General features: G+C 39.3%; 1 protein-coding gene across 1 annotated transcript; it reads left to right on the top strand.

Annotated features, from left to right (window-relative positions):
- The first annotated feature begins 43,154 nt into the window (after positions 1-43,154).
- LRIG3 (leucine rich repeats and immunoglobulin like domains 3) lies at positions 43,155-111,601 on the top strand. Its single transcript, XM_060777550.2, has 19 exons — positions 43,155-43,501; positions 59,149-59,220; positions 60,373-60,447; positions 91,961-92,095; positions 92,713-92,856; positions 93,805-93,948; positions 94,158-94,301; positions 94,764-94,907; positions 96,119-96,199; positions 97,757-97,828; positions 98,056-98,127; positions 99,744-99,907; positions 104,297-104,617; positions 105,823-106,104; positions 106,244-106,696; positions 106,904-107,071; positions 108,349-108,492; positions 108,606-108,881; positions 111,038-111,601. The coding sequence occupies exons 1-19, from the start codon at positions 43,332-43,334 to the stop codon at positions 111,283-111,285; spliced, it is 3,309 nt and encodes a 1,102-aa protein (XP_060633533.2). The 5' UTR covers positions 43,155-43,331; the 3' UTR covers positions 111,286-111,601.
- Positions 111,602-144,179: the final 32,578 nt, after the last annotated feature.

Genomic DNA, 144,179 nt, shown 5'->3' with positions numbered 1-144,179 from the left:
ATGTGAGGTGCAGTGAGAACAGTTTTGTAGCTCCCTTCTGCTTGTCTGCTTAAGTCTTGCATGGCTTCTACTGAAGCAAATATCATGGTTATCAATACATGTCACATGACACAGTGGGTTAAACCGATGAGCTGCTGAGCTTGTTGACCAAAAGGACGCAGGTTTGAATCCAGGGAGCGGTGTGAGCTTCCGCTGTCAGCCCCAGCTTCTGTCAACCTAGCAGTTCGAAAACATGCAAACGTGAGTAGATCAATAGGTACCACTTCGGTGGGAAGGTAACAGTGCTCCATGCAGTCATGCCAGCCACATGACCTTGGAGGTGTCTACGGACAATGCCGGCTCTTTGGCTAAGATATGGAGATGAGCACCAACCCCCAGAGTTGGACACAACTGGACTTAATGTCAGGGGACAAACTTTACCTTTACTATGCATAGATTATGCAAGAGTGTCATCAATAAGTTTTTATCCATGAATTGATGGCAGGGATAACAAAGATCCTGGAACCTTTGTACCCGACAGTTGCAGCATTACGAATTCTTTTCAACTGCCATGGCTGAATCCTAAGGGTTTGTAGTTTGGTCATGCATTGAAGTTCTCTGGAAGAGAAAACTATATACCACTCCCTAAACTGCTAATCCCAGGACTATGTAAAATGGAACCATGGCAGTTAAGGTAGAATCATAATGCTTTAACAGTGTAGCACAAAAGTATCTTTTGATATTACTATGTTGTTGCTTTTTGTTTCTCTGGTTATTGAAATTGTGCTTTCTTAGAAATACCCAAAAGAGCTGTTCGCATGTCATCACATTTGATGCAGAAGCTACTGACAGCGTAAGTCATATGGGGCCATAAGATTGCCCTGTAAATCACTTGTTCCAGGTGGGTGGTTAAAAGGAAATTAAATCAGTGACTTTGTATTGTGAAATGAATATTCATACAGTCTGTGAAGAAGATTCTCATAGGCATTCACTAGCATTGTTCTCATTTACACCTGCATAAGGCCTCATTGCTTCATCATCCTGGAAGAAGTATTCCGAAACGGCTTAGTCCCACAAGTCATTCTTTTGTACTGCCGGTTTGATTTTGTTAATCATAATTAAATGTAAATGTCATCATTACTCAGAAATGGAATTCAAAGCTGCCAAGTCTTTATTTTGTATGTTTTGTGATCTGCTAATATGGTATTTTTTATGAATTGTCTGCTCACTATACAGTTTTGAGCAAATGTTCCCTTCCTCTTTGGAAGGATAGTTCCTATCATTAGCCACCAATTAGAGATTCATGGGAGGGTGCTAACATACTCAGTATTCAGACCTTCTGTTGCTTGCAGCATGTAAAGTTTATGTTTAAAACCCGAACAATTCAATGTCAGATTGAATTTTGTGCTCTAATGCAGAGCCACGTTATGGCACTGGTACATTTTATTCACAGATAATATTTTGTTCAGATCCATTTTATGCTTTTCTTGTTACTAATGCATTCACCTTGAAACACTAATTAAGGACACTGTCTCCTCTCCTATGGTAACTTGCAAAAGAAGCAATGTACAGAAAATGACATGCTTATTCTTCCAACCACACTTCTTATAAGAATGCCTGTACCTTCAGGATTTAAAATGGGGTGTACACCACACACTTTCTGCATTAGCTAATGGGAGAGCATGGGAAGGTTGTTGTTTTGTTGTTTCCATATGGGCTTAGACAATAAATCCACAAAGAAGATGAAATATATTTGCATTATTTAAACTGATTCCTTTTGTGTTGGTTATACTTGCAAATATGTAACAGAGTCTAAACACCATTTAAAAGAAAAGAAAGCAAGAGAAGCACACACACATATAATATTGACATTTAGCAGTCTTATAGCAATGGTGAATGTCTGAAGGCAAATGAACCCCCACTTTTAATGTCTACACTAAAATATAAAAAATGGAGAATTACAAACCTCCTTCCCCCTGCTGCCAAAACACATACACTTTCCTTCCCATTGGTTCCAATGGGATGGGGATTATTTATATCTCTAGGACTAGTGATCCCTTAGGAGCCCCCGGTTGTGCATCAGATTAAACTGCTGAGCTGCTAAAACTTGCTGACCAAAGGGTTGAACAAAGTGAGCTCCCACTGTTAGCCTCAGCTACTGCTAACCTAGCAGTTCGAAAAAATGCAAATGTGAGCAGATCAATAAGTACCGCTTCGGTGGGAAGCAGGCCTGGGTAACAACGGAAAAATTTGTTTCTAAAATCGATTCGTTTTTTGGGGTTTTTTGCGTTTCGATATTTAAAAGAATTCCGAATTTTTTTTAAAAAAAAGTTCAATATTTACGAAATTTTGTAAATGGTAAAAAAATTACAAAACAATAATGAAACAATAACGAATCGATTCGTTAATGGCGGACGTGACCACGCAATACGCTAAAAAACCTCCAAATGGGACAGGGGGAACTTCTGAAGCTTCCCTCTCCCTCTGTTGTTGACTGTTGGTGTGATATTATATTTTTTTTTCACTAATTAAACAAAAAACAACTATAAAACTTGCCCCAGACATGCGGAAATAATAACGAAACGACCTCAAACCAATAACGAAACGAATACATAACGAAATACGAAGCATTTACTAAACGAATTGAAAAATTCGTTTCGTTTTTAAGCTGCTGCAGAATGGTTCGTTATCGCTTCGTTAACAAAAAAAATAACGAATTTTTAACGAATTACGAATTAATGAAACGAAACCGCCCAGCTCTAGTGGGAAGGTAACGATGCTCCATGCCAACCACATGACCTTGGAGGTGTCTATGAGCAATGCTGGCTCTTCAGTTTAGAAATAGAGAGGAGTACCATCCCCCAGAGTCAGACATGACTAAATTTAATGTTAGGGGAAAACCTTTACCTTTAAGCTTAGTGAACCCTTTTCCACATTCTGGGAACATTCAAGGAATTGGCATGCCATAGAAAGCTATAAGTTCTTTTCAGGAATTGTAAAAACTAGAAGAAATGGCCTCCTGCATAAGGATGCAGCTGTGTCAAGTTGCTTCATGCCACTGCATATCCTCTTAACTGTTCCCAGTTTGGCAGGAATAGTCTTGTTGCCTCCACTTCTTCAGGAGCTTTTAAAATACAGTATTCTCAATTTCAGTTCCCTATATTTTTTCTGATTACTACCAATTGCTGCAAACCTACTGAAATTGTTCAAACTTCAATTGCAAACTCAGCTACCAACTAGTGGAATCTTATTCTTCCCAGTAAGCTTAGGCAAAAGCAAATTGTTTCAGCCTTGTGTGTTGTTTCTCCTTAATAGCATTTGCCATTTCAACCACAGTCTGATGTATCTTGACCATATCTGCTCTTGTTTTTGTCTATGAAATATTGGAGGTAGGTATGCTAAAGTTGAATTACACATTGTCCAATCCCCAAGGGCATCTACATTCACAGAGTGAATGTCTATAGCAAGGAAGTTTTTTCCCCTGTACTGTTGTATTTCAAAAGATTTTCACCAAAGTATTCAGAACCATGCATGTTCAAGGTTCTGAATAACAAGGTGGTTTTACTGAATATAGAAGTACATTTAGAAGGCCTTCAACTGCAAGCTTAGTCTGATTATTTGCAAAGGCGGAGCTATTGACTAAAAAAGAATGGAGCTACCTGATGTGGTCTGATCCTGTTTTATATTAAGGGTTCATCAAGTTTTTTTTATAATATCTAAATATGGTCTATAGCAGCCTCTCCCTCCTCCCCTTCCTCCCCAGGCTCCTTGCCTGGCCCACCCGGCCCTGCACGGCCTGCACTGCAGCACCTATGTTAAAAACTTTGTCCATGCCTGGTCTTGCTCTGATCTGCCCTTGACATGGCCACAGATTTTCACCTCTTGCTTCTGACAATGTAAGAGTTCCAGCATATATACCTTTATTGTGTCAGGAAATCCATCATAGGATAGAAAAGTTGATAGCCAAAACAACCTGGTTAGAAGAGCCCCTAATAGTTGGCTCTCATGAGTTGGTGACATTTAGGATCAGAATTCTCTCCAAATAAGGCTAGTTGTGGGGCATGGAAACTAGGAATATGAAATGGTTAGGGAGAGGTGGTTGGACAGTCCCTCCTCTCCCTCCAGCCTTTAGAAAGACAGACAAAATCATCCTATGGCCCCAGGATGCCACATTTCTATCTTTAATTTTGTATTTATTTTCAACTTGTGTTAAAATAAAGTTCGTTTAAAAAAAATAATTTTCCTCTTTCTATAAAGGCAAGAGTTTGAAGGTCAAAACTTCAGGTGAATTACAGAAGTTGGGAACGTTATTCCTGGAAAGAAGAGGCTGAAACATTCAGCAAAAATGGAAAAGTCAAGGGCAGGGATACAGTCATAAATACGGAAAAGGTGTTCAAATGGCCTTTAATTCTGGAAGCTGAAAGGTTGACAAAGAGTTACTAGGAACTACCCCTCTGATCTGTTGCTGGGAAAATGTGGGGAAGGGGTCCAAAAATGAGAGATGGAAAGGTAATGCTCCTGGAGATCAGAAATTATCGATGCTGCTGGAATTGAAGAATTGATTGGAAAGACTGAATGAAGGACAGTATGTTATTACTCAGTTAAAAGACTGATATAAAGCAAGAACACAGTCAAGTACAAGATATAAACAGGATAATATAAAATAGTATTATTCAATTGGGCAGGATGTAATGCTCAGGATTCCATCTCCTTCCAGATTCCACCCGTATTTCAAATGAGCTAAATTTTGTGTACCCCATTTATTGAGAATTTAATTAATGGCTGGATAATGATGAATGGGCATATTTCACTGAAGAGGAAGAATTGATTTGGATGAGGAAATTACTTGGAGGCAAATTAACTACAGAATAACATTTTGTGTGATGTGTGCTGGGGTGCTAATTAATTGAAGAAGTTATTTGGGGTGATTTAGATAGGAAATAAATTGGTTTGGCTTCTGTGAAATATAAACTATAATAATTATTATACCTACATTTGTATCCATGCATATAAACTACCATTTAAAAATTGACATCCTCTTTTTTACTAATTCATGGTGCCTTATTTTTAGGTATAACCTTTAGCTTCAGGATTCAGGACTTCAGTCCCACCAGGATCAAAGGCAATATATATTGTATCTTGCTTTAAAAAAAAATTGGAACAGAGATAATGCACACTGTGCAATTGACACAAAAAATAACAGTTTACTACCATATCTATATTTAAAAGGTGTTGTGCTTAGGATAGAATCCTAAATGCAAGGCTGATAAACTGTTCTTCAATGGTATTGCTTTTGAAAAGGATAAGATTTGACTAAGTTATTTTCACATTATTAATTCTTACAGTTGTGTTGCATGTAATTGCATAGAGTAAACAAAACATTAAATGTGAGGCTTGCTGAACTTCAGGTACATGCTGTAATGACATAATTAAGCTGTGCAATTATGAAATTAGAATGTGCCATTACTTTCTGAAAGCTTTCTACAACTTAATTCTCCTCATTAAAATACTTAAAGAGGGAAATTTGCAAAGCAGATATTCTATGTTACAGAAACCTTGAGGTTTCTATTGTGGTTTTTTTGATAATAGTTATAAGATGGAAGAAGACTTTTCAGTGTAGGCAAAATACAGTGCCTCGGTAGTCTCAAAAGCAAAACAGAACAGCAGAATTATATTATATTATATTATATTATATTATATTATTATTTATTTATTGCATTTATATACCGCTGTTCTCACCCCTAGGGTGACTCAATTAAACTTGCAGATAAAGATTCAATATGAGGAGGTAAGACTGGATGGTCCACAAGATCTCTTACAACTCTATGATTCTATGACTCTATGAAAACAACTAAGCCACAATTGAAGCAATGTACACTATAAGAAAGGAGCAACTCAGGCTAAAATGGGACAGGAATCTAAGAATCACCAGTCTGGATATTGGAATGGGATGTACCTTAGCCTTCCTAGCAAACCAGAAATTTGGCTTTTAGCTAATAATATCTTCTAATGAAAGGTTGCTGCAATGACACATTGGAAGACACAGTGGAAGTCCAACAGTGGACAAATTCTCCTTAGTGAGAGCTTGAGAGTCTGCATATTTGTATGTCAGACTGACCCATATCTGAAGAAACAAACAACTTCCTTGCCCAGCAGATCCACAACTCCATTGCTGGTGCCCTGAATGCCAACAGGCAAGATATTGCTGCCTATATTCCTCTCTATACATATAAACTACCTTTTTAAAATTAAGATCCCTTTTTTCAATAATTCATGCAACTGACATCAACAACAACAACTCAACAAAGTTTATCAAATATCTATCTGTTCTCTCTTAGGACCTGCCCAGGAGGACTTGCTGCTTGAGATGAATGATAAGATGACACACCCATTAGCACACCAAAGTTAACTGGAGGGAAAAGCAAATGAGGGAAAATGGAGGTGTAAAATAAAGCACTTGAGAATTATATTTGGTAGAAAAGGGGAAATGGACTACAACTAGAGCGAAGCGATAGAATAGGGGTGCAGAGTAAAAGACAGGGTAACAATCTTAGGAGTGTCAAGAGGAAATAAAGAGATGGAAATGCAGAAGGTTTCCTCAAGCAACTAGCAAAATTGCTCCCAAATTCAGGATTCTAGATGCTATTAGAACTCAATCCCCAGAAGTCCCAGCCAACATGGCTAGTGATCAAAGTTTCTGGGAGCTGAAGTCTTATGGCCTCTGTGGACAGCTTTGGACACTTCTGCTGTAGAAGAAAGAATCCCAGAAACCCATACCCCCAATTCCTAGTTGGGAGTGTACCAGATAAACATGATAAATATAGTTCCTTGTGGTGCTGAGGGTGGGCTTGTTTTTGGGAGATTGTTATTGTTGTTGTTGTTGACCTGCCTCTCTTTAAGGCTTGGGCAAATTATCCCTTGGGATAGCCCTGGAGATTCAAAGCTGCAGCTGCTAGCATAACCTTTGACTATAAATAATTCTCAACCCACCCACTCTCACTAGAGCTTGGAAAAGTAAGAGCAACCCTTTAGGAACCACTGCGGAAACTAAGATCTTCTAGGCAGACCCTGCTCTTGGCCCCGCTACCATCACAGGCACATTTGGCGTTTGATCCCCCCCCCCCCCCAATTAATGGAACTCCCTTTTAGGCAATGTTAGATCAGCTCCCTCCCATCTTTCAGAAGGATGGTGAAAACCTGGCTGTGGGACCAAGCCTTTGGGGCAGTGCAATGAGGCAAGATGGTGTTCTGAGATGGTTTTTAAGCAACTTTTAATGTGGAGATAAGTGATTTTCATGTGTGTGTGTATATGTGTGTGTGTGTGTGTGTGTGTGTGTGTGTTTGTGTGTGTATATGGTTTTATGTCTCGGCATTGAATGTTTACCATATATATGTTGTGCTCCACGCTGAGTTCCCTGAGGGCTGAGATGTTTTAAATAAATAAATAAATAAATAAATAGATTTGGGAATTCTAGGAGCTGTAGAATAAAAACCTTCTGCTCCACGCTCTGTCCCAGGTTCTACATAGAGAGGTTTTACTCCCCTTTCCTTTACTCCTTCTCTCTGTACACACATGGAATATATATACACATGAAGCCAGTTTTCAGAACATAAGGTAAACATTCATTCTTTACTCCCAGTTTCAAAACATTCCAATATATGACTGGGGAATTTGTCCTTATGCTCTTCCTTTGTGATGTGATATTAGTTATCATATAAAATTTTAACAAGTTCTGGACATAATGGCTCATCCTTCCCCATATCCAATGAAAAGAGAATGTTCTTTTATTAGGAATTGAAATGTTTAGACAATAGTGCCAAGAATTGTCAATAGGACATGCCCTAAACTGCTCCACACTTTCTTAGAAACATTACACCTGATGTTTCCCTTTGCCACACATGTATTTTCCTTATAGCCAAACATGAACAGATGAGAATGGTGGCAGATATGCAGGCCATGCTCTCCTGGGAGTTCAGGCAAAAAAGTCTTCAACAGCAGCTGGTAGTTGTAATTCAAACACTTCTACAAATCTCTGCAGGACTGTCAAGAGTCTTCCTTACTTCTTCCAGTAATAAAGGAGAAACTATTTTTATGCAAATACAGACTTCTGCGGGGAGGGAAAAATGCTATCAATCTTTTTGGCTAGCAATAGGTGATTTCTTCTTTCATGTTCAAACAAGCTACAGCTTGCTTCACCCATTTTCAGTTTCTTGGCTAAATTGCGTAATAAAAGCCTGAGTTCCCATAAATGAAAGACATGATTCTAGGGATGAGTCTAGCTCAGAGGAACAGTTGCAGGATCTGCTGTTAAATGAGCAGAACTTTGTTCCATTGAACAGGGGCTATACTGCTATTGTGAGGGTGTGCTTCCTGCAGTGACAAATGTTGATCGCCTCCCAGGTTACATTTCATTTTATTTGAAATGCTTTTTTCCATCTTGTCCCCTTTGGAATGAATTGAACTACTGCTTCAATATGGGTTACTCTTGAGGTCTGTTTTCTGGAACTCAGTAGTGGCTGTGACACAGAAACAGTGGGAGTTAATACAGTTGGTCATATTTCCATATAGAAATTTGGTAAGACAGCGTGAAATGCTAGCATGATTTCTTCCTCATTCATTTATCCAGTCTGAAAACAAAATGAAACAGAAGGCAGAGCAAGAAGTAACTGTACAGAATACAGGTAGTAGTTATTAGTGGTTTTTTACATGCAGAATCTAGTACAAGAGATTGAAAGGGAGTTCAACAGAGCAAAAGAGAGCTGAGACTCCAAGTTTGTGCAAACTCCCTTTATCATCCCCAGAGAGCAGGGACATTGGCTGTGTTGGCTGAGAAACTCTGGGATTATGGTAAACAAGTAACATTTCCAAATTCTAATTAGGTCTTATTTTCTCATTCACACAAAAGCCAACAAAACTATAGCTGTGTGAAGCAACCAGTCTGTGAGACTTCCACACACCATATTATTCTACTATGCAACATCCAAAGCTGGGTGAGAACTGGGCACATTTTGCAATCTGAAATTCACACATTCCAAAATATCAAAAATATGTCCAACAAAAAGTAAATAAATCATAGATTTGACCAAGGACCATCCAGCACACATGTCATGCACACATTCACAGCTACAGCACTGTTATGAGATGTCCATCCAACCTCTGCTACTACCATCCCTCCAGGCTATCTGATCCATTCTTGGACTACTATTACAGTCTGGGAATTGTAGTAAAAAAAAAAACCCTTTCTGATATCTGCCAGTATATATTGAAATGCATTGAGTCTTCAATGTTGAAAGTGCCTCAAGGCCATCTGGTTGGGTTTCAAAGGAGAGGTTGCAAGCAATCCTGAATATATATAGGACAATCCTTTTATTCCAACATTACTTGAGGTATATTTCTCATGAGATGTTTTGTTGGGGAACAGTTTTTCTTTTCTCAGATGTCGTGCCAATTTTTTTGCTTGTTTATTTACAAAGCATTGCGGCTCCCTATGATGCCCAACAGGATAAAATAAGGATGCCATAAACCAGGGAGAGGTATGATTTTCTTTTTAAAAAAAACAAGATTGGTACGCTGTTTTCAAAATACATGCAAGAGTTTATATGCTATCATAGCATCTTTTGTTAATAATAGTTATTAATTTTGTCTGATAGATCCTATTTTTTTTGGAACATAGGATTGGTTGTTGTTCAGCTTCTGCTTTGCAAATTCAATTACTTTATCTCTGAAATCCAATGTTATCTCTTATTACCTTGGGAGTAGAGACTAGCTGTTGAGATTTGAATGATCAAAGCAATATTTTTGGTTAGAATTTCTGTTAAAATAAAAAGGTAAAGAATTCAGCTAATATTAAATCTAGCCATGTCTGACTCTGGGGTGTTGTATTCATCTCAATTTTTAAGCCAAAGAGCGGACATTATCCATAGACACTTCCAAGGTCATGTGGCTGGCATGAGTGCTATTATCTTCCCGCTGGGGCGGTACCTATTGATCTACTCCCATTTTCATGTTTTTGAACTGCTAGGTTGGCAGAAGCTGGGACTAACAGTGGGAGCCCATTCTGCTCCCCAGATTCAAACCACCAACCTTGGTCAGCAAGTTTAACCTGCTGCGCCACCAGGGGGGCCAACACAATATCTGTAGATGAGCAGTAACTGAGAACCTCCATCATGCCTGGAAATAAATATATATTTTTTAATTTTTTAAAAAAATCCATATTGAGAAACCCTGACAAGAAGAATCCTGGAACAATGAGAATCTTCACATTTTGGCACTTTTTCTGCACACAATGGCTTTGCAATTAATGATTGCTAGCTCAGGAAACCGCATTTTATGTAGGAAATAGGATCTTAAAGCAGATTTGTTTGTTTTTTTAATGTAACATAAAATTCACACACGGTTAATGTAATTTTTCATGTAGAAAATCTATTTCTTGTGCAGAAAATGTTGCTTTCTATACAAAACAAACATATGCAAATTTTGCACACAACACATTGCAAATTACAAATCATGCTTGACACTGTAATTTTGAACATTTTCTTGCAGCTGAAAGCAAAATGCTGAAATTAGTTGTTGCTACCTTTGAGAAGAAACTTGGTGAAGCATTACATCCCTAAGTCATGATTCACAGACACTTCTTTTAAAGGTACCAGCTAGCTAAATGGTAATCATTTGCTTTCTCTCAGTAAGTTATATCCATGTGATTAAATGTCTTTAATCTGTTAAGACAAGTATGAAGCTCTGCTATAATTTCCAGATATTCAGTAGATATCCTTCTGATATTTCCTGTTTATATATCTTTCATGCACATTAAAATGTAATACAGCTGGGATTGTTTATTATCAAAGTATTTCATAAAATAAATTTCTAAAGTTCAGTGGCATCAATCTTTTAAACTACTAAATGTAATGATTGCCTTGACTGGACACACAGCAATTTTGTTCCCTGTGGGTGACCATTCATGAAATCATTTTTTTTAAATGCAATCGTACATAGTCAAATAAATTATCCAAAATACTTTCACGTGGAAGCAAAGAAACCTCACAATGTCCACCTGTGTATAAAAAGAAACACAAGTCCTAGGGTGAAACTGGATGTGATGACAGATGTGTTCATTTCCCAAAAACTAACCCAAAATTGTGTGCAAGGTTTGGGAGGCATAACTCAGTGGTATAATATATGCTTTGAATCAAACAGGTCCTCAGTTCAGTCCCTGGAATAGGTCTGGGAAAGATTCTTATTGAATCCCTGAGTGGATGTTGCCAGTCAATGAAGGAGAAGGCCTCCTCCAGAATACATGGGTATAGTGTTATGATTCCATATTAATTGCCATGATTGTACTCTGTTGATTTGTATCATCTGCAGTTAAAGGGGAGGGACATATAGAGTTCTCTGTCTTACAATTCCACTTAAGTGCATAGAATAAAACAATGAGAAATCATAGAATCATAGAATCAAAGAGTTGGAAGAGACCTCATGGGCCATCCAGTCCAACCCCCTGCCAAGAAGCAGGAATATTGCATTCAAATCACCCCTGACAGATGGCCATTCAGCCTCTGTTTAAAAGCTTCCAAAGAAGGAGGCTCCACCACACAGAGAGTTCCACTGCTGAACGGCTCTAACAGTCAGGAAGTTCTTCCTCATGTTCAGATGGAATCTCCTCTCTTGTAGTTTGAAGCCATTGTTCCGCGTCCTAGTCTCCAAGGAAGCAGAAAACAAGCTTGCTCCCTCCTCCCTGTGGCTTCCTCTCACATATTTATACATGGCTATCATATCTCCTCTCAGCCTTCTCTTCTTCAGGCTAAACATGCCCAGAAATAATGGTTTAGACATTTCTTTAAGCTCAGGAAAAACTCTAAAACTTTTGGTTGTTAAAAATAAATATAAAGGCAAATTGAAAGCATATTGAAAGCTTTTTTTTTTAAAAAAAAAAAAAAAACTCCAGTCAGAAACTTGCTTTTCCAAATCAGAAGTTTCTCTTCCAAAAACCTCAAATTCAATTCTGAAGTATTAAAAAAAATGGGCATACAAGATATAATGAAGAGCCCTAATGCCGCAATTGGAGACCTTGGGTTATTCTAATGTTTCTGGGCCCCCAAATTGGCTAGCATAGCCAATAGCAATAGACAATGAAGTTAGAATCATTAGTGTCATGATAATTCCACTTTCTGTGTATGGTTGTGGAAAAATGAGACAGTGGACAAAGATGACAGAAATATCAATTCATTTGAAATGTACTGCTGGAGAAGAAATATGTGATTATTACCACAGATTGCTGAAAAAATATCAAGTAAATGGATCTTAGACAGACAACTTAAAGGCACATAGAGATGTCAAATCAGTCATTTTTCTAGCAGTCAAGATAACTAAACTGAGGTTGTCAGACTTTGGGCATATAATCTCTTTAAACATATCAGGAATGCAGAAGAGAAACACTTGATGTATGAGATCTGAGGAGATATAAGAAGGTGAGCTGTGTTTCAGGGGTCATCATTGACTCCTTGACTATTTTTAAGACATGTGCTGGAGGCAGGGGTGTCTGTTTGTTTCTGATTATGTACTCTTCCTGAGTACCTGGTCCAAGGGGGTGGCCACTAGCTTTATACCATTGGTGTCTCCATCTTTTTAATTCAGTGACTGATGGCCAACAATGCAATCATATAAAGTAATGATATTCAGAGACAAAAGACAGAAGAGAAGGGATCTGTCATTTCCTCATATAATGTGTGTAGTTTCTTCCTGCCCGAAAAACTCACTGGCTTGCAGAGGACCACACAAGGCCAGGAAGTTGCTACAAATAAATGACTGGTTATGCAGATGGTGTCGATGAGAGATTTGACATCTGGGATCCTTGTTACTTCTACAGTGAATTACTACTAAGTACAGAGGAGCAACAAATCATGAAAACAGGGAAGACTGTACTTGACAAAATAATGGAGAATCTGATCAAGGTGTTTGGAGGATTTGAGATGATACCTTAAACATCTCTCTGAAACATCTCTCTCAATGAAAAGAAGTGAATGCTAGAAAATAAGATAATAGAAGCTATAGTAAAACTTGCAATAGAATAAAAAGTGCACAGGATTTTGGCCACAAATACGATGAGCTTGAAGTCCTAGTGCAAGAAGGGAAATAACTTATCATAGATTTGGGTGGATGAATCCCACAATTAGAATACAATAATTGATGGATATATTTAGTTTAAAAAATGAAGAAGAAATGGGAGGCAGCATTCTATGTCAAAAACAAATTTACTTGAGTAGAAAGCAGTGCAAGAGATTTAACTGGACTAGTGGAGAACATTTGTGTAAAAATAAATAGAGAAAGTAGTAAAAAATAATACCATGGTAGGAATTTATTACAGTCCACCCAACCAAAATGGTGATTCATTATTGAAACAAATCTCAGAAATCTCCAAGAAGGAAGAATTGGTTTATAGGAGACTTAAATTCTACTGATATCTATTGAGTGATTAGTTATGTTAACCATAGTTTCTACAACAAAATTCTAGTGAGCCTTGAAGATAATACTCTTTCATAAGCTGAAGGAAGAAACAAAGTGACTAGCAATATTATATCCCAAATTTTTAGGAATTTTTTTAGGGTAAAGGTTTTCTCCTGACATTAAGTCCAGCCGTGTCCAACTCTGGGGGATGGTGCTCATCTCAATTTCTAAGCCAAAGAGCCAGTGTTGTCTGTAGATACCTCCAAGGTTATGTGGCCGGCATGATTGCATAGAGTGCTGTTAGCTCCCAGCTGGAGCAGTACCCATTGATCTACTCACATTTGCATGTTTTCAAAGTGCTAGGTTGGCAGAAGCTGGGTCTAACAGCAGGAGTTCACCTTTCTTCCCAGATTCGAACCTGTGACCTTTCGGTTAGCAAGTTCAGCAGCTCAGCGGTTTAACCCACTGTGCTACCGGGGGCTCCCAGGAATAGTGTAAGGAAAGATAAAGCTCAAAATGGCTAAGGAAGCTAGAAAGAGAGTTTTCAGATTTGTTCAAAACAAAATAATGATGAAGGAAATGGTAGGATTCCTGCTCAGCAAGGATGGTAAAATGCTAACAGATGGCAATAAAAAGGATGATCTGATCAATATCTAATTTGCTTTATTTTCCCTCCAAAAGATGACTGTTTACTTTCATGCATCAGAAGAGACCATGGCAAGGAATACATGTTGTGAATCCAGATTGATAAGAATTTGGAATCATCTAGTTAACCTAGATAATTTCAAGTTTGCAAGGCCAGACAAACTGAATCCCAAGGTATTAGAGGAACCTGCTGACATATTCACATAGCTCCTTGCCATGGTGTTTGATAAAGCCTGGAAATAGGTGAGATGCCAGAGGACTGGAGATTATATCCAAACATTGCTCCTGTCTTTAAAAAAGGGGGGGAGGGGTTCAGAATTATACAGGAGTCTGTCTACAAGTACCTTGATGACAATGTAGTGATTAGTAGGAGCCAGCAAGAGGTTGTCAAGAACAAATCCTATCAAACTAATCTTATATCTTTTTCTCATTTAGTCACTAGTTTAGTAGATGATGGGAATGCAGGGAAGATTATTTGTCTGAGTTTCAGAAAAGCATTTCATTTTGATTAGACAACAGGAAAAGATGAAAACACCATCAGATGATCCAGAACTAAATGAAAAACAGTGACAAAGAGTTGTTATCAATGGTTGTGTTTCAAACTGAAAAGTGGTCCAAGTAGAAGTCCACAGCACTCTGTTTGGGGACTCTCAATAATGTAGATAATGGGGTGGAGGGAATCCTTATCAAATAAACTTGAAAACCGGGCTGAAATTAACATCATGAAATTGAACAGAGGCAAATGCAAAGTTTTAAATGCACAGGAATATGATTGACTCAGCAGTACTATATGTGAAAAGAATCTAGAGATTTTTGTTGATCATATGTTGAACATGAATCAGTAGAGTGCTGTTACAGCAAAGAAAATAAATGCTTTCTTAGCGTGCATCAATACAACCATAGTATCCAAGTCAAGGAAAATAGAGAACATAGACCTGCTATCTTCTATGCTGGTCATGCCTCATCTGCAGTACTGTGTTTTATTCTGGGTGCTTTGTTTTTAAAGGATATAGACCAATTGGAGCAATTTCAGAAACTGGATATGAGAACAAAACAGGCAATGAAGATCAAATGAAAAACAAAGCATCTAGGTAAAGGAGCTGGACATGTTCTGCTCACTTGAAGAGAAAACTGAAGGGTGACATGATTGTACTCTTTAAATACCTCAAGGACCGACACATGCAGGAGGGTGCTGACTTATTTTTTGCTCCCTCAGGGAGTAGAACTAGGGGCATTTCCAGACATAACTTAAATCTGCTTCAGTGCGAGTTTAAGTCCCCACAAGGCCACCCCAAATCTGGGCTTTCTCGGGCAGGGTGTCTAGATGCCATCCAGGTAATTATCAGGATGGCATCCAGTCACCATGGAGTCTCCCAAAACAAGCCTAAAAACTTCCAAAGCTTACAGGCTGCCATAATGGTGGTCCTTCCATCCTCCTGCCATGTAGAAATGATATGCCAGGAGAACGGGGGGGGGGGGGGGGAGCAATTTTTTCCTCCCCCCCCCCCCCCCCATTTCTTGGCATATCATTTCTATGCTCCAGGAGGACGGAGGAACCATTGTAATTGTGGCTTGGTAAGTTTTTGTAAGTTTCCAGGCTTGTTTTGGGGGAGGGCTGGGTGCCCTCTTGGTTTTCCGGGCTCATGGAAAAACAGAGAAGGTTGTGTGGGTTGAGCCTGGGGATTGCGTGATGTGGTTCCTGGGTCCAATCCACACAGGGCCGACTTCTAGTAAGGCCTAGATCCTACCTAAGAGCTGGGTCTTAGCAGATATCTAATTAAATAATTATCTTTTAATTAATTTGCAATTTTATTTAATTAATTCACAATTAATCCTGAATTTTAATTAATTCTGAATTAATCTGCATTTACTTAGGTCCTATATTTTAGGCCTGCCTGGAAGAGCCCTAGGTATAATGGTTTTCAGTTACAGGAGGGCAAATTTTAACTGAACATTAGAAGGAACTTCTTGACAGTGAGAACAGTTTGGCAGTAGAACCAATTGCTTGGAGAAGTGGTGTGGTCTTCTTCTCTGGATGTCTTCAAAAAGAGGCTGGACTGCTAATTGGTGGTGATACTTTAGCTAGAGATCCTGCAGTGAGCAGGGGTTTGGATCTGATGGCCCATTAGGCCCCTTATAACTCTGTGATTCTATATATGCCTCACATCTGAAGTAACACATATAGCTTTCTAAGGGTGTGTGAAAGAGACCATTAAATACCTGATAAATATAACAATGACTTAAACTAAACTTGTGTTGAATGATTTCTCATCCCTAATGAATATTAAATAGCTCATATGATTCTGTAACCATGTTTTGGCATGCCTACTACAATAAAGTCTTGGGTCACCAGTAGGAATTCCCATTTACTTTGCCAAAAGAAAATGACTGCATAACAGAAGTCTAATCATCACTTTTCAAGCCGTTGCATATATTTTTAATAGAACTGAACACTCAAGATTTAATTTGCATCTTTAAAGAATAGTTAATGCATTTCTATAGAATAGTAATTTTGGTTTATTAGTTGTCCTTCCCAGGGTCATAAAATGTTTCCATAGCATGTCTGGAAAATACACGCATACACACACTCAGTTAAAGCAATGCCACTTCTCTTTGAAACAGAGCTTATACACTGGGAAAATTACCAAAATATCTATTCCACATGATTCCTTAGCATTGCACCATGGCAGTAAAAGTCATATCAGTCTGCATTAATTATAAAACACAGCTGCACTCGGAGACTGAAAGAGTTACAATTTTGCAGAAGCGTGGTAATCAAATGGTGGTGCTTACTCTATAGTTTTGATTTTCAGACAATCAGAGGGAACATCTTTCACCTCCAGATGTCTTGGATTGCATAAAACTAATACATCATATTTACCTGCAGCAGGTCAGCCATTATCTCTTCAGTAATGATCAATACCAGTTAACATATTTTTCCATTGAAGGAATTGCAGTTCAGGATGCAAAAATCAAATCTACATCTTATCATTTAAATGTTTACTTACATTCCATGCCGTCATAAGTTTATCTGATCCAGTTTCTACATCATTCTGCATTTTTAGAAAAAGCCCTTGAAATTCAAGGTTTTGAAGAGGTTATTTTAAACCACAACTTTTGTCAATGGTCAAACTGGCTAAAGCGTATAAGTTATGAAATTCTAGTTTCTGGGAAAATGCACATTCTACTAGTTATTTTCTTCTAATTAAATGCTTCTATACAACTTTCCTTACTATAATACATTCTTTTAAACAGATTTTCCAATGATATACATATTGTACCTTCCATAACAGCACCACAAAATTTAGGAAAATACAAAACCCAAACTATTTTCTGGAGGTGTATCTTAGTCTCAGAATAGCAAATTGAATTGGTTAGTTTGACATTGTAAAACAAACAATATTTTCATACATTGCTATTTGAAATTATTCTGGACTGGACAATAAGGATGAAGATGAAATGTAATATATTTGGCAAGACATTTACATTCTCTGCCTATATAGCTTTTGCTATGTAAATACTGCTACACAACCTCCAAAGCGATATGATTTTCAGAAGCATATGTATGTGAGATCATTTGTTCAGTACTTTTTAGGTACTTACAGTCAGTCAAGAAAAATGAGCTTGAGAAGACAACATTGTCGAATACAATTTCTACAAAGTAGAAAGAGGAAATCTCTAAAGAATATCCAAATATCCTTTCTGTCTGCTTGGCCATGAAATAAAGTGTGCCTATGGGAGAAAAGAAACATTCCATTGTTTGTCATAAGAAGAGAATAGAAATCTTATTGAATCAGAGATAGAAAACTATGGCATTCCAGATGTTTCTGGCTTTCAGATCCCATCAGCCCTCACCATCAGAGCCAATGGATAAGCATTATGGGAGTTGTAGTTGGAAACCTCGGGCCTGCCATGGCCATACTAGCTGGAGGTTTCTTGGCTTAGCTTTTCCACATTCTCACTAAAACTGAAGGGACACAGACCTAAATCCCCACTCAACAAAAAACCTGGGCAATTTTGACCCATTGTCTTTCTCTCTGCTTAAGCTACCCCACAAGGTCATTAAAAGGGTAAACCTGAAGTAGGAAAATTAGTGACAACGGGTTAATACGGTATATTAAATTAAATCATTAATGTAATATATATTGAACTGAATTATCCTCATGTTGATAGAGAGACATTTCAAAGAAGTTAATTTTAAATATATGTATATTTTTGTGTTATACTGCAACACCAAAATCCTTAGCAGAATGAAAATGAAAAAGCTAGTTCATTATTTTACTCATTCCAAGCCTGGTCTTATTCTGAGTATTGGCGATAATAAAAGGACTGAATTGCTTTTTTTTGCTCCCCCACCAAAAGCCCTTCTATTGATTTCTCCTTCTCCCCCCTTTATAATTACTAGGGTGGCCAATTTGGATCTGTGACAGGACTCCTACAACACTAATCTTCAAGAGATCATAGAATCAAATCTTGGAACGAGAATATATACTATAAAGCTTCACCAAGTGGAATGAAAGTGTTCGTCTTGTCTCATCTTACCATCTATAGGTTTGACTTGCAGCTAGCCTTCCCAATCTCTGTGCCTCATCTCATCTTTACCATGAGGCAATAACTGGGAGGAGATGGATGTAGGTAAAATCTAAGATTTGGAAGGTGGGAGGGAACAGGTAGCTTCATTCCACTTGACAAAAGTTTATGTTACCTTGTCCTGTTCCAAAATCTGTTAAGGATAACAGATGAGTATTTTTGTCTCAAATCCAATCTGACAACCTCTTGACAATCTCACCTCTTACTCTTCTCTATTCTTCCCTTACTGATTCCTCTGTAGATCCCCCTAAAATTCTCTGGGTTAAGAGTTTCACATTTCTGGGACAGATAAGGGTAATCTATGCCAAGAGTGGAGAATGTGTAGCCACATCTAGCTCTAAAAGCCAACATTATTGTCTCAGGCCTCTGAACAATATAACCCGTTAATTCTAGACAGCTGCTCTCTGTATTCAGTATAGAACAGGGGAGCACCACCTAGATGCAAAGAAAATGACACAGTCTTTCCAATCTGTCCTTGCTATTTGTTGGTTCAAAATCTTGAAACCTTGGGATTAACTAAATTGCCACACAATAATCATTGATTGAAATAAATTCTTATTTAATAACCAATTGCAGTTATTAAAACACTCAATTTCTTTAAGAGGTTGGTTGAAACTGTAATGACACTCCTTCACTCTTATGAGTATATATGGTTTTTCTTGTATAACTAGTTATGAGAACTGTCTCTTGAAGACACACCTGAACTATTGTATTCCTATTGTGTACGCACTGTTATGTATTAAAAATATTTTGGAAGCATCCTGTATAGTCATTCCCTAGCCATGGGGCAGAGCATTTGCAACCCACATCACACAATAAATATCCTCCTCCAACTCTAAGAAGATGGGAAGCAATTAATCTATGCAGGATATTAATGGAATCAACAATAACAAGAACAATAACTATCTTCATATGTTAACATTTCTGTATAATAAATGTCACATCAGGTCTACTTTTCCTACCCCAAGAAAATTTGTTGTCTGAGATGAAGGAGAAAAAGGTGTTCCCCTCCATTCCAAGTTATACTTGAATCCAACCTTAAAGCTAATTATGTGCATCTCTACTACCCAAGGATAGGATAGCTGTCTTAAAATCAACATTGCTGCCTCTCAACATTGTCCCACATGACTTCAATTTGCCTTAAAGTAGAAAGCCAGTGGTTTGAGCATTAAGCGATGGCTCTGGAGATCTGGGTTCAAATTCCAACTCAGTCATGCAAACCAATTGGATGACCTTGGGCAAGTAATGCTTTCTTAGGCTCAGAGGGAGGCAATGGCAAACCTTTGAATAAATTTATATAGAAAACTTCGCAGATCCCCATAAGTTAGCAATAGCCTGAAGGCACACCCTGCTGCTCAGGAAATTTAGATGGCTTCATGAAGCAGCTATTCAACCATGTAGACCCAGAACTTATAACATTTGCCTTTCCAGATGACAGACCCTTGATTCCCCCATATCAATGTTGCTGAAGGATAGCGGGCTAACCTTTCCAAGCTTTACAAAGATCACCGGCCTTTTATCACAGTCCCAGAGATTGTTACTCGCCTGTAGTTCTAGCAGAAGTATTTTCATTGCTCTCTTCACAATGGATTATAGTTGCAAATACCTAGGCCCCAGCTGGGATCACTTCTTCAGCAAGTTTCTGCCTGAGGGGAGTTGGCAGATTGGTGCAAAGAAGGTTTTACCGTATATCCCCCTTTGTTGGCAAACATCTTGAATCAAGCCCTGTAGTATCTTGCAACATGTTTATTGAATATACAATATAGAAAGTTATTTTTCAAGTAGCGGCATGCTTCACTGATTCATGGGTCAGGTTGGTCCTGTGAAAATTTTGAACACTCCAGAAAGCTGTGAAAAGGAATGTTGAAAGTGTGGGTCATTCTGACATTAATTTTTATTCCATACAGAGGGAGAACAAAATGAAATGAAAAGAGTCTATCAGAAGAAAAAGAACTACGAAAAAGAACTTTTGTGAAAGAAGGTGACAGAAGAAATATGAAAAGCAAACCTATTAGCAGACATTTAGAAATACCAGACATTTTGGACAGCTTTAATACTTAAAAGTATTTTCACAGCTTCAGTCTCTGCTATAGAAATTGCTGCTTTGTTATAAGACAAGTTCAAATTATCCCACAGTGAGTCTGAATTTAACCAAATGTTTTGCTGTGGCATTTTTCCAGATGGGAGAAAGAAAATCTGCATTTTTTAATGTGGAGTAATGTATTGCACTTCAACTCAAAGAATAGAGTGTATACAACAGTAACAATAACATCTACCTCAGTAGTCTTAGACGAGCATCTCCAGAATACAAAGGGAACAAATAAATAGCACCTTTGTACACCAAAGAATAAAGAGATGAAGGGAGTGCTAATCCCCATCTCTTCAGTTTTGGCGCAACATGCTGTCTGGGAGATACTAGAAGGTGGAGTACAAAAAGTAATATTTCCAAACCGCAGCTGTGGTGCCCACATAGAAATTGCATCCTCTGCACTAGGTGGTGCCAATGAAACTTTTAAAAGCAAAATTGCCACTCCACTTCTGTAGTCCTGCTGAACATTTCTATCAACTGCCATGCATAATCTTGGGATCAATAGTTTGAATGAGATTTTTTATAATACCCTATTAGAGAATGCTTTTAGTGTTTGAGTTCAGGAAACGTAGGCTAGATGGCTAAAGCAAAGAATTCCAAGTGTAATAATAATAATAATAATAATAATAATAATAATAATAATAGCTTTATTTTTATATCCTGCCTCATCTCTCCGAAGGGACTTGGAGCGGCTTACATGGGGTCCAAGCTCAAAATTTACCAGCTAAAACACAGTTAAAACATGTAATTTAACATAAACAATCTAATTAATACAATTGAAACAACAAAATATAAAAATATAGTAAAAGTGTATCAAACCAATCTCAACAACTAGTAACCAGCAATATGGTGGCATCATCAGATTAAAGAGGGCAGGGCATAGTCTTGTGCAAAAAGCAAACTATAGGGCCGGGCTGGAGGTAAAGTGCTGAATATAACCTTATCAGTAAATTAGGCCTGGGTATTCATGGAAAGGGACTAATCATCATTCAAATGCAAACTGGAACATATAGGTTTTCAAATACCTGCAGAAGGCAGACAGAGTGGGGGCTAGTCTAATTTCCCCGGAGAAAGAGTTCCAGAGCTGGAGACCACCATCGAGAAGGCCCTCTCTCTCGTCCCCACCAACCATGCTTGTGACCATGGCGGGACTGAGAAGAAGGCCTCTCTGGCAGATCTAAGGTCCTACGCTGGTTCATAGAGGAAGATGCAGTTGCATCTGAATGGTTCAGGGTTTTATAGGTGATAACTTGCACTTCAAAATGGGACCAGAAACTTATTGGCAGCCAGTGGAGCTGCTTTTGTAGGGGTGTAGTCCACTCCCTATAATTATCTCCAGTTAGCAACCTGGCTGCTGAACTTTGGACCAACTGCAGTTTTTAACCATGCAAAGGCCCTCCTGGCCACCAGTCAATACCTGAGAATCAGCGCTGAGTCCAGGAGGACCTCCAGACTGCAGACGTGTGACCTCAGGTGGAGTGTAACCCCATCAAGCACAGGTTGCCACCCTATATCCCAATTGACCTCACAACTGACCTGGAAGACCTCTGTTTTGTCTGGATTAAGCTGCATTTTGTTAGCCCTCATCCAATCCAACACAGCAGCCAGGCACTGGTCAAGGATGCAGGATGCTTCCTTGGAATTCAGTGAAAAAGAGTAATAGAGTTGAGTGTCATCTGCATAGAGATGGCACCAAACTCCAAAACTCCCAGCAGGGTAATCATGTAGATGTTAAAAAGCATGTGAGATAGAATGGAACCTTGTGGGACCCCAAGGTTCCAAGCAGGTGTCCCCCAGCTTCACCAACTGGGTGTGATCCTCCAAGAAGGAGCAGAGACACTGCAGAGCAATATCCCTTATACGCATTTCAGAGAGCAGCCCCAGGAGGATACCATGGGGGGAAGCCAGCACAGTGTAGGGCATGGAACAACAGTTTCCCACACCCCCTGGGCAGGCGCCGGAGCAATAACAGCAATTCTTGCTGTGTGTGTGACAAGGTCCGTAATCTAACTCCCTGCAATGTAGGAATATACAATCAAAGAACTCCTGACAGATGGCCATTCAGCCACAGTTTTAAATCTTCCAGATAAGAAGACTTCACCACATTTCAAGACAGCATATCCCAGAAAGTTATTCCTAATATTTAGATATAATCACTTTCCTGTAATTTGAATCCATTGCTCTGTGTCCTAGTCTCTGGGGCAGCAGAAAACAAGCTCACTCCCTCCTCAGTATGACATTCTTTTCAGATGTTTAAACATGACAATCATGCCACCCGTTAACTTTCTGCTCTTCATGGTAAACATGCCCAACTCCCTAAATTGTTTCTCACAGGGCCTCATGGTTTCAAGGCCTTTTACTATTTGGCTGCCTTCCTCTTGATGTGTTACAACTTGTCAATATCCTCCAGGTAAAGTTTGAACAAAGCAGAACAGAGTGTCACTATATTCTTATTGATGCAACCTAGGGTTGCAATCTTTTTTTTTTTTTTAGCTGTGGCATCACACTGTTGACATGTGTTCAGCTTGTGATCTATTAAAACTTCTCAATCCCATTCACATGTACTGTCATCAAACTAGGTGTCACCCATCCAGTATCTTTGCATTTTATTTTTTTTCTACCTAAGTGCATGATCTTATATTTATTCTTGTTTAAATTCATTTTGTTAATTTTGGTCCAGCTCTCTAATCTGTTAAAGTCATTTTGAAGTCTGATCCTGCCCTCTCAGATATTAGCTATCCCTCCCAATTCAGTGTCATCTGCAAATCTGCACAACATGCTCTCTATTTTGTCATCCAAGTTACGGATAATACGTTGAATTGTACTGGGCTCAGGGCAGTACACCGTGACACGACATTAGTCACTTCTCTCCAGGATGAGAAGGAGCCATTGGAGAGCATTCTTTGGGTTTGATCAGTCAACCAATTACAAATCTACGTAACAGTAGCACTGGGTAACTCACGTATTAGCTTATTTGCAAGTATATCATGGGGGACTTTTTAAAAAAACTTATTTAAATCAAGGCATGCTATATCCATGGCATTCTTTTCATCTATTGAGCTTGTAACTTAATCAAAAAAGGCATAAGATTAGTCTGGCATGACTTGTTTTGAAAAACCCATGTTGATTCTTAGTGATCATAGCATTCTTTTCTAAGTGTTTACAGATTGTGTTTAATGATCTTCTCTAGAATTATTCCTGGTATTGATATCAGGCTAATTGGGTAGTAATTATTTGGGTGCTCTTCCCCCCACCCCCCTATCCCCAGGTTGTGTGTATGTGTGTGTGTGTTTTAAAGAAAGGAACATTTGCTCTCCTCTAGTCTGTAGAACTATCTCCTGTTCTCTCAGAATCCTCAAAGTTGATTGTCTGTTGTTTTGAGATAACATCTGCCAAATCTTTTTATATCCATAGATGTTATTTATCTGGCCCTAAAAGACTTGAATTAATTTGGAATAGTCAGATATTCCTGCACTACCTCTTTTCTTATTCTGTGCTACATTTTTTTCTGACTGCACCATCTGCTTTGTTTCCCCTGGGTTGAACACTGCTTTCCTTTTGGGAGAAGATCAAAGCAAAATCAGTATTGAGTAGTTGTGCCTTTGTTCCTCCTTTTGCTACAGACATAACAAAAAAAAGTCATTTTTATTGTTTCTCAAGCAATCATTAGCTAATTCTGTGTTTTAGCTTTTCTGACTTTCTCCTTACATATGCTGGTTATGTTTCAATTCCTCTTTGGTGATTCCTCCCTTTTTCCATTTTCTGCATGATCTTAGCAGATCGTGCACAAATCATCCTGGTTTAGTCATCATCCTGGTTTCTTTAGGCACCTTCCATTTTTCCTCATCATTGGAACTTTTTATTTATTTGTTTGTTTTCTTCATTTACATACCACTTTTCTCACCTCTGGGGGGACTCAAATCAGTTTCCAACATATTCATGGCAAAATTCAGTGCCTTACAAAACATGAAAACCTAACATAAAACAACAGTAACATAAAACTATCAATGTTTTAACATAATTACATGTATGTTGTGTGTCTACGGCATTGACTGTCTGCCATGTATATGCGCACTGTAGTCTGCCCTGAGTCCCCTACAGGGTGAGAAGGGCAGAATATAAATACTGTAAATAAATAAATAAATAAATAAATAAATAAAATATTAAAACATGGGATTAAAAACATATTAATATAAACATTAAAATCACATGATCCAGAAACATGGTCCAGGCCATTCCAGTAACAAATAACAATTACACATAATCCATGTTAGTTTCTTGACCTGTGTACTGCCCAAATGCTTGGTTCCATGGCCATGTTTTTGCTTTTTTTCCCTGAAGACCAAGAGGGAGGGCGCTAATCTAATTTCATTGGGGAGGATGTTCCATAGATGTGCAGCCACAATTGAGAAGGCCCTTCTCTCGCCCCCACCAGTTTATGCTACAAAGGAGGCAGGACCAAGAGCAGGGTCTGCCCGGATGATCCTAGGCTCTGAAATGGTTCATAGAGGGAGATGCGTTCGGACATATAAGCTGGACTGGAACCATTTAGGGCTTTATAGGCTAAAGCCAGTACTTTGAATAGTACTCAGTAGTGACTGGCAGCCAGTGAAGCTGGCGTAACAGGGGGCTGTGTGCTTTCAACTTTTTGAAATTGTGCCTTTAATATCTCACTATCCATCATGTTTTATTATTCTTTTATTATTCCTGACAATGGGATCATACCCAGTATTTCTCTAAGTCAGCTTTCTTAAAGCTTTTTTAAAGCCTACTATGCTTTGTCTTTATAACAAACTCCAGTAAAACATGGTCACCCCTCCCCACATTAACCAGGCCATCACTTTTGGTTAAGATTAGTTGTAAAATAGCTGGCCCTCATATTGTCTCTTCCATCTTTTTGGACAATGACATTTTTTGCAAGGCATGTGAGGAATTTGATGGACTTGATATTCTTGGCAGTGTTTGACTTCCAACAAATATTTGCATAATTGAAATTTCCCATTGCTACTACATCTCTCCTTTCTGAATGTTTGATAAGCAGTTCCAGGAGGCATAATTCAAGTCCTTAGTCTATCTTAGGGATTTGTAGTTGACCCTCCCACTTGACACAGTGCCACAATGCTGATTTTCTATTTGCGGTTTGTCAAAGTCATAGGGAGAAAAACAATAATTAGTCTGACTATGTTTCAAATTCAGAAGTTTCATAAGAATTGCTTTCCATCATGGCCTATTTAATTCTGGAATTGGCTACTAGCCCTTTGGGAAATTGGTAATCATGGTCCCAAAGCAAATTGTATTAAGTGCCTGCTTAACTATAGATAATATAAGGTCTTAAGAACACATTATTTCAATGAGTATGACACAATTGCAAAAGGCAGCAATTGACAGACTGCTTAAAGATATTATTGAGGTCACAATCCTGTGCACACTTACTTGAGTATTAATATAAAAGTTACTTCTGAGCAAAATTGTACAGGATTGCATTGCAATTGGAAGAAAATGTATTTGATCAGAGAACAGAAAAGAGGCAAATTGCCAATAAAAGGCTTTAAAATTTAGCTATTTAGCCCTGTTCTTATTTTACAGGATTGTTTGCTGCACGTTAAAAGTGAAAGAATGTGCAAATCAAAGAAAAATATTTGTCTTAATATGTGCTTTCATATGTTCTTTAAGCTTCAAAGGAAATATTTTTAGGCTGCGCTTTCTTTGCTCCGTTCCAGTGTTTGCATGAAACTTGATTTTGGAGTCCTAAAAAATGAAGTAACATCTAAGGAAGGTTTATTTAAAGCTTTCCTGAGGCAATAAGCAATTTGAAACTCGTTAACCAATTTCTCGTTTATCTAGTCATAACACATCCTTTATTGCTTCTTTCATGAAAATATGCTGAGGCCAAAAGACTGCAGATGCCCCAGCAAAGCTGTTTCCAATGTGTCAAATGGCAGAAATAAACAGACTCCTTGTACTTTGCCAGAAGAAAGACTGAGAAAGTAATTATGGAGGGGTGTTTTAACAGTATCAGCACCCTATAATATGTGGATTATTCAGCTTTTAACTGGAATCTACACTTGTGCGAGCCTCTCCATGTTACTTCTCCGGTGAAGAAGTATGATTAATAACTACATGCTGAAAGATGAAAGTTTTGAAAGTATAGTAATGGCAGGTGAGGTAATGTGATGCTGAAGGGATGTGAGCCCTCACACTCTTACAGGCTGGAAACACAAGGTGTTGATGGAAGTAGGGCATAGGTGGGCTCAATACCACTCAGAGCTTGGGGAGATTATTCATTACTTCCCAAATTCCCACAATCAGCATGACCACTGAATTCTGGGCATAGTCGTAAAAAAAAAGTTAAACAGGCTCTAGAATTTAACATTGGTATGCTACCTCCATCTATTTGTCTCCCATCTCGACAATCATAGGGCTTTATTGCACAAAGTTGTGATTCCACGGCTGCCGTGTTAACATTGATAGTGAACGACTACATACTGGCATGAGTATCACTATCACACATCTCTCCATAGTAACACAATCATACATAAGCATATCCTCCTGATCCTACATTTCTGCTGCTTGGTAATCTTCAAAAATGGCTTCACAATTCCAGATGTTTTTATTTCTTAAGTCAAATAAAACTGGGGGAGAAAACAGCTTGGAAGCAGTGAGAGGAAATTGTGGAGAGAAGGAAAGGAGGGTGATCCCATTCTCTGAAGTAACTTGAGTGTTGGCATGCTAGCTCAGAGATGCAGCCATCTCATTGTATCAGTTAGGTGATGAGAATGTAGTGGGATTGGCAGCTATTGATTGGTTTTGTTTATTAATAATGAGGTACAAGATAATCACTGGAAGGAGACAGGCCGGCAGAAGGATGTATACGGCACTGTATGATCTTGGTTCATTGCTGGTTTGTCTTCCTTGTGCAACAAAGTCCTTAAGGCTCATTTCCCAACTCTGCACATGTGAATGAGAGGAATATATGTGAATGCCCACGATTATTGGGGGAGTCTGGGAGCTACAATCCAAAAAGTTGCATTTCCAAGTTCTGGAACCATTTGAGTGTTTTCATCCTTTCAGTCATTTCTCCACAGTAGCACTCTCCTCTTTCCTATCTGTAAAACCTAGGGAATGGCAAGGATTTTATTTCAGGCTATCTTTCCTAAGACTTGTCCAAGATCACATTTCTTCAGACAGAAAAAACTTGAGGCTTTAAACATTCAAATGTAGGAAAAACTGAACCTGACAAGGTTTCCACCCTGTGTGCTTAGATCTTGACTTAATAGTCTGGGTTTGACTTATTATGTATTTAACCAGCAAATGATCCTGTAAAATAAGAACAGGGTTAAATAGCTAAATTGTAAAGCCTCTATTGGCAATCTGCCTCTCTTTTCCATTCTCTAATCAAATACATTTTTTCCTAATTGCAATGCAATCCTAGGGAGGTTTGGACGGCTGCACTAAAGGATGGGGTGGGGGGTTGCGTGTACCCTATAGGCCAGGCTTTCCTTACTCTTGCTGTACAGTTTTGCTCAAAAGTATGTCTTATTGTATTCAATGGGGCTTACTTCCAGAAAAATGTGTATATGATTGTGACTTCAATGATATCTTCAAGCAGTCTTCCACACTCGCTGGACACCTGCAAAAGCAAAAAAAATAAAAATAAAATACAATCCACACTTCTTCCTTTTTTTTAACCTGAAAGAACATCTCTCTAGGAATCTCTAGGTCCTCCTGCTGGAGGTTAACCACAGAATCACACTGGAAGACCTAGGGCTCTTCCAGACATGGGTAAATCCTGGGAGGAACTGGGGTATTTTATCCCAGGTCCTCCTGGGATTTAGTCTCCACCCCAATCTCAAACCCTGGACTTTCCCTGTTGGGGGGGCATATAACCTCTTTGGTCAACCTCTGATTGACCTTGGAGGACATGGATCCAGCCCCAGCACCCTATTTTCCCAAATAAATATCCAAATTACCAAGAGGCCTGGCTGCATGCTCAGGCCCCTTCGTGGAAAGCTCATGGTGCATCAGATAGGAGGAAGGTAGGAGGGACTCCCCTCCCCCAACCTCCCAAAGCATCATTTTGATCCACCAGAAGCTTTCCACAGATGGGCCTAAGCATGCAGCCAGGCCCTTCAGGTAGGTTTTGGGGGAAAATAGGGGGCTGGGAGGGTAGGGAACCCATCATGCCCCTTTGGGATCCAGTAGCCCGAAAAACCGGAATTGCTGTGGGGGTTGACCTCAGGATCACAGAACATAGTCCTGGGAGTCAATTCCCATAGGCTCAGCACCTCAACAGATCTAGATCTTTCAGTAAGGACCAGATCTGTTGAGGTGTCAAATTCCGAGTAAACTAGGAAATCCCAGTTTATGGAAAATCCCAGTTTTCTCTGAAGTTATCCGGGTTTACCTGAAGTGTCGATTGGATACCTCAGGTAAACACAAGAGCCATCATAGGTTTTAGAGAGAAGGACCCCTAGAGATTTCTAGAGAAGTGCTCTTTCTAAGAAGTGGAGAAGGACCCCTAGAGATTTCTAGAGAAGTGCTCTTTCTAAGAAGTTCTAGATCGTCCAGAGCAACTCCACAGTCCACTGTTGCTGGAGGACCTAGAAATTCTTACAGAACATTTTAATCAAATCCACAAACAATCAAATCTGCAAAGATCAAATCTGCTACTGTGGAAGACAATTGCTGTATGCCTGTATGCCAATTGCTGTCTTTTGGAATTGTATTAGATTTACTCAAACAATGTGTTCTTTAACCAATTCTATTTTCAGCATTCATCACTCTTAACAGTTAACATGCCTTTGCATGTTTTAAATCATTCTGAGGTAGTTTAACTGGTTTTTATTGGTGATTTTTAACTTGCTAAATTAATATGTTTTCTCATTTAAAATCAATTTATTGTGACACTACTTAAATTAATCAGAAGAGTTTTATTATATGTCACTGAATGATTGTCAGGTGGAGAGGACGTATAATTTTTAATACACACATTATTAATAGTAAATGTTTAAGACTTAGGCCTGAAGCCTTTGGTTAACAAGGAAGTAAACCAGAAGTTGAGTTCCAATTTTACTCTTGGGTAAACAGATTTTTCTCCTATATAGCTCAGTTAGGGGGCAGACAAATACAATGAGAAATTGGCCCTTTAAATGTATAATTTTCCTACAATGTGGTAGCTTTTTCTATAGTATATGTCTTGAATATATTTGGTGAAAACACTGGAAGAGTCATGCTATTTTAGATCTGAAACCTATTTAGACTGGCATTCTTTTAGACAGCAGCCAATTAATTGCCTGTGGGAAGCCTTAAAAAGTAGGATATGGCTACAACTGTACTCTCTTGCTCATGCTTCACAGTAAATGATATACAGAGATATACTTCCTCAGAGTTGATATAATTCCATTATGGCTGGGATTTTCAGGAGCAACTTGAGAAACTGCAAGTTGCTTCTGGTATGAGAGAATTGGCCATCTGCAAGAACATTGCCCAGGGAAGCCCAGATGTTTTTTGATGTTTTACCATCCTTGTGGGAGGCTTCTCTCATGTCCATGCATGGGAAGCTGGAGCTGACAGAGGGAGCTCAACCCTCCCTCTCTGGATTCGAACCGCTGACCTGTCGGTCAGCAGTCCTGCCAGTACAAGGGTTTAACCTATTGTGCCACTGGGGGCTCATTATGGCTGATAGCTATTGGTAGCTTTATTGTCCATGAATTAATCCAACCCAATTAAAACTGACCAAATTGGCAACCATCACAAAATTTTGTGATTGCAAATTCTACGAGTTGCCCAAGAAGTATCTGAAGACACAGTTCTTGGCATGTATTGTTACATTTTATTTCTTTACATATAGTGTTAAGAATGTTCATCTTGGAAATCAGACTCACTTAAAAATAGTCAGTATTAATTCTGTTTAGTTTATACACTCTCTGGATGCAAAGGGGGCTGCTTCACTCTTAATTGCTCTCTCCAAATTCTTGAAAAATCAGAACACTTTTGCCCCCACAAGGCCGAAAAAACTCAATTGATACTTTTAATTTCACAATGACACTAAAAACCTGATGACCGTTTACCATAGTTCCTGTGATTACTCACTGCAATTTCACATGCCTGTGAGGAAAAACAATAAAACGTATTTAAATAATTTCCTCGTAATTACAGATCCTTTTTCTAGTGTGTCATAAGTCCATGGTGAATGCACCAAAATGTATGTAGAATTTTCCTTTGTGGCAGTAATTATATTTGACTTTATGTGATCCTAGACCCAACCGTGAAAACCAAATTATGCATAATTTGAGTTGGGATGATTACGACTAGCAAAACCATATGAACTCTCTCTGAAAGCTTTGCCTAGGGCACCAAATGTTCATCCATTTGGAGCATTCGCCCAAATGTGAAGTGTTTGTCTCCATTACAAATAAACTTGAGTATCCTTCTGGCAATTCACATTGAGGAATGATTCCTAATGTCTTCAAGATCTGTCCTGCATATGGTAAATGGGATGGCTAATGAATGCTTGTAAAGGGGGTTAAGGAATGGGGTTAGCTTAAACATTAATCATTTTCAATTATATAACGTCAGTCTTGTTATTGCTGGTTTAAATGTAGGTTGCATTTTCAAAACAAAACTCTTTCAGTTTTATACACCATGAGGATCTTTTCACACTGTGCAACTATAGCACTATGCTTCCAATTTAAACACCACAATTACATCCTATGGAATACTAGAGTTTGCAATAGAGCTCTGTGGGTGAGAATTCTAAATTCTTGTAAGCAAATCCCAGGTGTTGCCATGGCCCTTAACGTGGAATCATACTGATATAATAATGTAGTGTGAAGAGGGTATTGGGGGAAAATTACCTGTGAAAACCTGTGGGTTAAACCCCTGTGCCGGCAGGACTGAAGACCGACAGGTCGCAGGTTCGAATCCGGGGAGAGGCGGATGAGCTCCCTCTATCAGCTCCAGCTCCTCATGTGGGGACACAAGAGAAGCCTCCCACAAGGATGATAAAAACATTAATTCATCCGGGCATCCCCTGGGCAACGTCCTTGCAGACGGCCAATTCTCTCACACCAGAAGCAACTTGCAGTTTCTCAAGTCGCTCCTGACACGACCAAAAAAAAAAAAAAAACCCTGTGAAAACACTTTTCTAGGAATTTCTAAGTCTTCCAGCATGGCTCTGTGGTTGACTTCCAGTGGAATCTGACCATAGAACCACCTTAGAAAACCTAGAGATTTCTAAGGAGGTGTTCTCTCTAGGTTCTTCATAGTGAATTGAGGAAATTGATCACAGAGCCACATTGGGGTACCTGGAGATTTCTAGAGAGAACATTTTTATCAAAACCATGAATTAAATCTGCAAATGACAAAACCATAACTATGGAAGGATAACTGTACTTCATACTTAGATGATTTGGTAAAGGAGTAGATCTTGCCCTTCTCAATTGGCAAGACTTTGCAGTCTCTCCTAGCTGTATATTCTTCCTCATTAATGATCTCATAGTAATATTATTTGACCACAAGTCTCTTAGTTTGGATCTGTGAAGTTTTGGAGAATATGGAAATGACCTCAGCTTGTATCAGCCAAGGCAGACATGGGGACAGGGTGGTGAGGTAGGCAGATTGCTTCAACCTCTCATCTTTAGTAGTTTCCTCCTTCTGCTTTTTTTTAGGTGGACATAGGAACTGTGTCCAGACCTTAGGACTAATAGTCAACATGGATTTATCAAAAACAAGTCATGCCAGACTAATCTGATCTCTTTTTTCGATAGAGTTACAAGCTGGGTAGATGCAGGGAATGCCGTGGATGTAGCGTACCTGGATTTCAGTAAGGCCTTCGACAAGGTCCCCCATGACCTTTTGGCAAGGAAACTAGTCCAATGTGGGCTAGGCAAAACTACGGTAAGGTGGATCTGTAATTGGTTAAATGGACGAACCCAGAGGGTGCTCACCAATGCTTCCTCTTCATCCTGGAAAGAAGTGACGAGCGGAGTGCCGCAGGGTTCCGTCCTGGGCCCGGTCCTGTTCAACATCTTTATTAATGACTTAGATGAAGGGTTAGAAGGCAGGATTGATGCGGAGCATCTCCCCCCCCCCTCCCAAGTATTTGTAGTTCGCCAAGGGCCGGACAATGGATTCTGCTGCTTCCTGACCCAGCGCACATAACTGGGTTCCTGTCTCCTCTTTGTGAACTCTCTGACTTATGCACTGGACTATGGACTCTGCTACTACCCAACCCAGCGCCCATCACTGGGCTCCTGCCTTTTTCTTATTTCATGAACTGAACTGTTTTGCCACATCCCTGGCTTAGGAAATTCCTTCTGGTGCTTGCCTTGAAATGCAAGCAGCCTCAGTTTCCACGCACCTTTGCCAAAGGACTATGAGATCTCCAGTTTGCGTTATAATAAAGATCCAATATTGTAATAAACTTTCGCTGGGGATGGGGATGGGATTGCCTCATGAAATATGAAATCTATGTAATGGAATATTGTATGAAATGTACTCTGGTCCCCCTCCCTGCTTCTCCTCTTTGACCCATGCCCCAAAAGGAATGTGACCTGAGGATTACTGTGACAGGGAGGAAACCCTTTGTCCTCCCGAAATGGTTCATATTTACATTTGCATGGGCCTATAGTTGGCCCCCTCTTCAAACTTACTTTCAGAGCAGACAGTAAGATGAGAGGAGGGTCAACAGAAACTCAGGGAAAAAAGGCTGATTATATCATTTTCTAGGTATTTGTTGATCCCCCTTGTTTACAAGGCCCCCTTGTTTACAAGGCCCCGAGGTCCAAATACCATCAATAGCTCCCTTTTCACCTTTTTCATACTTCCTCCCAAATCCAAACATAAACCAGGAAACTCATTGTTCCCCCTATCTGTCACCCCGCCAGTGAGGACAAAGGCTCGCATTTCAGCTGGCGGATGCCCCCTGGGCTCATCATTTCCTCTGAACTGTCAGGCTTCGTCCTGCTTCCTGGCTGCCGATTGGTCCATCTTCCAAGGCACTAGGAAGGCACTGATTGGCCTCCCAGAGGCAGCGGAGCCCGCTGGTTGGTCCAGAGGCGAGGCATGCTGCCAAGCCTCCTCCCAGCGGTTCCGTGGCCAGCCAATTAGAGCAAAGCCGGCCAGCAGAGGGCGGGCGGGATTTTTGAAAATGTTTCCTTTGTCTGTACACTATAAAAATGCCTGTAAAACTCAGTAAAACCATGCTTGCAGTGGAATGATTCCTGCAATGCATCTGATTACAGCTGAATCACAATAAACCTCGATTGCTGAAAACCTTCTTCCACTTGGATGAGGCATTATTATTTGTAATATTTTACTCTTTGGATTGGCTCTCGCTGGCCTCACCAAGGGACCCAGAGCCCTTTGGGCGCGGTCCTCGGGCTTCTCCCTGAGAGGAGACCCCACTAAAAAGCAGCTCGATATCAGGATCATCAAGTTTGCAGACGACACCAAATTGGGAGGGATAGCCAATACTCCAGAGGACAGGAGCAGGATTCAAAACGATCTTGACAGATTAGAGAGATGGGCCAAAACTAACAAAATGAAGTTCAACAGTGACAAATGCAAGATACTCCACTTTGGCAGGAAAAATGAAATGCAAAGATACAGAATGGGGGATGCCTGGCTCGAGAGCAGTACGTGTGAAAAAGATCTTGGAGTCCTCGTGGACAACAAGTTAAACATGAGCCAACCATGTGATGTGGCGGCAAAAAAAGCAAATGGGATTTTGGCCTGCATCAATAGGAGCATAGTGTCTAGATCTAGGGAAGTAATGCTACCCCTCTATTCTGTTTTGGTTAGACCACATCTGGAATATTGTGTCCAGTTCTGGGCACCACAATTCAAGAGAGATATTGACAAGCTGGAATGTGTCCAGAGGAGAGCGAGTAAAATGATAAAAGGTCTGGAGAACAAGCCCTATGAGGAGCGGCTTAAGGAGCTGGGCATGTTTAGCCTGAAGAAGAGAAGGCTGAGAGGGGATATGATAGCCATGTATAAATATGTGAGAGGAAGCCACAGGGAGGAGGGAGCAAGCTTGTTTTCTGCTTCCCTGGAGACTAGGACGCGGAACAATGGCTTCAAACTACAAGAGAGGAGATTCCATCTGAACATGAGGAAGAACTTCCTGACTGTGAGAGCCGTTCAGCAGTGGAACTCTCTGCCCCGGAGTGTGGTGGAGGCTCCTTCTTTGGAAGCTTTTAAACAGAGGCTGGATGGCCATCTGTCAGGGGTGATTTGAATACAATATTCCTGCTTCTTGGCAGGACTGGATGGCCCATGAGGTCTCTTCCAACTCTTTGATTCTATGATTCTATGATTCTATGACTCAAGTGGTCAGTAGCTTTAGGGAGCCTGGCTTGGAGATCTGCTGCTGGCAAGTACATAGTGGCAGTGGGTTCTCCATTGGCATAACTAAGGCCACTGGTAAAACTCATTGTCTCCCAAAAAAGGGGGGATCCTTTTTTATCATGTCCCATCCAGTCCTATCCCATCCATAGCCTCCCCAGTAGCAGATCTGAGGGCTGCAATTTTATGGTTTATGTGTGGTTCTATATAAATACTTCCTGGGAACAAGCTTCACCAAAACTGATTGGCTTACTTCCAAGATAGGTAAGCATTTTATGGAGGCACTCAGTTTAAAAGGCAATAAAACTCCTAATGCCCCAGTTCAGAAAGGTGTTGCCACAAAATCAGGGATAAAAAAGGTTCAATTAGCAATCAAGGTTTTTGTGATAATTATATTGCATGCCTTGGCTTCGTTTTCAGAGATGGAGCCTGAGTTCAGGCACCTTAATCTCTAACCACAATGGTTCCTCTTCCAATTGCAAATGATTATTGTCACAGAGCAACTCCTCAAGAGGAGACCTTATACAGAAAAAGGATGAAGGGTAGGTATGATTAAGAAAATCTAAGGAAATGTTGTGTTTCTCCTGAGGTGCAAGGCATTAGAGGAGATTTAAGAAAACCCTGAGAATTTCACAAATTGGTGTGTGACAGGCACCACTACAACCATTTGTTACGATGCTGAGAATCTACACCCCTCACAACCCTATACAGTAATTGTTTGTGGAAGTGAGCAATGATGATTAAGTGTGGATAGGGAGAAAAAAATAAACTTCATCTCTTTGTGGGGAATATCACCCATGAAAACGAGGCAATCTGCAAACCCAGAGGACTTTGGACAATTTCTTTTGGACCAGTTAGTACCTTCTAGTTCTATTTTTTTCTAGCAAGCAAAAGAAATCTGGAGGAGACTTGTCATACTTTATCATCTCACAATTCTTTGAAGAGCACCAGTATGATGGATGCTGTTCTTTTATTCACAAAGAAATCCTGCAAGAGAAAGTAATATGACAGAGAGTGATGTGTCCAGGATTATCAAGAAATAAGAACACATCCCTCAACACCCCCCCCCCCCATATTTGTTCTCCTGTGTCACACTGGATAAACTAATTAAGCTAAATAGATCCAGTTTCTTACAAAAGGGAAATAAAGAAATGGACTCCACTTAGTGTGTATAATCGTTTCCTGGAACACAGACAATTCCAAAAAACTATGAACACAGTTAATATTGCTAGAACACTTTGTGCGACACTACAACACTATATCTTGGAGTAGTAAATGCTCTTAATTAGTGAATGAGAGCCATATCTTGGCTCATTTCTTGGGCTGTGGCAGCTTAGGTAGGTGGGTGGTCTGATTGTATTTATTACTTAATTGCAGTTATTTTATCCTATCTTTCTCCCAATATAGTATGTACTGCATTCTCATTGAGTTACTTATTTGCTGGTTTGTTTGTTTGTTTACAGCATTTGTATTCTGCCCCTCTCACCCCAAAGGGGACTCACGGCAGATCACAGAACACATACACAGCAAACATTCAATGCTGTTAAACAGACAGGACAGACAGAGGTATATGTCAGCATTTCTAGCAACTTTGACATCTGGAAACTTTAATAAGTTATGTAAAAGTGCTCCACAGCTTCTTAACAGCATATTTCTACTTCACACATTGCTTTGCTAAAATCTTTGTTGATATGAAAGGTTATATAAAACTGGAAGAAAAAACCCGACTTTATTGTCCCCCTTTTTATAGTTTACCGTTGTGCAAAATATTTCAATTTGTCCTGATAGATTGAGACAGATTTGCTTCTGCTCTTTTTCTTAAAAGTTAAATGTGAAAGCTTAATCATGCTTCCATTAACACTGTGCCTGTGAGTCACTGCCCTTGCCAATGCTAAAGATAAGGAAAACTCATTTAAAGAAATTCCTATGAACTCTGGGAATTGTAGCATTATGCCTTAGAAGCCCTGCAGTTTTTCAGTGATGGATGCTAGTTCATTGAATTAAGGTAGAAACAGGAGAATGTGTGTTTCATACTTTTCCATTATTTAAAAAGAGGAACAAACATTACAATTTGATCATCCAATGTGTCTTGGAGTTTAACTTGGCAGTGAAAGCAATTAAGTTATTTTGGAGAAAATTCATTATGTATATCCCCTTTAGGCACATACGGTAAACAAACATATGTTCTTTTCATTTTAGTGAAGGATCACGTTCAATGACATCATGGAAGACTAGTCCAGAGTCTCCTTTTATTTTCTGTAATGAACAAAGCAGGACCAGTAAAAGATAACAATGGCATAAATCCAGCTGCTAGTCTCAACTAGGAGCACTGACTTAATCATTTAACAGTAAAATGACACTTATGTAATTCTCATTGTTTTAATTGGTCTACTCTGGGAATAACAATTGGATTTAGATATATGCATGTCAATCCTATTATTTCCATATTAATCATACACATTACAAAAAAATTACCTTACCAGCTGCCATAAGCAGCAGAAGAAGTTTGGCAGGCAGGCCAGATGTGTATGCAGGTATGTGTGTTATTTGCACCTCTCTCTGTGTTTGTACATAATGTGCTTTAATATATGCATTTTATTGTATATATTTTATGGTAATGTATTTTAACTGTGTTGTGCTCCACTTTGAGCCATGAGGAGAGGCAGGTAACAATGATGACAATAACAATAATTATATCAACATGCCTGGTCTGGTAGGTTGTAAAAAGCTGGATTATAGGGTCCTGGAACAGTTCCAGACATTAAAACCCCTGTTCTAGGAAAAGTGGTTCAAATATAATTAATAAAATTCAATAATAAATAATAAATTGCAATGGACAATAGAGAAAAATAGTTCCATCTACAATGACCATTTAATGTAATTTCTAACCAGTATTGAAAAAAGTGGTTTGCTGTGCAGATCCTGGAACCAGCTTGAGGCCTGGATGCACATTAAGGGTTTTCTTTCCCATACTTTTGTGGGAGTTTGTTGCCTGACTACCGCAGTTTAAAACTAGCTTTGAATTACATTAAATGGCCAGTGTAGATGGGGCCAGAGTTATCCATATGGCTGAGGGCATTTTCAGTCCCACAATGTCAACAAGATGAATAGCTCAGTATTTGTACTCAGTTGATAATATGAGAAACACTGAACAGGAACTGCAGACCCTCCAGTTGTCCTGGTTTGGCACTATTGGAGGGACATTTAGAAGGTATATAAAAACAACTCTCAAATACAGGGGAATTCCAGACAAGAAACAATCAGGGCCAGCTAATCGCTTCCCAACAAAGGATTATCCCAAGCAAGCAGCCAAACCTTGAAGCTGCAAGGCTATTCAATGCTAATCAAGTTGACCAAATGCAACATTCACACTTGCTTCAAATAAACAAGAGTTCTTTCTCCCCATCCTGGTCATTCTACAGGTATATAAACCCCCATTTTCCTTGTTTTCAACAAACCTCACAACCTCTGAAGATGCCTGCCATAGACGTGGGTGAAACGTCAGGAGACAATGCTTCTGGAACATGGCTATACAGTGCAGAAAACTCACAGCAACCCATTTAGAAGGCACTTTGCTTGGTGCAAACTGAATTCAAAATGGAAAGGTAGTTTGCACTCAATTAACTGAAACATTTGCAACAAATGAGCTCCGTGTGTATGTGTGTGTGTTTATGAGATAGAAATTTACACACACATCCTGCCCCAGCCCCAGGTAAGAATTCTGCCTTCCCCAAACAAAATGCCCATTAGCCACTACATTTCTAGCATTACAGAAACTTAAAATTTCATATGAGCATTTTAATGCTCCCTTCACTGCAGTCCTAGAAAATTGGGAACTGAGGCACAATTTAAGAAATCTGAGGGCCCTTCCAAACAGGCCATTATCCCAGAGCATCTGCGTTTAAAATATGTGGATGTTCCTGGAGACCTGAAGACTCTACCCCCTCCCCCAAAGGCCTAAAAAAAAACCCTTTAAAAATGAAAGTACTTACTGGCCTCCATAGGAGAGCTGTGGTAGCTCTCCTGGCACATAGAAATGATGTGCCAGGAGAAAGGGGGGGGGAGTGATTTTCCTCCTCCTCCCTTTTTCCTGACACGTCATTTTTCGCACCAGGAGAGCTGCCGCAGCTCTCCTATGGAGACCAGTAAGTACTTTTATTTTTAAAAGTTTTTTTAGGACTTTGGGGAAAAAGGGGGTATTCCCACAGTTTTCTGGGCTAATTTAGCCTAGAAAACTGTGGGAATAGTGTCTGGACTACAATCCAGACACCAGAAGTTTATCCTGCACCTTCCAACAAGGCATGGAAGCAAGCCACTATCTAATTAATTTGCCACAAATTTGGCCTGGAAAACTATGGGAGTGGTTTTCCTGATTTGTGGTGAATTAGTTCGGGATTGTCCAGAATGTTGTCTGGACAGCCTGCTTTCTATTGCAGAAGTTCCCACAATAAAGAGGCTGTCTAGATCTGCCCTTACTTAGAGGCAATCTCTCTCTCACACACACACACACACTCACACACACACACACACACAGAGAGAGAGAGAGCGCGCGCTATATCCCTGGGTCTCACCTACAAACATCATGAACCATGGCAATTTTGCCTCTGAATAAAGCCTTACACTGAAAAAATATACCCTACTCCTTAAAGCCCTAAGAGATTGGATATGCAACAGCCAGATACACATGTAGCAGGTTTTATGAAACTTCGTTTACCTACAATGCATACAGTTGCAGTCCTAATGATTTTTTTCCCAGCACTTCAGGGCAGATTTTCTCACTTTATTTCTTTTGGCAGCTCTCATATTCTCTGCTGGCTTAACAAGTGACCAGTGTTTTCTACCATATTACACAAGGCACTGAGGTCTTACTCTTGTGATATAATTGCAGCAAGTGAATGTATATTAGACTAGGGATTGTTTGGCCCTCCAGGTATTACTGAACTATAGTTTCAGGTTTATATTGACTATACTGGCTAGTACTACTGGAAGTTGCAATCCAAGAACACCTGAAGGACTGCAAGGTTTCACCTCTGATGAGCAAATGCAAAGGAGGAGGAGAACTTTATTTGAATGTCTTTATAGAGTCGTGATAGAGAATCGTCAGATTTGGAAGAGACCACAAGGGACATCCAGTCCAACCCTAGAATGTACAACTCAGGAACCTTAGAAAGTACAACTCTGAGTAGTTCTAACAAGCATGGCCAGTGGTGAGGGAGGATGGGAGTTGAAGTCCAACTCCTGGAGGTCACATGTTTCCTTATTCCTGTAAAATGTTTTTATATTGATATTCTGCCCTCTATTCAATGAGTTCCGTGTTTTCCTTTTCCCTCTTTATCCTCACAATCCTTGGGAGGTAAATCAAACTCAGTTTGATAAGGCAGTTTGATCTGGCAGAGAAGGCTGAATGTGTATAATTCTGCAGTGTGGGTGGTCTCTTGGGCTGCATCTACCCTGTAGAATAATACACACATACATACATAATACATATATAAAATATATACACCTTTAAAGACACACCCTATTTTTGAGATGTTTATATGGGAACAAAGGTGTGCCTTAGAATTGATTAAATATTTTATCCGCCATATGAACCTCTAGGAGTTGTAGGACCCATCTACGCTGCCATATAATACAGTTCAATTTCATTCTGAAACTGTATTATATAGCAGTGTAGATAGGGCCGTAGTTGTTGAGACACCAGAGCTCTCTGAAAGAGGACAAATACTTTACAAACAATAAACCTCATAATTCCATAGCACCGACGCATGGCAGTTAATGCAGTATCAAATTGCATTTTTATTTACATGTACATAACAACACAGCATCTATGGCAATCATCCTCATAATCTCTGAGGATGCTTGCCAGAGATGCAGGTGAAACGTCAGGAGAGAATGCTTCTAGGACATGGCTATATAGCCTGAAAAACCTACAACAACCCAGTGATTCCAGCCATGAAAGCCTTTGACAAAACACAGCACACATGCATATTAGGTCCAAGTGTTTGGGATTTGTCTCCAAATTTCAGACTCTTCTCAAGGGCTTAGGATAGCATTTTTCAACCTGAGGGCCAGGACCCCTGGGGGAGTCGCAAGGCGGTTTCAGAGAGGTCGCCAAAGACAATCAGAAAACACATATTTCTGATGGTCTTATGAACCCCTTTGGCAGAGAAGGCTGAAGATCTCTCCACCTCTACTTCTCTTCCTTTTTGGAAACAGATTGCAAATCCTTCCACCAAAACCCCTTCTCCACTGTGACTGGCCGGCCTCTTAGCTGGCCTCTCTGTCAAGGGGAAGGCTGTTTCTGAGACTCCAAGCAGAGAGCGGAAGAGCAGGCGTGCTCAGTGCATGGAAGTGTGGTGACATTAGCGGGGCCAGGGAGAGCATATGAGACTGGAGGGAGGCTCGCGCCAGCAAGTCCCTTCAAGGCATGGGGTTGTGTGTGGGAAGTTTGGCCCAATTCTATCATTGGTGAGGTTCAGGATGCTCTTTGTTTGTAGGCGAACTATAAATCACAGCAACTACAACTTCCAAATGTCAAGATCTATTTTCCCCAAACACCACCAGTGTTCACATTTGGGCATATTGAGTATTCGTGCCAAGTTTGGTCCAGATTTATAATTTTTTGAGTCCACAGTGCTCTCTGGATGTAGGTGAACTACAACTCCAAAACTCAAGGTCAGTGCCCACCAAACCCTTCAAGTATTTTGTGACATGGGAGTTCTGTGTGCCAAGTTTGGTTCAGTTCCATTGCTGGCGGAGTTCAGAATGCTCTTTGATTGACGGTGAACTATAAATCCTAGCAACAACTCCCAAAGGAAAAAATTAACCCCCCTCCAACCCCATTAGTATTCAAATTTGGGCGTATTATTTGTGTCATATTTGGTCCAGTGAATGAAAACACAGCCTGCATATCAGATATTTACATTATGATTCATAACAGTAACAAAATCCAGTTATTTATTTATTTATGAAGTAGTAACAAAAATAATGTTATGGTTTGGGGTCAACACAACATGAGGAACTGTATTAACGGGTCAACACTGCTCTAGTGTTTCTTGCAGGGAGCGGTCAACCCTCCTGTTTAAGGAGCTCCACTGGCCGCCATTCATTTTCCAGTCCCAATTCAAGATGCAGGTTCTTACCTACAAAGCCCTAAACGGTTTGGGACCCGCCTACCTGCGTGACCGCATTTCTGTATACGAACCCACATGATCACTTCGATCATCTGGAGAGGCCCTACTCACGCTCCCACCTGCATCGCAAGCACGATTGGTGGGGACGAGAGAGAGGGCCTTCTCGGTGGTGGCCCCTCGACTTTGGAACCAAGCTGGAGTATTGTCGAAGGCTTTCGTGGCTAGAATCACTAGGTTCTTGTGGGTTTTTTCGGGCTATATGGCCATGTTCTAGAGGCATTTTCTCCTGATGTTCCACCTGCATCTATGGCAAGCATCCTTAGCTACCTCTGAGGATGCTTGCCATAGATGCAGGTGAAACGTCAGGAGAAAATGCCTCCAGAACATGGCCATATAGCCCGAAAAAACCCACAAGAACCTAGTGATTCTAGCCACGAAAGCCTTCGACAATACATTGTTTTGTATTGATTTATTGTTATTGCTTCTGTTTATTGATGTGTTGTAGGCTTGGCCTCATGTAAGCTGCACAGAGTCCCTTGGGGAGATGGTAGCGGGGTTTGTATATTATTATTATTATTATTATTATTATTAAGTTTGTATTATTATTATTATTATTATTATTATTATTATTATTAGTGTGATGAAATGGATGCCACACTAGAGAAAAAAGTTTAAGTTTGTTGAATGCTTGGGCTTGAAGCTTTCTCTGCCAGAGTGTGCTGATGTCTCACCAAAACCACGCAGCAATGAGCCACCGCAGTTAAAACGGTGTCAAACTGCATGGTTTCGACAGTGCAGACCCCTGCTCTATCCAAGGTGCCAAGGCTTAGCCCCTTTCCCTTCCTTCCCAGCTTGCAGGGACCCTTTCTGCCCGCCAACCCCTCCGTGTTGTTGTTATCACATGGTCCAGGGGCGGGCGGAGCTGAGGAGGAGGGAGAGGAGGAGGGAAGAGGAGTAGCGGCGTCGGAAAGTTTGGCGGAGCGTCTGGAGTCGGTCGGAGGAAGGAGGGAGGGCATGGCGGGCAGCTTCCAGGCGCCTTGAAGACCAACCAAGCGGGAGAAGAAGAAGAACAAGAACAAGAAGGAACTCCGCTCCCAAAGCAGCCATGGGCTCCTTGCTGCTCCTCTTTGGCTTACTTTCCCGCAGCCTCTTGTCTTCGGGGCTGGCCAAGCGCGAATGCCCGGCGCCCTGCCGCTGCTCGGGGGAACTGGTGGACTGCAGCCGCCTCCAGCTGAGCCGAGCGCCCCAGCCCATCCCGGAGTGGGCCGTGGAGCTGTGAGTAGACCGGAGGGAAGGAAAGAAAGAAAGAAAGAAAGCGAGAGCCTTGGTTGGAGTCCCGCTTGAGTTTTGGAATGTTGAGGGTTGCTCCTTTTTCACCGGCGCTAGGGGGCGCTGTTGGCAACTCACGCCATGCGCACCTAGGAAAGGGCAACACAGCAGTGATTTTTTTGTGTCTGTGCTGATGGAGTAAAGCAGGCATAGTCAAACTTGGGCCCTCCCTCCAGGTGTTTTGGACTTCAACTCCCACCATTCCTAACAGCTCAGCCCCCTTCCTTTTGCCCCTCAGCCGCTTAAGCGGCTGAGGGGCAAAAGGAAGGGGGCTGAGCTGTTAGGAATGGTGGGAGTTGAAGTCCAAAACACCTGGAGGGAGGGCCCAAATTTGCCCATACCTGGACTAATGGAACATGGGGAATAGTAGGTAGTAAAGGTAAAGTATTTCCCCTGACATTAAGTCCAGTCCTGTCTGACTCTGGGGGTTGGTGCTCCTCTCCATATCTAAGCCAAAGAGCCAGCGTTGTCTGTAGACACCTCCAGCATGTGGCCAGCATGATTGCATGGATCACCAGAGAATAGTACACAGATTCAATCTTTTTGAATGGAGGCCTCAGCCAGAGGGTAAGGAAAAGAGTTCCCAGGCTTTGAGGACACTTTTCCTAATCTCTGATTCTAGGCATCCTCAAACTGAAGCCCTCCAGCTGTTTGGGCCTTCAACTCCCAGAAGTCCTGACAATTGGAACAAGTAGGTTCTTGTGGGTTTTTTCAGGCTATAGGGCCATGTTCTAGAGGCATTTCTCCTGATGTTTCGCCTGCATCTATGGCAAGCATCCTCAGAGGTAGTGAGGTCTGTTGGAATTAGAACAATGGGTTTATATATCTGTGGAATGGCTGGGGTGGGGCAAAGAGCTCTTCTCTGCTGGAGCTAGGTGTGAATGTTTCAACTGACCACCTTCATTAGCATTTGAAGGCCTGGCTGAGCCTGGGAAAATCTTTTGTTGAGAGGTGTTAAGATGTGCCTGGTTGTTTCCTCTCTGCTGTTTTGCTGTTGTGATTTTAGAATTGGAACAAGCTCGTTATGGCCTCTGGGAGTTGGAGGCCCAAACAGCTGGAGGATGCCTGCAGCCTGAGCACATGTGCCTGCCTGGACGTGTCACCTTCACAGGAGAGAATGGATAGGCAACAATTGTTGTGTTTATTTGATGTTTTTAATCGGTTAAATGTTTTTTGTGTGTCGTCGAAGGCTTTCATGGCCAGAGTCACTGGGTTGTTGTACGTTTTTTTCGGGCTATATGGCCATGTTCTAAAGGCATTTTCTCCTGACGTTTCGGCTGCATCTATGGCAAGCATCCTCAGAGGTAGTGAGGTCTGTTGGAACTAGGAAAAAGGGTTTATATATCTGTGGAATGACCAGAGTGGGACAAAGGACACTTGTCCTTTGTTTTTTGTGTGCGTTCTACTTGTAATTTTGGGCTTGTCCCTTGTAAGCCGCCCTGAGTCCCCTAGAGGAGATGGTTGGGGGGTATAAAATTAAAGTTATTATTATTATTATTATATGGGCACCCTCTGTAGAATCAATGCATTTTGACACAAATTTAATGTGCTAAGGAACCTTGGGAGTTGCAGTTTAGTAAGGCCCCTGCCTTCTTTGAGTAGAGAAGGTGAAAGATCTTGCCAAAACATTGTATTGTCGAAGGCTTTCAGGGCCTCAGTCACTGAGTTTCTGTAAACTTTTTAGGCTGTATGGCCATGTTTCAGAAAGTGTTCTCTCTTGACATTTTGCCTGCATCTATGGCAGGCATCCTCAGATGTTGTGACCTCACAACATGAATACACACAGTTAGTTCTCATTTAAAGCAAGATATTTTACATTCTGTATTGTTGAAGGCTTTCATGGCTAGAATCACTGGGTTGTTGTAGGTTTTTTGGGCTATATGGCCATGTTCTAGAAGCATTCTCTCCTGATGTTTTGCCTGCATCTATGGCAGGCATCCTCAGAGGTTGTGGCCTCACAACCTCTGAGGATGCCTGCCATAGATGCAGGTGAAACATCAGGAGAGAATGCTTTTGGAAGATGGCCGTACAGCCCAAAAAAACTTACAACAGCTTTGTTAGAATAACTCCAATCTTCCCATGGCATTGAGCCATAGTAGCGAAAGTGGTGTCAAACTGTATTCATTCTCCAGTGTAAGTGCACCCACAGTTTGGCAGCTGGAAGGGACGATCAAAGCCACCTTTGCCATTCAGAGTGGTAGGGATGCAGCAAAACTGGCCTACTTGATTTCTTGGGGCCTCATCACAGAAGGGTAGCTGGCCATCTGTTGGGAGTTCTTTGATGGTGTTTTATTAACATGGCAAGGGGTTGATGTAGTCTCTTCCAATGACTCTACAACAGTGGTTCTCAACCTGTGGGTCCCAGAAATCCCAGCCAGTCTACCAGCTGTTAGGATTTCTGGGAGCTGAAGGCCAAAACATCTGGGGACCCACAGGTTGAAAACCACTGCTCTGACATGAGTTCTGGAGTACAACAGGCATATAGTAATTTGTTGTTGTGTGTCTTCATATGGTTTCCATTTTCTGTCATCTTGGCCCTTTGTGTTACTCTGAGGTTGAGAGAGTGTGACTTGCGCAAGGTTACCATTGGGTTTCCATGGCTGGGATCCTTGGGATGACAGGGATTAAAAGTTATAGTGGTATCGTACCACCTGAACTGCCATGATTCCATTCTGCAACTGGCAGTTTAGGAAGGGTTGTTGAGGTCCAGCGTCTCACTGAACTATAGACCCTGGGATGGCACTTAAAGCGGCATCATTATGGTATAATTCTGTAGTTTGAATGGGTCCCAGCTAAGATTTGTGTCAATTTCTACACCTCTTAGGGCCTGGGGACATGTCGCTGTCAGCCTTCCATCAGGATGGGATGGAAAGGCAAGAAACCTTTGGAGAAAGAGTGGAAATGAGCCAGCGGGGTTGGCATTTGGAAGCAATGATAAATGTGGGGGGACATGGACATTGAAGTTGGGGCTAGGGCAGTGGCTGCTTCTATGTCATTGGAACAATGGATCTTGTTAATTTGAAATTATTGTGATCTTGAGGAAGTCATGCTCTCTCATCCTCAGAGGGAGACAATGGCAAATGGTCCTCTGAACAAATCCCATTAAGAAAAATCCATGATCGTTTTGCCATACGTTGGAAATGACTTGAACGCTCACAGTGACAATAATCAACAATCCAGGGTGCTAAACCTATCTCGGGGAGATACTGCCTTTAAAAGTGAGATTAAAACCCTGTGTGGATTCACATCCCCACTGACATTAGTTGATTGATTTCAGTTGTTCTATATCTGTAGTTCTTGTTGCATTTTACTGATCTTAGCAAGGGGGAGGGGGTTATGATGTTTATGTTGGTTGTTACTGCTTTTGTGTTACTGTCATTGAACTTTTGTATTTTGTGTGTTTGCACCTTTGAGTGCTTTGGGAGCCTCCCGAGTCCTTCCGGGAGATGGTGGCAGGGTATAAAAAAAGATTATTATTATTATTATTATTATTATTATTATTATTATTAGTCCTGGTGCACAACAGACACATAATAGTTTGCTGTTCTTCAAATGGTTTCCATTTTATAGCAACACTAAGGTGGATCAATCACAATGTTTTCTTGGTGATAATTGTTCAGCAGTGGCTAGCCTTTGTATTACTTTGAGGTTGAGAGAGTGTGACTTGCCCAAGGTTACTAATTGGGTTTCCATTCCTGAGAGGGATTCAGAGTGTGTTCTTTTGAATCATAGTCCAATGTTCAAACCACTATACTATAGTGCTGTGCTTCCATTTGAACAGCCATGGCTACATCCTACAGAACCATGGGTGTTGTAATTTGGAGGACATTATAGAGTTCTCTGGCTGAAAATTCTAAACATCCCTTCCTAAACTGCAAATCCCAAGACACTGACATAGCAGTTGTAGCCCTATAATGGATCATGGAAACCACTATCCAACTCTAGGCCAAGGGGGAGTTCCTCACAATTGATCCAACTATATAGGCTGTGAGTTCCTGGAAAACAAAGATGGCAAGTAGCCAAGGAGAGGCAGCAGTGGGCCAACCTCTACTTGATTAGTTTACGTAGCCTTGTTCTTGAAGTGACGTCTTCCAGATATTGTCCCTAGATTTCCTCACTATTGGCAATACTTCCTTAGACTCATAGTAGTTGTCAACAGGCAACATCCAGTGGGCCAAAACATGGTTACTTTGCCATCCAGAACAAGAAAAGACAAGTGAATGGCATGAGTACCACTTCAAAAATTTCTGCTTTTTGAGCCACTACTTTTCTATAAACAGTGGTCATGCTGGCAGGGGGAACGAAGGAGTTGGACTGCTTGTGGGCATTGCAGTCCAAAGTAGTAAACTTGTTTAGACTCCGGAGAGCTGGCTAGACTGCTGCTTCTCTACCTGCAGCTTCTTTATCCGAGCAAGAGGAAAAAATTGAGATACTACTGTCACATGTGGCAAAATCACATGTGGTGATATCCGTATGTTATGTGTGCTTGCCATGCAGGAAGAGGCCCATATTTTCCAAATCTTTATCATCTGGCATAAATGCTGTACGGTGTCTAAAATGAAGAACAACTGTTGGACAGGATTTGCCTGACATTTGAAAAATCAGCCAGAAACATTGTTTAGAAATAGTACACATTTCCAAATTAAACAGTGATAACGGGATAATTCCAGATTAACTGCCATGGTTCCATGCTGTGGAATAATAGAAATTGTAGTTTAGGGACAAATACAGTATTTAACATTCTTAACCAAGTGCCAAAATGCCAACCCTACGTTTCCTTAAGAAGCTGCCTTGGCACATGAAGTGGAGTCATAGTGCTGTCATCATGTTGTGTGAAAAACTTTGAGGACTAGCTTCACATTACATAATTATGGCACTTTCGATACCACTAATTATTATGGTTGCATCCTCCAGAAATTTGGATTTGGTAGTTTTTTTGAGGCTCTAGGGCTCTCTGGTAGAGAAACGGAAATACATCATGAAATTAAGAATCTCTGTCCCTTACAATGGAGTCATAACAATTGAAGTCATTTAACTGCGTAGAGATTGAGGAACAGTAGTAAAATCTTTTGAAATTCTATTGTGGTGATTAGGCAACAAAAATAATAATAAATGTGGCTCTTGGCTTTGTGCCAATGTGATGGATGTTGCCAATCTAATGGATGTTGACTATGTGATTTGCAGCAGAGATGAACATTGTATCCCGTACCAGATGTTCTTTGACTACAGTTCTCATAAGCTCTGACCATTGGCAATGCTGTTTGGGGATAGTAGGAGCTGAAGCCTAGCAATGATTGCATGAGAGATGGGACAAGTTCTTAAGCAGGAGTTGCTGGACATTTCCAAATTCCTTGAAAACTGGTTTTTCCTTGAAAACTGGAATTTTAAGATTTGAACTTTTTCACTAATGATTACTTAAAGTTGGCCTTTTATGGTTCTGGTTCCTGCATGCTAAGAACACCTTTTCAAAAGTTAAGGTTTCTTGTTTTTGTGCCTGTGATTATTTATTAACATAGTGTGATATAATGGACATCTGTTCTTTGAGACTGGGATTTCAGTCTCTTACTAAAATGCCCTGGAGAGGGAAAAGAGTGTATCTGCAGTTTTACTATCTACTATCTTTTAATGACACCTTTGGGCAAAGATATAAGAAGATTGGTTTTGCAAAAGTCAAGAAGTAGTTGAAACACTTTAGAAAAGTGTGAGTGCTATTAATCTTGTGCTTATTTGAATCACTTCTGGGTTAGTTGATTAGTGTTCTATTGCCTTTCAAAACCCACAGCCGAGATAAGGACTTTAAAGTAAACAGGAAGTCTTTCAATTAGTTGGAGCTAATTCCGTTCAATTGCCTCCCCTGGAGGTCATGCTTCCTTGCCGAGGAAAAGTGGGCTCTTGTATTCACAACATATGGGTGTCAGCCTGCGGATGATTTACAGCACAGTTTGGTCTATGTCCACTCAGAGGTACATACATCCCACAGAGATCAGGGGTATTGACTCCCAGGTAAATGTAAATTGCAACCATAAAGAACCGCATAGCTTCATAAATGCTTTATTTATTTACTTAATCTTGCATTTCCGCTAAATAGTGCTCTCCAGGCAACCCACAATAAAATCAAAATAAAACACCAAATCTGAAACCGCACCAATTAAACCATGACAGTTAAAAACATGTTACAGGTACTTGAGGAATGTAGAAAGCTTTGGGGAAAACTGGCAGATTTCAAAATGATACCCTAGCTTTGCTTGATTTTTTTTTTCCAAATAGGAAAAGTTTTCCGTAAATATAGGTTTTTTTTTTTTTTTTTTAAAAAGATGATTATAATCAACATCTAAACAAATATTTATTAAAAGGGGTTGAATCCCATTGCATGGCTAGGCATGTGTGGGATTCCACTTATCTGAAAGTAAGCTACATTGAACTCAAGTGAAACTTATTGAGAAATGAATAGGATTATGATAAAAATATTTGAGGCAGTTTTAACAAATATCCAGTTACTGGTATAAAACAGCTTTCCAAATTTTGTGTCATGAGACATTAGTGTGTCGGCTATAGTGTGTAGAGGTTTTGTGTGTGTGTGTCAGGAGCACCTTGAGAAACTGCAAGTTGCTTCTGGTGTTAGAGAATTGGCCGTCTGCAAGGACGTTGCCCAGGACACGCCTGGATGTTTTGATCTTTTACCATCCTTGTGGGAGGCTTCTCTCATGTCCCCGCATGAGAAGCTGGAGTTCACAGAGGGAGCTTGTCCATGCTCCGTGTGTAGGTGTGTCACAAAAACGTCTGAGTCTATGTGAAATAAACAATCATATCTTAAATATATATAAATGAAAGGTTTCCACGAGATATATTGTGTTCCCATTTTCATTATTACAATTTATATGTGTTAAACTCTTGAGCCGGCAGGACAGAAGACCGACAGGTCAAAGGTTCGAATCTGGGGAGAGCGGGGACAAGCTCCCTCTGTCAGCTCCAGCTTCCCATGCGGGGACATGAGAGAAGCCTCCCACAAGGATGGTAAAAGATCAAAACATCCGGGTGTCCCCTGGGCAATGTCTTTGCAGACGGCCAATTTTCTCACACCAGTAGCAACTTGCAGTTTCTCAAGTTGCTCCTGACATGAAAAAAAGAAAGTAAAACTGAATTATTATCTCACAAAATCTAAAAAGTGTGTCACCAACATTAAATGTTTGGAAAGCTCTGGTATAAAAGTACACATTGAACCATATAGAATACCTTTAGAAACACAACTGATTATTTTTACAGTTGTCCTTTCAAGACGAATTGCTGGGTCAACAGCAATCACAACAAGATGCCTCCGTGACACTTAATGTAGTGCCTCCTAAAACAAACAGACCTTTTGTTGTTGTTGTTCTCTTCCCTAGCCCAGTGGACGCTTTCTAATTGGATTTCCCCCAGAGACTTAAATTGTCCTTATGTACGTTCCCGTTTCTCCAAGAGAAGTGTGAAAAATGGGCTCCACTTGTATAAATAAGCACTTGGCCTTTTGTAAGGAGCCCTGCTGGGATCGCTCATTGCTCTGCTATGTCACTCGCTCTTAAACTCACAGCCTTGCATGGGGAGTAGGTGTCACCAGACCATGTGGTCCGGTCGATTCGGTGACATGTTTCTTTTGTTTGAGTCAAATGCCTTTAGAAGTGCCTGCTCATTACTCGCTTTTCATTCCCTTTTGAAAAAAAAGTAGGCAGGCAGACATGTGGCATTTTTCTATTGCCTCCTGTTGTTCTTAGACAAGGCACCCACCGTGGCTACAAGAGAATAGCTAAACAAGGCATGTTGTTATTCTCAGCCTAGATTGCTATTTCCCAGATTTGAATACTGTCAGGCTGTTAAAATATTTGCTGAAGGATGTACTGGAAGGCCCACATGTTATACAACAAAAAAAAACTTTTACTATGTTTGGAACAGCTCAAGCCTCTTGCCTTTCAGCCTTCGAAAATATTTTGTCAGGGAAGATGTTCAGTGAAAATACTTTCTTTAACCCTAATCCATTTATTGTGATTTCTGAGTGGACATCTTTTAGGACTGGGCTTAATAATAGTAGAATAATGTATTAAATCTAAAGGGATTTTTTAAAAATCAGGGGTTACGTAACATGACTTCAAATAACTGAGTTCAGAATTGAAAGTATTTCTGCAGAGCTGCTAAATAATCCTTATATGATCATAGGCTTGCTTGCTTTTTGTGGTTCTTCTACAGCAGTGTTTCTCAAATTGTGCTCCTCCAGATGTTTTGGATTTTAGCTCCCACAATTCCTAATAGCTGGCAAGTTGGCTAGGATTTCTGTGAATTGAAGTTCAAAATACCTGGAAGAACACAGTTTGAGAAACACTGCTCTAGAATGCATCTACACTGTAGAATTAAAGCAGTTTGAAATCACTTTGGTATCATGGAAGTTGCAGTTTGATGTGGCCTTTAGCCTTTTCTGTCCAAGATTATTAGTTCCTCACCAAAGTACAGATTTCAGGATGCCATAGCATTGAGATATGGCAGTGTTTTGTGTTTTGTGTGTGTGTGTGTGTCAGGAGAGACTTGAGAACCTGCAAGTCACTTCTGGTGTGAGAGAATTAGCCGTCTGCAAGGAAATTGCAAAATGGATGCCCAGATCTTTTGCCATCCTGTGGGAGGCCTCTCTCATGTCCCCCCATGAGAAGCTGGAGTTGACAGACAGGAGCTTACCCCACTCCCTAGATTAGAATGACTGACCTTTCAGTCAGCAGTCCTGCCGGCACAAGGTTGCTGTTGTGGTTTATGTAATTGTAATGTTTTTAAATTGTATTGTGATACTGTGTATATTGTTTTGTTGGAAACCGCCTTGAGTCACCGATAGGCTGAGAAAGGCGGTATACAAATACAGAAAATAAATAAATAAATAAATAAATAAATAAGGGTTTAACCCTTTGCGCTACCCGGGTCTCCTCAGTTAAAAGTGGTGTTAAACTGCATTAATTCTACTCATAGTCAGAAACAAAAGAAAACTTTTCGTTGATAAACATCTGGATGGAATACCTTGACTGCGGAGTTCCCACCCCACACCCAAATTTGACGTTCTTGATTGAAATAACTGGGATTTTGGTTACACGGTTGGAGCAACAACTGTAACTCAAAATGCTGAATTGCTATTTTTGATTTGGCTTTTGGAAGATTGTACATGTGTTAACTTTATAGGTTGTGTTGACCCTTGTAATTGTGATTGACACAGCAAATGTCTCCAGGTGGTGGAAAATGGTTAATTTTAACACTGCTTCTTTATAGGCACGGAGTAAAGAGGTATTCACATACTTAAATAAAACCAAAACTCTTCAGAACTAGTGGACATTAGTAATACTTTATCAACAAATACCTTGACAGTCCCAGCTTCATTTATAGGATAGGAGGCTAAGAACTCTCATAAACACTCTACATTTTAAGAACTTAGCCTTGTTTGGTTAAAGTTTAGCAGCCAGGATGGGAGAGGAAGAGAAAATCTGAATTGTTGCCAGACATCTTGGCTGTTTTTCTCCCCCCTTTTTTCAATTCTCTTTGGAATTCTAGATTATTTTACCGGGGTTTGTCTAGGAATGTTCAAGCTGTCACTGAGACAGAGGGGGAAATCTAAAGGATGGTTTCTGCTAATGTTTGTATTACATCTCATTATTTACATTTTCTAAACCCTCTAGTTCTTACCAGAATTGCCAGAGGGAAAAAAAAGTTGGGATAGTTTTCACAGCTGTTCTTCAGTATTTTCCAGACTAAAATTTGAACATAGCATGCTGATTTATGAGTCACTTTGGATCTATGTCTTAAAACAGCCATAGCCTACCTCTTTGTTTTTTAGCTTTCCTCTTTTCTGCTGAATTAGCAGCTCTAAAGGCCCAATGGGGATTGATTAAGAAGCTGTTGCTAGATTTGCATTTTAAAATTGGCCTTATGTTAGGCATTTCCAAGAAAGATAGTATTGATTGGACTTAAATGGCCTGCATTGAGTTAAGCTGAGCCCTATATTTACTTAGCTAAGGATAAGGCCCATTGCATTCAAGAGAATTTTATTTCTCAATAGACTTGTATAGGATTAGGTTGTTAATCCCTCTCTATATATATCCAATGTGCATAGAGTTGTTTCTTCAGCTGCTGAGCTGGGGTTCATTAAGATGTTTCCTAATGAAATGAATCAGTGTGGTAGATTGGTTTGAGCACTGGAATACAACTCCGAAGACCAGGGTTCAAATACTCACTCAGCCATTGAAACCCAGTGGGTGAATTTGAGCAAGTCACACTCTCTCAGGCTCAAAGAAAGGCAAAGGCAACCCCCTCTGGACGAATCTTGGCAAGAACAACCCCTGTGATATGTTTGCCTTAGGGCCACCAAGCCATCATAAGATGGAAACAACTTAAAGGCACACAGTGATAACAACAAAAATGTTCCACCTGACCTCCAAAAGTTTGAATTGTGATGAAGGTTTCTGGAAGCACAATACAAATGATTCAGTGATTTATACATATAAATTATTCATATTGTCACTCTCAATACTTTCCGCATTTAATTTCCCTCTGACCTACCTCTGGCCATATGTTCTGTTTATATCCATGCAACTGATGAAGCACATTGTACAATAATTTGTTAGGCTTTAAGTCTCATATAATTTTTTTTTCGTTCTGTGATTATCTATACTCATGTTTAAGTTAGTCATGTTCCTTGTAAACACCAGTCTTGAATATACTGGTAACACTGGCTACTTTGGGATGTCCACACCATCACAATTCAAGGATTTCGAAGGCAAAAGTAATTACATTTCTGCTACATATATTTCTCCGATCATAGTTTGTTAAGAAAAATAGTTTTATGTGTGGAGCCCTCGGTGATGCAATGAGTCAAACTTTTGTGCCAGCAGGACTTGCTGACCTATAGGTCAGCGGTTCAGATCCAGGGAGAGCTGGATGAGCTCCCTCTGCCAGCTCCAGCTCCCCCGTGCGTGGACATGAGTGAAGCCTCCCACAAGGATGGTAAAACAACAAACTAAAATTTGTAGACTTATACATGAGTATACAGGGTAGTTCCTCCGGGTCGAAACTGATGCCCTATGATGTAAATCAGTGATTCCCAACCTCTGGTCCATGGACCACCAGTGGCCCAAAAGAATTAAATCATGATCTGTGGCTTCACTGCTACTACACAGTTGCAACAAGATCTACTGATCTTGTGAAACCCTATTATAGTGCAGAGGCCATGGGGATGTTGGGAGGGAAGAGGCTGACTATCTACAAAAGACACAACAAGCCTGACTGCTTCTTCTCCTCTTCCTCATCCTTTCCCCTGAGCAGAGCTATTCTGTGTGGCGCCTGGAAGTGGGGATGCCTTGGTGTCTTTGTTTTTAGGCCTATCCCTGGGGTTATTTGGGGTGCTGATTCAGAAAATTGCATTGGATAGACCACATCAGCTCTAGATCATTGAATACAGTTTTCTGTGGGTGAGCATATGGTGACTACTGGATGGCCTGTGTTCTGTATCAGAAACTAGAGCTGATGAGGTCTGTCCAATGCAATTTTCTGAATCAGCACCCCAAATAACCAAACTGAATCTAAAGTTGATCAAAAACTGATTCGTAACCCTTTTGGTACAAATGTTGGAGAGTGGTCCCTGGTCAAAGTGGTCCTGGTCAGGTGGTCCCTGGTAAAAAAAACAAAACTGATGTAAATGAAGAGAGCTTATGGAAAAGTGAGGGGAAATAACTTTCAAAAATAGCAAGATAATATTCTTGTGAAATTGTAGTAGTGAACCATGCATATGGCTCCCAATGGGTGGGGTACCTTATGCCCATCGTAACCCCTCTTATACATGTACTGTGCTTCAGTTTTAAAGGTGAAATTTGTATTCGGAGTCCCCAAGTCCAACCAGCCAGTCAGCCATAGCAGTTTTATATTTCATAATGTAAAAAATGCTACCAGTGAGCTTAAACCACTGTAGAGATTTTTCTTTCCATGTACTGCGGTTTAAAAAGGAAAGGAGGAGGGAATTGGGAGTGGAAAATGTGTTTCCACCACTTCAGCGATGCCAACTTCTATTTCTAAATTATAAGGAGAGATTTGTTCATAGTATTTTCTAGTTGTATGAGAAATTCAGTCAGTCCTTTTTTTTTTTTAGAAAAAAAGACAAATGTGTGCATTTAAATGTAGATTATGTCACAACAAACAATTTCAAAACTGATTTTAGAACATATCCCATGTATTTTAGTTTCCAACCCATTCCTTGTAATTTTATGTCGTTGCAGGAATGTCTATACAAGTGACTAATCCTTCCCTCCTGTAGGTTTCTAGAAGTCGTAAAAATTAGATATAAAAGGCGGATCTATTAAAGGACTGGTAATAATTGTCTGATTTGCGCTTCAGAGCAATAAAAGCATGTTATAAACATTGGGAATCATCAACCTCTGAATGTGAGTTAAGAAAACCAGGCTATTTACATGCTTGCTTTTTTTTTCTTCTTAAGGCAGTGTAGTGCATGGAAAAATCTATGGAAAGCAGCAGTGTCAAAAAAACACACATTTAGTCTGAAACATAATGCAAGTTGTGCTTACGATCGCCTTGATAGACTCCAGATGGATGGTGAGTTTTGAGCTCAGAGTGAAAGTGTCTGGCTCCAGTTTAGTGATCATGCACAGCAGTGGTTGTAATTGCAGGATTTTTTATATAGTTTAAAGGCTCTGCCAGATTCCCCCCTCCCCCTGTTATAATTCCAGCAGAACAAATCTACTCACGTCTGTTACTGTCTGGTAGGTCCCAAGGCAAATATGTTTTAAATAAATCTTTCAAGGGTGTTCCCTCCTTTGCCACCTCCTTTTTCAATTTTTTAAAATAGATTTTAGTACTTTTAGGTGACACGAAGAAAGGCCAAAGTTTTTTTTTCTTTAAATAGAATGTTGAAAGCTCTTTGTTGAAATAATTCCTGATACTTGTCTGATGCTAGATGAAGGGTAATGTGTTAGACTTTAACAACCATGACTTAATCATATTTTGGAGATGTGTTTATGTAGTTCTTCTAATCCAGTGGTTCTCAACCTTTCTAATGCCATGACCCCTTATACAGTTCTTCATGTTGAGGTGACCCCCAACCATAACATTATTTTCGTTGTTGCTTCATAACTGCAATTTTGCTACTTAATGGATATATCCAATATACAGAATATATTTTCATTCACTGAACTAAATTTGGCACAAATACTCGATACGCCCAAATCTGAATACTGGTGGGGTTGGAGGGGATTGATTTTGTAATTTGGGAGTTGTAGTTGCAGGGATTTATAGTTCACCTGAAATCAAAGAACATTCAGTACTCCACCAACTATGGAATTGAACCAGACTTGGCACACAGAACTCCCATGACCAACAGAAAATACTGGAAGGGTTTGGTGGGCATTGACCTTGAGTTTGGGAGTTGTAGTTGCCCTACATCCAGAGAGCACTGTGGACTCAAACAATAATGGATCTGGACCAAACTTGGCACAAATACTTGATATATCCAAATGTGAACACTGGTGGAATTTGGGGAAAATAGACTTGACATTTGGGAGTTGTAGTTGCTGGGATTTATAGTTCACCTATAATCAAAGAGCATTGTGAATCCCACCAACAATAGAATTGGGCCAAACTTCCCACACAGAACCCCCATTACCAACACAAAATACTGTGTTTTCTGATGATCTTTCACGATTCCTCTGATGCCCCCTTTTGACCCTCCCCCAGGGGTCCCAACCTTGTTGAGAAACACAGTTCTAGTCTCATTGATCTACAGCCAAATACTGACTTGACTTTGAGACAAGATAAAGGTCTTTCTCTATTTTACAATTCAGAACGCCTTATGAATCTTGTTAAATTATTTGGTTTAGAATTATTTAGCAATATTACACTGGGATCCAGTGTATAAACCTACGACTGGATTGGGTAATAGTCATACTTGGAGTGATGCATATGGACTTTTGTTTAATTAGGACCAGCTTCCCTTCATATGAATGAATATATTTTTTGAGTCTGGATTTAACCTTTGTCTGTTTAGTGGAGATATGCATGCAGAAGCAGGTTTATTCTCTTACACATCTGTGGCAGATCAGGTTGTTCCATTTAAATGTGATATGTTGGTGCCTTGAGGGTGAAGTATTTATTCAAACTTTGTTTTTAGTGGGGCTTTTTTTGTACTCGCATATGGTTCACATTAAACATTTTATGTGTGAGAATTAATGGTGCAGAGACACGTGAATGCAAGAAAGCCACCCAGCCATCAGTATAGCTAGACTTTGTGAATTCAGCCTTACCAGATGAAAATCATAAATTGAGCAACAGCTTTATGGCGGATTTGCCAGATGCCATTAGACTGTAACAACAAGTTTGGCCCCCTAGACTTTCAAGGTGTGACTCACATTCTGTATAGGACTTGCATAGTTATTTCCGTGTCAGTCTTAAGAAATGTTTTATTAAACCAGTTTAAGCAAATATAGAAGTAGTTCATATCCAGTTTTCATACAACAGATATTTGATCATGAATGGCAAATTTCATACAACAAAGTAAACCAAGAATGAAAAACGTGTGGCTATCCAAATTTTGTTGGGCTTCCTCTGCTATCATCACTTACCATTGACTGATTTGACTAGGACTGATGGGAGTTACACTCCAGTCATATGTTTAGGGCCTTGTGTTGCTTACCTCTGACTAAGATGGAAGGTTGTCATGTGTCCTATTGGGAAAATAGAAGTGTTGTTTCAGGGGGAGGATGACAAAATCAAAATGCATGTGATTCATTTAATTGTTTAGTCAAGTTTATTGCTTCAACTGACTTGTTTGTTTATTAATACAAGTCAAATATCCCTTATCTGAAATGCTTGGTACCAGAAGTGCTTTGAGTTTTGTTTTCCAGCTTTGACATATCTGCATATACTGCATATCAGCCATTGGCAAACATTGCCCCTCCAGATGTTTTGGACTTCAACTCCCACAATTCCTAACAGCCGGTTGATGTCCAAAACACCTAGAGGGCCAAAGTTTGCCCACATCTTAGATAGATAGATAGATAGATAGATAGATAGATAGATATAATGAGAAATTTTGGAGATGGGGCCCAAGTCTGGAGAGGCTAGAGAGATTCATGAAGATCTACGAAGTAGCAGAAGGCGTGGATTTGTGCTGAGTATTAAATTTGGATTCTCATCATTTCATAGATCCTGTATCTCTCCCTCTTTTAACATCTAGCTTCACATCTCTTTCCAGCCTCACTTCTCATTTGATTGCTACTGGTATTGCTTATGAGATGTGAGGCTGAAGGGGGACTGGGGATCTGAGAGAATGTGGATATAAGGAACCTGATACCAGTATTAAGGAGAGAAAAAATGGTACATACTGTACAGGAGATGTCTGGGGAGCTCATCAGCTACCCACTTCCATCTTGAAAATGAACAAACAGGAGTGCAGCCTTAAAGGTAGAAGCAAGTGATTAGCAGATGTTGTTGTTGGGTTTTAGAGGATTTCAGAATTCCAGATTCGAGATGCTCATCCTGTGTACAGATATTGAAAGAAAATGACATTTCTTTATTTATTTTTAATCCATTAGAGATCTAAGCCACAACAAATTGTCTTCAATCAAGCCAAGTTCTTTGAGTCACCTTCATGGTTTGAAAGAAATGTAAGTGAATGCCTTTATTACTTTCCCTTCCTGCATTATATCATGCCTTCTTTAAATGTGTTTATTTTAAAAAATAGTGTTTATAATTCTGTATGACCATAAAATTTCTCACTGCCTATAATGAAGGATACTCTGGAATGCAGGAGAATCCTAGTGTATAGTAAATGAACTATATTGTAATGAAATAATAATAATAATAATAATAATAATAATAATAAATCTTTATACCCCGCCACCATCTCCCCAAGGGACTTGGAGCGGCTTACATGAGGCCAAACCCAAAAACACATCAATAAAACAAGAAAGCAATAAACGAAAACAATACAATTAATATAAATCACATATAAACATTAACACACAATGCATTATGTCAATGTGATGTAATGGTTAAATATTGGACTAGGACCCTGGGAGAGCAGGGTTCAAATCTCTAAAGATAAAGATAAAGCTCCCCTTGACATAAGTCTGGTTATGTCCGAATCTTGGGTGTGTGTGGTACTCCTCTCCATTTCTAAGCTGAAGAGCCGGCTTTGTCCGTAGACACCGCCAAGGTCATGTGGCTAGTATGATTGCATGGAGCACTGTTACCTTCCCACAGAAGCGGAACCTATTGATCTACTCACATTTGCATGTTTGCAAACTGGCAGAAGCTGGGCTTAACAGCGGGATCTCATCCTGATCCACTCTCCAAATTTGAACCGCCAACCTTTCGGTGAGCAAGTTCAGCAGCTCAGTGGTTTAACCCGCTATACCACTAGGGAGCCTACAAATCTCTACTAGGTCACATATATCAATTTGGTGTCCTTAGGCAAATCACACTCTCAGCCTTAAGAGTAAGGCAATGAAAAAAACTCTCTGAATTATTTAGGCTGGATGTCCCAGATTATCTGCTTTGAACTGGATTATACGAGTCTCAACTGTCATATAATCTGGGATCAGATCCTGGGATATAGAGATGTGTAGATCCACCCAAAATCTCCCCCCCCCCCCAAAAAAAAAACCCTTTATAAATTCGTTGGAGGTTCACCATAAGTAAAACAAAACAAATTTTGAAGGCACACAATAACATTATTATTATGATATAGGAAAATTGAAAAGCACAAAACCACTGTTTGTTTCCAAGTCAGCTGACTTTCTTTATGTTCTTGACAGAAAACTGAACAACAATGAATTAGAAATCATACCAGATCTGGGCACTGTTTCAGCAAACATTACCCTCCTGTCTCTGTAAGTTGAATTTTATTTTATTTTTAATGTTGTTTATATGTTTAATATGTGAATAATATGTGACCGTGCAAATAGTGTGGAAAGTATCCTTATACGTGAAGCAGAACTGATGTTTAAAATAAGACCAGTATGGTACCAGTAGGGAAATACTTGGTTTTTGTGAGGAACTTGCATCATGCACAATATATTACAGATTGGGATCTTTACCCTCCATGCACACTTTTCTCAGGTTTTTTTTTTTCCATCGTGTGTTTCTGGAAGTGTGTTTTGAGAAGGTGTGGAAGCATGACAGTACTCCCAACACTGAATTCTAAAAGTACTCCCAACACTGAATTTCAGCTGCAGAGTGTATGTGTTATCCATAAAAGGTATCAAAATGCCCCTGTCATGATGGTGCAATTTGGAGAAAGCCCCTTCCTTGATGATTTTAAATCTCATGTAAATTGATATAGGGAGGTATTGTTTTTCTGATAGTCTGGAGCCAAGCTGTATAGTGCTTTAAAGGTCACGAGCAAGCACTTTGAATTCTACCTGGAAATGGATAGGTAGTCAGTGGAACTATTTGAACAAAGGGAATTATATTATCCCTGTAACCAGCTCCAGTCAGCAGCCTGACTGCAACATTTTGGACCTGCTATAATTTCTGAACAGTTTTTAAACTAGGGCTCATACTGTGAAGCTATATATTATGTAATTGTCATACAGCTATTCTTCCTTGTTAACATATTTGTTATGATTAGGTTTTTATAATAAATAATGCTGATCCCCCAAGAGTGCTATGGAGGCTGTGGTTTTGTGTATGCTTATTTAGGAGTAGGTCCTGCTGAACACAGATTTACTTCTTTGTATGCATGCAAAAGATTGAGCAGTAAGTGTGTATATAATTCATTCAAAATAAAAGCTACTGTAATGCACTATAGTAGATCTCACTTGCAACCTGATTCTCTGTGTGTTTATGTAGACTGACTAACTGAATTGATATAATTTACTCCCATGTGATGATGTATATGGTTTGATTCTTGGCTTTTCACCCATGACACTAACAGCTCTGGCCTTGGTTCTGTAGTTGCTTTTCAGAGATAAACTGCTTCTGTACATTTTTCAACATGTTTATGAGTGTCAATATAAACACTTAAGAGAAGGCAGGAGATATTGAAAAAAGAAACTGGAGCTAAATAAGTAGGAAATAAAGCAGATCTCTATCATTTAACAGTGCACCATTTTTGTGTCTAATACCATATTCATACTTGTTTGTCATTTATTTTGTGTGGGTGTATTTGCCCATTTTATATAGTTGCTTAGTATACATGAAGAATTGTCAGCACAGTATGGCCTGCATATGTACAGGGGATATGTTCCTGAACCTACTGTGGAAACAGAAAATAATGGATAGTAGTAAACCCAATTGCTAATAATAATAATAATAATAATAATAATAATAATAGATAGGGAGCTCTGGTGTAGGTTCATCCATGAGGTCACAAAGAGGTGGAAGTGACTGAACGAATAAACAACAAAGTAAACCCTATTGAAATGCCAGATGTTGTCATAGAACTATCATCTCCAGGGTAATTCTGTAGTAACTTGTGGCTGAAATTTATCATATAATCGCCTCAAGGACATACTTTGGTTATTGTGTAGTCAGATAATAATTCTGACCTCTGTAATGACCAATTACCCTATATATTTATGTCTAGGTAGGTATAGAAATTTAGTTTAAAAAATCAGCCCAAAAACTGTGTCAACTTATGCATGTTTTATTTCTCAGTTCTTGTGGGTTTTTTCGGGCTATGTGGCCATGTTCTAGAGGCATTTCTCCTGACGTTTCGCCTGCATCTATGGCAAGCATCCTCAGAGGGTGAGGTCTGCTGGAGCTGGGAAAAGGGGTTAATATATCTGTGGACTGACCAGGGTGAGACAAAAGGCTTTTGTAAGTTGGGCTAGGTGTGAATCTTTTCAACTGACCACCTTGATTAGCATACAATGGGCTGACTGTGCCTGGAGCAAACTCTTAATGAAAGGTGCTTAGATGTCCCTGCCTGTTTTTCTCTCTGCTGTTTTAATTTTAGAATTTTTTAATACTGGTAGCCAGATTTTGTTCATTTTCATGGTTTCTTCCTTTCTGTTGAAATTGTCCACATGTTTGTGGATTTCAATGGCTTCTCTGTGTAGTCTGACATGGTGGTTGTGAGAGTGGTCCAGCATTTTTGTGTTCTCAAATAAAATGCTGTGTCCAGGTTGGTTCATCAGGTGCTCTGCTATGGCTGATTTCTCTGGTTGGAGTAGTCTGCAGTGCCTTTCATGTTCCTGGATTCTTGTTTGGGCGCTGCGTTTGGTGGTCCCTATGTAGACTTGTCCTAGTCATCCGCAAACCAGATCAACAATTGGGTCACACCGTTTACAGAAAACCCACACACACAGATAGATATCTCCATAAAAACTCCAACCATCACCCAAGTCAAAAAAGAAGCACCATTAAAGCCTTGGCAGACCGTGCAAAAAGAATCTGCGAACCCCACCTCCTCCAAGATGAACTGAACCACCTCAACTGGGCTCTCCAGGCCAATGGATATTCCACCTCAGACATCAGAAGAGCTGAAAGACCAAGAACAAGCCACAAGAGTAAAGATGAAGATCCACCCAGAGGAAAAGTGTTCCTGCCATACATTAAGGGAACCACTGATCGCATAGGAAAGCTGATGAGGAAACACAACATACAAACAATCTACAAACCCACCAAGAAAATCCAACAAATGCTACGTTCAGCAAAGGACAAGAGGGATCCTCTCACCTCTGCAGGAGTCTACCGTATACCATGCAGCTGTGGACAAGTCTACATAGGGACCACCAAACGCAGCGCCCAAACAAGAATCCAGGAACATGAAAGGCACTGCAGACTACTCCAACCAGAGAAATCAGCCATAGCAGAGCACCTGATGAACCAACCTGGACACAGCATTTTATTTGAGAACACAAAAATGCTGGACCACTCTCACAACCACCATGTCAGACTACACAGAGAAGCCATTGAAATCCACAAACATGTGGACAATTTCAACAGAAAGGAAGAAACCATGAAAATGAACAAAATCTGGCTACCAGTATTAAAAAATTCTAAAATTAAAACAGCAGAGAGAAAAACAGGCAGGGACATCTAAGCACCTTTCATTAAGAGTTTGCTCCAGGCACAGTCAGCCCATTGTATGCTAATCAAGGTGGTCAGTTGAAAAGATTCACACCTAGCCCAACTTACAAAAGCCTTTTGTCTCACCCTGGTCAGTCCACAGATATATTAACCCCTTTTTCCCAGCTCCAGCAGACCTCACCCTCTGAGGATGCTTGCCATAGATGCAGGCGAAACGTCAGGAGAAATGCCTCTAGAACATGGCCACATAGCCCGAAAAAACCCACAAGAACTGAGTGATTCCGGCCATGAAAGCCTTCGACAATACATGTTTTATTTATTTTGTGTCAAAAGCATTGCATAAATAAGTACAAAACTGATAAAATAGAGGGAGCATAAGCAGCTAAATAATTTTTGACTAAAAACGGGCAACAGCGACTGCATTGTCTGTAGCTTTAAACAAGTCTTCCTCTGTGCATGAGGCGGGACATTGTGGGCAAGCATACACATGTGGAGTTTTATGTTCTGCTCCACAATCACACAAGGTGGAGGATTCTTTTAGGTAATGTCATTTTGCCAGATTGTCTTTTGATCTGCCAACTCCATTCTGAGTCTGTTCAGGGACTTCCAAGTTGCCCATCCTTGGTTTGCCCCTGGAGGCAGACCCTCATGGGAGGCCATCCAATTGGGATTTCCTGGTTTAGCTTCCCAGAGGGATATTCTTGCTGTTGTTGGGGAAACATTGAGAGGTGTGGTGGTTCTCATGAAACTTTCCCTTGATTTGAGTCTACTGGGAGGAGGCTGATAGCCATGCAATGGATGGTTTTCACAATGTTCAACCTTATTTCTCTCCCAGTTAGCAACAACTTCCCATTGCACATCAGGGGGGCAATGCCAGCTGGCTTATAGAGTCTACCATCATGTCTAGTTTGAGACATCCTGTGATTATTCTACGTGTCTTATTCAGTGCTATATTCGCCTGCTTCGAGTGGGCAGATTTATGCCAGATGGGGCAGGCATACTCAGGAGTTGAATAAGACAAGGCCAGGGCTGTGTTCTTAATTAATTTTGGCTCTGCACCCCATGCACTGCCAGTAAGTTTTCGCAGGATGTTATTGCATACAACTACTTTGTGCTTGGTGTTCATACAGTGTTTCCTAAATGTTAGTGTTCGATCTAGATGATACAGAAATATTTAGGATGGGAACAGTGTTCGAGCTCTTGGCCTTCCCAGGTAGCTTATGCATGTGTCAGTGTATCTTAACTCTTATCGTAAAAGGAACCATCACCTTCTCAGAATAGAGAGGTGAAAGGCAAGAGCAGTCCATCCTGGGAAAACTTCAAAGAAGCACCAACTCCTTCTACTCTCTACCATTGTGCTGCTTCTTATCTTTTGGAATACTGTGGTGAGAAAAGGGTGGCAACAGCCAGTGGTACCTGCCCCTCTTAGCCAGCATTGGTATTTTCCTCTTTCCACAGAATGACCCTTGACTTATCCATGGCTTATATCAAAATCCATCATTTGAGCCCCAAAACCTGCCTGCGATTTATACATGAGGTCAACTTTTTCATGAATATATACAGTATGTCATAGCACTATGTCATAGCATAGACAATGTTGAAATATTTTGCTGTTTAGTATGTCGCTTTATCCATTGATTCAATATTCACAGTTTCATTTACCTATGCATCAAATATATGACAACCCCCCCCCCTCGCCCCCATAGTATTTGTTGGCTTCTCTGAGTCCTCCTTGTGTGATTCTATGGTGTGTTTCCAGCCCAAGTATAATCAAAATACAGAGTTCACTATTATCCACTGTTTCTGTGTGTGTATGTGCATATCCTTCCCAGGTATGAGGTTAAACATAATGTTTAAGTAGGAAAAATGTTCTCTATGATTCACTGCATTGTTTTAATCCGTAAGGTACTGACTTGTATTGAATGCATAGTATTCAGTAGTGTAAATAGATACAATTCGGATTGCATGCTTAGAATTGCCATGAATTGAGATAGCAGTTCTGGGCATTTATTGGTCACATTTGAATTGTGGGTTCTTTTTTCACCAGTAAAACCCCTCCTTCAATATAACTGTTATTATGCCTGTTAGTACTAAGGAGTCCAATGGGTTAAAACAACCGCAGTCAATTTTGGGAGCTGTTGGGTTAATGAAAGTGATCAGCATTCAGTTGCTTACATCTGGTGACTTATTATCCTGTTGTTTTTACTTTGGGCCTAGGTCAGCTAAGTCAGCTGGTGCAGCCGCTGTGTCTGCCCTGCTCTATTTAAGTAAGAACTAAGTGACATTTGATATTGGTGTGGCTTTTCAATAGATTAGACAGGGTGGGAGAGAGAATTAAAAAGGAAAAAAAGAAAAAGCAGATGGTCTGGACTAAAAAAAAAGAAAGCAAGAAGGAAAAAGGCTATTTCATTAAACAGCAGCAATATCAGTACTATAGAATTCTGTAAATGAAATCTCAATGGTACTTGTGAAAGCTCATTTTTCTCAGGGCATGGAACTTTCTCATTGAACATTGTATTGGCTACTTTAAATATATAGCACCAAGCACTACGCATTATGTGGTTCTTAGGGTAACACCACAAACTTTATCCCAGTTAGCCCAGTTTAGAAGTATAGGCAAACTACACTTTGAAAAAAAGAAACATTTTTTTCTTAGTCAGACATAAGCATAAAGGAGACAATGCATATCAGGATCTTTTAAGTATAGACAACAGGGAACTTGCCTTTTGCACCCTTATATGAGTCTTGCTTCAGATCTGGCTCCTGCATTTGTAGTTTGCATGGATAAAAGAAAGCCCCCTTTCATTTCAAAACTGATATTCTGCTTTCAAGGTAATAGAAGGAGGAGGGAAACTCTTATTTCACTTTGTTCATGGACCTTTTAGGTGCACATAGATGCAGGTTAAGAAGCACTGAGCTAGATGGTCATCAAGATGAACTTCTACTCACCACATATATCACTTTGCCAAATTTTCCAGAAAATCAGCTCCCAACGAACAAGTTCTCTTGAATCAAACCAAAGTTTGCCAGGGGTAAAAATACAATGTTATGAGCAGAAATAACCTCTTGGGAATTTTCTCTTGAACCACTTGAGAAGTATGCCATGCACATTTCCCTAGTATGTTTTTCATTCATTCCAAAATATATCAGAATTGCTTAGAAAATCTGAAATTATCCTTCTACAGCTTTCGAAAACAACTCTCCATCCTAATCTTGAATTTGTGTAAAATTATCCGAATGCCCAAATTTAAAACCTTAGTTTGGTTTGGTTTGCATGGTGATGGTGATGAAGATTATGCTGTTGAAGAGTTAAGCATCCCTTATCTGGAAACCCAAAGGTGTCATTAGCCCAGCCACACATATAGACACATATAGACAATCCCTTACCTTGACCAAACCCTGCATAAAATGTCCATTGATGCACTTTATCTCACCCTTTAGTGTAATTAGTCAAATTGTCTATATGTGTGGCTGGGCTAATGACACCTTTGTTACTTCTGATGCTTCAGTGTACACAAACTTTTGTTTCATGCCAAAAATATTACAAATAATGTATAAACTGACCTTTAGGCTATTTGAAGCAACTCTTGAAAAGACTGGATTGTTATGCTGTCCATTTGAGCTCTGAGCAGTGTCTTTGTTCCCATTGTGCTTTCAAACTCACGCAGAGTCCCTGAATGGCCTCTGAAGGCTTCTTGATTACGTTGCAGAGAACTCAACCGAGGTTACAAGTGTATCCCGTCCACCTCCTGACCTCTGTGGGGAATGACTGGAATTAGAAATAGTAGCAATTTATTATGGCTGCTTTGACATGAAAGCCACCTCTAGGTCAGCACAGCATGGGCCGAACTTTGGGATGAGCCAAAAGAAAATGCAGCATGGGGATCGGGTGGCAGTTGAGTGTGTAATTGGCAACTGTTCCTCTGCATTCTTCAAGTTAATTATTCCCGCACCATTAAAAACACACACACAATCTATTCTAGGCTACCACAATAAGTTGATTCTCTTGCATTTTCAACTGACATGTGAATGTACAGAACAGAATAAGAATAGTTGAGTCTGCTGCTAAGGCAATTTTTTAAAAAAATGACTTTTTGTGATTTGTGATTTCAAGGCAATGCTCTTTGGGTGAAGCCTTTTATAAATATGTATTGAAAAGTGGGAGAACAAAATTCTAGTGAATGTACATGAAAAGTGTTCTCCCTTCCTTTTCATCTTAGCTTTTGGGGATTTTTTTCCGCTGTAGATTAATTTTGATTTCGGGTGTGTGCCCATTACTTTTTAATGCTGTGAATTGCATATGTATCATATTTCTACAGAATCTATATTGTCTCATTTCTTCTTGAGGAATACAAAGAAAGGCATAATTGATCTTTGGCACCTATTCCTGACTCAGATTCTCAAATGGTCCCAAATCCTGTTTTGAAGAGCAACTCTTGCTTAAGACTTAGAATATTTTACCTTGTGTGTCTGAGATTTTCAGCACCTTGAAGTGAATTGTACTCATCAACATATAGCACATGTTCTATTTTGATAATTCTTGTGCTCAAGAAAGATATGTATATAGTATGAAGTTGAAGACAAATCTCAGGACGGCTAACATGAGGCCAAGCCCAACTATTTCAACAAAGCAAATATACAACATAAAGTAATACATCAATAAAATATAATAAAAATAATAAAAGAACAATACAAAATAAACACAAGATGCAATATAAAATCGCAATAATAACCAAGGTGGGCAGGGCCAATTGCAAAGATTAAAATATTTAAAAACCCTAGGTGAGATAAGTAGTCTAGTGTATCTGGAAGGAGGTTCAGGTGGGACAAACAATGGGGTTTAATTACACTAAAGGGTGAGATAAAGTGCATCAATGGACATTTTATGCAGGGTTTGGTCAAGGTAAGGGATTGTTGTTCATTCATCAAAGGCACACCGGAACAACCAGGTTTTTAGGCTCTTCCTGAAGACTGCCAGGGTGGGCGCTTCCCTAATATCACTGGGAAGCAAGTTCCAGAGCCAAGGGGCCACCACAGAGAAGGCCCTCTTCCTTGTTCCCACAAGTCGCGCTTGCAACGGGGGCGGGAGCAAGAGAAGGGCTTCTCTGGAAGATTGAAGGGATCATGTAGGTTCGTAGAAAGAAATGCAGTCATGAAGGTAGGCAGGTCCCAAACTGTTTAGGGCTTTGTAGGTGATAACCTGCACCTTGAATTGGGACTGAAAAATAAACGGCAGGCAGTGGAGCTCCTTAAACAGTGGGGGTAGACTGCTCCCTATAATTATCTCCGGTTAGCAGTCATTGGACCAGTTGAAGTCTCCGGGCCATCTTCAAGGGCAGCCCTACGAAGAGTGTGTTGCAATAGTCCAATCTAGAGGTAAATAAGGCGTGAACTATTGTGGCCAAGTTAGACTTCATGAAGTACGGTCACAGCTGGCACACAAGCTTGAGTTGTGCGAAGGCCCTCCCAGACACTGCCGACACCTGAGCATCAAGCATTAGCACTGAGTCTAGGAGGACCCCAAAAAGCCAAGAAAGGTGACTTCCCATAGTAGACCACAGAGGGGTGTATTCAGCAAAACCATGCAGTATTTCTCTCTTCTGGACATTTGTAAGAAGATGTTTTCCCTGACTCTCCCTGCTTTACATCACAGCTTAAATTAATTGAATTTTATTACCGATGTGTTAATTTAGCATTGATCAGTTGATTTAATGGGCTTATTCTAGTTGAGAACAGTAAATAGGATGTCAGCCATTGTTTTACTGAATAGGAGAAGTGTACCTTTGTTGAATTACTGGTGATTTTTTTGGAGATGTCTAAAATTGCAGGTTTAGTTTCTCGTGTTATTTTGATTACACATTTTAAATTTACCATTATCAATTTCTTAGTGGATATATTAATAATTGTTATCTTAATAAATGCGGCAATATTCCTCTTACCAATTTTTTCATTATAATTTTAAGGGATAGGATTGTTCTGAGCAGGTCTTGGGGGAAAAACCCCACATTTTCAGCTTGTGGCATATCTCACACATTGTGGCCAGTAATATTTCCAGACTTCGCTCCTAAGCAGACTATCCTACTCTGTAGTAAATATAGCCCTAAGTAGAATTTGTTAAAATGGGTACTAGCTTTCAGAAGTTTGAAGCTCTGATAGATTGGCAGTGTGCTATTCCCCTAAGTTAAATTCTATGTGTTTTCCATTTGGACTAGATGTTTTCCCATTTGTCTCTACCCTCCAGCAACTGCTCCAAACCTCAGCTTACACTGTCCCACTTTTCTTTGCATCTTGACTGGCTCAGAGGATTTTTAGCCCAATTTGGTGCTGATGTTGCATGCCATGTCAATTAGCAGAGAGACATTTTGGTAGCTCTTTTCAGTGTGCCCCAGTGTGTCTCTGTAAAGCTCACACCACTTCGCTCTGAGTTCTGGTCTTTCAGAATTTGGAAGAAGGTAAGTATTGTCTGGAAGTTAAACTCAGTGGGTTTTATAACTTGCTTGAAAAGGGTGTAGCAGTGGGCTGCCTGCCATCTTTGTGCCAGATTTTCCTTTCCCATACGTGTGTATAGCTTGTTTTGGAAGGCAAGTTCATTTCTTTTTCTCTCTCCATATCTGGCAGCCTTTCTCTTTTTCTCCTGTGTTACTAAATGAGTTGGAGCAAAATAGTTCAGCTAGTGCTGTTGCAGCCTAACACTGTGAAAACCAGTTTGACCAAAGTTCCCAAAACTAGGGCTTCTTCAACTTTTCTACTTGGGACTTCTTTTGGTCTGAGGAATTTTTGAGTGACCTCAGATAAATAGGTATTAAAAATTAAACATTTACTGATAACAAATCAGCATTTGCAAAGTTTGCTAAATTGGCCTATTTTCTTTCTTTCTTTCTTTCTTTCTTTCTTTCTTTCTTTTATGAAACACAACTGAAGCATCTTCTGCAGAATCCATTGTAAACACTGCATAGCAGATTTGTGTAATTGTCTTAAACAGCCACTAGGTGATGTTCAGAAACTTTTTACCCTTGCCAGATTGTATGGGACCCCAATATTTGGGGTTCGGATCCACAATTCAAGAAGCAGTGCTGTACTACACTGTGGATTTCAAGAAAAAGAATATGAATTTGTAGGATTTGTTCTTCCATATGGTGTTTGCAGGATTGCAATTGACAGCATTCCTCACCATTTGCTATACCTGACAGAGCTGCTGGGAGTTGCAATCCAACAATGCCTGCACGGCTTCACCGCTCATTAGGCAGTTATGCCATCCTTCCAGCTCTTTCCTCTGTTGGAAAACAAAGTTGCCCAATTTCTCCTGATTAGAAGATCTCAGAATCTAGACCCTCTTCTCCAGACTCCAGAATGAATGAGAGGAATTTCCTGCTGAGAGCACTGTCTTGAAAGATTCTGTGTATTTTCTCATTCCTTAGATCTTTGTGTTTTTATGTGAATGCTGGACTCTGTGCATGTATGGTTGATGCTTAATATTTCAAGCTTAATGACATCATCAGGGCCCATAGCCTATGACATCATAAGAGGTCATCTATAGTTTGAGGTTTACGGCCTGAAATCTGAGTGCCTGGAACAGTCCTGACTTGGCAACTCTAGAGCTATGTGGGTTCAACTGGCAGATCAGTTAATTGCAGTATGCAGGGATGCCGTTGTGCTCTTCAAAAATGTGAAGCTAGTCTTCTGCATTGGCATACCCAACTGCTACACTGGAAGAAACCAAGTTCTGTAATGTGCATGAATTGTTAAACTCAGATTGATGTATTTGTTGTTTTGAGAAAAAAATGCGTTATCTACGTACTCTATTAATGGGGAAAGCTGGAGGTTATTCTGAGTTATGAAGCCCTGCTGACTTAGTTACTGTCTGTGTATCTGTAAGATGTCAAAACTTGATTTTTAAACAGTTCAAGTGAGATTTCCAAAATTGTGATTTCTGTAGCCATGAGTACTGACTTGACAGTGAATGCCCAAAGGCTTGTGTTTTGTTTTGTTTTGCTTTGTTTAAAAAGAAAATTCTTTCCCCATATTTACTCTCCAAATGGTACAATGTAGGAATATGTCCTGCAGAGAACAGGTGCAGTCTTTTACTTCCAATTTGCGAGTACCGTGCAGATTTTGCTTAGTGGACATAAGTAATTTCTAGGTTCACTCACCATTCACTGTGACATATCCAACAAAGATGTCTAACATGATGGAAAGTTTTGAGTACACAAAAATTACAATTGGACTGTTGCTTTTCCAAACCATTTGCCTTTTGAAATGGATTGTATTTAAGGATGGCACACTTCTGAGATAAAGATAGAACCCAAAAGAACATTATTATGTGCTTATGAGAGCAACCTGTGTTATTTAGTCCAAATGTCATGCAAGTTCATTGATCTTTTTATTGCTACCTAGCACCCCCATTTGAGGTAACTCAATAATTTAAACCTTTGCAAGGATGAGATATCTATCTATCTATCTATCTATCTATCTGCTGACTAGCGCTCTGTGGGTGGCATTCTGTTAGTGACACATGGAAATATAGCTCATTCTACAAATGTGAGACAAATTACTCACCAGGGCATAATGGATGTACTCAACAGAGTTGCACACTGCAGTTGTGCAAAGATATTGGATTCCAACTTCTGTGTGTGTGTGTGTGTGAAATATGTACCTAAATGGACACCAAGGTAGTTTCTTACACAAAAAAGGATCTTTTAATTTCATTTTGGTGCATTACTGTTCATTGTAGTTTATTTAGTACAAATGAAAATTGGCAGAATGTTCTTCAAATGTTGGCACATTATGGCTGGGATCCAATTTATGCCCTGCAGCAGCTTAGCTATACAATGTCATCAGTAGGAAAAAAGCTACAAACATAGCAGTCCTGAAGGCAGGAGGGCAGTGGAGGAATTGACTGCTTAGAGCTAGCAAATTTTGTTGGCCTTCACTTGTCATTGCTGTATGAATCCAGAAAAAGTGCAACTGCTTACATATTGTATCAACAGTCTGTACCATCTTGCACTAGTAGAAAAGTTGTTTAATAGATGCTTCCTTTGTACATAAGTGGGAGAATGATTGGATTTCTCTAGCAGTTTACCATCAGCCCTCTCAGTCACAGGTCTTAGGGGCTTGGGACCCTCATGAAAATGGAAAAAATGCAAATATCTGTAAACCCGTCCCCCCAACTTTTAATATCATTGACCATATTTAATACAGCATAGTACAGTACATATATTTAACATTTTTATTATTTACTGTGTTTTTTTGTTTTTTGTTTTTGTTTTTTTGTTTTTTTTTACATTTTCAAGTCTACACATATAGTTTGCTATTTTCTGCTATAGGCTGCAAAACTCTCCCCACAAAACCTCTTTTAATTATTAATGACAAACTCGTGAATAATCAAATCAGCAAAAGTTAAACCTGTGAAAATTGAGGTTTGAAAATGCACTGTCTTTCCTAGAATAAACAATATTCTCTCAACTTCAGTAGACAGTTGTTACCTCGCAAGAAGCAAGATTAGTTTTGCGGAAGTTCACTTTTTTCCTTTTAGAAATACTGGCATGGCTATATATGGACAAAGCAAGCTGAGACATATTATTGCAAGCTAGTAACATTTGTGGCTTTGTTTGCAATGTGAAAAATTGCACCTTCTACATCAATGGAACAACATAATTTGTTGTTTAATTACATGCTGTAGACGTCAGCTTTCAGTGTGACCTAGAGATTTGGGGTTAAATAGGAACACAGATGGATTCAGTGCAAGCTGCCAGCATTCATAAAATCTTAAATAACTAACTACTACATTGTCTTGTGTGTTGATATGGAGAATCAGCTTAAAAATTAAACTTGTCCTTCGCTTTACTATGCTCTGATTACCTAAACATGTTTAACAGTTAAAAACAAAGTCAGACTCGAGATCCATAAGAAATAAGACTTGGATTCTAAAACTGTCAATCCAGCCCTATGTTTATTTGCTTGATGTTGATTTTCTTCCCATGACAGGAGTTGGGGTCCTTTGCTTCTTATGTTATTAGAGCTCCTATCATTCCCAAACATTGGATGAAAAACCTAATTAGTCCAAGAATCACCTAGCTTTTCCTAGGAAGTTGTTAGGGAGGTTGTTGCTCAAATTGGTTTAACTTGGAGTGTTGTCCTACTAAGACAAATGAGACCTACACAAAAAGATTTGAACGTGGAATACTTCTGTTTAAGCTTCCAGCTATCTATCTCCTTCCATTTTATTATTATTATTCTTCCCAGGTTTCCTTCCATCTCTCAAATACCATATTTTGCCCACTGAACATGTTCAAGCTTTTGTTGGGCTATATTTTCAGTCACCCTGTCTTTAGAGTATTTTCCTTCTGAATAATATTGCTTTGAAAAGTACAAAGTTGATTTCTCCCTCTTGAATGTTGATAGTGTTGTTGAGTTTACTATGAATTTGTAAAGTTTAGATTCAAGGTAGTATGCTTGGCATTTGTTATTACCTAGGAATATCCTGCCGAGGCTAGTCAAAAACATAGATTTCAGAGTAAATTAACAGAGTAGATCACACATTTTTTGCAGTCAATGCTGCTATAGCTATAAGAGCAGTGTTCTAAATACACTACCACTGTTTCATATAGGGTTTTTCTTAAAGCATTGTATAAAATACATATGGTCTTAAAAAGGAAGTTGAATTCTCAACAGGTACTTAGTAATACACCATTCATTTGTCTGTTGTTGTTGTTGAATACCACCTGTTCATTAATTTGCTGAATAGCTAATGCCTAGACATTAACCACCCACTGCAAGTTTTTCTTCTTCCTGAAGTGTATTTCAAGCAGAACAACTCTGAACAAATAAAGAAAGAATAAGGATTTGAAAGCTGTTCCACTTTCAAACTCTAGTGTGATACCCAGGATTTTGCTTAATGGAACTACATCACACACATGAAATGATTTTGATGGTAGACTGGCGCCATTTTGAGAATGAGTTAGATATACCAGTCAGTGAAATCTAATCCCAATGAAAATGTGTGAATTATGTGAGAATTGTGATGCCATCTGTGTTAGGAACCCGAAAGACACTTCTAAGGTCCCAGAGCCTTATCTTTAACATGTCTGTCCAGAGGTGTTGACTTGTGACTTATTAATGGTGATTACATGGTTTGTTGTTGGAGTCAGTAGCAAATAGTTAATTAGGCAACAGAGTCCAATGCAACCATAATACAAGTTCATTCAAATTTGCTCATTTTGTTTGTTGTGGCTAGGCCAGGCCTTTTGCAGTGTTTCTGCACTGTAGTTCTTACAAGTGGAAGAATACAGTGATTTTGATTAAGTGAATCAAAACTCTGGCAGTGTTGGTTATTCCCCAGAACTTTGTTATGTGATTCAAGTCAGCAATGGCTTGTAAAGCTTTCATGGCAGTTTCTTGACTTAATTTATTCATTTGCCATTTCAAAACCATGACCCCCAAATACAGGCAGAGTATATAGTAACTGTCCCAAGTCTAGCCGAATAGTCTATAAAGATGCCAAATACTTAAAGGAATACACACGAAGGACATCCAAATGTCCATTCCATGGTATGTAACATGATTTTTGTTCCTTATTCATGTCATTTTCTAATTGATTCCATCTTGAAAACATGGAAAAGATTTATTAAACTGCAACGTTTGTTTTTGCGGGAGTTCTCATAGCACATTTTGCTATACTTTTTCAATGGATATCTCATAGGTTCTCAACCAATTCAATATACATTGTGGCAGCCACAAAAACAAAGTTTCTGGAGTATAATAACTATTTTCAAAGTAAGTAACACACAATTAAACAGGAAATAACACTTTCAAATCAGGAACAGAACATTTAAAAATGTTGCATAGTGTTAGCAGTAATATTCAAGATGCAAGGTAAAGTCCACAGTTCCAAAACTGGTCCAAGGATAGTCCAGATTCCAGAGAGCACGGGAGATCAAGGGTCTTGACTCAAGCACTGACATTGCAGCCAGCAATCAGGTAACACACTCCAGTCTCTTAAATCCTACTTCCACAGGTGTTACCTGTTGCTGGTTCTCTTCTTAGCGGAGGCCTTTCTTTCCTTAACTCCACAAATGCAGGAACAGGTAACTCCTTCTCAGCTAGCTCGGCAGAAGTCTCTTGCATTCGTTCTTAGATATTCCTTCAGGACATGGCTGAAGGAGTTGCAGTTCATTGCTAGGCTCCAGTTCTACCGCTGAGCCTTCTGTCAACATGCATCATCCTAGCTCTCCACACTATCCACAACAATCATTGGCTTCCTTTTAGGCTGAATGTGACTTGCTCATGGCCATCCAATTAAGTTCCATGGCTAAGTAACAATCAAATCCCAAATCTCCCAACATCCTAGTCCAGCAATTAAACCACTTTTAAGTTTCCGTGGAAATCCCGCATGTAAAGAAATCACCGCATTAGAGAGGGTGATTGACATCTGTCACACAGGCTTTGAAGATTGGAATCCTATTGATAGAGTGTGTCAGCATAAATATGCTAACATAGGTAATGGTGGTAGAAGTAGGAGACTATAAAGCATGTAAGGTATTGAGAAACAGAGTTTTACATCTAGTTTTTGCCATCACTACAGAACCCTGGGAAAAGTGCAATTGCTAGCTTGGTACATCTGTGAGATTCTAGTCAGTGACATATCATCATCACGGCAGGCTTTCTTAAGGATTTTGAGTCAGGGTAAACCCATTGTTAGTCTCATCTAGTTCGTCTCCATTGAAATGACTTGGACTTGTGTGTGCTCACAAATAACCTTAATCTCATTGATTTAGTGCTTCTGCTCCAAGTAGTAGTATCACTGGATTTAGCTGTGAATGCTCAAATCAGTAGAATTTCCCATTAATGTTGTAATAGGCAGTAGCTATGCACTGACTTTATGTATTTTATTAGTAGACACCTAAAATTACATCCAGGCAGAGATCTGAATGGCACAATAAAGGTTCAGATTTTCTTCCATTTGAAAGTGACATTTCAGCCAACTTGTTCTTATGCCCTGTCTAAACAAGCCAGATGGAATTCTGTGCAGTAATTTGATGCTGTTATGTCAGAGTCTTACAAAATGTGCTAGGTACCTAGCAGTGAGAAAACAAATCTTATGAACAAAGAGAGCTTAGCAATATGGGGGTGATGAGTGAAAAACACACCTGTGAGACCATCTGCTGTGTGCATTATAAGACACCTTATGCATACCTGCCAGCCTTCATCCTCCTGGGTGCTTCTTGTTGTTTCTCAAGGATTGCACAGATGGTTTCCGTGAAGCTTATCATTTGCTAAGCGTCATGGACGGGATGCCATTTATGCTTTGGTAAAGTACAGGAAAGAATGTAATTATCATCCCCTCAGTTTTCGATAAAAACAATATAAAGAAATCCTATTGCATCTTAGAGGCTGGGAAAAAGAAATATTTTACATAAAAATTCCTGGACTCTATTCCACTTCATCAGAAGCATGTGGATGAAAACTTACAGTACACATTTCTTTTTCTGAGCCTGAAAGATGGTGCAGGATTCTTTTATGTTGTTATATGAGTATTTATAACATGAAGATAGCTCTTGCTGCCTGCTAATTTGAATCTTAAAGAGCAGGCATGGGCAAACTTCAGTCCTCCAGGTGTATTGGAGTTCAACTCCGGCTGTTAGGAATTGTGGGAGTTGAAGTCCAAAACACCTGAAGAGCTGAAGTTTGCCCTGGAGAGTATGTAAGACTCTGAACCCAGACATGTTTTCCACTTGACCTTGATTTTTAAAAATTTGGGCCAGCACATCCGAAAAGCAAAGTTGATCAGAGCTTCACATTGTTAGACCACCATATAAAAGTTTTAAAGTTTCTTAACGGATGTTTCTTGCCGTGCTTTTACTCTTGATAATGAGTTTACGTGATATGAAGAAGGAATCTAAAGAGAAATTAGGTTTAGGGCCTGCCATAAATTATTGAATTGCAACTTCAGGTCTTCTTTAGCACTGGTTCTGCTGGCTTTGGCTGCTGGGAGTTGCAGTCCAAGAACATCAGAGGACTGCCTGTGTTGGGGAGAGGAGTCCTAATGTAAGATTATTGTCACCTGGCTTATTTTGTCTGAGAAACATCTGAAATACCTTCAAGAACTACTTGTGTGTAAGTGCCAAACATTTTAGTTATTGAATTGGCAGTTCCAGTCAACAGACATTCTTTCACTCTTTGGTTTTATTTTTCTGTTGAATTCAGGGATAATTTCTCCATTCCAGTTTCTTGTTGTTTCCCCCATTCTCTTCCTGTGGGCTCCTAGGAATTGTCACAGCTGGAGACAGGATATTGTTTGAGGTGGAGCGGTGTTACAAGGGCCAAGGAAATTTGAAGAGCCTTGTAGAGGCATAATATTTGACATTTAGTAGATATTCACATATGAGACTAACAAGAATCCCCTCAAATAAAATTGAAGAGCATTTAATTATTATTTGCTTTCTTACTGTAACAGGAAACTTGACTGGAGCCCCTTTACTAATCTAGATTGTTTAAATAATGTCTTGGATCACAACAAGCTCAACTAACTTGGCAGATTTATATACTCCTGAGATCTTTCCTAGCACTGTTATTTCACATATTCAAAAATCACACTGTTTCACATAAAGAAACTACAGATTTGTTGTTAGGTTCTGAGGTGTTCAATCTGGAATGGTCACTGACACATGACAGTCATCACTTGTTGACATGGACCTTGTTGTTGACAAAGCTTTTTTGAGCTTTCTCATAACTTCTTCATAGTCAAGAGTTCATAGACATTCATATGTGGCATTTGTTTCTCATCCCTTGGGGTTTTGATCCTTGATCTTATTTTGAGTGGCCATTGCATGTGGGCAAGCACTCATTTCTAGCAAACATGGAACTAATCAACACACATGTGTGAATTGGTCACAGCGTTTTGGGTTTGTTTTGTTTGGTTTGGTTTGTTTGGAGTTTTTGTTTTAGCCTCATGGAAAACAAGTAATTTCTCAAGTCCAGAAAAGTAATGTCTCATGCCTCATATCAAAAGTAAAATAATTTTGATGAAATATTTTTAAACAATCATCTACTATAAACAGTTTGTGCAAAGCTTAAGGGTATGTGACTCTTGGAAAAAGAAATCAGGAACTCAAGAGGAAGGTAGAGGCATGACATATTGAATTACAGGCAAGGTTTCATTCTTGGAATCTGCTTGGAAGAAGGCCCAGGAATGAAAATTGTGGTAAAATGTCACATGGGGAAAGGCAGTGAACAAAGAGGTAGAATAGGGGTGGGGAGAGCAGGTTTAGCAAGCTCTTAAATGTGGTTCAAGGTAAAATGAAATAATTCATCCATGTTAAATGTTTGGTCTGTGGCAAAGCAAGTTGGAAGGAAAAATATGAATGGAAAGCAAACGATAATACGAGATGCATGACAAATAAATGAGATCACAAAAGAGTGTTCGATTGCAAAGGAAGTGGACATTCAAAAGAAGAAAAGCCATAAAAAACCAAACAGCAAACAGTAAAAGGGCCCACAGTGAAAAAGGAGGAAATGGGGATTCACAAATGCCGATTTGTCTTGCATCCTACTATGTCTTGATCTTTACTACCAATTCTGTCTTGCCTCAGGTCATCTAGCACATGTCAAGGACTTCGGTAGGTTCAAAATAGATGATACTAGGCACAACATGCAGTTAAAATATGGAATTTGTTACTGTGAACTCTTGAAAAGGGGGCCTGACAGATTTCTGAAGGCTGGATCCGCCAGAGGCTATACATAGTGATGGCTACATGCTGCCCAGATTTCAGAGGTTGTGTTCCCCTGAAGACTACTTATTGGCCAATAACTGTGAGAGAGGACTTAATGTCTTGCTATAGCCTTCCCAGAGACATCTGGAAACAATCTCCTCCAACCTCCCTTCCTCCACCTCCTTCTTATATAACTATCAATAAAAGTAAAACCAGTTTAAAACATAATTATTAAAAAGAAACCAACAAATAGACATTACAGCAGATTATGCAAGGCCTCATTCCCTCGAGCAATCAGTCTTCAAATGTCTACCAAAACAAAATTCTTCACCTGTCTGCAAGTCTATCCTTTCTAGAAGGAATGGTCCAAAGTCTGGAAGTGACCACTAGGAGTAACCATTTGCTCCACCACCTTCACAATACATTTGGTGGGAACATGGGACAGGGTCTCCTCTGAACTCAAAACTTGGCCAACTCATATAGAGAGATACAATCCTTTGGGTGACCTGGGTTGGAGCCACATAGCACTTAACATACATTTTGTTTAGACTTTTATAGACAATTCATTTGATCAAGCAGGGCCATTGTGATAAGTAGAAGCAGGTATCAGTTCCTAGTTTTCTTCCTTTCTCCAGATTTATAATTAAGTGAGATGATATTCAATTTCTTTCCCATGTAATTCACAAAACTGAAGGAATTGAGTGTGATATAGAACATTCTCCCACTGGCACTGAGGTTTGGATTAGACAAAGAACCACAGGAATCTAGTCTGCTTTTTCTAATATTCTTCACAATGTCTTGGAAGGGAAAGAAGATTGGTATCCTTTTTCCACATTCGGGTCTTATAAGGAAACAAGAGTTTTTTCATGCTTATGCAGCAAATCACACTGCTATTTTTCTTTTCCAAACTGCAGAACAAAGGGAGCTAGTCATGGTGTGAATCTTCTCCTTTGCCAGAGGGCTAAGGTCACTTGTCCTTGGCAGGTGGACCAATGGGCACCTGCAGACAGTAGAAAGAGTGCTGGGAAAGTATGTGAAATTGAAGCTACAAACAGGCCAAAACATGCAAAACTAGTTGTTATTGAGATACTTTTATAGTCTTTAGGCACTATTTGCTGACATGAATAATTTGTTAGGATAGCAACAAAAGATGGTCAATGATTCTCAGCCCTTCTCATCAGAAACCAGTGCCTCTGATATGTTGGACCAGCAATTTTTTGTCCACCAATATTCAGTAAACTGGCAGTGTATGTGTGCCCTTTGGCTACAATTGTTACTTTTCTAGGGACCGGTAGCCAGTATCTCCCCAGCACTTTGAGTAGCGCTCTACTAAAAAGGAGGACTGTGTTCTCTTGTTCTGTTCTCTAGTCACTCTTAATAATTTAATCAAATGCAGAAATACTGTCAGGAATGTTTTTTCACTGAATCCCGGCTAATCAAACCGTCAAAAGTCAGACCAAAGAAAAGAGGACTAACAATAGCCTTCAAGAAGTATGTGATGTATCTGCTAAAACTACTAAAGGTGTCCTAGTGGTAGTAAAGTATTACTAGTAAATTTTGAAATGGGTGAATGTGCTCTTCTGTCTCTGTTGAAGCTTTAATGGTTAAAGACAGAATTAATGACAGGCTGTTTTGATTCATGACCTGCAGTTGTATTTAATTCATGGCTGTTGAAGCAAAGTTCTGTAGTTACAAGTTAAATTGCAAGTGAAACTTGTTAAATTTTACCGTTGTGTTTTGTTCTTAGGAATAGCTCCATTTTTAGGACAGTGTAGATTGCTATAATAATTAGTCTGACCCTCCCACGAATGTGTGCCCTTGTTACTGGACAGTATTGGAAACTTGTAATCCTTTTGTAGTGCTGTCTGTTTACCAGTTCATCATTTCAGCAGGAAGTCATTAGTCATAATTTTGTAACCTTGTATCTGAGAGGAAGATTTACTTTTCATCTGTCAATTGACCCGTGTTCTTTGCCTTCTTCAAATGGTCTTTACTACTTTAAAAAGTAATGTTTCTCCAGGTTCACAACATTAAATACCTTATACATAATTCCAGTTTGGGGTGGCTTAGATAGTTCTTTCTGATAGTTCAATAAATTCAAGATATTGTATGGCATTCCCTTTAGGCATAAGGTGTATATGAAACATAAATGAATGTCATTTTTAGATTTGGGTACCATCTCTGAAATTCAAAATACTTCCACTCCCAGGCATTTTGGATAAGACATGCTCAACCTGTATTGACAAACAGAAAAGTAAAGAAGAAAACACATTGTACATCTCTTCCATTTTCAAGGGGAAGACAAGCACAACATTCTTCCTGTTTTCATCTTTCCAAAAATTCACATCTCTTTGCTCACACATGGCTAGGGTTCTGGAAAGTATGGGAGAAAATCCTTGTATTTTCTCCCAGTTGGTTCTGTGAGCAAGTAGAAATTTTGCAGTGCGAGCAATCTGAGAGCTGCGAGACTAATACAGTATTTTTAAGATTATGCTTTTGGGCAGTGTACGGGCTATATGTTATTGGAAATTGGCATTTTAATGTTTATAGAAAGTCATTCATATGCATTCAGGAAATATATGTAAAGTAGAATAAAATGAAAATGAAATTTAAATCAGTTTTTGGTTTTGTTATCTTGGGGACTAACATCACAATTTGAATCAGTCTCTCCTGTTTAAACAACTGACTAGTTCAACATTGGGAAAGGAGTATGGCAAGGCTGTATACTCTCACCCAATCTATTCAACTTGTGTGCAGAATAGATCATGCGACATGCGGGGTTTGACAAATCCAATGCTGGAGTTAAAATTGCTGAATGAAATATTAACAACCTTAGATATGCAGATGATATCACTTCGATGGCCAAAAGTGAAGAGATGCTGAGGAGCCTTCTAACCAAGGTGAAAGAAAGAAAGTACAAAAGTTGGCTTGCAGCTAAACATAAAAAACCAAGATTATGGCAACTAGACTGATTGATAACTGGCAAATAGAGGGAGAAAACGTGGAGGCAGTGACAGACTTTGTATTTCTAGGCACAAAGATTACTGCAGACGCAGATTGTAGCCAGGAAATCAGAACATGTTTACTTCTCAGGAGGAGCGCAATAACCAATCTCAATAAAATAGTGAAGAGTCGCGACATCACACTGGCAATAAAGATCTGCATAGTTAAAGCAATTGTATTCCCTGTAGTAACCTATGGATGTGAGATCTGGACCATAAGGAAGGCTGAGCAGCGGTCTTTTAACTCCTGCCACCTCAGGCGGGAGCCCTGACAATTCGGCCATGCGTTGCGAAGCATTTGCTCGGTTCTTTGCAGACAAAGTCGCCTTGATCCGTTCTGGTCTGGACACCATGTTAAATGCAGTCTCTGAGGATGTGACACGAGCACCTGCTTGTCCCATTTTGATGGATTCTTTTCAATTTGTGAAGCCCGAGGATGTGGACAAGATACTCGGAGGAATGAGGCCCACCACGTCCATCCTAGACCCCTGCCCATCCTGGCTTCTGAAGGAGGCCAGAGGGGGATTGGCTGAGTGGGTAACGGTGGTGGTTAATGCCTCCCTTCAGGAAGGCAAGATTCCAGCTAGCTTAAAGCAAGCTATTATAAAACCGCTGTTGAAGAAACCATCATTGGACCCCACTAAATTTGACAACTTTCGGCCTGTTTCCAATCTCCCCTTTTTGGGCAAAGTCATGGAAAGCGTGGTGGCCTCACAACTCCAGGTATTCTTGAGAGACACGGATTATCTGGATTCGGCACAGTCTGGTTTCAGACTGGGACATGGAACTGAGACGGTCTTGGTCGCCTTAGTGGATGATCTGCACCGGGAGCTAGACAGGGGGAGTGTGTCCCTGTTGGTGCTCCTGGAGCTCTCAGCGGCCTTTGATACCGTCAACCACGGTATCCTTCTGGGGCGTCTTGCGGAAATGGGCCTCGGGGGCACTGTTCGGCAGTGGCTCCGGTCATTTCTGGAGGGCCGCACCCAGAAGGTGTTATTGGGGGACACCTGTTCAACGCCACAGCCTTTGACTTGTGGGGTTCCACAGGGCTCTATACTGTCCCCCATGCTGTTTAATATCTACATGAAGCCGCTGGGTGAGATCATCCGGAGTTTCGGGGTGCGGTGTCATCTGTACGCAGATGATGTCCAACTCTGTCACTCCTTCCCACCTGCTACTAAGGAGGCTGTCGAGGTCCTGAACTGGTGCCTGGCCGCTGTAATGGTCTAGATGAGGGCGAACAAATTGAAATTAAATCCAGACAAGACAGAGGTACTCCTGGTCAGTCGCAAGGCCGAACAGGGTATAGGGTTACAGCCTGTGCTGGATGGGGTCGCACTCCCCTTGAAGGCGCAAGTTCGCAGCTTGGGTGTGATCCTGGATTCATCGTTGAGCCTGGATCCCCAGGTTTCAGCGGTGACCAGGGGAGCATTTGCACAGCTCAGGCTCGTGCGCCAGCTGCGCCCGTACCTCGGGAAGTCTGACTTGGCCACGGTGGTACACGCTCTGGTCACATCCCGCCTTGACTACTGCAACACTCTCTATGTGGGGCTGCCCTTGAAGACGGCCCGGAAGCTACAGCTAGTCCAGCGCGTGGCAGCCATGTTACTAACAGGAGCGGGACGCAGGGAGCACACAACGCCCTTGTTGTTCCAGCTCCACTGGCTGCCGATCTGCTACCGGGCCCAATTCAAGGTGCTGGTGTTGGCCTACAAAGCCCTAAACGGTTCCGGCCCAAAATACCTTTCTGACCGCATCTCGGCCTATGAGCCCACGAGGACCTTGAGATCGTCTGGGGAGGCCCTTCTCTCGATCCCGCCTGCCTCACAGGCACGTCTGGCGGGGACGAGGGATAGGGCCTTCTCGGTGGTAGCCCCCCAGCTGTGGAACACCCTCCCTGCAGACATCAGACAGGCGCCCTCCCTTATGTCATTCCGCAAGAGCCTAAAGACATGGTTATTTGAGAAGGCGTTTGACTAAGTGCTACAACAATTGGCAATGACGACTGGAACGGAATATGGATTACGAGATTGGTTTATGATTCTAAGATGAGACAGCGCGGATGATTTAGTGTAATTTGTATTATTGTTGTATTATTGATAGTTATGTTGATATTTTGTTGTGTTATTGCCTTATTGTAAACTGTTTTTATATGTTGTACACCGCCGTGAGTCGCCCTAGGGCTGAGAACGGCGGTCAACAAATGCAGTAAATAAATAAATAATAAATAAATAAATACTTTTGAACTGTGGTGTTGGAGGAAAATTCTGAGAGTGCCTTGGACCACAAGAAGATCAAACCAGACCATACTCCAGGAAATAATGCCCAGCTGTTCACTGGAGGAAAAGATATTAGAGGCAAAGATGAAGTACTTTGGCCACATAATGAGAAGGCAGGAAAGGTTGGAGAAGACATTGATGCTGGGGAAAATGGAAGGGAAAAGGAAGAGGGGCCAACCAAGGGCAAGATGGATGGATGGTATCCTTGAAGTGCCTGGCTTGATTTTGAAGGAACTGGGGGTGGCCACAGCTGACAAGGAGCTCTGACGTGGGCTGGTCCATGAGGTCACAAAGAGTCAGAAGCGACTAAACAAATGAACAACAACTCCTGTTTGAAAATTGAAAAATCCTTTATGTTCTGTTGAAACACTTTGAATATTGTTAATACTGTCTGTTTTTGTTGAGGATCTTATAATAATATTTATGCATTGTTAATAAGCGCACACACACACAATTTGCAACAATATACATGTTTGAAGATGACTTTAAAGCAGAGCAGTTTTTATTGTCTGCGAGCCCAAAGAAATGATAGATCAACATCCTGTAAAGCTTACAATTGTTTATAAGCATTCTAAACTTTGATGTGGTTCACAGTCATGATTACCAGATTGTTCTGTTTGGGGTATAACTTTAATTTTCTACTGCAGAATTTATACAAATAGAACAGTAACAATCTGGTGTTGGAGTCTAGCACATGCGCTTCTTCATACTCCCCATACCCTCGAGTGTGGTCTTAGTTCATACTGCTCCTTGCCCATCAAGATGGGCATCAAAACTGAAAGTCTAAAGAAATGGTAATGCCTATTTTTGTAAGTTCTTATTAATAAAAGGGTAATGCAATCTAGCTTCACTCAGATGTACTTCATCAAGAACTTGCTGTTACCAAAAACACAATTGCTGTTGTGATCTTTCTTTGATCCACTTTGTACTGTTTCTCTTCAAGTCTTTTCTAACTTATGGGCAGAGGAGGACATAGGTAATTTTCATCGGTAAGCAAACAGTATTCCCCCCCCCCCCCCCAACCAATCGCTGATATATATTTTCTGTTCGTCGTGGGAGTTCTGTGTGCCATATTTGGTTCAATTCCATCATTGGTAGAGTTCAGAATGCTCTTTGATTGTAGATGAACTATACATCCCAGTAATTACAACTCGCATATGTCAAGGTCTATTTTCCCCCAAGAGCGCCTCAAGAGCACCCCTGGGCAAAATCAACTATACTGCAAATGCTTACTTTGCGTAATGGGTTGAGCTACCCCTGCTTATGGGGACCCTAAGACAAACCTACCATAGAGTTTTCTTGGAAGAATTTGTTCAGAGGGTGTTTGGAGAGGGCCTTCTCGGTGGTGCCCCCCCCCCCCCAAGCTCTGGAACTCTCTCCCTAGGGAGACCAGATTAGCACCATAATTCCTAGCCTTCCTATACATAACCCATTTTTGACCCTTGCACTTTTACTGTTGTCCCTATCCTGGAGTTGTACTATATTAATCTGACTTGGCCCTTTCAGCCTTAATTTATCACCTACCTCTCGCACTTTATCATCAGCCCTGTTCAGGCAGTTGTATTACACAAGCCTTCCCTCACCCCTCAATTCAGGAATGTCCATTATGCGTGGCTACTGGTTGTTGTATGATGACTTATGTTTTTCATGATGTGTTATGGTGTTTGTATATTTTATTTTGTATATTTTAACTCTGTTTGATTGTGCTTAGACTCATGTAAGCCTCCCTGAGTCCCTTCTGGGAGATGGTGGCGGGATACAAAAAATAGTTACTGCTATTCTTCTTCTTATTATTAATAATAATAATATTAATATTTATTTATTTATTTATTTACTGCGTTTATATACTGCAATTCTCAGCCCAAGGGGACTCATTGCGGTGTACAACATAGAAAACAAGTGCAAATTATAAAACATAGTGTAAAATAATCCACAATTCATCATTATCAGAAAAACATCTCATCAAAACATCAACATTATTACAAAAGCCATTCCGAGTCGTCTCATCGTCAAACCCACAATCCGATATCATTTCCATTGTTCCATTCCTATGGTCAAATTTCCAGTCATTGCACTTCTTGATCAAATGCCTTCTTAAACAGCCAAGTCTTTAACTTCCTGCGGAATATCAACAGGGAGGGAGCTAGCCTGGTTTTGCCTTATGAGGCTGAAAGAGTGTGACCTCCCCAAGATCATCCAATTGACTATCATGTTTGAGCAGGGACTTGACCCCAGTACTAGAACCACTATACCATGCTGCAGGCCCGTAGCCAGGATTTTGTTTCGGGGGGGGGGAGCTGAGTTTGATTCGGGGGGGGAGGGGGCTGAGTCTAAGTGAAAGATGGTCTACCCTAGCAAACCTTTTGTATCATTACCCCAATACCCTCATGCATATGGGATATATTGAGCATGGTGATCAGATCATGATATGAATAACATAACAGTTTAAATAATGTACCAGTGAGGCCTTCTCACAGACCACCATGAGAATTTAGGGGGGGGGGGAGCTGAAGCCCCCCAAGCCCCCCCCCCCCCCCCGCTACATGCCTGCCATGCTGGCTCTTACATCCATTAAGATAATGTATATTTGAAAATCTTTTATAGGAAAAATTTACAGACAGGAAAAAATAGGTCTTTGTTATACCTTCCTTGTGTTAGGGAAAATAATGTTTTTCTCTCTGGCTGAGAGATGGAAAAGAAATTCAAATCAATTCATTGCAATTGTCAAAACTGAGCCACAAATAAAGGCGATTGAACTACAAATAATACTTTGTTTTATAATCTAAATATTTTAAACTAATAAGCAGTATGGTGCTAAACCTGAAATAGAGAATTTTAGAGACCTGATTTCTTTTAAAGAGAGGATAACATTTCCTATATTGTGGAAAACACTGAAATATCCTCAAGTGCAGCTTTTGGATAACCAGCAACTAAAGTGTCCTGTGATTTATTTCTTACATTACCTTTGAACTCTTTGAGATGTCATTAAACTACTAATCTCGAGATGGCTGTTAGTTAACATATGAAGGCACTTTCTCCTCTTGCAATCCCACAATAAAGCTCCCAACATGATGTTATCTGTGGAACAGGCTGCCTAAACAAATTTGCCAGATAGTTAAAATCAAATCTGAGGGTGGGATTATTCCAGTCTATTAGAAACTACTAAACTTCACGATACAGGGGCTATTATCCGACTAGTTGTAAGGAATTTCTGTTTTATGAAGCAATGGTGACACAAAGACTGCAGTGTGTAAGCTCTCTCCCGCACCGAACACTTTCACACTGCAATTTAGGAGGCGTGCAGTTCAGGAAATTGCTGGCTTAGGCTGAAGCGCAGTTTTACTGCAAGAAAAATTTTATTTGTCACTCAAGTAATTGGCAGTTTTAGTGCCTTGTTAGTAATTACTTTATGAACAAACTAATGTCTAAACTAATGCCTCTTACACTTATCTACCTTTGCTGGAGTTGCTAGTAAAACTGACACCTAGATCCTCCTGCAATGTTGGTGAAAGATAATTTTTTGTTTAACTAAGATCTTGCATTGAAGAATTAAACTTAAAATAGCTACACCAGCCAGGCAGAAGACTGAAACTCCATGCTGAATTAGAACAATGTCCAAGGTGTAAAAAAACAGCCGTTCTTTTTACACATCTGGTGTGAGGGCCCCTTAATCCACAACTTCTGGCTGCTTTTTTTTAGCCAGTTTTTTTTGTTTTTATTTTAATGAGTGGTAATTAATCTCAGCCTTCCAACTTCCCTTAAGTGCTTATATGGGCCTGCAGTTGCCAGACATCCTGTTTAAAACAGAAACAACTTATTTTGAAGGAACAGTAAGTCAATGTGTTCAAAAAATAGAACAATTTTAGCATAATTGAAGGTGGGCAAGTCAGCTTCTCTCTGTCTTCAGAAGAGAACTTGATAACCATATTATAATCTTTTTCTTTCTTAAAGTTTTCCTGTTTTGAATATTAGATCAATAGACAGGCTTGGAAGTGGCATTAGGCACTTGTGACCAATTTTGTATTATTAATCCCATTTCTATCCAACATGCTCCTCAAAGCGATATACAATTTTAAAATAATGTCTTGATAATCTCAAATTGAAAATAGGCCTTTATTCCAAGCTTCAGCCTCCTGCAAACCATTATTCAGCATTGACCACAATGCCTTGATCTGGCATCATTTTGAGATGTTGTGGGAAATTTAACATGGTTACTCACAACCATCTGCCACTGCCATCAGATAAAGTGCAGCCAGTCTTCTGTATCCACAGATTCTTCATGCAAGGATTCAACTATCCATCCATATTTGCAATTTAAGGGACACTATTCGAAGGGACTTAAATATCAACAGATTTTGGTATCCACACAGTGTCCTGGAGCAAAACCCCAACCTATTCCAAGGACCCATTGTACCATTTCCTTAACAAGCCATGTGATTGGAATTGTTAAAGGATTACTTTATTTTCTTTCATTGGTTATTTTATTCTCTTCATTTTTCCATTGTTTTTATCGAATTCGAAGCTTATTTCAGCCCTTAATTCTGCTATTCATATTGTTCTCTTCCCTCATATACCGATTAACTCATTCATCATTTTTTACCATCCCAAGTCACTACTGTTATTCATTGTAAAGGTCTTGCTTATAAGATTCTTCATGATCTTGTCACTCCTTAAGTCCTTGAATTTCTCCTCATTTCTTCTTTACTTTCTGCACAATCTAACCTTCTGACTCTGCTGTCTTTTCTCTCTTGATTTACTCTGACTTTTTCTTTGGCTTGGAAGTTGCTGCTACTCATAAGCTGTCTTTGGTCTTGTCACTTGCGTGTTTGGTTCTGTGTATTGTTCTTCATCACTCTGCCTCTATTGTTGTAGTTCTTCATGTGTAGGACTTTTCCACCCTCCCTCTAAAATTGTGCTGGATTCATCTTTCTTTCATTTTTATTAAATCTTCAGTAAAAAGACCTTCTTGCTTCCTTTTCCTATGAATTTCCTACTAGTACAAACATTAGAAGTATGCTTTCATTTTCTTACATATTGCTTTGTTGAATCCTTTTCTTCCTTTTCTGTGCTCTTTTACTCTCATGACCTTTGCATCTTTTCCTTTTGTTTGTTTGTTTGTTTATCATTTCTTTTTTAGAAGCAGAGCAATGAGGAACAATACACATGGGAGGTTGTTTTTTTTTTAGTGTTTCTCAGCATCCAGTACATGTTAGGGGCTCATATAAATCATACATGACAATTAAAGCTATTTTCAAAATTTATTTACATTTGAAAGGGATTTCAGTTGCATACAATAACATTCCAATATAACAAAAACAAGAAAAGAAAAGAAAACCACATAAGTCATAGTTAAAGGTAAGGTTTCTTCTTGACATTAAATATAGTTGTGTGCGACTCTGCGGGGTGGTGCTCATCTCCATTTCTAAGCCGAAGAACCGGCATTGTCTGTAGATGCCTCCTAGGTGATGTGGCCAGCATGACTGCATGGAGCACCATTACCTTCCTGCTGAAGTGGTACCTATTGATCTACTCACATTTGCATGTTTTTGAACTGCTAGGTTGGCAGAAGCTGGGACTAACAACAGGAGCTCATCCCATCTGTGGATTCAAACCACTGACCTTCTGATCAGCAAGTTCTGCAGATTAGCGGTTTAAACTGCTGCACCACCACGGCCCTACCTTAGTCACAAGTTTCTCAAAATGCTGACCAAATGCCCAAATACAAGTCCATTTGTAAATTTTGTCTGTATGGAATAATTTCAGATGTTATGAGCATTGTTAAAGCTTCTGTCCATTGGATTCTCTGCTTGACCTACTGAGTAATCTTAGGCAAGTCACACACTCTCAGCCCCAGATACCTTTTGAATGAGGTAGGCATTCCTTTGGCTTGCCATAATTTAGAAACAACTAAATAGAAACAATTAAAACACACGTAGCAACAAGAAGGAAGTATCAATCTTTTGGCAGTCAAAATGGCATGGAAAATACACTTCTGACGGACATTTGTTAATTTCTAAAGAGTAGGTAATTTATTCAAAAGAACATGACCCTGAATATCAAGGAACTTTCCAAAGCAAAGGTCAAAATAGTCTGCGTGAAGAAAACTAAGGATGCATTTACACTGTAGGATTAATGCAGTTTGACACCACTTTAACTGATAAGGCTTAGTGCTTTAGAATAATGGAAATAATCGTTTGGTGAGGCAATGGCACTCTTTGGCAAAGAACCTTGAATAAAAGTACATCTCCTGTGATCAGTGCCAAACTGCATCAAATAATGCAGTTGCGTGCAAAGAGAGACAAGAAATGGGGAGCAGGGTTCCCTAGGAGGATGCTTGGTAATAGACAAGGATGAAGCTCCCAGTCTCCCTCGTCCGTCAACATCCAGATCATTTCTCCAGCTGTATTCCTGAGTAGACAAGATAAATATTTAGTTTTGACATCTTAGGGAAATTATGTTTTCTTTGTAAACGGCTGAATATGACTTAGACTATTCTGCAGCCTTGTAACTTCTCCAAGTCAACACCTTCATATGAGAGATACCTTTTTGTTAATGTAGATTCCTCACTTAGAAATAAAAATATTCCTTTTAAATTCTCTCAACGCAATCTTTCATGTGCCTCCCAAGGGAATGGAGGGGGACAGAACTGAAAGAGCAACCAAGTCCTCAGCAATATTCTACTTAGTTACTCATCATGAGAATTTAAATCAATGGGTGTTAGCAACAAGTATAAATGATTTTGGATGGGTCTCCTTACTTTAAGTGAAGAAGTCCAAAACTTAATACAAGATAGCACATTTGTACGATGCCTAATAAGAAAATTTGTAAGGCCAAACCCTGCCTCTGAATAGAATTTGCACTCCTTTCATAAAGGTTTTATAAACCCAGTTAGTCTACAATGCACTTTCTATTGACTCTGAAACACTTCCAGATAGTGGTTCAGTGTCTGTTTCTCTGTATTTCCTTTTAGTTATAGTATATTTCCTTATAGTTATAGATTATAGTATATTTCCTTATAGTTATATGTATTTCCTTATAGTTATAGATTCCAGCCATGAAAGCCTTCGAGTTAAAGTATATGTATTCATTTTCCACATGCATAATCCATGCTATATGTACTTATACACACACACACACACACACAAAGATACACACACATACAATTTCTGATCAGTAGCCTATATCTAAAAACCTATTGTACAATGCAATGCACAGCAATTTTAGGTACTTCATAAATATTTTTAGGGTGTTGGTCAGCATTCTTTCATATAGAACTCTGCTTCGTGGAAACCTTTGTTTCTCAGGAAATGTAGTTACTTTATACCTTGTGTGAAAACAAATGTGTATTGATTGATTGCTATTTTGCTTTTTGATACATAGGACAGGCAACAAGATTTCAGACATCCTGCCGGAACACCTGAAGCCATTTCAGTCTCTAGAAACATTAGACCTGAGCAACAACAATATTTCTGTTCTGAAGACAGGAACATTTCCACCTTTAGTGCTCAGACACCTGTAAGTAAAAATGTTGTTTAAAATAATAATAAAAATATTTTCATCTGATCCAAATTTTCATTATAATGTATATGAATTTATATATGGAGGGCAGGGAAATTCTGCTAAGGGAGAGGTTAAGATATCTCTTCACTGTAATCAATATTTCTGCCGTTGTAAGGTTTTTCATTATTGTGTCACAATTAGTCATGGATCCATTGAATACAATGACGTTCTCTTGCTGTAAGAGGGTCCTGCATTTAGTCCCTCAACTATTTCTCAATTTTATTTCTCTGATTTTGTTTTATCTGACATTAGTTTGCTGAAAATATCAGTCAATTGATAAAATAATACAGTGATAAAACCTGGAGACTACAATAGAAAATGGTCTTGAAAATTTTCAGTGTCATATTTTTTAACTGAGTTGGTCAATTCTTAAAATACTTGAATTTATCATTTCTGTTGAATCAACAAAATATTTCTCCATCTTTTAAGAACTAGTTAAAGTATTGTGGAAGATTAAAGGTGCTCATTAAGATGTTCAATTGGAAATAATAGTTACCAGGAAGCAGAAATGAGGTATTATTGTAAAATCCTCCAGCATTTCCAAGATGGTAATTCTGTCATTATTTCTACAGCCACATCAATAATAACCGAATCGTTTCCTTGGAACCTGGCACTTTTGACAATTTATCTAGTACACTTCAAGTACTGAAACTGAATAGGAACCGAATTTCAGCAATTCCACAAAAAATATTTAAACTCCCTCATCTCCAGCATCTGTAAGTGAAGCCTCTAACTACCTAATTGTTTTAAATTAATGTGGGAATGGTCGAGCCTCAGTATGGGTAGTAACCACATAAGGGCAGAGGTGTTTTGGATTGTTCAGAAGCACAATTCATGTGATTCAGTCTTGTTCTACAGTTTTTATTTAGTTTGATATGTTTGCTTTGACTTGAGAGGCCTTTCTCTACTTAGAACTTTCCAGATGTGTTGAATGTTAGGTCCCACCACCCCTAGTCTGCATAGCTGAAACATCTGAAGGTGACAAGATTAGGAAAATCTGACCTTGAATATGCCAACATAGTCATTTATTGTGTTGTCCTGGTGCATTAGAAAGTTGTAGTATTTCCTTTTTTTTCTTCTTTGCCATTTCCAGTAAATTATTTATAAAATGATATGAAAGAAGTAGAGAATAGCTTCTGAGTGGAGAAGCTTGATTTGCAGATACAAAAAAAGTTGCTCTGAGGGTTGATGATTGAAATGGGGTAAGCATAAAATGGGTTTGTGCAAAGAGGAGAGATAGAAAAAGAATGAAATGGGAGTTAAGGGGAGCCAAGGATAGAAAGGGAATGGTCGAGCATCAATACAGGTAGTAACCACATAAGGGCAGGGGCTTTCTAGAGGTATGGAAGAAAGTCAGTCCAAAAAAGAGGAGAACGAAGTAGTGGTGGTGGTTGAAGCCTGCATGAAAACACACAAACAAGACATGTTTTGTGGACTGAAAAGAATTGTAGCTACTTGATTTTTCGTTGTATGTAACAGAAATGGAAAAGGAAGCCATTGGGGAAAGTTGTTGATTGCATCAGGACTGAAGAACATTTTGGATGTTTGATGAGAAGGGCGCAGAGATGGTTCAGAATGGGTAGATAATGTGTGCAGTTGGAAACTTGAGCTTTGTTTGGGAAGTGGGTGTTTGCTTTAATTAACTTGGGATATTTTTCCCCCAGAGAGATGAACCGCAACAAAATTAGAAAAATAGATGGACTTACTTTTCAAGGACTCCCTTCTTTAAAATCATTAAGACTACAAAGAAATGGACTAGCTAGGCTCATGGATGGAGCTTTCTGGGGATTAAGTAACATGGAAATACTGTAAGTATGTAGTTCTCTAGTATTCAAAGATGAACTTTTTTTGCATTCTGTAGTTCAATTTCTTGTTTGGGGTTTTGTGATGTTACCAATATAAATGTGTTGATTATTGTCTTTAATTTTTTTTTCTGGCTTCTGTATCCTACTACATGAATGATTGCTATCTTGTTAAATAAAAGGTAAAACCTGGAATTTTATTTTTATATGTGCAGGCAGCTGGATCATAACAACCTAACAGAGATTACCAAAGGCTGGCTTTATGGCTTGCTGATGTTGCAGCAGCTCCATCTTAGCCATAATACTATCAGCAGGATCAACCCTGATGCCTGGGAGTTTTGCCAAAAACTCAGTGAGCTGTGAGTCGTGGTTTTGTATTTTTAAAACTTTCTTCCATTTTTAAGAGTAGATTACAAGCCAAGGCATGACCTACTTGCTATTGATCTGTGAGTTTTATTTTTTTATAATCTGGTTGCAAAGTTTCCAAGATGACAAGACTTTTGTGTGTGTGTGTGTTTGTATCTGTGCGAGAGCAAAAGAGGGAATACCAGTATGTGTGTTTAATACAATCATAGTTTTAGTAAGAAACTGAGCTGGTTTTGAGTTTTCCTTTCTTTATAGGAGCTCAGTTTGGCCTTTGTGACTGTAATTTTCACATAAAGCTGATTTTTTCAATAATATTATACAAACTGTAAAATGATGCACAAACATACTTTAAAAGTTATGCAGGTGAAACTAATTAAGGAATAGTTTCTTATTCTGTTTACATACCTTATTAAGTGTTGATTAAAACAAATATTTCTCCCCTTTCCAAATCATAGGGATTTAACGTACAACAATTTAGCAAGACTAGAGGATTCAAGTTTTGTTGGCTTAAGCCTGCTATTGAGACTGAATATTGGAAACAACAAAGTAAGCTACATTGCTGACTGTGCCTTCCGGGGACTGACCAGTTTGCAAACCTTGTAAGTTTCAAGATATCCCGAAAAGGTCAAAAAAAAAAACCCACAATTTTTTGATTCTAAAGTGTGTTTTAGTTAGGTCTGAGAAGCATGATAAGGGAAACTATGGGTGCATCTACACGGTAGAATATATATAGTTTAACACTACTTGTATTGTCATAGCTCATTGTTTTGGAGTCATGAGAGTTTTAATTTAGTGTAGCAGTTAAAATGGTGCCAAACTGCATTAATTCTATAGTGTAGATCAGTGGTTCTCAATCTGTGGTCCCCAGATGTTTTTGGCCTTCAACTCCCAGAAATCCTAACAGCTGTAAGCCGCATCGAGTCCTCCGGGAGATGCTAGCGGGGTACAAATAAAGTTAATAATGGTAAACTGGCTGGGATTTCTGGGAGTTGTAGAACCACCAGGTTGAGAACCACTGGTGTAGATGCACCCTGATGATGATGATGATGATGATGATGATGATGATGATGATGATGTATTTATAACCAGCCCTATCTCCCTGAAGGGACTAAGTGATAAGTGCACATTCTTATTAATTTTTCTATACCTTTTTGATTTGAGTCACACATTAGTCTACTCCAGTTCCTTTGAGAGAAAGGTGGCTGCTTCAAAATTCCAGAAATTAAATTGGTGCCCTATCAGTCATATATTTCTTTTGATAGTTGTCATTTTAAACAATGAGAATGGGACTAAATTAATTTAGGGTCCTTTTACAAAATTGCAGGTATTGTATGGAACATTCTGTACAGTAATAATGACATGTATCATCATGTATACAGGAGAATGGTTGCTCCCTCTGTTTGATCTGCTCTGTAAACTCTGTCTGTATTGAGGATTGTCATGTGCATTAGTGAGCCCAGTGTGCTACAATTGCTAAAATGTCCAACCTGGAAAACTGCAAGTAATTTTTTTTAAAAAAAATATATGACAGAATGCCTATTTTGGACTATGTGTCCACGACAATTCTGTGGCCAACTTCTGGTGGAAACTGGCCTGAAGGACCTCAAAATTCTAAGAAAGAACATAGTAATCAAATCTATGACTATTAAGCCCAATAATGTGGAGGATCACCTGCTTTGCTAGTTTTCTGGGACTTTAAAACATTTAGATCAGTCAGGTATAATTGGTTTCCTAATGTGCTGATGTGTGATGTTAAATGTTGTCTATACCCTTTTTCAAACATTGCAACTGTCTTTATTCGTCATCACAGAGATCTTAAAAATAACGAAATCTCATGGACAATTGAAGACATGAATGGTGCATTCTCTGGTCTTGACAAACTGAAATGGCTGTGAGTATAACTTTACAGCTGTATATAAGTAAAAATGAAGATTTTCTTTCCTTTGTACCTAGGTTTATAAACATGATTTTTTTTTCCGTTTTGGGTGACTTGAAAAATTGCAAGTCGCTTCTGCTGTTACAGAATTGGCCGTCTTCAAGGACATTGCCCAGGGGATGCCCGAATGTTTTACCATTCTGTGGGAGGCTTCTGTAATGTCCCCAAACGAGAAGCTAGAGCTGACAGATGGGAACTCACCCCTCTTCCCGGTTTTTAACTGCTGACCTTTTGGTCAGCAGCCCTGCCATAACAAGGGTTTAACTCGTTGCACCACTGGGGGCTCATTCATAAACATGAATGATCACAAAGGTGTTTGTTCTTCCCCTCCCATTAGAGAAGAGACCATAGATTAAATAAAGGCAAGGGAGAGTAGGTTTTGAAAAACCAAGCAACTGAAATGCTAAGGAGCTGGGGAGAGATGTAGCAGTTGTGTTTGTTGAGAACAGAACTAGTTGCCATGTGCAAGGTGGGTTCTGGGTCTCTGAGTGACTTGATCTTTCATTTCCACTGAAATGTGGACCATAAGGTCAGTTGAGGCTTTGTTATCAAAATATCAGGTTTATTTAGCTCAGTGCTGGGAAGAAGTGAGTGAATGTGGAGAAACTTTGAAGCAAAAAATCTGGAAACAGCAGAAGTTTGTATCGATTTGCTGTTTGGAGGCACATTAATTTAATATGTCTCTTGACATACTACCCTTCATTTAATCTTCTTTTGTCTCAAGTGCAAACAAGTACACTCATCCTTCTTGGCTTGAGAAGATATTAAAGTGTGTTTTAAAACTTAATTCCATAAAGATCACGTTGTGGCTTGATTGTATGACTGACATTGTTTTAGTCTCTCCTTTGTTGCTGATATTTGCATTTTACAGTGTGGTGTTATTGGATTTATGCTTTATTGGCTGTTTCCGGTTTTAAACTGGTTTTCAACTGTTGGCTCTTCTAGGAAATTTTATTATGAAATTATTTAAAGGTATAATAAATATCCCATTTTGGAGAGAGGCAGGATATAAATGCAATAAATAAATATTATTTTATTTTAAATTTAGATATAGCATCATAAACCTTGCTTATAGGACCAAATTTCTTCACCACAGAAATTAAAAAGGGTCATGCAGTTGAAAGACTGTCTGAGATGGGTGCCCAAGGGCAACATTTGATAAGGCAATCCAGTATGTACTGGAAATGGTTCCATTAGAACATGAAGACTTATTTCAGAATGGGCGCAGATGTGGAAATATGATATGGTTTAGATCTATTCCTGAAATAATTGCTTTGCTTTACCAAATTATATACATTAAACATACTTGAAATGCCTTCATCTCTGTAGTTATTGAAGCAGAAGGCATATATAGATTTAGGAGACGAAATAACTTTGTGGCAGCATAAAGGCCTAAAAAGCAAGCCATAAAATGTGTCTTAAAAGCAATTATCAAGAGACATTCTTGGAGGGTTCAAAAACGTGGCACCTCTTTTATTGCATCTGTTATACATTATGTATTTGTATTTCCAGGCTACTCCAAGGAAACAGGATTAGATCAATTACTAAGAAAGCATTTTCTGGTCTGGATGCACTTGAACACCTGTAAGTACTTGGAAATCATATTTAGTCATACAGTTGCTGACATATACAACCATGGATATTATTCACCATAGGATCGTTTACCTTATTCTGTAGATCCATTAAAATTGGTTGTATCTTGTAAATATGAGTCCAGGAATCCCCTGCAGCTTTTTTTTCCTTTTCTTTTTGCAGAACGGAATTTGAAAATTTGGTCTTAATTTGTAATAATGTTTGTCATTTCTCCTCAGCGATCTCAGCAATAATGCAATTATGTCAGTTCAAGGGAACACGTTCTCACAAATGAAGAACCTGAAAGAGCTGTAAGTATCTCTACCTTATCTCTTTCTTTGTACAATAGTTGAACAATTGTTAGGAAATAATGAAAAAATGTTAATAACCAGATGTTTGGATAATTTAAAGCATGAAACTTCTGCACAACAAGAAAATAGTCCGACAATTTCCAGACCAAAGACATTCTTGATCAAAGCAGATCTGAGTGTTGCTTCACAACTTGTATATATTGGTTCAGTTCTTAAGTGGGGCAGGAGATGTGTAAAAGGTATCTTCTTCATTCTCCTCTTTGAGTCACTTTTTTTTCAACCAAATCTGAGCTGACTGAGAGAAAAAGCTCAAAACAATGCGGTAAAGGAACTGGAAGCTCTAGGTCAGTGGTTCTCAACCTGTGGGTCCCCAGAAGTTTTGGCCTTCAACCCCCAGAAATCCTAACAGCTGGTAAACTGTCTGTGATTCCTAGGAGTTGTAGGCCAAAATACCTAGGGACTCACAGGTTGAAAACATGAAAAGTTATACTTCTAACCTTCACCTTATAGTCCAGTGACCAAGCATACGGCTAAGTCCACTGGCGTTTGTTTTCCCACTCTTAGGGAGGAAGCATATTGATCCAGCAAAGTGCAATCTTAGTGTAGGTCTGAATGAGTTTGCTTCTGGGTATGTAAATTGTTTTAAGTATTTGATGCATTTTGGACTAAATGTAACATTCGTTTTACCTGGGGTAGTGTGGCTGAAATTAGTGACTGATTAAGTCTGACTGATTAAGTCTGACTGATTTCAGTGAGTCCAATGTACGACCAATGATGGATTTAGCCCTATTTGCTTTTGAAGTCCCTTTTAGAGTGAGTAAGAGCAACCAAAAGTGAAAGGCAAATTCTTTTAGCCAGCAGCAGAGACACTGGGATTTTCTTGTTTGAAGCACTAGATGAGAAATAATTTCTTTAAAAAAAATGACTCTGGGTGTAGTCAATGAAAATGTAGATCCCGAGTTACCTATGAATAGGAGATATGCAAAAGAGCACTTGAAGCTTTTTCCATTGTTGTTTGGATGTTGCCTAGGGTTGAGTGAGACTTAGCTCATATACTACTAAGTATTTTATGTTATAGTATCTAGTTATTTTCTGTGGTGTATGAACTGGAATAGTATTCAAATCAGGGAGCAAGGTTATTTTCTGCTGCCCTGGAAACTAGGATGCGGAACAATGGCTTCAAACTACAGGAAAGGAGATTCCACCTGAACATGAGGAAGAACTTTCTGACTGTGAGAACTGCTCTGCAGTGGAACTCTCTGCCCCGGAGTGTGGTGGACACTGCTTCTTTGGAAGGTTTTAAACAGAGGCTGGATTTCCATCTGTCAGGGGTGCTTTGAATGTGGTTTTCCTTTTTCTTGTCAAGGAGTTGGACAGGATGGCCCATGGGGTCTCTTCCAACTCTAGAATTTTATGATTCTATGATTCTGTGATTCTAAGAAAATAAATACCATGGACATTGACATCGACTATGATTTATACGTTGTTGTTTACTTATCTTATTGCCCTGTTAAGGTCAGTTTTGCCTCTAACTTATTTTAATGTTTGATTTTAACATTGATTGTGTTCTTTTGAATTGAATTTGCCTATTTTGATCTGTTTTTTTCTTCTTCTAGTTACTTAAATACATCAAGTCTTCTGTGTGATTGCCAGTTGAAATGGCTGCCTGGTTGGCTGTTAGACAATAACTTCCAGACTTTTGTAAATGCCACTTGTGCCCACCCTCAGATACTGAAAGGAAGAAATGTTTTTACTGTCAGCCTAGATGGGTTTGTCTGTGGTAAGCCTAAAAACTTTTTTTAAATCCCTGTCAAGATTGTAAAGTAAGGAAGGGATTGCTTTACAGAAGATGTATTCGTTTTTATTACCTGACTATAGCAGTAACTTTTACTTTGCTTTGTTAAAATACTCCTTTTCATTCCAGCCCTTATAAGCTCTGATCTGCTAATATTTAGAGTTTGCGGTTTCATTTCAAATAAGGAATGACAGTTTATAACAATTTCATGTACTCCATACTTATGCATTGTGTACAAAGGGAAAAACAGTGGTTTGTGGTGACAAATGTATATGCTTAAAATATGAGTACCACTTAGGTAAGCACAGCTCTCAATATGCTGGCATAGCTTGACATGTTTAGACTGATGCATACCTAGTATTTTTTAAAAAGGGAAATACTATACCGAAGATATATTGTGTAACAGGCGGGATGTGGTGCAGATACAAACCCAGCCTTGCCATTTTGAAAAGCTATGTTTCTTCTGTCATCCCAGTGATGTCCCACATCTCCAGGTACAATGAGAATCTGAAATATGTTTTGTCCCTCACACACATGAATACACACAGACAGTTTTTATTTAAAACAAGACATTTTACTTTCTGTATTGTCAAAGGCTTTCATGGCTGGAATCACTGGGTTGTTGTAGGTTTTTCGGGCTGTATGGCCATTACGTTTCACCTACATCTATAGCAAGCATCCTCAGAGGTTGTGAGTACTGTTGGAAACTAGGAAAATTTTACTTTCTGTCTATCCCTCTAGAAGTGGGCTGTGGCCATTGGTTGTCTTCAAACTTCCATGAGAAAAGAATCCCAATAAATGGTCTCTGATGAATTCGCCTCTCATCAGACACTCTCACAATGTTAATTAGCATCTTCAACTTTCATGGCATTTTTATTCATTGGGCATTTTCCCACCTTTCAGTCTTTTTTTAACACCCCCTCCCCAATCCTTATACTACCACGTGTTCCAATTTAAAATACATCTTTCAGTATGAACTGTTCTATGGACATAGTCATTTGATTATGTTCATTCAGGGACGAGACAAAGTTCTTGCTCATTTTGTCACACATTAAACCTGAAAAGTCAAACCTTCATTTTTGGAGGAATACCTGCCCTGTGAAACACCCCTCTGTGAATTGCCAATTGAACCAGCTATAGAGGAAGAGATCAATAATGCCATCCGTAGTAACAGTTCTTCCCATGCCATAACTTGAGCATTTCCAGGTGGACATGAAAGACACTGCAAACTAATTCAACAAGAGAAGTCAGCCATTGCAGAACACTTGATGAACCAACCTGGACACAACATATTATTTGAAATCATAGAAATGCTTGGACCACTTTAACAACCACGTTAGACTACATGGAGAAGCCATTGAAATCCACAGGCATGTGGACAATTTAAACAGAAAGGAGGGAACCATGAAAATGAACAAAACCTGGCTACCAGTATTAAAAACCTCTAAAATTGGGACAGTAAATAAAGAACAACACTCAGAAACAGGGAAAATCCAGCCAGGAAACAATTAGAGCAACCTAACACCTAACACCCAGATATCAATAAGTCAGGCTTTGAAGCTGCAAAGCTATTCAGTGCTAATCAAGCTGGCCAGTTGCAGCATTTGGACTTCCCTCCAACAGACATGAGTTCTTTCTCCCACCCTGGACTTTCCACAGATATATATATCCCACTTGCCTAGTTTCCAACAGATTTCACAACCTCTGAGGATGTGTGCCATAGATGTGGGCGAAACATCAGAAGAGAATTCTTCTAGAACATCGCCATTCACCCCAGAAAACTCACAGCAACCAATAATTTTGTTCATGAATAACAGTGTATAAATTTAGGAATACCGTTACTGCGATGCTGAATAACTTTACTATGATTATGATGCTTGCTTTTGTTCTGCACAAGAGCATTTTCCATGCTTAAACCAATAGCAGAGTCATTGCTGTGTACACAGTGGTATATTATCACTGAAATAAACTGATTCATATATACGGAATAAGAAAGAGAAACACAACTTTTGTTAGAACTGAGTCAATATAGTGTATGAATATTGAGCTATGGCCCTGGAAACCAGGATCCGAACACTTGCTCAGCCATAGAAACCAACTGGGTGGGCTTGCACAAGCCAAGCTCTTTAAAACAGTAAAAGCAAACCCTTTTTGAACAAATCTTCCCAAGAAAAATCTGCAATAGGTGTGCCCTAGGGTCATCATCAATCAGAAGCAACTTGAAGACACATAACAACAAACAGAACTGTGACTTGTTCTGAAGTGTCAAACATACGGCTAATGAAACAGTAGAGCAGAAAGCATAATTGGCATAATTTTTCATGGATTTTAAACTGAGCTGTAGAAAATTGCATACACAAAAGAGAGTTGTATTTTCAATTGAGCCAAAGTTGGAGGTGTTTGGCTGTTGAGCCTCTAACTGCAACAGATCCTACCTTCCATAGAATAAGTTGTCCGCTAAAGCCATCTGTGTCTAATTTCTTGTGTCTAATTGAGAGACTTACTATTTGAATTAATCTTATTACACAGCATATACCAGGAGTAGGAAGACGTTAAGTTTTTCTTAGTGGGCTGAGCAAATTTACTGAATTGAATAAACATTTCTTGATCTTCATATCCTAGTTATCATTTTAATGTTTCAGTGGGAAGTGTCGCCTAAAGATATATTGGAAGTCTGGAAGAAGCGTGCTACTTAATTCTCAGATCTTGCAGCTGAATGGCTGTAATTCAAATACTCATCCTTGCATTCATTATAATGATTGCTCAGCAGGAGAAATATACCACATGGCTTTCTAAATTTAATGAAAATAACTCTGTGTGTGTGTGTGTGTGTGTGTGTGTAGAAGCTAATTGAACATGCTAGGTTAGAGTTCTGGGAAGAAAAGAAGCCAGGAAAACAGGCAAGGGGGGTTTTAACAAAGAAGAAAATATGTATTTATAGGTTTTCTGCTCCTTATAATTCAAAATTGATGTAATTTGTACTTCTCGGAGCTATCTCAAGATAATAAACTTCACACCCAAAGGCAGTTTCTTGCAGACTCAAAATAAGTGTTGAAATGTGCCATAATATCTAAATATAAAATAATCTCCGTGATTTACAACTTGTAAATGTGACCATTATATTTTATGTAGTAGAAGTTGGCAACTGGTATGCCTTGGGCAAAAACAACTACACTGCTTCTCCACAACCCAAAGGGGAGGAAAAGGCAATATGGATTTGACAGTGACTTCATAGAAGCTTCATATGTCTTTGTTTAGGTGGCACTTTGCAGAAGCAGTATCTTGCAAGTGAAAAATAATAATAGCAACTCTCCTTAGAATTAAATGCTAGCTAAGATGGTTGTGGCATGGAGGCCCCTGTGGCGCAGTGGGTTTAAACCGCTGAGTTGCTGAACTTGCTGACCAAAAGGTCGCTGGTTAGAATCTGGGGAGCGGGGTGAGCTCCCGCTGTTATTGTCAGCTTCTGCCAACCTAGCAGTTCGAAAACATGCAAATGTGAGTAAATCAATAGGTACCACTCTGCCGGGAAGGTAACAGCGCTCCATGAAGTCATGATGGCCACATGACCTTGGGCTTAGAAATGGAGATGAGCACCACCTCCCAGAGTCAAATATAACTAGACTTAACGTCAGGGGGAAACAATTGCTTTAACCTAAGAAGTTTGTAGGATTGTAGCCTAATTGTATTTTGGCTTTTGGAACAAAGTTCCCAGTGGTTTGTTTTTTTTACTGTCTTTTCCATATGAGTGTATAATACCCTATGAGGAGAGTTCAGTCGCACCTTGGTTTTCTCCTCCTACACACTCACACATACACAATGCAAGAGCAGGAGAGAACATTCTCTGCTTGCCTCCCTTTGCCCAGCCAGCCTTCCGCTCCCTGTGCTGTTCAGGTTACATAAGATCCTAGTGAGTTACCAAGATGAAACAGAATGCTGTATAGGATCTCTTTGTTATGGGTGCTGTCAGACCTTACATGAGAAGGGTTTTTTTTTTAGCTGACCTCAAATAAAAGAGTTTCTCTAGACCAGAAGCAGGAAAACTTTGTCTCTGCAAATGTTTTGCCATACGGCTCTCATCAGTACCACTAGACATAACCGAGAACAAGTAACTGGGCACTATAGTCCAAATCATATTATTAACAAAGTCTCATCTGCTCTGCTCTAGAATGAATTGTTTGCTTTTTTAAAAAGTCTTGCGGACTGCCATTTATGGATTGTAGAAATTACATGGCATGTTTATTTGATTTTCAAAAACACGTTGTAAAAAATCCATAGTACAACTCCAGTTCTCAGGTTTCCCCCTCACTTCTATTTCTCTGGTACTCAATCCTAGCAGCTTATTTCTTTTTGTTTTATTTGTTTTTATATTCGCAGATGATTTTCCAAAGCCACAAATAACTGTCCAGCCTGAAACTCAAGCAGCAATCAAAGGTTCCAATTTAAGTTTTGTATGTTCAGCTGCCAGCAGCAGTGATTCGCCAATGACTTTTGCATGGAAGAAGGACAACGAGTTGCTGCCCGATGCAGAGATGGAGAATTATGCGCACCTCAGAGCACAAGGAGGCGAAGTGATGGAGTACACCACGATTCTCAGGCTTCGCAATGTGGAATTCAGCAATGAAGGGAAATACCAGTGTGTCATCTCAAATCACTTTGGCTCATCCTACTCTGTCAAAGCTAAGCTTACAGTGAACAGTAAGCATCTTGAGTTTCCTTGTGCATTAAACAAATTGCATCTCAAAGTTTTCCTCCAGAAAATCTAAGTAAATGACATTGAGATGCTGTTTGAAGACTGTATGATCACAAAAATGTATTTTGAAAGTTAAGTGCAAAAGATGCACTCACATTGGCTAGAATCCTGTATGGCCCAGTGTAGTGTAACTGCCTGTTACAAACCCCTTTGATTTACTGTAGGTTCACTACAGCTCCCAAATGCCCATTTTGTAGTTACTGGAGAGTAGAAAAGAGGCATTAAAGATATATATGCCTTGTCCCCTTATCCAGATATGAAATGATTTTATTGTCTGCTGAGGTTTTTCTGAGATTTTGGTAGATTTTTTTTAATCATGTCAGAAATGACTGCAAGTTGTTTCTATTTTGAAATAATTGGCTGTCTGCAAGGACGTTGCCCAAGGGACACTTGAATGTTTTACCATCCTGTGGGAGGCTTCTCTCATGTCCCCACAAGGGAAGCTGGAGCTGACAGATAGGAGCCCACCCCATCTCATGGATTCAAATCACTGACCTTCAGGTCAGCAGTTCATCCACACAAGAGTTTAACCCATTGCGTCACCGGGGCTCCGATATCTTGGCAAATGGTGTAATGATTTCATGTCTGGCAATGTAGACATTTCTCTCATCCTTCTTCTCCATCTGCCATGGAATGGCAGTGAGAGTTGCCCTATGGCAATTCCAGGAGAAAAGGAGACTACCACTTTCACACTAACCCACAAAAGACTTACACAAGTATAAGACTGATTTACGCCTTTGTAGTCCACTAATGGAAGGCCAGCTAGTATTGGCCTTAAAGTTTGTTTAATCTGAAGTGCCACAAAATGACAAGCAGCTATAATCTGCTTTTGGCGGGCAGGGCTGAAAATTCAGCCTAAAAAGCAAATAGGCAACCAATGCTGTGTTTTTACAAAAGTGCAATATGACAAATTCTCTACTAGTAAATTGCTGAAAGCCACACACTACTCCAGTTACAAGTGTTCCTAAGATCAGATCTCAAAGATTACTGGTATAAAAAAAGGCTCAACCAAAGTCTAGACCAAATTGAATTGAATAGCCGAGAAAGTAGTGGAAAATAATCTCCCACGCATTGAGTTGGATATTGATTTTTCTTACACTGTATAGGCATTCTGAAACCAACTGCCTTTATAAAATTTCTTCTCTTTTAGTGCTTCCTACATTTACCAAAGTGCCCATGGACCTTACAATTCGTGCAGGAGCAATGGCGCGCTTGGAATGCGCTGCTGTCGGACACCCAGTGCCTCAGATTGCATGGCAGAAGGATGGTGGCACCGACTTTCCAGCAGCGCGCAAGCGGCGCATGCATGTGATGCCAGAAGATGACGTGTTCTTTATTGTGGATGTCAAAATTGAGGATACCGGTGTTTACAGCTGCACAGCTCAAAACACTGCTGGGAGCATTTCTGCAAATGCAACATTGACAGTATTAGGTAAGATAAAGTGTAGTTATCTAGTGCCTACTAGTATTGTCATGTATCTCTGATGGTGAATATTATTGACCAATACAGCCAACTGAATCTGAGCAAACTTTTTGGTGATAAATGTTGGATTTTCCTTGCTTACTTTTAGAAACACCCTCATTTTTGCGGCCTTTGTTGGACCGAACGGTGACCAAAGGTGAAACTGCAGTGTTGCAATGTATTGCCGGCGGTAGTCCTCCGCCACGACTGAACTGGACCAAAGATGACAGCACTTTAGTGGTGACAGAGAGGCACTTCTTTGCTGCGGGAAATCAGCTGCTCATCATTGTGGACACAGATTTTGAAGATGCCGGGAAATACACTTGTGAAATGTCGAACACTCTTGGAACGGAGAGAGGCAACATTCGCCTCAGCGTAATTCCCACTCCTACCTGTGACTCTCCTCAGAATGCTGCTCCATCTTTGGATGATGATGGATGGGCCACTGTGGGTGTTGTGATCATAGCTGTGGTCTGCTGTGTGGTGGGCACTTCCCTTGTGTGGGTGGTCATCATATACCACACAAGGAGAAGGAATGAAGATTGTAGCATCACAAACACAGGTGTGTAAACTGAAACTTGGCACTGCACAGCCACACTCAAATATGTTTGCGGTTGCTCAGCATAGGTTTTCATCCAAAAAGTGTTTCTGCTTTTTGATTCAAATTCTGAAGAGTGAATCACTTTTTAAAACTGACTGTAGTGTGTTAGCTTTACATGGCTGCAGAGAATCTTACATTAATACTTTGTATGTGTTTGCTTAATCACAGATGAAACAAATCTGCCTGCTGATATTCCCAGTTATCTGTCATCCCAGGGAACTCTAGCCGAAAGACAAGATGGCTATGGGTCATCGGAGAATGGAAGTCAGCATCACTTTGTATCATCTTCGTCATCATCCATGGGAGGATATTTTTTACAGCAAAGAGACAGTAGTGGTAGGTATTTAGCATGGCAATTGTATACATGTCCCAAAATGTCAGACTGCTTAATTCAGCAGGACTTACTTCCAGATAATTTTGTACAAGTTTGCAAGCTAAAATTGTGTTTGTTCTTTACTCAGGTGCAGTTTTTTTTTTGCAAGATGCAATCTATTGAGCTTGTAAATTCAATGTAGGAAATAGCAGTTGGATTATTTATATATTTGTATCAATTGCTAGAGAGTCAGCAGGGTGTATTGGTTTGAGTGTTGGATTACAAATCTGGACAGCAGGGTTCATTTTGCTGCTCAGCAGTGGAAACTCACTGAGTGACCTTGGGCAAGTCAGATATGCTTGGGCTCAGAAAACCTCATGGTAGTTTTGTGTTAGGGTCACCATAAGTCAGAAATTACTTGAAGGCACATAACAACAACAATCAGTGCTAACAGTTTGTTTTTGTACTTGTTGGTCACGACTTCTGTTTCCTCCATCCAAAGTTTTAAGATGTAAAAATAATGTCTTTCTTTTTGGCAACCCTATTTGGTTCCCATGTGAGAGGAAAACATATTTATTAATTAAAGCAGCTCTCCCAACCTTTTGTTTTGGGCCTTCTGGACTGCAGCTTCCATTATCCATAGCCATTATGGCCAGTAACTGCTTTCTTTGGGGATTATGGTCAGCTGTACATCTTCTTCATATGTCAATAAACGTTCATGTTTCTCTGTCCCAGCTGTAAAGCACTTCCAGGAAATGACTTGGAGATTCTTGTTCTATGTTTTATTTCATTTTTTCCCACTTACAGCCAAGCTTTCAAAACATTGGTCAGTGATATTAATAGTGTGGAGATGGCTGCCAAGAGACTTCAGCATGGGTGCCAGCTGAGGCCTTTTTGCTCACAGAGAAGTTCTGTTTCTTTTTTTCTCCAACAACAAACAGAGATCTCTGTTCCAGGTTAATGCTATTTCAAGGCTTCTACATCCCAAAAGCAACGTCTGTGTTTGCTGTTCTCCCTGACTGGTTCCCTGAGACACACATGGGAAAGAGAGATTGTATGGCAGCCACTTTTTCCTACCTGCTTTCTATGTCTCACTATCAAGTGGAAGATTCTATGCTTATGAAAAGTAAATGTAGAAACCCAAACAAGGACTGTGTGTGAATAATGGCTGCAGTCTTTTGGTTCTAGATCTGCAAGCTTAGCTACATGGCAAACTAACATTACTGAAATCCCTTTCCCCTTCTTTAATGCTCAGAGAAACACACTGCAGCTCCTGATGTGTCCTGTATTTGTTTTAAAGGAATTTGTCATATGGATAATTGCAGTGAAAATGACCTGGAAGCTGTAACAGATCCATTTTTATGCCATTATCTGGGAATGTCAGGAAGTATATATTTGAAGGGGAATATATGTGGACCAGATGTGTTTGAAGTATACCACACAGGTAATATAGACGTTTTTAAATACTTTATTTCTTTTTCTTTTGGGGTGTTTCCTGAATTTTTATTCTGTCATGCCCACCACGTTCTAATTTCATGTCATTTTGTTTTGTTTAAGGCTGCACTCCAGAGCAAAGAACAGTGTGCATAGACACTTATGATTCAAGTTGTTTGAAAAGGAAAGAATGCTATCCTCCACCTCACCCACCCGAAGATCCTTTTGACCAATATATCAGCATTGCTGGAATACATAATCCAAGTAGTAAATTGCATCCTTCTGTTGGCTTGCAAAGTGAAGAAAGTGGAACAAGAAGTTCACATCTAAACATGGATGTGTGTGATTTTAAGAGGAATCAAGAACCATCTTCTGCAGCTACAAGTGGCACTTTCATGGGTATGTTTTAATAGCTGATTAAAGTGCAGTGGGGTGGTTTGACTGTTGGACTAGGGCTCTGGGAGCCTAGAGTTCAGATCTCTGCTTAACCATGGAAAACCAATGGGTATCCTTGTAAAGGTCACTCTGTCTCAGCCACAGAGGTAGGCAAACCTTTTCTAAACAAATTTTACTAAGAAAACTTCAGGACTAGGTTGCCATAAATCAGAGTCAGCTTGAAGACATATAGCCACAATAAAGATAACACTCTTGAACACACTTAGTAAAGAGTAAACTCAACTGAACATAATCCAATTTGTTTCTGAGTCAGAAGTCAGAAGTTTACACTATAAACCAGGTATGGGGAATATGTAGTTCTCCAGATGTTCCTGAACTGCAACCCCTGTCATCCCCTACCATTGGCTTTGCTGCTTGGGTCTGATGAGAGTTGTCGATGAATATCTGGAGGGCCCAACTCCTGCTGTAAAAGCTTCAGATGATGCTTTTGGACTATAAATTCATTAGGTTGTTTTACTTCCCCAAGTTGGGGGAAAATGAAGTTAGAAGAATTGATGCTGAAAAATCTGATTCACAGAATAAATGATGGGGATATTATTATTATTATTATTATCTTTTTTGTACCCCGCTACCATCTCCCCAAGGGACTCGGAGTGGCTTACATGAGGCCGAGCCCACAATACAACAATAAAACATAGCAACAGTAATACAACAATAAATAAACTCATAAACACAAAATTAGAGGTTATTAAGTAAAGTGGACCATAAGGAAGACTGAGTGAAGGAACTGTAGTGTTGGAGGAAAATTTTTTAGAGTGCCTTGGACCATGAGAAGATCAAACCAGTCCATACTCCAGGAAATAAAACCCAACTGCTCATTGGAGGGAAGGATATTTGAGTCAAAATTGAAGTACTTTGGCCACACAATGAGAAGACAGGAAAGCTTGGAGAAGATAATGATGATAGGGGAAAATGGAATGAAAAAGGAAGAGGGCCCGACCAAGGGCAAGATAGATGGATGTTAACCTTGAAGTGACTGGCTTGACCTTGACGGAGCTGGGGGTGGCCACAGCTGATAGTGAGCTATGGTGTGGGCTGGTCCATGAGGTCACAAAGAGTCGGAAGCGAAAGAACGAATAAACAACAACAAAAAAGTAAAGTGGGGATCTAAATCATGTCCCCCTCCCCATATAGATGTTGCTAGGATGCAGATCCTTGCAGAAAATCACTATCCAGCACAGGCAGTGGTGAAAATGCTGGGAATTATAGTCCAACAGCTTTTTGTTTGATTCCCAAGATTCCCACCCATGAACAAATGATTGAGTTTGCCTGCTGTGATATTGGTGAATGGGGAGTAAAGGTAATTTGGCCATGTCCGTCTGTCCTTGGAATAAATTAAAAAAAGAATCATTCGTCTTCACTGCTAATTCTGTATTTGGCTGTTCCCTCCAGTACAACAAAGTATGCATGTAGTAGCCAGGTTTGCATACCATTAGCTGAGTAAAGTAGCTGGAATTTTTCATAGGTAGTTTTTAATTTTCCTCTTCCTACAAAGGTCTTCAGAAACCCATTTAGCATTATCTTATCTATGACATGAATTAGGCTGAAAGAGATTAACTGGCAAGTTTGCTGACAAAATTGAGATTTGAATCCAGGCCTTTCTTGCCACTATACTGCCCTGCCTTTTGGAGGCAAATCTGGTTCTCCTGCCTCGTGAAACAATTGAATGGCAGATAACCTTGCCTTCTGTGATCATGCAGCCTTATTTCTAAGGCCACATTGGGAAATTGCATGTTTTGTACATAGTTCTCTGACCAAAACCAGCCCCCTTCCATAGGTATCCTGCCCTGGAATAGGGCAGTTGAAAATGTTTTCAAAGAACCTAAGGTCATGTTCACCTCAACATGAATGATGTGTGGTGGAAGCGCCTTCTTTGGAAACATTTAAACAGATGGATGGCCATCTGTCGGGGTATTTTGATTGTGCTTTTTCTGCATTGCAGGGGGTTGGACTAGATGGCCCACGTGGTCTCTTCCAGTTCTATGATGTTAAGAGATGAAGGCACAAAGCCTTTTTTAAAGCATTGGTCGCTTGGTTTTGTCCATTTTTTCCTCAAAAGAAAACCAGTTAATAACTTTTTTCTCTCTTGTCTCTTTAAGGAACGTTTGGGAAACCGATATGGAGGCACCAACTTGATTCCTTCTCAAGCTGTAAGCAGCCACCCATTTGGCAACCTCAAGTCTCTTGTAGTCATCTTCATGAGTCGTTGGACTTTGACTCAGAATCTGAGGATGATCACAGAAAGGACAGGACGTTTCCTGATGGTGACAATGCTGATTGCATTTACAAACAGGCAGCGGAACATTTTAGGACTCCTGCTTTTCAGTCCTTTGAATTGGATACATAGTTTCCCCGCTTGCTGTAACCCCGAAATCTAATTTCTATGGACCAAAGGAATATACTACCTCAAAATGGACATTTATTTAAAAAGAGAAGGGAAGAAAAGACATTCCATTCTTATTTTTTAATAGAGCTATGATTCAGAAAAGAAATACATTTTATATGGATACAGGTTTATTTCCAAAACATTATACAGTTTCCTGCGGATTATACATTCCTTATAGAATATATTTCTAATAATTCTATAGCTTTGTTTTTAACCAAATGATACCTTTTTTGTAAATTAATGGTGCGAATAATAATTATGCATTTGTTACAAGAAATACTTTGTTGTACTCAAATGAGTGCTAAAGCATTCCAAACAACTGCCAACAGTGTACAGTGTGTGAGAGAGAGTGTGCTTGTGTTTAATGGATAATTGAAATTTATGAGCAAGTGACATGGTTGTGTTTCCATATCACTTTTAACAAGTTGGACAGCTCTATTCACAAAAAATGACAGATTGATGTTCAGAAAAATGAAAAGGCAAATTCCTTGCCCCCTTGGCTAATTCATCTGCAGTTCGGTGAATAACAAGCCATAGCAGGGTATCGGCTCTATACACAAATATACTTGTCCATTTTTGCTCCCTGTAGATTTCATTATTGCTACCTCAGGTGCTGTATGTGATTCATCCCCAGTTACCAATATGTATCACAGTTCTCCAAAGCAAAATTAGCAGCAGGGAACACTACTCCCGAGAGTTAGCAATGCCACCTGCCTATACTAGTTGCACTCCAGTGGCTCCAAATTGAAAGCAGAGATTTCCCTGAACTAAGGAAAACCCTGTCCACATTCCCCTTTCATCTTATTTTCTTAATCATTAAATACAGAAGGTATGCTTTGTATTAATCTTTTTATGATGCATATTTGAAAAATTAGACTATTGTCTGGAGATTTCCATGCCTTGGTGAGCACATCTGTTTTGAAGAGGCCCTCATACCCTAACAATCTCTCATGGATGTCTTCAGTGATGACAACCAAAGGCAGTGAAGTCTCTTCATATGTGGCATGGGGATATGCAGCCTCTTTAACTGATCATTCCCAAAAAACATTTGAGCAAAACAACAATCCACTCATGATCCCTCCCATTGAAATATTAAAAATTGAACTTTGGTGTTAAAGTACAAAGACCTCAAGTTTAATCACTGACATTTCTATTTCAAAATGTTGACGTCAGTAGGTAATGGGAAAGACCTGTACTTGGGTTATTGCAGCCATTGTGGTGGAGTTAACCAGAGGTCCTTTGCACCTTTCCTAAGAGTAAGAGCCACTGAATTAAGCAAGTAGTCATGGATAAGGTTGCACTTTTAGAAGGAACAAGTGTGTCACCTAAGACATCTTCCTACATTACTATTTTAAACATCCTTGCCAAAGGTTTAACTTTGTGTGTGTGTATGTATGTCAGGAACAACTTCAGAAACTACAAATCGCTTCTGTTGTGAGAGATTTGGCCATCTGCAAGGACTTTGCCCAGGGGAAGCCTGGATGTATTGATGTTTTACCATCCTTGTGGGAAGCTTCTCTCACGTCCTTTAATGGGGAGCTGGAGTTGCCAAAGGGATTTAACCCATTGCACCACCAGAGGCTCCTAAAGGTTTAGATTTTCCACTTATCAATTAGATATTTAGCTTGTAATCTGGCAGTAAACAGATACATCCAGTTGCTAGTCCTCCAGTGACTACTTCAGGAAAATTGCTGATACACTTTGCAGAAATGGCTACTAGCCATTTCTATATACTGCTTGTATTTACTTGCTGGTTGCCTTCATGCGAGCACATATCTGGAAACAACCACATGTAAAAGGAAAAAGCTTGCATTTAAAATGAATGGATGCAGTAAACAGACTCTGAATGATTAAAAATGTCAAATGGTGATGAGCATGAAACTGAACCTTCTTCATGGCACAGCAGCCCAAAATCAAGTGGATGAGGAAGTTGTGAGCTTAATGTCACCATGCTATTCTATTGTCCTGGTAAGCCACCAGTTTGTCTGAAAGGGATAGTTCTACTAATGTGTAACATTTTCTGTCTCTCCTTCTTATACTATCATGGTGGCTTTCTTTATATGTTCTCTTGCATAACCTGATCGTATTCATGATTAGTTCTTCTGTATAACCTAGCTCACTGCAACCTTTCTTGGCAAATGCGAGTGGTGGAACTAAACTAGGACCGAGCAATGTGTGTAGTCTTCCAGATTTTGTTGCATGGGGCTAAAGAGAATTGAAATTTTGCAGTTGGAGTATGATAAATTTCCCACTTCAGTGGTAGAACATACTACATATTGCCCACCTCTGTAGTAGGCTGTTACTTTACATTACTTTACAAGAGCACTGGCAAACTAATGGCAAAGAGTTAATTTGCCCTTCTCCTTTTCAGTGGCATAACTCCCCCCCCCTCCACCCCTACACACAGATCAGATGTTTTATTCCAAGTCAATAAAAATGGGATTCTGTGTTTTACATAAACTGAAAATAAAGCTCATTTGGTGCACAAATTCTCCTTTTGCTATGGATGGGGGTGGGGAAGAAATACAAAAAATAGTTCACATTTTTCATCGACTCTTTCTCTCTGTTTCTCAGGTTCCATTCAGACAAATAATCATACAGCTGCATTTCTTTTTGGTTGAGACAGTTTTGAAGGCCATTTTGAAATATATTCCTACTTTCTGAAGTTTTATTTATGAATTCAGGGAAGGGGGCAATCCCAATCTATGATATTGATAAAAACACTGGAGAGTACTAAATTGCAGGGTAGAGTGGCATCAGTTTTGTTTTTAAATTTTCTCCAAAAGCAAGATAAATTATGTCTAAAGCATGCCCACAGTTCACTAAGCTAGCATCTCAATTTTTGAAAAAATGAGTGACAGTTTATTTGGTAAATTCATTCTTGAAAAATCCATGCTAGATACTGTTTATCAAGAATCTTACAAGTAGAGTGCTGCTGCTGCTGTTATTATTATTATTATTATTATTATTATTATTATTATTCCCTACCAGCCTCTCCTCGTGGCTTGAGGCGGGTTACAGAATAGTCAAAACACTTTAATCTGTTATATTTTCCCATATAAATTAGCCCATCCAATTCGTAGTTTCAAGGTAGTCCTTGTACATTTTGAGAAGATTGGGACTTTTGCTATCGTCAGACATACGACATATATTTATTTATCGTGTCATCAGCAACCATTGTATTACAATTCTAACAGAGCAAAACAAACACACAGATTAAAAAGAAAAAGAAAAAAACAAATTTGGTAGTTGGTTAAATGTCCTGTGACCAGTATCTGGCCACTTGGAGTGCCTCTGGTGTTGCCGCAAGAAGGTCCTCCATTGTGCATGTGGCAGGGCTCAGGGTGCATTGCAGCAGGTGGTCTGTGGTTTGCTCTTCTCCACACTCGCATGCTGAGGATTCCACCCTGTAGCCCCATTTCTTAAGATTGGCTCTGCATCTCGTGGTGCCAGAGCGCAGTCTGTTCAGCGCCATCCAAGTCGCCCAGTCTTCTGTGTGCCCAGGGGGATCCAGAAGCAACCAGCAACCAGAGACATACGACATATCATTCAAGGATTTCTTTAAAATTCTAGCAAGTTCTTTCTCAGATGACAGTATTTAAAATAGAGAGGCTTTTTTTTCAGTATCTCCTTATAAATTGTGAACTGCAGTTCCCACACTAATCCTGAAAGATTCCACACAGTTCACCTTTTAGGAGAACACTGGCTTGTAAAGAGTGGCTTATTTTCATTCCTATGCATGAGAATATTTTTTCAGAGTTTTCTCCCAATTGCATGATGCTACATTAATCTTTACACATTTTGCCATGATTTTTTACATCAGAGAACATCCTGAAAAAAATATTAAAATATCCGTACAAAAATTCAATGCAAAAATTGCAATGTTTTCTGGGGGAAAAGCAAAAACACATTAATATTTCCCTCTTTTACAGTGCTGTGCTGGCAGATCTCCTTGTTCCAACATACCTAGTAAAGTCTTTTTGTTGCCTTTAGTATCCTTCAAATAGATTTAGATCATTCAAAGCTTTAGCTTTCTTGATATATTCCCTGCAGGTCTGGGCTACTTACTCTTTCTTGGTAATTTGGCCTTCCTATCATTTCTTATCTGTGATCCCTTTTAATTTTCATCTCACCACTCAGGTCTTGAAGTATGTAGTTTGATACACAAGAAGCTGGTTTTACACTGTTACAGGCTATAAGCTCTATGAGCAGACACATACTATTATACAATGTCTGTCTTCATAGTGTGAAGTGCTAGAACTTTGCTCAGTTTGTTATCATTTTTTTTAAAAAAGCCAAGGTGTCACGTCAACCTGTGCTGTCCATGTCAATTTCACAGTGTTTATATCACTAGCATTATTTAAATGGTTAAAATGGTTGTACCTATTGCCTTATGCCTGACTCAAATGTTCTTTGGAACTCATTGTGAGATCTTCAGCACCACAATACGATTGATGCCTTCCTTTATAAACATTTTTATAATCCTTTCTGCACATTCAGAGATAAACTATCCTGATTTGACAGGGAGAGTCCCAATTAATCCTCTGCACTTTTTCAATGCTTTAAAAATATCCTGGTTTCTCTCTCCTCCCATTTCCTTCTTTCAGTCTTTGCATACCTCAGTTGTGGCAAACTGAGTGCAAAATTCAAAAGTTTCAATTCAGTTAACATAGCAGGAAAGAATGGAGAAGAGAGATTAAATTTTTCTCTTCCCTATAGGCAGAGGCAAAAGCAAACTGCTTAAGTCTATTGTAGTTTATCTGTAGATTTACTCAATAATAACTTATGCCATTTTAGCCTCTAAGTTTCACTGGCTACACATGTTCTAGTTTTTATCTGTGATATGTTATTGTTAGGGGAAAACCAGTGTTACAGTAGAAGACTTTCTGGCCTCCTATCGCAGCTTTTCACAACCTGAGGGTCGGGACCCCTGGGGGGGGGGGTCATGAGGGGGTTCCAGAGGGGTCACCAACGACCCCCAAAAAACCTATTTTCTCTCCACCTGTCCTCTTCCTTTTTGGAAACTGACATTGAATCCTCCCACCAAAATCCCTCCTCCACTGTGATTGGCCAGCCTCTCAGCCAAGGGGAGGACTGTTTCTGAAACTCCAAGCCGGGGGGTGGGGGGAGAGCAGGCATGCTTGGCATATGGCAGTATGGTGCACTTGTGTGGGCAAGGGGGACGGTGCTAGGTTGGAGGTAGGCTTGCACCATGAAGTCCCTTCAACACATGAGGGTTCTATGTGGGAAGTTTGGCCCAATTCTATCATTAGTTAGGTTCAGAATGCTTTATTGTAGGTGAACTATAAATCCCAGAAACTTAAACTCCCAAATGACAAGGTCTATTTTCCCCAAACTCTACCACTGTTCACATTTGGGCATATTGAGGATTCGTGCCAGATTTGGTCCAGATCCATCATTGTTTGAGTCCACAGTGCTCTCTTGATGTAGGTGAAATACAACTCCAAAACTCAAGGTCAATGCCCATCAAACCTTTCCTTGGGAGTTTTGTGTGCCAAGTTTGGTTCAATTCCATTGTTGCTAGAGTTCAGAATGCTCTTTGATTGCAGATGAACTATAAAACTCAGCAACTACAAATCCCAAATGACAAAATCAATCCCCCTATCCGACCACTATTCAAATTTGGGTATATCTGGTATTTGTGCCAAATTTGTTCCAGTGAATGAAAATACATCCTGTATATCAGATCTTTACATTACGATTCATAACAATTTTTTTTAAAGGAACTGTATTAAGGGCTTGCAGCATTAGGAAGGTTGAGAAACGCTGTCCTATAGCTTTATATGTGCAGGACAAGAATAACATGAAGGCACATGGAAACAATTCCCTATTTTCCCTCTGAAATGAATCTGCTTTCCCATTTCAGTGAAGTTGAACAATACAGCATCAGGTTTCTAGATGAAGTTCAAACTGAAAACTTGCCCCCACCCCATCCTCCGCAGACATAAGTGCCATTCCAAATCAAAGATTAGGTATTTTATTTCCTTTGGTTAAAAATCAAAGTGCAGTACTTTGGGGTAATTAAAGCAGGCCCCATCTGTTTTCACTGGTTTTAGTCTAGGGTTCCTAAAAGCTGTGAATGCTCATGTCAGCAGTGTGTCTAAGCACATGTCTCTCCCTGTGCCCATGTGTCTCCTTGTCATGACCGGGATTTCTTTTCAAAAATCCATTCACTTTGAAGGTGCAAATTTATATAGTTGACAGATTTTTAAAGCTAAATTGGAAACAGGTGTTTGAACAGAACTTCATACGTTACATCTTTCAGAGGATAAAGCCGGCGCAAAGGTTCTCCCCCTCTTCTTACATCCCCCCTTCGTGCCAGTGAAGTCAAAGCCAGGTCTTCTACTCCATCGAGGAACCTGGTATCCAGATTGCAATGTAATTTTTCTCCCCACTTCCTTAAATTTACATGCTAGTATGGGAAACAGGAAGTTAATCCATCTTGAGTCACTGGTGGTCTAACTGTACAGAATGGATTTTTCATGCTTTTGTTTATCAAAATTGCCAGGTTTTCTGACTCTCATTGTTAATTTGTCTTCATTGTTGCCAGATGTGGTTATGTGGTAGCAGACATTGATATCGGCATTTGAGGATAATTAACGGTGTTTTGAAAGAAATTATTTTTTCTTGGGTTAGACATAAAACTCCCTGAGTCAATAACACATGAAATCCAAAATTAGATTTGCTCACTAAATCACAGTGGCCTCTGGTTCTTTGAAAATATGCGATCGTAGATATCAGACATGACTCTGCAAATACCAAATAGAAATGCCAAGTAAAATGATGATGAATCCACTTCACAAGGAACATCGAGATTTCTTGTTGTTTGAAGAGGTATGCATGTTTAATTGTCAACTCAGAAGCATAATTTAACATCAATTTTTTCGTCCCTGTCTCCTGGCCTCTTTTTATGACAGGTGTTGTCTGATATCTTCTTTAAAAGCTTTTACAGTGCAGTCTTATGTATGTTTACTTGGAATTAAGTCAAATTTAAATTAGATGAGTGACTATAGTACTACAGTTTGAGTTTTGAGATCCCATTCCTGAACCAAATGTAGAAGAAATCTGTAAGCGAAACCTTCATTTTAACTCATATTCAAACTTCTCCATTATTTCTGTCTAGTGATACATAATGATGCTGAAATTTGAATTTACTATTGAGATACATGGGACTAATCTAAAGTTTTAATAAAATATAATCCCCATATCCATGGGAGCTAGATCCTGGACTTCAGGAGAAACCATGGATAATAGGGAACCTTATTGAAATGAAGGATTTCTCGTCCAATAATATAGTAAATTTGTGCTAGAAAATGCTCAGGGGGGACAGACGTGGTTAAGTAAAATCCTGATACCACTCCAATGGTCATGCTGTGTTTGAAAGATGGGTGCAGTTGGGGATCTCATCCCCATACTCCCCCTCCCCCTTATACACAAGAGGGTGTGTGACAATTAGAATAATGGGGAAACACAGTTGTGTTTCCTCAAGAATAATCTATTGCAAGCATCATGGGTAGAGCCTCTGCCACTCAATGGTGGCACAAGTGTTTCTGGCATCCTGAGGCAGGAGGGAATCAGCTTTTGTTACCATCTATGTGGCACTGAGATCAAGAAAGAGAGTGGCCAAACCAAGCCCAAATTACTCAGACTCAGAGCTGTCATGGCACATGCATGCACTCCTAGAGCACATCAAATACAATGATTTGTGCTGGGGACTTTTCAGTGCAAGGCATTTTAGAATCCGATGAGCTCAGGACCAGCTTTTTCCTCTTCTGTGAGATTTGTGTAACTAAAGGGTAGCTGGTGGAGCTCTCCAAAATCTTCCAATCCTTGTTTCTGGAGTGTTAGGCCTGTTGAAATATTCATCACAATCCGATAGTGGTCAAAGAGATTTTTCAAACCCAATGAAGAGCCATCTTATCTGACACTGGCCTCTGGCACTGATTCCTTTCACACTACACAAATACAGCTTTATACTTCTGCTTTAACTGCTATGGCTCTTTGCTATGGCATCCCAGGATTTGCAATTGAGGGAGAGGGATTTAGAGGGTTAGCCAGAGAGCTCCAGTGTCTCATCAAAGCTATAAAGTCCAGGATATCACATCAAGCTACAAACACCCATGACAGTTAAAGTAGAATCATAATTCTATATAGTATAGCACAAAGGGTTTTCTTAATTCAATCTATTCACCTGTTGCATATTCTTCCTCTTTCTGTGCCATCTTTAGTGAGCATGATGATCTCTTTTAATGAGTCATGTTATCTCATATCCAAAGTACAATTGCTTCAGTTTACACACTCATGTTTTCATCAGAGTTCAGATTTACTTGCTTTGCTCACTGACACATTCAGTTGTATTTTGGGCATTCCATGTTATCTGTACAACTCTCTTCTACCACCACATTTCAAATCAGTTGATTCTTTTCCTATCATTTCTATTCATTGGCATTCAGAAATAATATGATGTGGATGATCTTGACTTTGATATCAGTCATGTTGCTTTACACTTGAGGATCTTCTCTAGTTCCTTCATAGCAGACCTTCCAATCCTAGTATTCTTCTAATTTCTTGACTAAAGTCTCTATTTGATTTAGGACTGCTATATTGTGTCAATTTTCTTTTTTATGCAGACCTTTAAGTTGAGTATTGACAGTTACGTTTAAGGGACTAAATCTAATGACATGAAGGCCCCTTCCACACAGCTGTATAAAATCCGACATTATCTGCTTCGAGCTAGGTTATATGGCAGTGTGGACCCCAATAAGCCAGTTCAAAGCAGATATTGTGGATTATCTGCCTTGATACTCTGGGTTATATGGCTGTGTGGAAGGGCCCAAAAGGCCCGATGCTCTGACTCCCAGATCATCATCCTACCACTACAGAGTTGTAGGCAGCTTTTGCATGCCATTCTTCTGAAGAGTAGCTTTCCAAGTTTTGCATTTGAAAGAAATTGTAGCTTGAGCTTTGTGCTCGTATAAAACAGAGAATTGTGTTTGCAAGTCTTATGAAGTTGTATCTCAAATACCTCCGGGTTGAACAAGACACACAGAATGATACAAGATGCATGAATGGATGGAATGAATGGATGGATGGTATCCTTGAAGTGACTGGCTTGACCTTGAAGGTGCTGGGGGTGGCAATGGGAGCTCTGGTGTGGGCTGATCCATGAGGTCACGAAGAGTCAGAAGCAACTGAATGAATAAACAACAAAAACACAAGATGCATTTTTTCCACACTACGTACAACCTTGACCTGGTTAAATATTTTCATGGACTGTATACTCTTAATAAGTGGAACAATTTGGTGTCCTGCCAATTAATTATTAAAGACTAGTGAGAGGTGCATAGATTGCATAACATTAAATTATAATGATGCTCTGAAGAAATGCCTATTTACTAGAATGTTGTCTTTACCAGGTACTTATTAGCTGAACTGGTGTCTGAGTCAGCACATTCAAAGAAGTGTCTTTCAAAAATCTCTGAAAGTAGCAAGCTAGCTTATTTAGAGTTGTGAGTTATTAATGAAATACTGGAGAGATTCACAGCTCACTAGCACACATATCTGGCAGACAAGGGATCCCTGATTCAGTTTCTTGGATCCCCAGATATAAGGTAGCAGATGATTTTTAAAAGAAAATGGAAATATTTTCTCAATAACATTAGACAATACCAACTACCTAAAGTATATATAGGCAGTTCCCGATTTACAAACATCTGACTTACAAACAACCCATAGTTATGAACGGGGGTGAGACAAGAGGAAGTGGAAAAAAACCCTACCCCTTCGAAGGAAAATTCATTCCTGAAAGAGTTATCATGGGGAAAGGGGGTATCCACTGAAGCTGTATCCTTAATCCTGGTTTCCACAAGAGTGACAGCCTCTTAAAACCATTTATTCTACTTCAGACCCTATTATATGGAATTGTGGAATTTATGGACTAATATAGTACTTTGAATTTTCTCCTAGACACTTTAAGTGCAGAGGGCTAGACAAAAGTTGTTTGAAAGATAATTCTAAGTACTTCAACAATCTGGAATTCCTATTATGTGGTCAGATGAGCCATGGCAATTAAAGTAGCATCAAACTGCACATTACTTTACAAGAGCACTGGCAAAGTAATGGCAAAGTGAATTTGCCCTTCTCCTTTTCAGTGACATAACTCCCCCCTCCCCTGCCCCTACTAAAGATCAGATGTTTTATTCCAAGTCAATAAAAGTTGAATTCTATGTTTTATATAACTATGAAAATAAAGCTCATCTGGTTGCACAATTCATTCTGCTATGGATGGGGATGGAGAAGAAATACAAAAAATAGTTAACATTTTTCATGCACTCTTTCTGTTTTATAGGTTTTATTCAGACAAATAATCATACAGCTGAATTTCTTTTTGGTTAAGACAGTGTCACATTTTAACAAGGGTATATTGAAATATATTCCTACTTTCTGAAGTTTCATTTGTAAATTCGGGGGAGGGGGGAATCCCAATCTATGATATTGATAAAAACATCGGAGAGTACTAGGTGCAGGGTAGAGTGGCATCCCTTTTGCATTTAAACTTTCTCCAAAAGCAAGGTAAATTATGAGTAAAGCATACCCACAGTTCACTATGCTAGCATTTCAATTTTTGAAAAAATGAGTGACAGTTTAGTTGGTACTTTCATTCTTGAAAAACCCATGCTAGATACTGTTTATCAAGAATCTTACTGCTATAGCTGTAGCACAGATACTCTTGGAATTTTCTGCCAGAGAGCTCTCGTTCAGTACAAATCCACACTATGGCTTTCTAGCAGGAAAAAGTGATCACAATAAACTACAAATCCAAGCATTTTATATGAAGCATCTATGGCAGTTAAAATGATATTAAACCGCCATGTCCATTTAGCATAAATACTAGCTGGAGCTAGTAATTTGAAATATAAAGCAGATTCATATGTTCACAGTTCACATTGAAATTGCCTTGAAATTGATTAATTGGTGAAGCTATAAATAAAAATGTAAATTACCTAAACCTCACTCAAAGTGCTTAATTATGCAGTTTTAAAATGTTCGGGTAACCCATTGCAAGGTCACTATTAGAACATCATCTTTCTAGCACCATTTTCTAATTTGCTGTTTTGGAAGCACACACACACATACAGCATGTACATTGAAATTAAAAATTAAAAATGAAGCAAGAGTGTCCTGTTACTCTTGTCAGTTAAAATCCTTGTTTTCACTTGTAGAGAACTTTTTCAGGATGGGCATCAGCATCTTTCTCTTCATCACAGAATGAAATAGCTTCACAGAAATAAAAAATAGCTTATGTGAAACTGGTCTAAGCAGGAGTAGCACAAAATCTTGTGTTAACAACAACAACAAAGATCCTCCACCTCCCCAGTCTAGTTTTACAAACTAAAATTGACTGTGTTGGATCTGGGATAGTAAAAGGTATTCTGAACAGGGGCAGTTGGCACAGTTAATGCTAATGTGTCAACTGCCCCTGTTGCTGGAGAAGTAGGATCTGGCCATGGTGGTACATAGAATCATAGAATCATTGAGTTGGGAGAGACCTCATGGGTCATCCAGTCCAACTCCCAGCCAAGAGGGGTTGGACTGGTCACATGCCTTGGTTACATCCCATTTGGATTAGTGTTATGTGGGCCTGCCCTTGAAAAATGCTTAGAAAATTCAGTTGGCCCAAAGAGCAGTATATGGATTGTTAACTGGGAATGATTACAGGAACTACACAAGTCCCTTATTGTAACAGCTCCATTGGCTGTTAACTTGTTTCTGGGCCCAAATCCAGGTGCTAATTTTGGCCTATAACATCTGTATGGCATGGATTCAGGTTATGGGAAAAACCATATCTCTCTGTATGATCCTGTTAGAACACTATGATCCTATGGAGAGGGTCTTCTCTGTTTTCCACCACCTTCTCAAACTCATCTGTTGGGAACAAGGGAGAGAGTATTTTCAGTGGCTGATCCCAGGCTCTGGAACTCCTTCCCTAGAAACATCTCTCTGTGTTCCAGCATTTATGGACTGATGAGAGGTAGATTCTAGGGATGGTATGATTGTGATATTGAGGTGGGGATTTAGTGGTCTTAATTACATCTATGATTTAATTGCTTTTTTATTTTCTGTATTTATATTTTAATGTATTCATGTTGTTTTAATTAGCATTGTTTTATATTTCTTTTGGCTTCCTTGAGTCCCTATATTGGAAGAAAGGCAGGATAAAATTAAAAGATAAGAAGATAAATATAGTGGAGTATTTCCCATGGTATAGTAGAGGATACTTACTCAGATCCTCTACTATATCACAGTGCAGCAGGTTACCTTGGTGGGTGGGGGAACAGATCAAGCCTTTTAGTCTATAGCTGACTTCCTCCTACTTTGTTGCATGATTCCTTTGCATTTTGCCTAATGACAGGGCCAACCCAATGCCTAAACTTGCAATCCTATACACAAATATCTGAGAGATATATACACACTCTGTAGATATATGCATAGCTGCAGCTAAACCAAAAAAAGAAAAAAAGAAAAGGAAAGGAAAAAGAAAAGAAAAAAGGATGAGCTTGGTTTTGGAAAGCATTGCCAGCATAATTTTATACAAATCTGTAAGATTTTATCCTTATTATTTTAAGTTCTGTCTGTTCGCAAATGTAATGTGGCAGAAAGATTCTTTGAAACGCTTGAGTCCAATACAGAGACAAGCTCCTATCTCTTCCCCCATGATTTTTACAGATGTGGCAATAAATCACTTACTGAACTGACACAGCATTTGGCTGCATGACAAATGTTCCATAATAATGCAGCCCAGTAAAAATGTGGAATTTCTGAGGTTACTGCTTGTAATGCTTTTGGTACAGTTGTAAATTCCCAGTCATGTCGGCGTAGGTGGAAAGTAAGCCATAAATAAAATGCGTGGAGAGAGATCTCTTGCTGTGGGCCAAGTTCCATGACTTCATTCATCCACTTAAAAAAAAAAAGAGGGAATATGATAAAGTTATTAAGATTATTATAATTATATATTTTTGGACAATCAGTAGTTTATAATGTATTGCATGCTTCAGAGGAGCACTCCTCTTAGACAGATAAGTATGTCTGAGAAGGGGCTTAGTTAGACTCAGATCTTATCCACATCATTCAAATAATTCAGTTCCACTTTGCATTATCCTGAATCAGTTTGACCTCCCTTTAATGTACATTTAACTGTTACAATCTACACTGAATGTGTAATGAGAATCATACCATTTCACCTTCAGGATAAAGCGGAGTGACTTATTATTTTCATATCATTGCTGCCCATCATTATCGACCAAGAGACTTTCTTCTTTTTTTGTTAACCTCATGAACCACTTCATTGGATACTTCATCTCTTCCATCACACCAGTGAATGAACTGTGAGAGCTGTTCAGCTTGCAGTAACTCAGAAGCACCCCTGACAGATGGCCATCCAGCCTCTGTTTAAAAGCCTCCAAAGAAGGAGCCTCCACCACACACCAGGGCAGAGCGTTCCACTGCTGAACAGCTCTCACAGTCAGGAAGTTCTTCCTAATGTTCAGATGGAATCTCCTTTCTTGTAGTTTGAAACCATTGTTCCATGTCCTAGTCTCCAGGGAAGCAGAAAACAAGCTTGCTCCCTCATCCTTGTGACTTCCTCTCACATATTTATACATGGCTATCATGTCTCCTCTCAGCCTTCTCTTCTTCAGGCTAAACATGCCCAGCTCTTTAAGCCTCTCTTCATAAGGCTTGTTCTCCAGACTCTTGATCATTTTAGTCACCCTCCTCTGGACACATTCCAGTTCAATGTTCAACATTTACACAAATGACCAGCCACTGCCAGAAGGGACAGAGAGTTTCATCTTTGCTGACGATCATGCTGACGAGCGGTAGCTCAAGCAGGGAGCTTTGAGGTGGTTAAACAGAAGCTCTTCAAAGCTCTAGGTGCTCTTACTGTCTATTTCAGGGGAAACCAGCTGATCCCTAATCCATCTAAAACACAGACATGTGCTTTTCACCTTAAGAACAGACAAGCATCCCGAGCTCTGAGAATTACCTGGGAAGGAAACCCACTGGAGCATTGCAGCGCACCCAAATATCTGGGAGTCACTCTGGACTGTGCTCTGACCTACAAGAAGCACTGCCTGAATATCAAGCAAAAAGTGGGTGCTAGAAACAATGTCATACGAAAGCTGACTGGCACAACCTGGGGATCACAACCAGATACAATGAAAACAACTGCCCTTGCACTATGCTACTCTGCTGCTGAGTATGCATGCACATTGTGGAACACATCTCACCACGCTAAAACAGTGGATGTGGCTCTTAATGAGACATGCCACATTATCACGGGGTGCCTGCGCCCTACACCACTGGAGAAATTACACTTTTTAGCCGGTATTACACCACCTGACATCTGCCAGGGAGTAGCAACCAATAGTAAAAGGACAAAGGCAGTGACATCTCTGTCCCACCTCCTGTTTGGGTATCAGCCAGCACGCCGACGATTTAAATCAAGAAATAGTTTTCTACGATCTACAGAGACACTCGCTGGAATACCGCAGCAAGCAAGAGTCCAAAAGTGGCAGCCTAAAACCCAGAACCTCAATCAATGGCTGATACCAAATAAGAGACTCCCTCCTGGGTACACAGAAAACTGGGCGACTTGGAAGGTGCTGAACAGACTGCTCTCTGACACCACGAGATGCAGAGCCAACCTTTTGAAATGGGGCTACAAAGTGGAATCCATGACATGCGAGTGTGGAGAAGAGCAAACCACAGACCACCTGTTGCAATGCAACCTGAGTCCTGCCACAAGTACAATGGAGGACCTTCTTGTAGCAACACCAGAGGCACTCCAAGTGGCCAGCTACTGGTCAAAGGACATTTAATAGAATACCAAGTCTGCAAGCTTTGTGTTTTGTTTGTTTGTTTTTAATGCAATACAACTATTTGGTTCACTCCAGACATGATAAATAAATAAAATCCCTTTGAATACCACTGCTTTAGCACATCAGACTATTTGGAAATGTACTTTTAGTTACATCCCTGTGTATAATGAGAAAACTAACACAGCTATCTCTAGTTTATTTTACAAGTTAAATTATTATTTATTGCCACATCTGTAAAAATCATGGGGGAAACAATAGGGGCTTTTCTCTGTACTGGACTCAAATGTTTCCAAGAATCTTTCTGCCACATTAACTGAAATACTGCTGAAATGCCTCTGTTTCAGGTGAACATGAATGGGGTAAATCAGACTTTAGTCCAATGTTTCTTTTCTGATCCATGATACTTTCCATTTTAATTGTTGTTGCAAAGATCAGAAATCCCCCCCCCCCCCCAAATGTCTTTGAGTATGCATCATACAGTTGAGAACACGAACTGGATATGAAAAAGCCATATTGTGAGTATTTATGAGTAAGCTCTGACAAGATGGGGAGTAAATGAGAATGTCTGTTCTTAGATATTGTAGACCCACCACTCTTGTGGCACTTATGGGCACAGGACCCTCTGCAAAAAGTGGGAAAACTATGGCTGGGGGTTTGATTGGATAAACCTTATCGTTTCTTCCAGCGCTGTAGTTCTGTGATTCCATTATCTCTTTAAGGCAGTTATCATGTCTCAAAACTATATTTTATCTTTGTCTTAATCAATCACTATCATACAAAGAGCTTTCAAGTATTCCAAATACAACTTGCTCAGCTTGTGTTTGACCATTCCCTTTAAGATGTTCCTTTTGTCTTACAGATACCTTTAGGGAAGTGAGTAGAGACCAATTAAAATATATCCATTGGCAACATAATTGGGAGATCTGCACATTCCATGTCTCAGAGTTACTCATTGTTCTTGTATTTTGAATTCTTGTGATTTTTGTGCCATTTGTTCATATATACCTTGAAGCGGGAAAGAAATTCAAGCTAATAAGTAAATGGTCCAGCATGTTTCTCCACTTCCCTTTATAATCCATCATTATTATTTTTTGCAGTGTGAATTGCAGTCTTTATTGTGTTTGCTGCCACAGAGCTCTTACAGTTATTACGATTTTACATGCAGAATGGTGCAAACTCCAATAATAATTCAATAGCTGTGATAGAAGTTGTAGCCCAGTCTTTCTGACCCATCTTCCACTCTGAGACCATTAAGATCAATATTGATTTGACTTTAAGCAAACAACTGGCCCTTGGATACTTGGTTTTTTATTTTGGCCCCATCTAGTTCTTCTTTCCATCTCTCATGGTACAACTACAAGACAAACATCTAGTTTGATTCAAGGTAAGCCACAAAGTTTGCACATAAATCCTTACTATAGAACCATTTGCAAAATTAAATGCAACATTACAGTTAACTAGTCAGATTTCAGAAATGTAGAGTTTTTGAGAGGCGGGATTTTTTTTTTCACTTGGGAAGACAGGCAAATAATCATTACAAAACATATTTTTTGATCTAAGGAAAATATATATTTCTATCCAAGACTTGCCATATATGTTCTATATGTGGCTTGGAAAAGAAAAATAACACATTGTTGTCAAATTTTATTTATTCTTTTATTATCTGGTAGATGTTTTGTTATGTAAGCTTTTATTTAGCAAGACTGGGTGGAATAATTATATTTCTTTGCTTGATAACTCATAAATTTAGCATATCACTCAAATAAATATTTCAGACCTAATGAATATCACCTATTTTACTTATAAAACTTTGCTCTCTGGAAATAGAACATTGACTGTGCTAAAAGATAACAGCTTGAAGTAAGTGATTCCAAGTGGAAGAAAATGAATCAAGCAAGCCATTTCCAAGGCTGCTGAGTTCTCTTATTCTGCAGGCATATTTCATTTACAGGAGGGCTGTGTTTCTGGAGTCCAAATCCAATACTTCTCTTGGAACACCAGTAATCCTCTTCATGGTCCACAATTATAGCTCTATTAGTCCATCCGGATTGCCATGGCTTCATCCTATGGAATGATGGAGCTTGTAGTTTGATGAGACACTAGAAGTTTCAGATAGTTAATTCCAGATATTGCTCTCTAAACTGCAGATCCGGGGATTCCAAAGGAGGGAACCATGGCAATTGAAGGACTTTAATTGTGTAGTTTGAAGCTGTTTTTAACAAGGGGCTTTTATTGGAAAATCTTGGGAAAATCTAATGTCCTCATAACAGAAGGCACCCTGGGATCTCAAGTTACATTTTTGAATTCGAATAAAATAAACTATTTGTTTCAAGCTTAGTGCAAACAGTGTGTCTTGCTTTTTCTTTACAAATCAAAATTTAACATAACATTACAAACTGAGTATCCCTTATCCAAAATTATTGGGGCCAGAAGTATTAAATATTATAAAATTTTCAGATTTTGGAATGCTTGTACAAATATGAGATATCTGGGGAGAGAGGGGTTTCAACACTAAATTTGTGCCTGTCTCCTATACCCTTTATATGTATAGGCTGAAAGTAAATTAATAAAGAATATTTCAGTGATGACAGGTTGTATACATTGACCCATGAGAAAGTAAAAGTGTCACCATCTCAGCCTTCCATGTAGGCAATTTTAGCATATTTTGGATATTGAAACTCCTGATAAGAGGTAATCAACTTGTACTACAAGTAAAAAAGTAAAGTAATTCACAATCTATATCCATAGAGGTTACTAACAAATTATATGACAATAAAGTCAATTAAGTTACATTTGCAATCATTAAATATTTGGTAGAAAGAGTGGAAACATGTTTGGTCTTTGTGTGTGATTTATTTTAAGTAACAAAAACCAAAGGATGGATTCATTGAAATTTTAATCTTGTAAAGTACACTCAAGATAAAAAAAAAAGCAACATATGTTGGCTTCACTAAATTACGATACCTCTTTTTTAATGGACAGGCTTCTTAATTGTAGAATAGAGGTGAAAAGGTCCTTTTCTTCCTTTTTAAAGGCACACAGATGATTTTTATTGGGAGCAATTTGGTTTTAGTGGATAACCAACAATTTATTACAACATACAGACCTTATTGCTTTTTCCCACTTGTGGAAACCTATTTCCTTCATGCACAACACTTTTTAATTTATCAGCTCCAAAGGTCACTTAAGCAACTGTGTTTCAATTAAAATGTTGTTCAAGAGAGACACCTGTGTTTCATACTTGGCTGATACTGTAGAAGAAAAAGATGCTACATGTGAAATTTATTGATTGACTCCTGGGCATTTATAGTGCTAGCCAAGGTCTCACTTTAATGCTCACTTTAAACTATTGTGCATGTGGTGTATTTGTCCCATAGAAGAAATCTCCAGATGTAGCAATAAACCCTAGTTTTAACCTTTGTATTAAGAAATTTAGAAATGTGTGTAAATACTGGGTGGGAATTCATTGTATATTTCAAAGCAGTCATTTAAATCTAAAAGACTTAAATCCCCATGATCCAGTCCAATTTTTAAGATTCTGATGGAAGACTACCTTAGAAGGGACTTCTCAGTGGCTGCTAGAATGGACTGTGCAACTTCTTTCCATGTGAGGTCTAGGCTGCCTTCTCTCCACTTGCTTTATTTTAGCAGGGTTTTGATGTGGCAGAAGCATATTCAAAGTGGTTTGCACTGTTTTTATTTTGTGTATTTTAAATCAAGATTTAAATATATTTCAAAAATGTATTTTAAACCATTTTTAATAGAGCTCTTGCAATAGTACATTTTTTTTCACTTTTTTTTTAGCCACCTTGTACCTTGGCAGAAGAAAGAGGGATAAATAAATATGTCTTCAATCTTTGAAAGATTAAGTTCACTTTGTAAATATCAATGAATTACAGTTGTCCCCTTACATATGCAGGTTTAACTTTTGTGGATTTGATTATTCGTAGATTTGGTTAATCTGCAAATAATCTCTAGGTCCTCCAGCGTGACTCTATAATCTGGTAAAAGCTCTCAACTGTACTCAAAGACATGGGGAGGAATTGATGATTCTTACAAAAAAATATATCAAAAATTAAAATGGAAAGTATCATGGAAGCACAATCTTAAAAGACTGAAAAAGAAGTGTTGGACTAAAGTCTGATTTGACTCAATTCATGCTCATCTGAAACAGGCAATTCATTGGTATTTTAGTTAAGAGGGAAAAATCTGTTTATAATAGTAGTGGGTGTGATCCCAAACAAAATGGTTAACAGTGGTGTTTGTCAAACAGCTGACATTTAATCCTTTAAAACAGTGGTTCCAGGCCTTTGGACCTCAACTCCCAGAAATCCCAGCTGTTAGGAACTGTGGGAGCTGGTCCAAAATACTTGGAGGCCCAAAGGTTGGGAACCACTTTATTAGAATCAAAGAACCTTTTTGATCACCCAAATCAGAAATGATTCAATAGCCTATCTTCCACTTGTGATAAGAGCCAAAGATTTTTAAAAGATGGCATTTTTTTTGCTCCCTGTCAGAACAATATCTTAGGAAAGATAATTCTACCTTTTGGAATGATGAACAATGTATACAAAACTAGAAAACTACATAGGGAGATGGATGAGGTTCTTGGGCTTGCAGAATGGCAACCCTGCTCTAGAGACCTATCCAATGAGGCTATAACATGTCATAGCACCAGTCTTTTTTGTGCAAGAAACTGCCATCACCCGTGACCTTCATCTTTGCTGATGTTTGGCTAGGTTTGTGAGAGCTGAAGTCCAAAATGTTCTATTCTAAGTTGTAGAATGAGCCCCCCCCCCCTCTAAAAAAAATCTAATTTCCAGGTTTCATTCCAAAGCTCATTTTCAGTATCAGAAGCAACATCAAGAAGCCCTTGCAGAATAATACCATGTCCAGATCCTTAATTAGATTTAGGTGCTTTTCCTTCTCCCTGGTGATCACAGAGAGCAGAGGTTGATGGCAGAGGAGGAACTTATCGCTCTATTTCCCAAAAAGGATTTTCAATATAACTTCATAGCACTTATGAAAAGACTGAAACAATGAAATACAAATTCATACTTTTGGCTTACATAGCACTTTCACCACTATGCTTGGCTATAAAATATTTCATACCGACACCTCTATGTTCTCTTAGATAGTATTTTATTTAAATTTTTATATCCTTTGTCATTAAAGGTAGTTTTATTCTGCAGAGCATGCAGTCGATATGTATTTTTTATTCTCCATATGCTTTCTGGTTGTATCTTATTGTTTTAATTTTGCGCATAATTAACAAATTATGTATGTGGTAGAAGAGAGAAAATCCACCGCAACAGTAAAATATGCTATTATCTTTCACATATTTTCTATTGTTTGCAGTTGATGATATTCATATATTTGGTCTTGATGCCAAAAACTGTCAGAGTTGCAGCAAACTACCCTTCAGGAATGAAATTTCTTCACACCCTCCCCTCGCCTCACATTTTTGTGACTGAATACTTCAATGTCATAAATTAGGATGAATGGAAGAATAGATATTTCCAATAAATTTGGGACAAATTGAACATAAACCATGAACATGCTATTGTACACCTTTAGATTATATGTTCTGATTTGGCAATAATTCTTTGTGATCATAGAGCTCATAAATTTTTCAATCACAGTATAGGCTAACTGATCAAGAAGATGGATATTTTTCTGGGGTGGGAAGGTGGTATATATGTATATATATATTGTAAGTTTGCAATGTGCCTGCAGAAAAAGAATGCAGTGATAGCAAATACAAAAATAAAGTGAGGAGGGGAGTACAGTGGAACAAAACTATTCATTAATTCACATGCATTCAGTTCTTTGATGAACATGCACTTCAAAGCTGAAATTTAATACAGTATATTTGGAAGAAAAGAAGTAATGTTAAAATTACAGGGAGTAAGTAAAAACCCAATAATAGTGATGGAAATAAATTAGTTAATAAAGTAGTGAAATTATTAATCGAATCTTAAGAAACACTTACTCTAAATTTTAATTTAAACAAGGCAATTCTTTCATCTATCAAATTATCAACTTTAAGCATTTTAAAAGGTAAAATTATTTATTCTAAGATATAAAAAGAAAATAAGACATTTGGTTTTTGCAGAATTTTCTGTAACCGTCTTGTCATAGGATTCTCTGATATTTCTTTGTTTAATGTCATTTTTTTTTTGTTTGAGAGGGAGGGAGGATAGTGTAACAGCCTTTTAAGAAATATTACAAGGTTCTTTTCTCAATTTGCACTTAAAGAAGGCAACATGGCAACCAGTTAGCTGCAAAAAGAAAGAAACAAAAGACAAATTTTAAGACATTAATACAGCACTTAGCACATAGTCAATCAGACAAACTAGATGGCTAGTTCAGCCACTCCATTCTCCCACCGGGGGAATACCTTATAGCCAACTAGATCATTTTGGGTAGCCCGCTCACTGCTACCTAATCCTTCAGCTGTCCCTCTCACCACCAGCAACCAAAATCCACAAAATGAGCTGATTTTCTACAAACATAACACATTGAAGGCCCCTGGTGGTGCAGTGGGTTAAACCACGGAGCTGCTGAACTTGCTGACAAAAAAGGTTGGCTGTTCGAATCCATGGAGTGGGGTGAGCTCCCTCCGTTAGGCCCAGGTTCTGTCAACCTAGCAGTTCAAAAACATGCAAATGTGAGTAGGTCAAAAGGTATCACTTTCTGAACAGGAAACAATAAGGAATAGACAGTTCACTACATTTCAAATTAGTTTTCACTAGTAACTATCTAATCTTAATTTGAGATTTGTTACAAGTGAAAATTATAACTTTTCATAGCACTCAAGGTTACTAACATTTTTTACTACTGCAAGGAACATTCTCATTATATTTTTCAAGGACTTCTCATTTGCTATTCTTTAGAAGTCAGGAGCGGGATACATTATAATGGTTAAAATCAGGGGAGATTAGAGATGGAGATTATGGGTAATGGATTCCACTATCACCCTACATAAAATACTCATTTGTTTGTCAAATTATAATTAAAAAGCACTGATCTTAGGGTAAATATTCTATTTTGAAGTGAGCCACTGAAAAACTGGTATTTTGTCATTATGAACATAAAGCTTATGAAACCCAGGATCACAGATGATATATGTTTGTAGGTATAGATTTTAGGGAATGATGTAATTCTGAGGGCAGTTCTGAATTTTCATACTTACTATACAACATATTAAGAAAAGAAAATCTGATATGTAAGTGAGAAATTATTCGAATCATAGAAGAGTTGGAAGAGACCTCATGGGCCATCCAGTCCAACCCCCTGCCAAGAAGCAGGAATATTGCATTCAAATCACTCCTGACAGATGGCCATCCAGCCTCTGTTTAAAAGCTTCCAAAGAAGGAGCCTCTGCCACACTCTGGGGCAGAGTTCTACTGCTGAACAGCTCTCACAGTCAAGAAGTTCTTCCTCATGTTCAGATGGAATCTCCTTTCTTGTAGTTTGAAGCCATTGTTCCGCGTCCTAGGCTCCAGGGAAGCAGAAAACAAGCTTGCTCCCTCCTCCCTGTGGCTTCCTCTCACATATTTATACATGGCTATCGTATCTCCTCTCAGCCTTCTCTTCTTCAGGCTAAACATGCCCAGCTCCTTAAGCCACTCCTCATAGGGCTTGTTCTCCAGACCCTTGATCATTTTAGTCTCCCTCATCTGGACACATTCCAGCTTGTCAATATCTCTCTTGAATTGTGGTGCCCAGAATTGGACACACATACCGTGGATGAACATTCTATACATAATGTGGGTGAGAATTCTAATGAATTAAGAAGACGAAAGCTTTCAAGAAAAAAATGATTACAGTTTTGATGTTCATTTTTGCAGCCTAGGATAAAATGGCAGGCATGTCAACATGTGAGCTATGCTTCCAATCAAAGCAGAAGAAAGAGGGAAAAGACGAAGTGAAATGCAAGAAGGTGAGAGACGTGATAGGGAATCCGCATAAGAGACATTGGTCTCTATCCTTCTTTACTAATCAAAGAGAGCCAATGTATTGCAGTAGTTGAGAGATCCAGATTCTAGTCCCCACTGAGCCAAAAATTATTTGGATGTTCTTGAACAAATCAATCTCCCACCTTGCTTGTCCTACCTCACAAAGTTGTTATGAAGATCATGTGGTAAAAAGAGACATATACTAAATACTGAGCTCACTGGAGAAAAACTGGAATTAAAATGTAACAAATAAGAAACTAAAAAATCCAAGGTAGCATGTTGAATGGGTAATGGTGGTGGCAATTAATAGGTTTGTGCCCAGATTCATTTTTAAAAATTGTCTTCGGCTTATTTGGATGCCCATAACAGCAAAGGCCACAACAAAACAGTGGCTGCTGAAAAACAGCTGATTTTGGTTTCTTTCGGCTGCACATGGAGAGCAGGGAGGGAGGCAGCCACTAGAAGAGAAAGGATCCCAGAAACTGTGTTTTCTTAAGCCCTTGCCTTAAATCCAGGTCTCCTTAAAAGACAGAAGGGAAAGGAACCCAGAAAGAGTGGAATCTTCACTCTGATGTTTTTAATCCAGGTATTAATGAAGGCTATAAGAACAAACAATGCCTAAAATGACAGGAAGGTTGAACTTGGGAAGATTTGAATGCAATATTCCTGCTTCTTGTCAGGGGGTTGGACTGGATGGCCCATGAGGTCTCTTCCAAGTCTTTGATTCTATGATTCTAAGTCTCCCCCATTTCTGGCAATAGGCCAGATTGAAAACAAATCTTTCAGCTTTCTAGAGCAAAAACAGGTTTCTGTCCTCTCATATTCAGGAAGCTCTTGAAAAATAGATCGGGGTCCCCAAGGAAATCTGGGACACCAAAATGGATAAAGGTTTATCCAAATTGCACAATCCTAATAATTAATCAATTTTAGTATGCCTACACACAATGCTGGTTTGCATTGACTTCCTATTTATTTTCCCCTATCTTCAGGCCCCATATACACTGCAGTTGCTATAATACAGTTTCTAATACAGATGATCTCCTTTAAACTGGATTATATGGCAGTGTAGACTCATATAATTCCAGTTTAAAGCTGATAATCAGCATTCAGAACCTGGATTATATTGTCAATGCAGATGTGGGCTCAGTCTCCTGTATTATTCTAATCTAAAGTCATTTTTGTTTTTCCCCTTCTCTTCCCTCCATAAGAGCTTGTGTTGGACCATACATAAGTAACTTGTAAGTAAATCTAGTTTATATATTTTACCATGAATACTAAATTTGTTTCGTTCTCTGTTAAGCACTCTGTGGGAGATGCTTCTGGGAAAGCAAAAGCAACTGGCTCTGAAATATACAGATGTGATTTCACTCCCCATTGATTTTCATTTTTTCAGACACATCCATTTTGTCAGAAGTGAATAAAGGAAACATGGGTATGGCAGTTTTATAGCATTATGTGTCTTTATTTTATTTTCTCTGATTTTGGCCTCTTCTGTTGGTATTTGATACTCAAAAATTCCTAATGGTTTTTGTCAAAATTAAAGGAAAAGAGGCAATGAATTCACGACAGCTGCTTCATTCTCGTTTCCAATATACAGTATAAGGTGGATGCATCAACTCAACAAGTATTTAAGTATAGTAGCCTGTGAAAGATCCTTTGCAACACTGATGTATGCATAAAATTGGCCTTTTACAACCCATTGAGGACATATATTTGTCTTTCATGGAGCAACATGTTGGGACCATATGTGATAACAAAGCTCCTCTTAATATGCTTTAAGACTCAATTTTTAATCATTCTTTTGTAGTCAGATGAAACAAGAGATTAACTGTGGCTGCTGCTCACTTGCAGATCAGTTTGAGCTGGCTTCTTGGAATATTTTGTAGAAACCTGTGTTCACTAAATTGTGTTATGTGGGAAATCTGGAACCATATTAAAGATGCTGAGGAGCAACAGATAAAAGATAAAAAGAAGAACTATAAAATGTAGGCATTCCACTCATGAACTTTAAAAAAATATGAAAGAAAAACCCCAAACTGATACACTGGCTTGACTGCCAGAAAAAGTTAATTTCAGGAAATTCATGGAGGGAAATTTTGCATGTGTCCCTCAAATCTATATCCACCTTTGCATCCTAATAAGTTCATTTAAAGTAGAACAAGGGATGTGAACAAGGGATTAGAACAAGGGATGTGTGGGGTGATTTCCCTTTCCTCCACAGCTTCCTCACATCTGATCACACATGATTCAGAAAGGCTCCAACTCTCTTAAACAGGAGTGGGCAATGACAGCAGGACCATGTTGTGCCCCAGGGACCTTCTAGGAGAGGCACAAACAGCCAAAAATGCCCAAAGAATGAAAAAAAATCAGAAATGTCTAGAAAGGAGAGGGGAATCTCAATTTTTTCAGTTCAGAAACTCTGATAAGATTACAGTGCCCAGGGAGGTGTACAATTTGCCCCACACCTACAGTATAAGTTCTATGTGGGTATTGTGTCTGTGGATTTCTGAATGAAGTTTATTGTCTTAAGTTCCAGACCAAAAGACGGAGTACTGTATAGGGATACTATCCAAAAGCAAGTCTCCCGTGGAGATGTTTCTACAGCAGCAGCAACAACAACAGAAGAGTTGGACAAAAAGTTCCCAACCCAGGCCTATACCTGAAGTCAAAGTTTAGAAGCAAATTATTACAAATAGTAAGTTCCTTCTCATTATTTTCCGAAAATAACTAAGGTACATCTACAAGTGTAACCTTGGAAAGGCTAATGCCATTCCTATTGCAATATAATTAGCCTTATGGCATAGTAGTTTCAGTGCTGGATTATGACTCTGGAGATCTGGGACTGATTCCTGACTCAGCCATGACAACCCATTGTGTGGCCTTGGTTGAGTCACATACTTTCAGCTCCAGAAAAGTTTGCCCTAGGGTAGCCATAAATAATAAATGACTTGAAGGCATACAATAACAACAGCAATCCTTGTAGGATGAAGGCATAAGCATACTGTGATGCCATTCTTCTATAGCTCTATGAATATGTTTAAGGTTCTCTCATTCACATAACTATTTATTTTAAATGTTTTCTTAGACTGTTCAGATTGTAGTATTCAAAGTTTTTTTCAAAAAAAAAGGAGCAAAGGGGAATGATTCCACTTATTTTTTACAACTGGGAAAACAAAGACAGAAAAGATTATGAAACATTAAGACCTGTAAATTGAAGTTCACCAGTTTGGGAAAAGAAAGCAATTATGAGAATAAGTTCTCTAGTGTAAATTCTGACGGTGTGGACAAAACACTCAAATGAAAAGGCATAAATAGGATCTCAAAAGTACAATTATAAAACATGACACTACTTGGAACATGCTATATTACCTCACAGCATTCACAGATTCCTAGGCTGCAACTCCACTGTAGACCTAATGCAATTTAAAACTGATTTAACTGAATGCTATGAAATAATGGGAATTACAGTTTGGTAAGGCACCAGCATTCTTTTATAGAGAAGGCGAATGATGTTACACAAAGGCAATTTCCATGATACCACTGCTCTGAGTCATTGCAGTTAAAGTGCTGTCAAAGTACATTCATTCAAGAGTGCAGATGCACCCTTAGATTCTCAAATAAAATCCAAATCATAAATGGTCGAAAACATCAGTCACCAAGGAAACCATTGTTATTGTTGTTTCTGTTGTTGTTGTCATCACCAGCATCATAAACATTTGTTAATAAATTAATTTTAAATGTTAATTCTTTTATTCTGGTTTGTGTTAGTTCTTGCCTCGCATCTAATTCAATTAATTCTTTCCTCCCACTGTAGTAACTGTGTGCTTTATCCTTAATGGGTAGGATCCCTGAGGAACCAGACCATCTGAAAAGTGTAAAAAGTGATGGATTCTACAATTTCTGTGCTTTGGCAAACAAAGTCACAATAATATTGTCTGTGAACTCCCAACACAGCATGTGGGCAAGTTCGATTTCCTAGCCACTATACAATGGGGGGAAAAAAGATTAATAAGCAGAAGTCAAGACACCCTTTGTTTTGATATCAGTGCACTTATTATACAGTAAGGAAATGTGTGAACTGCTCAGTAGCAACCATTCCTATGTCCTGTTTTTTTAAAAGGTCACTATCAGAAAGGCATTTGAAAGTCCTTGAATCTAGGTGTGAAAGAAAAAAAGACAATAAGAGGCAGAATTTCAGATTGGTTTTTATGTTTTCATTATGTTGTCATCTCCAAAGCCCTTTGTCCCATCAGCAATGACCTACCTTTTCCATCAGCTTGGTAGCTGTTTATCTTTGGCACCAGAAAAGACAAAATGTTATTTTCATTACTGGGGTAGTACCATCAGTAAATGACCTCAGTGACGGCCCAGGTTAAACATTTAAACTGCCATTAGTTGTTCATGCAATAAATGCCCCAAAAACGTGGAACTAAAACTAGAGCGAACAGAAGCTATAGATTATTCTTAGGCATAAACCAAAATAAATGTTGTTGAAGGCAATTGAAAAAGCCAAATGTATTTACAGACTAAAATCTTATAGGTGTTGGCTAAACCTGCAAGTGATGGAAGCAGTAAACAACATCAATGTCAGATTAGACCAAGAACTATTGCTAGAGACGGCATCAGAACACCAATTCTATTTAGATAACAGATTTAACATGGATTTAATCCTTTTTCCAGTCTAAGTGGCCACTGTAGCAAATACTTCATCCTTCCACTCCACCTACTCTGTAGGAGTGCAATATCAAGTACATTGTCTCTTGTGCACCATTAAAAGGAAATGAACAAACTCTTTAGGGGACAAATTAGCTGTGGCATTAAATACATCTGTGCATTTAAGTTTACAATTTTTAAAATGCAAATTGCACCCATGAGTTGGTTTGGGTTGAATAATAATCCCTAAGAGTGCAGCAGACAAGGATAGAGCATTTAATAACTTTCAGTTTCCACCCATTATCATATTGAGGAAAACCTCTCTTGGGAAGCTGATATTTATTTTGGGGAGAAACCTATTCACAATAATAGAATTTGGACAAACTAACTGTCTTTTGAAGAGTAAGCATTACTGGAAGAACGGAGAAGCAGACATTTTATGTTGTGCTCATCGATTCGCTGAGAAGGGAATACCTAATCAGGACAGATAAAATAAAAACAGCTTCATAAAATATGTAGAGAAACTTAAACACAGGATTCAGTGATTGTTGTCTGAAACCAGGACCCCCAAAAGATTGATGTTTAGAAGAATGGCCTCTAGTTATCCTGATCAGCTTCAGAAGCAGGAAAACAACCCCAACTGAGTGGCACTTACATTTCCCCCCTTCATTCCTCCAACATATAAGTAACCATCACATGATGAACTTAGCCAAACCACAGACTCAAAACTGATATCAGAATGCGAATTCACCCAGGATGAATTTTGATCCCAAAGGAACACAATTAATCCTCTGCAAAGGAATCCCAAGCCCAACATCCTGAAATTTGCTATCTAGTGTTCAATCAAGGAACTTTCCAGTTTTCCAGGCCGAATAAAAATAAGTGATCATTGTCCATGCAGTCGTACCAGTAATTTGATCGGGTGAGCATCTAAAGACAAGAAAGTTCCTTGGCATGGAAGATGGAGTGACTGACCCCCCCCCCCCCTTTGGCTGGAGTTGAGCCCAGCCTCCAGATGCCAGATAAAGAATAAGGTGGGAAGCCTTTACCTCTGTTTATATCCTGTCTGTCTTTGTTAATTGTATAATCAGCATTGAATATTTGCTGTATATATGCACTGTAATCTGCTCTAATCCCCTCAGGGAGATAGGGCAGAATATAAATAAAGATTATTATTATTATTATTATTATTATTATTATTATTATTATTATTGGGGAAAGGGACCTGCAGAAGACTGACTCTAGATTCTTTCAATAAAATAACTTTATCAAATTTCCTGCTATTCTTGCACTAATCACAAGCTGTAAACATGACAACAACAAATGTACTTTGAACCAATGAAACTGCGGATTGTAATTTGTACCAGTCAAAGCAATGACTATTGTTTACAAATGTCTATAAAATGTTCATGCCTGTGAACATGAAATATGTCAGATCTGGGATCTGATTCTGATCTCTGACTCTGCCCCCAAAACTCTGTGTGTCTTCACTGGAATCGACTGAAGCTTGGTACGCGAGGTGAACCCTAAGATTTCGGGCATCATTATGACTGCCAAATGAGATGACTTTTAAGAGGTACTGGGTAAATTTCTGGAGGATATGACTATCAGTGGCTACTACATACACTTCAAGTGTTCTGGAAACCATAGGGATTTCCCAGGGAACACATAAGATGCCTCATATACAGTGAGCCATTGATATTTGCTGGTGCTTGTTTTCAGGACCTCCATGGGTACCAGAAATTATGGGTGCTCAAGCCTTACTATATACAGTGGTGTAGTAAAATAGCAATTTAGATATAAAACATCAAAATCAAAGTTTACTTTTGGGGAGGGGAGAGATATTTTCAAACTGTGAATTGTTGAATTCATGGATACAGAATCTGTGGATACAGAAGGCTGACTGCACTACCTATCTCCTCAGAATCACAGATTCAAAACTATAGCATAAGGTAAACTCTCACACACACTATAACACAGCCAGGAAGAAGCAGAGAAATGATGATGGTGCCAATGTCCAGTTAAAATTCAGATTGCCTTAAATCAGACCAAATTCAGATCAGTCCAAATTCAGATTGCCTTGAAATTGTGGGATGTTCCAAAGTTTCCAGCAAACTCGAGAGCGTCCACCATCTTTTCCCAAAGTGGAACCAAGCTGGTTTTAAGCAAAATATCCTGCAATCGTCATTGAACATTGATGTGCATCACAAGTAGAGACAGAATTCCATTTGGGCTGAGTCTGAATTTTTTGCAGGTCCACACAAATCTGAAAGAAAGCTATAATTCATAGCAGGCTTTGGTTATTTTACATTAATAAATAATAATATATCTAATAACACACATTCAATTTATTGATATAGGTTTTCCTCTTTTTCTGAATTGAGCATACAAATTAAGAGGGTTTTTTTCTGTTTAAAATCAGTAACTTTTGCACTTGATCACACCGATTCGATTATGCTTTCCTGTTGCTCAGCCACATGACTTACAAATTTAGACAGGCGCCCCTATTTTCATCTGTGAGTGTGACTTTGTTTCATGTGTATGGTATTTCTGCATGAATATAAATGATTTAAATTTATGTCTCCCTGTCTCTCACTCTTTGGAATTGCACAGACAGAATAAATATTTCTCCCAGATTCAGAGGGATATGTCAGCTGCTTTGCAATCTCAGCATGTTGGATTTAACAGATTCTTTCCTCATCTATGAAAAACCAGATGTGATATTTTCCCATTATGAAGATCTGCAGTGTAGGGAGGAACACATCTGTCATCATCATGTATGAAATGGCACAAGAGTTTATTTCATTTTGAGAACTTGCTGGAAGGCTCATCCAGATACACTTTGACAAGGGACAAAACAATGTTTAGAGTTGAAGAACAATGTCAAAAAATGTTAGTGCATGCAATGTTTTGCTAATGTAACGAGAAATGTATGACTCTTCAGATATTGTGAGACTACAGTTCTCACCAATTCTAGATGGGATAAACAGTCATGAAGGACTATAGAATTTACATTGGTGGGGTGTGTTTTCTAACATTTTCTAATCTTTCTTAACTATATGATATTTTACTACAACAGCAATATTACCATATTAGTACATTACTGAAAGCAATCCAATACAACCATATCCATGGGACCAGTCCCATGGTTTCACCTACCCATATCTGACAATTTTCTAGGTCCTCCAGGCTTCTACTGGAAGTTATCACAGAGTTGCTCTACAGGACCTAGCAAATTCCTAGAAAGGATACCCACACATACACATACATACCTACCCTTTCCCTGCTCAGCTATCCAGAAAGCCTCCTAAAGCAGTATATCATTAAAAAAACAATAACAAGACAATTTTTGGCTTATATTCTTAAAAGACATCATACAAAAAAAATGGAATGGTAAAGAGATTTCAAATACGAAATTTCAGGCACAAATACTTAGTCTTATCTAGACATTTTGCCTACAGATATGGCTACTGGATGATACCTGAGCAGAAGTTTCTTAAGGGGAGTGATGCATTTATACAAGAGCATAGCAAGAGCATAGCAAGTTAATGTCTATATTAAACTCAGCAACAGGTCTGGTGGATTCTGGAAATTGAAATCTAAAAAGTACCTACTTTTCTAAGGAATGTTTATATTTTCTTAACACTTGAAAAAGCATATAAATTCATGGATTATCCGCTCACACACACACACACACACACACACATCCTTTGAATAGTTTTTTGGCAGCCTAGTCTAATAAAACAGCTAAAGTCTGCCATGCTCTCCAAAGCAGCCACAGAAAGGTTTAGCCAAGTCAGCAAGAAGAGAGCCCTTTACAAATATAACCCGAGAGCAAAAGACTGCCAGCTCAGTCGATTACAGAGTGTGGTTTATGAGCTCATCAGCTGCCAGGCTGGCTTTCTGGGTGGCCAGGGGTGTCCTAATTAGTTCCTAGTCAAGGAAAGCCTGGTACCAATATTAGTCGTTGCTCGCTCCAAGAAAGAACATACTCGATTTTGGATATTCTTTGTGCAGTCAATCTCCTGTTGTCTGTCCCCACTCCTCACTCCACTCCCACCCCTGCTCCACAATTCAAAACCTAGCACTCATGAAGGAAACTGGCAGCGAGTCATAGGCAGTGGTATCCCTTGTGCCATGCATTGCATCAGCCTGTGACTAATAGCCAGTGGTACCTCAGCTGTATAATTCATGTGGTGATATTTAAACACACACACACTCAAACTCAAAAGGCTGCCCTCAAATCCTGTGTGGCTTTGCTATTTGGAGGTAATTTAAATGTATGTGTTTCTGGGAGGCAATTGTACTGAAATCAGTGAAAAGTATTTATAAGTTATGTGATCTCATCATCTGAAGGTATGGACAACCTGCAATCGTTTTCAAATCCTGTACCAGATTTTGTTTGGGCTCAAGAAATTAAAACAAAATAAAAAATGGGTAGGAGGAAGCAGCCTGTACAAAAAAAAAATAGAGGTTGAAGGTATGCTACTCTGTGGATTGTGGGGGAAAATCAGATGCATTGAAGTAGCAGGTCCAAGGTGCAGATAACAATTCATGAAAGCAGCAAAATATGTGTGAAATAGGCAATGGAAGTCACCTGTTTTGCCAAAAGGAGATTACCTGAGGTCAACTTTGCCCAGTATGAGCAGATGATCAATGAACCAAGGTAGAGTTGCCTGAGTATATCTTCCTGAAGCAAGACAGCGAGGAAGGAGTGTTAATATAGTGAAATATAGTTCAGCTGACTGGTCTAAACCTAATACAACAGTAGAAGAAAGATGTTTCCAAGCAAACATGTACAACTTCTAGCCAAGCAGTCTCCACTTACAGGGGCTAAAGACTAAAAGGCACACATATGTATCATTTCAGGTCTATATGTGGAAGCTAAGCAGAACGGAAACCAAATCTTACATCAGTATTCAAAATGGGACTGCATTTACACCTAAGCATAGCCTAAATAGGTGGAAGACATCCAGATCCATTTTCTAACGCTTACTCACTACTCTCTGGCATTTGAGGTTATGGGCTTCTGGCATTTGAGGTTATGGGCCTAATAGTGGGGCCAGACCTGCTAAACAGAGTCCATGAGCTACATATTGTGCAGAATTAACAGTTGCCTGACAGCTTTACCATTCCTGTGGTGCCCAGCAGGCATCCAGCCTAGGACGTTTAGTGAGTGCCTTATGTCTGCTGTACATGGATAGCAGTTTGCATTCTGTCTAATGGGTCCCATATTATATAGTTTGTGAGCTTCTAGCCTTTCCCAGTTTGTTTCCTCCTCCCTTGTTGATGTTTTGGGGCTTCCCAGCACTATTCGCAAAAATCTTGATGTAAGGGAAAC

Source organism: Anolis sagrei, chromosome 5, assembly GCF_037176765.1.
Source record: "Anolis sagrei isolate rAnoSag1 chromosome 5, rAnoSag1.mat, whole genome shotgun sequence".
Lineage (NCBI taxonomy): Eukaryota > Metazoa > Chordata > Lepidosauria > Squamata > Dactyloidae > Anolis > Anolis sagrei.
This window is presented reverse-complemented; position numbering and strand designations above follow the sequence as displayed.

Excerpts from the sequence above, each read along its gene's own strand:
- LRIG3 (XM_060777550.2), top strand. The coding sequence starts at position 43,332 with ATGGGCTCCTTGCTGCTCCTCTTTGGCTTACTTTCCCGCAGCCTCTTG. Across the intron at positions 92,857-93,804 it reads CTCCCTCATCTCCAGCATCT|AGAGATGAACCGCAACAAAA; the intron begins GTAAGTGAAGCC and ends TTTTTCCCCCAG. Across the intron at positions 97,829-98,055 it reads CTGGATGCACTTGAACACCT|CGATCTCAGCAATAATGCAA; the intron begins GTAAGTACTTGG and ends ATTTCTCCTCAG.